Source organism: Diadema setosum, chromosome 3 (genome assembly GCF_964275005.1).
Source record: "Diadema setosum chromosome 3, eeDiaSeto1, whole genome shotgun sequence".
In the NCBI taxonomy this organism is placed as follows: Eukaryota; Metazoa; Echinodermata; class Echinoidea; order Diadematoida; family Diadematidae; genus Diadema; species Diadema setosum.
In genome coordinates this window covers 48,292,657-48,424,302 of record NC_092687.1, presented here as the reverse complement: position 1 = coordinate 48,424,302, position 131,646 = coordinate 48,292,657, and the positions used below count along the sequence as shown (strand labels likewise).

Below are 131,646 nucleotides of genomic sequence, written 5' to 3'. Positions count from 1 at the left end.
AAACATCTGGATCTCAGGTCACGAAAACAGAATTATTGACACATATAGCACCCCCCCCCAAAAAAAAAAAAAAACACCTGTAGTAATAATGAAATATAAAAACAAAGTTATAAAAAGAATTATAATGATTACAACAATAGTAATAATGATAATGACAATGAGAGTTATTATAATGATATTTATGAAGAAATAATAACATCAATGATAATGATAATTATGATAATAATAATCATAATAATAATAATAGAAATGCGTCCTATATCCAAGGTAGCCTCTTCAGTGTTGTCACTGCTTTAAAACCAGAGGGCCCTGCCATTGTTTTTACACTATTGTTCCTGGGTACCCAGTCAGGGGACATACACCTTGGTCGAGAGGGACATGCCTGCTTGGTAGAAACATCTTGTTCAAGATCGTAAGCATGCACTGTGCGGGAATTGAACTCCGGTCCTCTGATTGATGACAGTCCGAAGTCTTGTCCCCTAAGCACAGTGTACACGACAGTCCATTTATTTCCTTTTATTCCCTTTATTTCTGTTCTTGCCTTTATCATTGCTTCTCAATTTACATGACTTACTTCGGTTTGCAGTAAAAAGAAATGAGGTGGTAAAAGAATGTTTTATTTTTTCCGCCATTACATGTTTGCTCCTGCAGGTTCAACGAGGGTTAAAAGTGTTTTCTTTTTTTTTCTTTTTTTTTTTTGAACGTCGAATGTTGCTTGTTTGGGCGATATCCAAGTCCGTATTGCTATTACCTCGTTCGATGAAACCTATGCATAGAGTATGCATGCCGTATTAGAAAAATGAAATAACAGAAAGGCAGAAAAACTTCAACCTTTTTTTTTTTTAAATTTCCCACCAATACAAAATTATGGATAAGCTACAATTTCCCGTATCAAACTTAATTTGGCCAAAAATTGGACTTGGGTCGTTTTATATTCAGGTCTTCAATTTAATCGCAGAATGATGTGATATACTCAACTCCCCTATATCAAAATCGTCTCTATCTTTTGCCACAAAGTATGCCCATCAAACTTCAGCAAAGTGGGTTCGTCTTGCTACAACCTCAGCACCAGTTCGGTGAAAAGAGATGAAGCGAAAACAATATGTGAGGCTCTGGGATCTAACCTCGTGTCCATAACATCTGCGGAAGAACAGACACTCTTGACAAGTCATCTCAGCGCCGTAGCGCCCGGCACACAGTTCTGGATCGGTCTGACTTAGGTTGGCGCCTTTACCTTCACGTGGATGGATAGTACCAACCTGACGTTTACTGACTGGGATGGAGCCACGCCTCATGACAAAGGGTCTGATTGTGCAAGGATAAGGGGTGGGGCTGGATGGAGATGGAATGATCAGGTGTGTACCATGAACTACCATGTCTTTTGTGAGATTGAAGCAGTAGGAGGAAGTAAGAAAAAACTTTCATTGTGATCTTTTCTGTTTAACCGTGAAATTTGAGTTGTAAAGCTGCCTTTAAAACGTTGAGTTGAGTCGAGTTTATTTCATTTATACAAGGAAATTAAAGTCTGCTTTCAGCTGGACAGCTGTTCTTCAGCAACCGTATTTCACATCGAATAACAAGGCACTTATATGACACGGCGAAACGTGTGCTCATAATAACTTCATATACCAAACCATCACCCAGGCGTCTTGTAAAGATTTTTCAAGCAGATGATTTGACGTCTTGATGACGGTTTTTTCGATGTTTTATTTTTGATAAAGAAATCACATACATTTAAAATCTACGTCACGAACCCGTCGACTTAATTATCAATACAGTATTTTACTTGTGCTGTAGAAAGAAAGAAAGAAGATGAAGAAAAAAAAAATCCTTTGGTTCTTTTCCGAACTTTACACAACTGACATGACTGAAACTTAATTGTGTTCTGTTTATGTCCCGTGTCATTTTTTTAATTGATAAGTACATTTTCTCCCATAAGTCAATCTTACAGGCCTTCATTGACATCACTCTGTTTCGGAATATGAATTTCTCTTAATATACCCCGAACTTGCAGTTGCTTATCAAAGCAAGTAATGCTATTTGTGCTGTAAAATCATTTTCTTTCTAAGCGTAAACCATAATGTAATTCTTATCCACATAAGCATATCAGGGTACGTAAATTTCCAAGACTGTTTGTTACCCCCCCCCCCCCCCCCATGATTCTGATTCTATGTTTTTCTTCTTCAAGGTAAGATCCCCGAGCTCTTAACCCGTTCAGTACGGGAACCTGGTGGCCTGCATATTAAGTCTATGAGCATGTAAGAATTCAGTATGGAATGGGTTAAGCTCCAGTCGTTGAGATATGTTGGTAACCAATTATTCATGATAACTAATAATCGAAGTTTGGATTTTTTTATCTTCTTATTTGTTTTGCTTTTGTTTTTTGTTTTGTTTTGTTTTGTTTTGTTTTGTTTTTTTTTGCTTTGAAATACTTGCAAACATCGTGTCTAACATCACATGATTTTCCATAGTTTTTGTCCATTTCTAAAGGAAGGTGTTTGTATGGTGTAGTACATAAGGTACACTGGATTTACGGTTCACCATGTGTAGTCCTTAGAATGACTGTTGGAACGAAAGGAGAAAGATAGAAAGGTCGATAAGAGGTAAGAAATTGAGTAAGAGTATTCTTTCTGGAGTGAGTGTAGTCCTGAAAAGGACTCTGTGCCATAAAGTAAACTCTTCTTTTTCTGTGGTTCACAGTCCTTTTCAGGACTACACTCACTCTAGAAAGAATACTCTTACTAAATTTCTTACCTCTTATCGACCTTTCTATCTTTCTCCTGTCATTCCAACAGTCATTCTAAGGACTACACATGGTGAACCGCAAACCCAGTGTATCGCACTTATTGCTTATGTTACCAATCAGCAGTATTTTTACTTTAATGCTCTCGACTAATACATCAATTAGACAAAGAAGATTACTGGCGCCTTTCGCCCTCAATAAATGAAGCTGGGTAACTCGATTTGATATGTTGATGATGGTGTCTTTGATGACGATATCTTTTCATGACTCTCGCAGCATGTCCAGCTGGTTTTAGCGATCTTTACGGAGACTCATGTTACATGACCAGCGGGACGGCGGCAGACCGTGACTCGGCTCGTGATCATTGTGACGGATTCACAAACAGTCATCTTATCTTTATTGAATCAAGTGGGGAGAGGGACCACGTGATTTCGCTTGCTAACAGTGCTGGTAAGCTGACTCCGTTGTACAACATAATATACCACATAAACAGGTAATCAAAGTGATTCGAACAAGAAAAATTTAAATTATCATATCGCACGGGTCAATCAATATACATGTTTGATGACCGTAATAATGGTCACGGTTTGGTTTAGTTTGTGACTGTGGCTACCGTTAAGCTCATGATGAGCAAACTTAGAAACTTTTCTCAGCTCATTGTGCAATTCATTATTTTAAACTTTTTTTTTCCAAGAAAATTGTCTTTAAAAATTGATTTCAGCTGCTTAGGAAAGGTAATTTTACATGTTCTTGTACTGGACAAGGAACGTGCTACACGTTGTATTTCCTGATTCTCGTGAAAAAAAAAGAGTCTCCACGAATAAGATTTAATTATGTTTTCAATGTTGATGATTTTTTTTTTTTTGCCGCCATGAACCTAAACATTAGTATTACCTCATTCCACGTCGTGCTCAAAGTAATTTTTCCTGATTGTAAGGTGACGGAATATTGAAATTTCAAATGTGGTACTTTGTTTAATGCCCTGTGTGCCAACTGCAAAGGACTTTCATGACTTACATTTCTTATGCCGTAATAGTACACAAAATTCTGCCTCAGTAGTCACGTGATGATAATTGGTTTGACAGGATACAGTGACGTGTGGCTTGGACTAACGCAACCAACCCGAGGCCAGTATCAGTGGATGGACGGGCAGACAGTGAATTATACTAACTACGGTTCTATGACCAAGGGTACAGACTGTCTCGTTATAGCGCCCTCTTCCTACCAGTGGGACAGTGTGCATGGTCTGTAAAAGTAGTTCTGTCTACATCTGTGAAACGGAAGGTGAGTTACACATTGGAGTTCCTGTGTATATGATATCTTGGCTAGCATTCTTTCTAATACATTCCAGATTCAGTGAACGTGTGTCGTCTCGAAGTGCGATTCAACTTTCAACTTTCAACTTTATTTTCACCTCCATCAAAATGAACAAAGAAATTATGTACATTTGCATATACACGGGATATTTGTGATACAGAACAAAATTTGAAAAGGTACATAAGAAAATTATGAAAATGAAAAGTAGATGCGATTACATCTTTGTTAAATACATAAAGCGTATAATGCAAGTCAACTAAGGATGAGGATGGAAGTGGAGGGTCCCACTAAGAAGCGAAGCTTGTAAGATATGGGACCCTCAGAAAATACACAAAACATCAATATAAAACACAATAAACGAACTGATGTCAAATGACATCAAAATGATTGGGAAGAGGAGAAAGAGAGAAAAGAAAAAAAAAGAGGAAAAAAGAGAGGAAAAAGGGAGAAAAGGGAACTACAGCGTGTGCCATCGTGGACGCAAGCAATCTAGATTTCATAATGTAAAATAAGTGATGAAATACAAGCTGGATTGAATGTAATGCAAAACATTTTTTATACGTAGTTATGTTGGTAAGAATGCAGGAGAAAGAGAAAAACACATCGTTATATTTAGAACACAGACAGGGACATACTTAGGAGGACTTATGTAAAAAAGAATGATGACTTGACTGAGATGATAAAGGGAAACTAACTCTGTTGGATGTTGTAAAATTTCAATAAAAATGATTTTAATTTATTCTTGAAGGAATTCAGAGATTGAGCTGTTGTAATGTTACTGGGAAGTGAATTCCAGCACTTTGGCCCATCGTAGATGAATGTGTTTTGAGCCAACAAAGTTCTCAGAAGTGGCAAATGGAAATCATTTGATCGCCGTGTTGGATAATTATGAACGGATTGATTTCTTTGAAACATTGTTTCAAATATATTTGGGAGATTATTTTTATTATAATTATACATAAATTGTCCTAGATTAAACAAATACAAATCATTAATTTTCAATATTTTATGCTCATAGAATAGTGGGTCAGTATGGGACAAAAATGCAGTATGACATATAACACGGAGTGATTTCTTTTGCAATAAGAGATTTATCTAATAATGTTTTATAAGTATTTCACCACGCGAGAATACCGTAACTTAAATATGGCAATATCAAGGATGAATATAATACGAGCAGGGACGACAAAGGAAAACAAAACTTAAGCTTATTAATTATACCAATATTACGTGATTTTACATATACTGTCAATATGAAATTTCCAGGACAGCTTATTGTCAACTGTTACTCCAAGAAATTTTATATGGGAAACATTTTCGAGTGGAGTACCATCTAAAACAATATCAACAGGTAATGCCTCAGTAGAATTACTAAAGAGCATATATTTTGTTTTTGTTTTTTTGAAGATTAAGAGATAGGTATTTGCTTTTATCCACTGGGCAACATTTTCTAATTCTAAATTTTTGTATTAACAAGGGTAAGAAGATTATTGTTTGAAAAACATAGATTTGAGTCGTCTGCAAAAAGAATAAAAGAAAGAACATCTGATGAGCTACAAAAATCATTTATGTAAACAGTAAACAACAGGGGACCTAATAAACTTCCCTGTGGCATCCCACATTTAATATTTAATATTTGTGAATTACAACCATTTAAAGAGACATATTGTTTCCTGTTCATGAGGTAGCTCCTGAACCACTCCAAGGCCTTCCCACGCACTCCATAATGGTGTAATTTGTTAAGTAAAATATCATGATTGATGGTGTCGAAGGCCTTGGAGAAGTCCAGGAACAAACCTATCAAATGAGAAGATTTATCGATAGCATGTGCCACTTTTTCTATAAAACTCAATAATGCATGTGTGGTGCTATGTTTCTCCCTAAATCCAAACTGAGAATTCGTAAATATATTATTAAATTTAAAGAAATTGAAAGTTCTTTTATAAATATTTTTTCAAGAATTTTTGACAATGCACTTAACAAAGAAATTGGTCGGTAATTATTTACGTCTAATTTGTCACCTTTTTTAAACAAGGGGATGATTTTTGCTGTTTTCATACTTTCGGGGAAGGTGCCATTAAAAAGGGATAGATTAAATATATGAGCTAAAGGATCCGCAATTGACGATATTACCCCCTTTAAAAGAAAATTGCTGATGTCTTCGTGTCCAGCACTTTTTTTGGAACTAAAATCAGAGACAATATTAATCATCTCCTGAGTGTATGTTGGATTAAAAAATATTGAACTAGAATTTGGGGGACCCAATAATTCGGAAAAATGTTTTGTGGAGGGAGGAATATTTCTTGCCAGGCTTTCCCCAATTGAAGAAAAATGGTTATTCAAAATATCACAAATTTGTTGAGAATCTTCAAAAATTTCACCATCAAATCTAATTTTTGTGATATTGGACTTAACATTTGATATATTCATGGCTTGCTTTAAAACTTTCCATGTATTTTGCATATCATGCCTGTAAAATTGTAACTGTTTTAAACAGGAATATGCCTGCATTAATTTAGATCAAGATTCACTGCAAAAAGTAGGTCTGAAAATAATATTATATAATAATTCGCTGAAAATTCCTTGAATAATATCAGCAAGGCTTGTGCTATCATACACCATGTATTGCATGTTAGTTATGAACATTATTGTTTCCTTAATCTTTCGAAATAATATGAAGGGTTTGTTTGCAAAAACCGATGAATCCACTTTTGAGGATTTTGAAGTACGATCTCTGTCATGAAGTACAAAATAATTCCTTTTAAATGATACATTGTTCACTACATATAAAGGTTTATTTTTTAAGAAATGGTCAAAAGAAGCGAATCTTTTCTTATTATTCTCTTTATTTTTCTTGACCTTTAATCGCAAATATCTCTATTTGGCAAATATGGACTTATCGCTTTTTGCAAACAAACTCTTCATATGCAAGTACAGTGTGTTCAAATTTTAATCAAAAGCTCACTTGCAAAAGGCAGGAAAAGATCAAGCCAGTTCTTTGATCGACTGCCGCTCGCAGCTTATTCGAGTAATATTTACGTACAATTGAGGGAAATAAATATCGAAAATTCCTAAAAGCGTTCTTCTAGATCATGCTGGTGGAGAAAATCCATTTTCACCTACCCAGGATGTGTGCGAATGATATCTGAATTTGATAAAAACACATTTTTGTAGCATAGGATCTACGCGAAGAACAATAACATATTTGAATCTTGAAAACACTATCCGACGGTTGGCCAGATCAAAACGATCTATATTTTGCCAAGATATCTGTTTCCTTATCAGTCAATCCATGATCCAGCAACCATGTCAAAGCAGGCTGCTAAAATAGAACTTCCCATCACCATTAAGTGTATCGAAGCCTACGCTCAAAATCGGTGATGGTTGAAGGCTCCCGAGATTCTTCGGCTGTGTGTTTACTCACATAGATATCTGAATTAGAGCTGTACACAATTCCTTCCGGGCATCACTGAATATCCGAGCTGGGCCAACCTATCCATTTTATAATATTGCCACGTTACCTTGTCTTTAATTATTTCATTATGACATGACTCTACGATAGAGCGATGTATAGATTGATATCCTCAGATGATGCAAGATTCACAGTGGTAGAAACAAGGAAACAGCGCCCGCTAGAGGCCTCATAGAAAAATGATTGACAGTCTTCGGTTGAGAGACATCGTTGTGCACAGCGGATCGCAGAAGAACAGGTGTACTGTGTGGTGACAAATGACGGTGAGGGCGCTGTGTTTATTTTCGTCAAGGTGAAATATTGATGTAACTGTCTCGTAATAATTGGCGTGTCTCCTAGATGAACAAAGTGAAAATAAACAAATATACGAACTAGAGTTAGAGTTGAGTGGCATAGGCATTGACAAAAATGGAGTGGGCTAAGCAGATGAACAAATGAATAAAAAAAAAAAAGAAAAGAAAATGGTTACAGTTCGTTATTGCGAAGGTTCTTTAGTCCGAAGGTTTGTTAATCCGAAGGTCCGTTAATCCGAAAATGTAACAAAGTATGTTATTCCGAAGGTTCGTTACGGACGCTATTTCATTTCAGATCAACGAACCTTCGGAATAACGAACCCTATCTTCATTGTCGGATAAACAAGTCTTCGGAATAGCGAACCAAATTTCATTTCTGGATTAACGAACCATCAGATTAACAAGCCTTCGGAATCACGCCACAAATGTTCGGATTATCAAAACGAACCTCTAGGTATAAGGATTTTTTTTTTCGTTCGAATTAACGAAACCTTCAGAATGATGAACCATGGGAGTAAAGAACAGCATTCAAAAAAATAATAATAATAAATTCGGTTTGTAGCAATTCTATGTTATATGTAACTCATATCTAATGGTTCAATTATCAATTCTCCTGTAGACCGGTCGATGAAAATGTGGTGAAGTATTAAAATTGTCGCGCTCGGGATAAAAGCATACTCTTTCATATTTTAAAATCTATGTGCTCGATGAACACTTTTTGAAAATTATGTGAGGAGTCAGAGGCAAAGTTTTCACACTTCATTTTGTTTTCAGGTACGTTACTGATTATCATAGGACTTCATTAATAAGACTGTACATATAAAAAAAAAAATATATCATCCATTTTTTTCTTATATTTTTTAATTAAAAGCTTTTCAATCAGTTTTTAGGGTTTATCATTATAACTAAGGCCAGCTTGGAACGAAATCGCATTTCGAGACGACGCCCGTTCACTGAATTTGGAATGTATTAGATAGAATGCTAGCCATGGTATGATATAACAAAGGAACTCTTATGTGTATCTCACCTTCGTTTTCACAGATGTAGGCAGAACTACTTTTACAGACCACACTGTCCCACTGGTAGGAAGAGGGCGCTATAACGAGACAGTCTGTACCCTTGGTCATAGAACCGTAGTTAGTATAATTCACTGTCTGGCCGTCCATCCACTGATACTGGCCTCGGGTTGGTTGCGTTAGTCCAAGCCACACGTCACTGTATCCTGCCAAACCAATTATCATCACGTGACTACTGTGGCAGAATTTTTTGTACTATTACGTCATATAAGAAGTGTAAGTCATGAAAGTCCTTTGCGGTTGGCACACAGAGCATTAAACAAAGTACCACATTTGAAATTTCAATATTCCGTCACTTTACAATCAGGAAATATAACTTTGAGCACGACGTGAAATGAGGTTATACTAATGTTTAGGTTCATGGCAGCAACCCCCCCCCCCCCCCAAAAAAAAAAAAAAAAAAAAACTAAACAAAACAAAACAAACAAACAAACAAACAAACAAAAACAAGAAACAAACAAAAAAATAAAACAAAACATTGAAAACATTATTAAATCTTATTCGTGGGTACTCTTTTTTTTTCACGAGAATCAGGAAATACAACGTGTAGCACGTTCCTTGTCCAGTACAAGCACATGTAAGATTGCCTTTCCTAAACAGCTGAAATCAACTTTTAAAGAAAACTTTCTTGGAAAAAAAAGACAAAAAGTTTGAAATAATGAATTACAAAATGAGCTGAGAAAAGTTTCTAACTTTGCTCATCATGAGCTTGTAAACAGTAGCCACAATTACAAACTAAACCAAACCGTGACATTATTATGGTCAACAAACATGTATATTGATTGACCCGTGCGATAATATGATAATTTTGATTTTTCTTGTTCGAATCACTTTGATTACCTGTTTATGTGTTATATTATGTTGTACAATGGAGTCAGCTTACCAGCACTGTTAGCAAGCGAAATCACGTGGTCCCTCTCCCCACTCGATTCAATAAAGATGAGATGACTGTTGTTGAATCCGTCACAATGATCACGAGCCGAATCACGGTCTGTCGCCGTCCCGCTGGTCATGTAACATGAGTCTCCGTAAAGATCGGTAAAACCTGCTGGACATGCTGCGAGAGTAATGAAAAGATATCGTCATCAAAGACACCATCATCAACATATCAAATCAAAACGAGTTACCCAGCTTCATTTATTGAAGGCGAAAGGTGCCAGTACTCTTCTTTGTCTAATTGATGTATTTAGTCGAGAGCAACTTAAAGTAAAAATACTGCTGATTGCTAACATAAGCAATAGGTGCGATACACTGGGTTTGCGGTTCACTATGAGTAGTCCTTAGAATGACTGTTGGAATGACAGGATAAAGTTAGAAAGAAAGGTCGGATAAGTGGTGAGAAATATTGAGTAAGAGTATTCTTTCTAGAGTGAGTGTAGTCCTGAAAAGGACTGTGAATCACAAAAAAAGAAGAGTTTAGTTTATGGCAAAGAGTCCTCTTCAGGACTACACTCACTCCAGAAAGAATACTCTTACTCAATTTCTTACCTCTTATCGACCTTTCTATCTTTCTCCTTTCGTTCCAACAGTCATTCTAAGGACTACACATGGTGAACCGTAAACCCAGTGTACCTTATGTACTACACCATACAAACACCTTCCTTTAGAAATGGGCAAAAACTATGGAAAATCATGTGATGTTAGACACGATGTTTGCAAGTATTTCAAAGCAAAAAACAAAAAAAGAACAAACAAAAACAAAACAAATAAGAAGATACCAAAAAAAAAATCCAAACTTCGATTATTAGTTATCATGAATAATTGGTCACCAACATATTTCAACGACTGGAGCTTAAGAGCTCGGGGATCTTACCTTGAAGAAGAAAAACATAGAATCAGATTCATGGGGGGGGGAACAAACAGTCTTGGAAATTTACGTACCCTGATATGCTTATGTTGATAAGAATTACATTAAGGTTTGCGCTTAGAAAGAAGATGATTTTACAGCACAAATAGCATTACTTGCTTTGATAAGCAACTGCAAGTTAGGGGTATATTAAGAGAAATTCATATTTCGAAACAGAGTGACATCAATGAAGGCCTGTAAGATTGACTTATGGGAGAAAATGTACTTATTCAAATGACACGGGACATAAACAGAACACAAGATTCACTCATGTCAGTTGTGTAAAGTTCGGAAAAGAACCAAGGGATTTTTTTTTCTTCATCTTCTTTCTTTCTTTCTACAGCACAAGTAAAATACAGTATTGATAATTAAGTCGACTGGTTCGTGACGTAGATTTTAAATGTATGTGATTTCTTTAACAAAAATAAAACATTGAAAAAACCGTCATCAAGACGTCAAATCATCTGCTTGAAAAATCTTTACAAGACGCCTTGGTGATGGTTTGGTATATGAAGTTATTATGAGCACACGTTTCGCCGTGTCATATAAGTGCCTTGTTATTCGGTGTGAAATACGGTTGCTGAAGAACAGCTGTCCAGCTGAAAGCAGACTTTAATTTCCGTGTATATGAATAATGTGAACTCAACTCAACTCAACGTTTTAAAGGCAGCTTTAAAACTCAAATTTCAAGGTTAAAACAGAAAATATTATAATAAAAGTTTTTTCTTACCTCCTCCTACTGCTTCAATCTCACAGAAGACATGGTAGTTCATGGTACACACCTGATCATTCCATCTCCACCCAGCCCCACCCCTCATCCTTACACAGTCAGACCCTTCGTCATGGGGCGTGGCTCCATCCCAGTCAGTAAACGTCAGGTTGGTTCCATCCATCCATGTGAAGCTTAAGGCGTCTACCTGAGTCAAACCGATCCAAAACTCTGTGCTAGGCGCTACGGTGCTGAGATGACTTGCTAATAGTGTCTGTTCCTCCGCTGATGTTATGGACACGAGGTTGGATCCCAAAGCCTCACAAGCTGTTTTCGCTTCATCTCTTTTCACCGTACTGGTGCTGAGGTTGTAGCAAGACGGTCCCACATTGCTGAAGTTCGGTGGACATACTTTGTGGCAAAAGATAGAGACAATTTTGATAAGGGGAGTGGAGTATACCACACGAATCTGTGATAAAATTGCTTCAGGCAGAGTGTATAGATTCAATAGATCAAGATAAAGATTATCATTGGCAATACTAGTAACCAGTGGCGTATCTGGGGGGGGGGGGGGGGGCAAGGGGGGCACATGCCCCGGGCGCCACTCCTTGGGGGCGCAAAAAACGGGAAAAAAAACGAAGAAGAAGGGGGGAAAAAGAAAAAAAAACGAAGAAGAAGAAGAAGAAAAAAGAAAAGAAGAAGAGCAAGAAGAAGAAAGAAAAAAAAAAAACTCGCCGGGGGGGGGGCAGAAAACCAAATCAAACAAGATAAAAACAAAACATGATGATGACACGGACATAATGATAATGTTTATAGTGTTCACACAAGAATTCCATGTTCTGTCAGCTGAAATACAAAAATTTTCGGCTCGCTCGCCGTGCTCGCTCGCCAAACTTTATATAAAAAAGAAGGTAAGAACAAAACGTGATGATGATGCGGTAAAATGACAATGTCTATTGTGTTCACACATGTCATTTTATATCTTGCAGGCAATATGTTTCACGGAGCAGCGGCTGCAATTTCTTTCGTTTTGAAGCTATCGCCAATTGGATCAAAAGAAGTCTCCAACGGTTTCGAACATACGGGGGGGGGGGGCAGAAAAAAATCAAGCAAGATAAGAACAAAACGTAATGATGAGGGGAAATATACAAATTTCGGCTCACTCGCTCGTACAATTGAGAGTATTTTTTTAAGTCTACATTTTGTTGGTATAAATCGTTATCTATATAAGGTCGTCACTATATCTTGATTAGAATTGTGAGATTTAATAAAAAATGACTAGAATTCCATTTTTGTAAGCTGAAGTACAAACATTTTCAACTCGCTCGCTGCGCTCGCTCGTCAAACACTCGCCAAAATTCATCAAAAAAAAGTGAAGAAAAGAACAAAACGTGACGATGACGTGGACAAAATGACAATGTCCATTGTGTACATTGTGTACACACAGTCATGTAATTTAATATTCAGCAGGAAAATTGTTACACGGAGCAGCGGCTGCAATTTCATTCGTTCTGAAGCGATCGCCGATTGGATGAAAAGAGGACGCCAACGGATACGAACATCAAAACGGGGGGGGGGGGCGCAAAAAAAACAAATAAAAAAAGATAAGAACAAAACGTGATGATGATGCGGAAATATACAAATTTCGGCTCACTCGCTCGTACTAATTTAGAGTATTATAAGTTCTCAGTTTGTTGGTATAAATCGTTATCTATAAGGTCGTCACTATATCTTGATTAAAATTGTAAGATTTGATAGCAAAAAATGACAAGAATTCCATGTTTTGTAATCTGAAATACAAAAATTTTCGGCTCACTCGCTGCGCTCGCTCGCCAAAATTTATCAAAATTCAGTACATTTATATTACCCTCAAAAGACCCCTTTTAAGTGCTTGAAAAAGCATATCATGGGGACTTTGTTTAAAGTTTGTTTAAAGTCCCTACCGAGATGAGGTTGGGGTTGAACACTTTCAGAAATTAGGGGCGCAATTTTCGCGCTTGCCCCGGGCGCCGTTTTCCCTAGCGCCGCTGCTAGTAACCAATTTGGCATGATATCATTAACATCATTATATCAGTGAAATATTTGAAGCTCAGGTCACGAGAACAGAATTGTTGACACATATAGCACCCCCCCCCCCCCGCAAAATAACCAAACAAAATAAAATGCGTAATGATAATGAAATAAACAAACTTCTAAAAACAATGATAATATTTGCAACAATGATAATAATGATAATGATAATGACAATGAAAGTAATGATAATGATTGTGTTCTTTATACAGAGTAGTCTCTTGAGTGTTGTCATTATTCGTATAATATAGAATATGTCTTCCATTTCTTTTGTTTGTTCTTTTCTTTTTGAGGTTACGGAAAGAATGAATATTTTCCGCCCTAAAATGTTTCGTACAGCTATGATAGATATGTTCGACGAGAGTTAAGAGATGGGGGCATAATAATATCCAAGAAAAAAAGAAAGAAGTGTACTGTTAGCAAATGAAGACCTGAATACAAGAACGACCCAAGTCTAATTTTTGGCCAAATTCAGTTTGACATGGGAAATTGTAGCTTATTCATGGACTAATTAATGATAAATCCTAATTACCCCCGGAAGTGCCTGAAATGAATGAGTTAAATCTTATATGAATGTAAGAATGAAGGACTTGGGTCATTCTTACATTCATATTATAGCGCCCTCTCTCATCCTTCTCTCATCTCTATAGCAGAATATGTGACGATTCAAAGAACGACCCAAGTCCATATAATTCAAAGAACGACCCAAGTCCATCTCACAAAATGGCCTCTCCGCAATTAATGTAAATGTTAATTGTAATTATGATTATGTTCTAATTTGTATATACAATGTTGCCTTCCCATCACAGTTGAATAGAATATCATTGAACAAATAAAAAGGATATGAAGTTTTTTAAGTTTACTCGAAATGGTCTTCCGTGGACTTGGGTCGTTCTTATATTCAGATACTCAAATACAAGTGTTAAACATGGTGGATATTGGAAAGGAAAGGAAAGGAAAGGGTAAATGATATTCAAGAATACATAAATTGTCATCTATCGGAAATATTATGACTGTTATTTATTCAATGCAGAGTTCCACCGATCAATGGTTACCCCGTAACACACCACAAACTGCCCTATTTTATTGATGACTGCATCTCTCTGTCACTACGAACACACTATCCGCTCGAGCGGTCGCTGCCGGAGGGAAACTCTGCAGCCAGTCGCTGACTGCAGAGGAAGCGACGGACATCGACCCAGTTCGATCCAAAGAGCTCAAGGACAAATTTCTGATAGGCCAAACGACATCCCTCTACTAGAAAATTCCAGTATGATATGTTTGACTCTATGTTTCGATACTTTTGTTATTTAATGTTCAACTATGTTACATGAAAACAATTAGGGATAACATACTGTGTGCAGAGTCTCAACGTATATTATGTTCATCGACTTGTCGCCTCAAACACGACCACCATATCATCATCATCACCATAATCATATTGCAGTCTCAGGCAGATATGAATGTATGCTTTCGAAAAGGACGTTTAATCATGTTTTTTTTTAACATGTTTTCCTTAATTACAAAGTACAATTCAATTCACTTCAATTCATAAATTTATTTAGTAATAAGAATCGCTTGGGTATACAGTATACAATGTTCACAAAGTGTAACAGGTCTTTTTCAGCGAAAGTCAGAGGCTTCTTGAAAAAGAAATTACACTTAATCAAACCATACACACATACATTGCAACCTAGACATTAAAATACCATATTATGATAAGAATTAACTACAATATAAAAGGAGCGCAGAGACAACACAACATGCCAAAACAGGCAGGAAATTTAAAAAAAAAAATCAATAAAAGTTACCAATAACATCAAAGAAACACGGAGAGAACGAAGAGCACAAAACAAATCGCAAATACCTAACATTGCCTTTAAAAAAAGAGGCATCGAAAAAGTAGTTATGTAGAGAGATTATAGCGAAGGGGATAATGTATGCTTTCCTGACTTTAAGACGGTTAAACACTCAGGTTCAGTATCTTGCCTAGTTATTTTTTTTTTCTCGTGATTGCAGGGTATAAAAAGAAAGTAATCGTTTTATCTGACTTTCGTTGGGTCGCAAGTATTGTTATGACAGCCATAACACACCTGCTACCATTTCACGACTGTAAAGATGATGGTTTCATATTCTCGCTTACTCTCAGTGTATTACAGACTCGTTTCGTACGTCACACTTTGAACAGGCCAAAAATAACTTACCGATCGATATGGTCATGGTCAACCTTTGTTATAATTGTGACAAGTGATGGTCCACACAAAGGAACAAATGGGACACTATACACGATGTTAATTCTGTCGCTTGAAATTTTGGAAAAGCTACAGAATGATGATAAAAAAAAGAGAATACCAAACGTGGCAGAACCAAAAGGACATAACCAGTTGATAACGCCACAGTACAAAGTGTGTACGTAGATATTAAATAATCTATACGTATGCGTACAAACGCATGTAATGTTACATGAAATCTGCATGGTATCACATACGAAGTTAGATGTTAGATGGAAGCGTGGTATAGTAGAATAATGTAATATCCATGCGTGCACAGGCTCTAGGGCCTACATAGTACAAAATGTCATCCTTATTAAGATTTATACTACTTTGAGTTGAGTTTATTTCACCACGGCTCACTTCAGGTAATGGCTGTTGTCATGAGAGTCCATGTAAAATCATACAGTTACAAAATACATTATTTTATACACAGTATACCACACAAATAAACAAGTTGAAATCACAAAAGTAAAATATGCGGAATCATAATGACCCTCCCTAAAACAAACAAACAAAGCCCCTAAATTTAAGATATTCAATAAAACCAAAAGATATGGTAGACACCGAACGTTACAGTTCAATGCATAATACTATTGTCTTATTTTTACATGTACATGTATACCATAATACTATATGTACAGAGATGCACTAAAATTTGATTTACATCTTCTGAGGGACTGTTCCACAGTGTATCACCACGATATGTCACACTACGATCCTTAAAGCTTGTCCGCAGTTGGGGTTAATGTAATTCTGATTTTCCTCTTTTTCTACGTCAAAGCAGACTGCTTACATGAAAATGATTTGCAAGAACTCAAGGTGTTATAATATGTGAGATCTATATGCATGATATATCACACAAATTATTTCGATATAGGCGTAGATCCACGGTTAAAGGGGTCGTATAGTTTTTGCTGAGTCATAACTTCAGGTTTCTAATATTTTTGGTGGCATAATGGGAAACCTTAACTGAAATATGAAAGAGTCTACGATTCCAAGAGGAATTCAACGTCATTTTGTTGACAAATGGTTTTGAAATGGGTGAGATCCAAAACAGACCTATCCTAACAAAACCGAAATTATATTTTATTAGGATCGAGTTGTTTTACTTTGTTTGTTTGTTTGTTTGTTTGTTTGTTTGTTTGTTTTTGATGTCTCAGCCATTCCAAAACCGATATTCATCCAATAAACTTTGGATTCCTCTTTGAATGGTATGCTCTGTATTATTTCATAAGTGGTTTCTTGGTATCTCGAAAAAAGTTAAAAGCCAAATCCTCATCTCCACCAATACTGTACACCCCTTTTGTCAGAAAGTTAGAGTTGTTATTGTGAAATACACTGATTATAGATAATTTCATAGTTTTTGTTTTCTAGGGGTGATATGACTATAAACACTATAATTTCACTAATGATACTATATTTGTGGTGTATGTTTGTCTGTTTGTTTGTTTGGTTTTTTTTTTGTAATATTTTCACCTGTCCTATGTCTTGATCGTAATGCAATATTATTTCCTATTTTTCTGTCTGTTGGGAACTACCCTGACAAGACTCCGGTCTTTTGTAGTTTCCATATTTCATTTATAGTTGTTATTATGTTAGGTATGCATGTTCATGTACTCGTTTCCTGTCCTCAATTTGTCATTATACAAAGTATAATGTTTTTAAAATGAAACAGAATAAAGTTCAAGTTCAAGTGCTTTAACAGTTTACTTTCCTAATGTAAATAGTAGGGAGATATTTCCTGGTTCAACTTACCCACTGAGGATAGAGACAGCTCTGTGGTGAATAGAAGGAAGAGAACCAACTTCACTCCTATAGGCACCTAAAAGAGAGGGAGATGATGGAGTACGATCACTAATCATACGTATATTTCTATATATCAATGCCGCAATGACTCTACATAGAAAAAAAAAATCTGAGTCTTAACATTCAACCCTAGACGATGTTAGTCATGTCACATTACTTATAGCTGATGACATCACGATGGATTATAGCTCAAATTTGCAAGAGTATACAAGCCATACATTCTTTGTAAGTGGGATAAACGAGCCATTAGCTAATACTGCAATTTCGTAACTGTAATAACAATAGCGATGATAATAATCGTATTTCAAATTCAAATTCAAATTCAGATTTTTTTTCCTCATTTCCATCAAATAAACAAAGGTGGGGGTGGGGGAGAACCCATTGATCGAATCACGAGTGGACCAACAACACCCCCCCCCCCTTTCACACACACAAACACACACACAAACACACACACACACACACACACACACACACACACTGGAGCCCGCTGCACACTGTACGATCTGATTGGCTGTACGGCGTTAAAGGGATAGTACAGTATTGGTGGAGATGAAAATAGGGCTTTTAACTTTTTGTGAGATACCAAGAAAACACTTACGAAATAGTACAGAGCATACCATTTTAAGAGGAATTCAAAGTTCATTTGATGAAAATCGGGTTTGGAATAAGTGAAACATTGAAAAACAAAGTAAAACAAAGCGATCGTAATAAAGAGCATGAAATTCCATGAGGAATTCAATGTCTATTTAATGAAAATTGGTTTTGAAATGGCTGAGATATCCAAAACAAAGTGATTCTAGTAAAGTATCAACGTCAATAGAATGTTTTCTTTGGTTAAGGCCCCGTCACACTACAGCGAATGCCCAACGAATGCCAAGCGAAAGCCCAACGAATTCGAAAAATGTGAAGACAGTTTGTATGTCTGACGTTCTATGAATTCATTAGCTATTCGAAGGGATTCGCAGAGATACGCTGGAGATTTTGGACATGTTTAAAAAATAAAATCGGCTCCAGCGTATCTCTGCGAATCCCGACGAATAGCTAATGAATACAAAGAACACCAAGCATGTTACGAACTATTCTAGTATTACCAATGGATGTTAACATATCTTCAAATTTTCAAATTTATGGGACATACGTTGGGCATTCGCTGTAGTGTGACGGGGCCTTTATGAGCACAATACGGTATTGCTGATATAAAGTTATTCATACAGAGATAGTCGCCACACTTTTAATTTCGCCAAAGCTCCGATTTTGAAGACGATAATTTATACTCACACTGACATTGATGACCCAGCGCATTCTGAAATCAAATTATTCATGTTCCCAGAATACACATAGGATTGCAGCGTCTCGCATACATTCACACTGGGGCAGAGCGCAGGACACGATGCGACTCTCTCTTTATTGCTGTATAGTTCAAAGTGATCTCACTATCGCAGTGTTGCGTCGACGGACGCTGGTCACGTGACACGTACGTCATAATGCAGCTCGTCTAATTCGCCGGCTCGTAGTTCCAAATTGAGCATGAGCAGAAAGGGGTAATTTATCCCAACAGACATGATGGTTTTTAAATTCACTGATATAAGTATCTGTGATGTAATGATCATTAATATTATCCTTTTAATACTCGTCTGCTCGGCAGCACATCCACCGTGACAACAGGCCAGGCATTTTGACAAGATTAAGAGAAAAGGTTTGTAAAAGCATGCAATGCAATGCAAAACAAAAAAACAACAACTAGAAATGTTGCTATGCGACTGGTATGCCTCCGCCATAATGCATGGTTCTCCTAATAGGTCTATAGTACATGTGGACAATTTGTGATCACATTTTCACGAAATTGGCAAAATATTAAAATGACAATTTTGTCACAAATGTGTTGAATGTTCACCTTCCTTGACCTAGGTTTAAGTGGATGAATAGGAGAGCATGTAGGCCTATTTGGAGATTTAAGAACTTTAACTTGACTTTCATCCATTCATAAGTTTATGCACTGAGTAATTTTCAAGGTATGGAGAAAAAGTGCAATTTCTGTATTGAATAGTAAATTGTTGTAATTTTCATCTGGCCTTTGACTCTTAAATTCATATCAAGATAATCACTGTCAGGCAGAACATGCATAAATATGTAGTAAGTTTCAAGATAACTTGAACCATTTCTTAGATATGGAGGAAACAGTTAAGCACTTTCACTTGATCTTTGACCTTTTGACCTTTGAGGCAAAAAAGAAAAAAATTAACAGAGAATCTCTATTGGGTTATACAATGGTCATGAATATACCAAGTGTAAAAAAAAATAATCCTGCTGGCATTGCATAAATATGAGGGAAATAGTGAAATTTTGAAATGTTGCCCTTGACCTTTGACCCCTGACCTTTGACCCCATGAACCCTAAATTCTCTAGATAATCACTGCCAGTCAGTATTATACTATGTTCCATGAAGATACCTTGAACAATTTCCAAGGTAGGGCCTACAGAGAAAAAAAGTAAAATTTTAATATTTTACTTGACCTTTTGACCTTTGACCTCATGACCTCAAACTTTCACCAGAGAATTTTAATTGGGTAATACATGTATACACTAAGTTTCAAGAAAATATCTTCAGGCAATGCATAGATATGGAGGAAATAGTGAACTTTTACGTATTTAACCTTGACCTTTTGACCTTTGACCTTGAGTATGTACACCTAAAAGTTGATAGGCACAACTTCATCCCCTAATACACATACACGCCAAGTTTCATTTGGATACCTCCAAAGGTTTTTTAGTTACGCTTGCCACAAAATTCATTACGGACGGACAGAAGGAGGGACGGACGGAAGGACGGACGGACAACCCGAAAACATAATGCCTCCGGCACCACTTCGTGGCGGAGGCATTAAAAAAAAAAGAAGAAAGAAAGAAAGAAACGGATGGTTCCCAAGCTGACGGATCATTCTGGTCACCTGGTCTATGTAATTTCATTCTTTGTTTAGACATGAATTCAATAGAATTCATTGTAACTGTGGTCAAGTGCAGATTTTATGACATTTTTAAAACGAGTAACGTGCTCATAAAGCAACAGAGAAAATAAAGGTCATTTGAACCAATGTGCACATGAGCGACTTAAGAGCTGGCTTAATGTTTAAATAACTCACAAACACACTTCCCTCTTCTATTGTTAAAAGTAATTAGGAGAATCTATCATCCATATAATTTTCAATATTCACATGAAATATATGCATGATGATCTCAAATGTTATTCGCGACGAAGGGAATTGTTCCCTGATACTGCATATTACAGAGCTGATATTGATAAATCTCATTTCGACGATACAACGAAAATAGAAAGAACTTGACATTAACAACTATAGAACAGGTGAAGAATGTGAAAATGCCATATATTGGAGAAAAAGGAAAATCATTGCGAATGTACCGACTGTTATAGTGGAGTGTAAAGAGAGATAGGCCCTAACAATGTGAGAAGGGAACGGGGAGGGAGTGAATGTTCATGTTGTGTGTAGGTAATAATTATGTGTGTCAGGGAGAAAGAGACTGAGAGAGAGAAAAGGAGAGAAAAAAAATTTTGTGCGAGGCATGAGAGAGAGGGAGAGTGTTTGGTGTTGTTAGGTGTGTTGGTGTAACATGTTATTTGATAAAGATATGGAGAAATAAGACAAATTTGATATAAATGCTTCTGTGATCATGTTCTTCATTAAAAGACAACTATGATAAGATATGACTATAACTTATCATTCTGACGAATGAGAGACATCTGTATAGGTGTCACGTGACAACAAACCAGGAAGGAGAGAGAGGGAGAGAGAGAGAGAGAGAGGGAGAGAGAGGGAAAGAATAAAAAAGAGGAAGACACCGACTTCAGGTCACGTTACCTGAAGACACTGCGGCGTATTTTCAGCAAGTGTTCGTAGCAGAACAATCAGTGTACGGCTGTCATTGATATTTCAGTGTTTCCTGCTTAATTGTTCCTCAAGGGCTCTACTGCTGAGGTACATCAAAGAGATACTTTTCTGCTCGTTATCTTGATTCTGTGGACACGGTATTTGTCACAGTGACAGTACCTACGACTACCCTTCTTCTTCTTCTTCTTCTTCTTCTTCTTCTCCTCCTCCTTCTTCTTCTTCTTCTCCTTCTTTTTCTTCTTCTCCTCCTCCTCCTCCTTTTCTTCTAGTAGTTCTTCCTCCTTCAGGTTTAAAGATTATTACAGGAGTGATTCGTACTGTGTGTGCTTGTGCCTACATGGATGTTTCATTGAATAAACTCACCAGCTACTATACCAAACACAAAATGGATGTCTCACTTTGATATATTACAAGACTGATATGATTGATTATGAAATAACAAACTGATAGCTCACTATCTTTTCATCGACCAGGAAAACACTGTGTACAGTGAATGATCGGAATGAATTTAGAATGCTAACTGTTCATAGTTTGCAAATCATACCTTATAGTCATGACAGCCAATCATTTACGTGTTTTGTTTTGTTTTTCTTCCATTTCTTTAAAAGTGCATACAATGATAGATGAACTACACAAAGAAAGCTTCTTCTCGTAGTCTTCTTTTACAGCTGCTATTTCGATACTTTCGTCGGAGATCTGCCGATCGTTACTGCCCTTATTTGTCACTTGATTTACTATGTATTTCATTATTTAATTGTTTGCTTATTTCGTTTTCCACACGTAAAATGAACGAATAAGTGTCCATCCAGGCAAAATTTTCATTTGAAAGTTTTGTCTTAAAATGTCATCTTTAATCATGATTCAGTGTCTTCACAACGTTAAAACGCTTGAACTTAACAATGTGACGAGAATTTAACAATGTGACGAGATTTCAAAATGTGACGAGAATTTAACAATCAATGGGAGAGAATTTTAACAATGTGACGAGATTTTAACAATGTGACGAGATTTTAACAATGTGACGAGAATTTAACAATGTGACGAGAATTTAACAACGTGACGAGAATTTAACAACGTGACGAGAATTTAACAACGTGACGAGAATTTAACAATGTGACGAGATTTTAACAATGTGACGAGAATTTAACAATGTGACGAGATTTCAAAATGTATTTACACAGCGCTACAATGTGTTCTCTCCACGCAGCAGAACAACTCTCTAAAAAAATCGAGTGAAAATTTTCACTCTAAAAAGAGTGAATACAAAAAAGAGTGATGTAAGAGTGAACATTTTCACTCGATTTTTTTAGAGAGATTATTGCTATGACTTGAATGATATCCTGGAGAACTACGCATTGACTTTAAACTTGAAATTCAGGAGCTCACTGTCCAAGCAGTCAGTCTGACAAACTGTTCAACCAAAATTTTGTTGAATGTCCATAAAGACCTTTATCTTGTGATAGGCATGCCATTGTTTGACGTCAGAAAAACTGGGTGTGCAAAAAGTCATTAATTCGTTCATTCAAATTAATGATTTATACGTCAAGTTCTCCATATTGCAAGGGATTGAAAATTTCACGTCGATTAAGGACAAGATGTCAATATCGGTTGCAATAAACGTCATTCCTATGTTGGCTGAGCAACTAGGTATGAAAGTTTTAACAGAATTTAGTACTCGAAAGGTTTCTTTTGACAGACACAAGGTTATATCGTACATGTTCGTTTCGTTTCACCTTGCTAGGGTGGATTGTGATGGCCAAGGGGAATTGAAAGGATGTCATTATAGCATGAAATGGCATAGAGCTCTGTGCTGGAAGTCACGGAGTGAATGGCTAATTTAGTTGAAACTGACAGCAAGGGCAGGTATGTACGAAATGAAAAAAAAAATGAACTTCTCATCAATAGAAACACAATGAAGCAGCTCACATTTCAGATATCCTCGATGGTTGCAAACATTGGTGAACGTACACAAAAGACAGTTATACGTCTCAGGGTGGATCCAGGAATTCCGTAAAGGGGGGGGGGGGGAGGGGCACAAACAACATTATATATATATATATATATATATATATATATATATATATATATATATATATATTCACTACTGAACCGGGTATCATCTATTTTATCAGTTTATTTATTTTATTTTAACAACCAATGAAAGAGGGGCGCAAGCTAAATGCCCCCCCCCCCCCCTGCCTGGATCCGCCACTGCGTCTGGAGCTGTTAACTTACAGCTACCGATTAACACACACGTGATGCGGCTATGATTATTGTCTGTCTGAGAACATCATGACTACTGTATTATGTCCTTGAGCGAGGTTAACCCAACAAAATGCATTCGGTTGATTCATTAATAATAGCAGAGCTTCCCCAGGAAGCCATTGTTTGTACGGCCTTTCAGTTGATCCACCAGACTTATCATCCTATTTAGAATATATAGCTTATGGCAAAGAGTGATGATTAGAATTTATACTCAGAGTCGCTATTGTCAGAAGCCAAGTTCATATCCTGTCACAGCCTTAATTAATATAAATGATAAACCACGGTTGAATCTTTTAACTAAACGACCTTTCTGCGCTCTGCCATGCAAGCCATGCATATTGCAGTATGCCTATCTGGTAATGAGCGTAGTGTCCGCACACAATCTAAGCCCCTGTCACACTTTGCCGGATAGGCCCACCACACAAAAACCGGGCGATATTTTGCTCATCCGTTGTTCAAAATCGTCAATCTAATGGGAAAAGTGTAAAGTTTCCGTTTTAGAGGAGGACCGGACACACAAACGTCCATCCAAAGGACAAAAAGGACACGAAACGCATTTTAACGGATATCAACGGATGCCAAAAATTGACCTTCGGTTCCCATGCGTTTGCCTTATCCGGCAAAGTGTGACAGGGGCTTTAGGAACGAGATGGAAACGTTTCCCCGACTGATGAAAGGGAAAAGAAAGCTATACATTGTATTTTTCCTTTTTATCTACCTCTGTTTTTAATCACAAGGGAAACATTTTCGTCATCCTTCAGATTATGAAATTTCAGTCTTGGTATCGCCATCGCCGAATACGAAAAGTATGGCAATTTGTGACGCTTTAAGGCGAAGGCGGTGACTAAAGGAAATTTGAAATGACTTTAGTGTAAGGTTAATCTCGGTTTTGTTTTGTTTTATTTTGTTTGTTTGTTTGTTTGTTTGTTTGTTTGTTTGTTTATTTCATTTATTCATATATTTATTTTTTTTATATTCTAGCATGATTAGATATTTCGGCTTACCTTATTATGAAGGTAGGAGGACTAACCTCGACATATCAATGCAAAAGAATACACTTGTATGTACGATGTACAATGTGTATTTGTCTTAAAAGATGAATTTTCGTGAACTGCTGTCATATTAGAAAGTATAATTATTCTTTAAACTACGTATATCCTCCAAAGGCATTGGGATCTTGCAATCTTCTTATACTGCAATGGCGACAGCAAAACTTACTCCTGAGAATGTATCACTTTTGAGTAGATTGCTTACATTTCCTCAAATCACACTACCGTCTTTTACACTATACAACTCCGCGTTCATTCACGTCTGGTATACATACTGTAGCATCTATTTCCATCTAAGTTGTATGCTTGAATATACAGTGCTCTCCCGTTCGAACACGGTTATAACCACATTCCACTTACAACAAAATAACAATCAAGGTCGCAGAATTATCAGCCCCATGGTTTTGTACTGTTTGTTCGGGTTAAAACGGGAGTCCATTGTATTTGACATTCTCTCTCCCTCTCTGTCTGTCTGTCTCTGTCTATCTGTCTGTCTGTCTGTCTGTCTCTCTCTCTCTCCACAATTAACATAACGATCTACCCCTGATTTGGAACAAATGCGAGTGGCATTGCAAACCAAAAGACTAGTTTTTATCTTTCAAATCTTGTGCCTTTCTTTCATCACACAGGCCTTACATCTAAAAGAAATCACGAGGGCTATAATATGCGAGCATTACACACTATTGCAGCAATTATACTGTATAAGTATAATTGAGGGGGTCGGTGCAATATAGTGCTAACTCACACTTTTTTCAAAATTGAGTTACATGTATTTTCATAATCCTTATCCTTCACTCTATCCTCCGTGAAAATATCATATTTGAAATCAACCGATATGGTGGTGAAAAATACAGGCACTTATGTTTTATTAATGCATAATGTATGGAATTTCCAAACATTCAACAGCGATTACCTCAAAATGACTATTGTGTTGGTTAGCACTATATTGCACCGACCGCGTCATACTGAAGGAAAAAGGCCCATATCTCACACACATGCAAGGAAAAGAAGTATACGTGTATTACTAAATACACTCTACAATCATCTGCTGGATGTGGGCATAGAGATTTATTTCTTGATATCATCTACACAGCCACTTTAATTTCTCTTTACATCATTACATTTTGCAATCCAGATGTTTTACATTAACTGCTGTCATGACGTCAGGCAAACATCACAGTGGTTGTCATGGTAACCAGTGGAATTCACATAATTTGTACATATCAATAGACAAGAATACAACAGATGTCAACATGTTTGACATTCAACTAAGGCACAACACAATAGACAAAAGAATGCAATAAATAACAAATCCTGGATTGATAGAAAAAATCAGGCAATGAGTAAAGTCAGATGATTTGGAAGATTGCATGTAAAGGCAAAGAAACCTGACAACGAGAAAATAGGTGGACCCATTAATACTCCTACTACCCTTCCATTGCATGCACAAGTAATAGAGTCATACTTTCTGTCAGTTCACAAACATTCGGAAAAAGACAATTGCACATAACTACAACTAAACAAAAACAACAAAAAATCAGTCATCTTGCCATCAAATGAAAAAAGAAAAATGTTCAGCTTGATTCTACATTACTTCTTTATAATATTGGAATTCAGTGGTCTCAGAACAATCAAGAGGCAAACAAGGTGTCAATCTGTTTCTCACATATATTGTGTGCTTAACACATTGGAAATGGTAACCTGGGATAGAGATATCCACAGGTAAGGATTGTAAATGTGTTTTTGGATGAAAGGGTTTGTGTAAAATACTAACTTTGCAAGATTAGTGCCTTATGAGCATCACTACACTGTATACACACATCTATTGTCAGTCAGCAAGCTTGTTAAAGGTGTCTTTGGATGAAAGAGTTTGTGAAAAATACTAACTTTGCTAAATTTGTGCCTTATGAGCATCACTATACATACATCTACTGTCAGTCAGCAAGCTTGTGTTGCAGTATTGTGTTTAGAAGTGATGGGATACACCACACTTCAGGACATGGAAATCTCTGAGATTTAAGTTACAGGTTGGATAGCTACACATTAGCTGTCTGCTGCCCTCTGTAGACAGTATGGTATCACTTCAACTTGGGAATCCCAGAGACATAGATAGGCCACCAACGGCCATTACTAGGCCACCAACTCATGACCCTTCACAAACTGTGCGTTCACTCAAAGAGGTTATTTATGAGTAGACATGAGCATGCTCACTAGTAATAATCCTGTAAAATCATACTGTATGTGTGCAGGAAGAGGTCCACCATTACTGGGAGCGGCACAAGGAGAGTGAGGGCGCCCTCATTGCTAATGGCGGACAGCATTCTTTGCTAACATCCCAGCAGCCAGTGACTGTAGAATCACAATACGCCCTGTACAACTGTTTCTGTGAGCGCACCGAACCACTTGGAAGTTGAGTGAAGTCTGCCATTACAAAACAGGGCATGCTACAAAGTAACATCACCTAAGCTTGTAATCATACATTTCACTTACTAGTAGGGCGCCCTCTATAGGCAGGGGGAATGTAACCTTCTGTCTCACTGCTCAGTTTCTCAATACAGCAAGAAATAGAGAAATTCCTACTCACTGCAGCTATCACACAACACAGTGAATGCCCTTAACAATGTCCAAGTTCTTCACAAGGCATATCAACAACAAAACTTAAACAGATCAAAATAAAATGTCTAATTATCTCAACATTTCAACAAAACAGTGTGGCAACTAGCAGCTATTCTAACTCAAATACTACAATGACTCAAACGGCTTGGCTCATGTTTGCATCAACACAGTATGAACAACATACGTAAATGAACTTCATAGAAACTGATCACATTGAGGAGGATTTTGAAAATAAATATATAAACTCTTTCTATCGTAACATTCAAGTCTAGGACTGCAGATTGCTGAACACACATGTTTGACAAAGCAATTTATACACACATCAAATCAAGATTTATCAGGTTTGGACATAAACGTCTTATCTATGGTATCCATTTTATGATATGATTATACTACAATTGTACATACTTCAGTGCGTAAATCTGACAATATTTCACTTTTACCATATATTAATATTTCGTTCATATAGTGAATAGCCATCACTCCTTAACAAGATGTGCATTATAAATCACTTTTAATAGATACAATGTACTTCTGCTCATAAACATATCATCAATTTTCTTATATTTAAAATTACAACACTTTGGAACTGTAACGATCTTACACCTTTGTCGCATCCATATCCCGCATTCCCCTCCCAATGAAATAAAGAAAAAAGGATACAATATCAGATCATTGATTAAATGCTGAATAACTGGACATCCATCATTATTTCCCTCGTATTATTTCATCCCAAAGGATACTTACCATTTTTTGATAAATCTGTATCTGTATAACTTACAAGTTTACTATTTCCATCTTCAAATGATTATATATGTGTATCCATAATACCCATACAAAATGATAAATATCTAATATTGGAAATGATTAAAGTGGTACAGCTCCCATCATGACCGTCCACTGCAAGACATGGCTTTTCTTCATAAGCTTTGTGGGCAAATTGTACTCAACAGCATAATCCTACTTTGTGTGACTGCAGTTTGTTATCACGTGACTAATGCACAATATAAAGCTTAAATTGTTAATGCTTGTACCCACATCGATTAACACAGTGCAAGATAATGAGATGATTGTAGCGTTTACATTTTAAACAAAATCATTTTTTTTTTCAATCAATGTCTTTGAAGACCATACAATATAATATTGCTTCTTTCAAGAGAAACTTTGCAAACTGTATACACAGCTGTCACTGCTAAAGAAAGACATGGTAAATCATTGTGTAACTGTCACTTTTTCATTCTCTGTTTCTTGAAAATATCTTCTTTTTTTTTCATTTCTCCTCCTCACAAATGATATGATTCCATCTTTCAGACTGTCCCCATAAATCAACCAAACAGTGAATACAATAGACATACTATGTGTATTAATCCTTCCACATCACTCCGCATGACTCATGATCTATCAGGTTCACCTTAGATTGATAAGATACATGTCAATGGTCACTTGTTTTTCAGCTGAATAAAGCTGGTACAATCCTTGTAAGTTGGTTGCTAGGAGACTCAGAGGAGATTTTCATGTGATAAGAAGAGCGAGTTAGAAGAGACAGTGGGCAGTTTGATAAACATTTCCTCCGCACAAAATATTGCTGAAATAAACTAGACTTATCATCCAGTAGTTTGAATCAATAATCTGTATAGATGTGATGATGTCTGTTGCCATGGTGACGAGAGAATTCATCCCTAGAAGTAGGTCAGCTGTGCCAGAGGTCACGTCCTGTCGATGTCTCCGTTTCTCTTCCACACACTAACCGTTCTGTCACTGTAGACACAAACAAACACACAAACAGGATTGGCTTATTAACCCATTGAAAACTAGTCCAAAGTATACTCTAAAAGATCTCTATTGGGAATGCAGGTTATAGCAAAATCAGATTTTCTTCAATGGGTAAATCAAAACAGAATGAGGGCATCTATGCTTTGGTGGCCTTCAACATGAAACTACATGTATTAAAGTGATACACTCACATTTTCAGCTAATGTTTGGCCTCTGATATCTACACCAAGCCAACTATTCACAAAAAATTATTGAGCGTGTGCGACTATTTCACTACAAAAATAATTGAAGCAGATACCAATTTTATCTTAAATTCTCAATCGCATCTAATTTACTATCTACTGTGGTTATTTCACATGATGTATGTCTAGAAGTGTTGTATTGGATGATAAAACAGCAAAAATACAATGAGATAAAAAGAAAAACACCAAACAAACAAAATTAAATACAATGGAATAACTTTGACGGCCCAAAGATTATACATGTACATGTACTTTTTTACTTGAAAACAAGATGCTGATAATCTATCATCTATGGCAACATGTCATACAAAACAAAAACAGCAAAAGAGAAGGTGGTATTTCTATTCAAACTGAATTCACCATTATGAGGCCACATCTATCTTGCTGATTTGTGTATCACTTTGTAGAGTTACTAAATCATCTACAAGACATTTAAAAACATCTGATTTCTACACCTGCAAGAATTACTAATATAGACAGAGTATCTACAAAGATTAAATGTAAAAAGAATAAGGGAAAAAAAAGATATGACATTGTATCTCAAACCATCTTTGGCTGCACAAAACTTCAGGAATGTGAAAGTGTGCGAGAATAATGTTGATTTACACTTGATCAAGGATTACAATGTTAAAGCACTAACCCACTAGGTACCAAGTCATGCAAAGGAGCTGAGAGCTGACCCATAGAGGGCGCCATTTATCTAGTGACGACCTAGAGAGAGTGGTGCCTAGATGCATACTTGCGCCATAACTTGACACAATTGCTGTTTGTTCCCAGAACCAGTGAGAAGACACAAGGCCAGCGGGTTGATCCATACACCAGGGTGGGGCGGGTAGAGAGAGGCAAGCAGGGCGGGGCAGGGCGGGGCGGGGTGCAATGAGGAGCAGGGTGACAGGTGGTAGGCATGAAGCATCAAAGTGAAGGCAGAAAACCAAAATATGCAGCAAGGAAGCAGACATAGACAATACCATTATTACCAGGTGGGGAGGAGAGGTAGGGGGGGGGGGGGGTTAAATGGGAAGGTCAGATTATGCATGTGGGGTGGGGGGAAGAAGATAGAAAGGGATGTTGGATTCATTTGTGGGGTGGGGTGAGGGGATTAGACAGGGATATTGGATTACATAGGTGGGGTGAAGAAAGGGGATAAGAAAGGGTGAGTAGATGTCAAAGATGGGGTGAGGAGAGGGGATTACCAAGGGAGATCAGATTATATAGGTAAGGGAAAGGTGTTAGACAAGGGTATTGGATTAGATATTTTGGGTGAGAAGATTAGTCAGGATAAGTAGATTACATTGGTCAAATGGAATGAGGGGATTAGAAAGAGAGAGATAAGATCATACACGTGGGGTGGGGAGAGTGGATCAGACAAAGAGATTAGATAAAATATGTAAGTAGGTTGGGGAGAGGGGATTAGACAGGCAGATCAGATTACACAGGATTTATCGGTTACACATTTTCAGCAAGGACATGGACAGGATAGTTGGTGTGGTCAAACAATTTTTTTTTGTTTAGGTATCAGCAAGTCCCAAGTTCATGCCATTAACAATTTAGAAGCAGTTTGATGCAGATGGAGTGATAGGTGATTGCTTGAGGCAATTATGAATTGGATAGAAATATACATTGGACAATCACAGTATGGAAATGAGATGCAAATATTTACGTGATTGATATGAAATAAAAAAACACGCAAAAGATGATTTAATGGTTTGTTTAAAAGATTTGGAAATCATAGACAGCAAATGGAGAGCAAGAAAGCAGGATGGAATTAGAGTGAAAAGCACAACCACACAGAAGGAAAGAAGATCATAAGAAGGCAGAGTAATAACCAAGAAAGAATGTGACTTAAAGAGACATGCATAAATGTTGCCATTATTTAGAAGAAAAAAAAGTGCCATGGATATGAAATATTGTATTTTGGAACAAAGCGAAAGGACAATGTGAAAGAAATTTTGATCAGATTTACGAATGAAGAGAAAGAAATCATGTCAATAATGTCATGTTTTGGGTAAATGGAGGATAAGGGAAGAACAGGAGAATTATTATTCAAGCATGCATAATCATACAGCCATTGGGTTGCAATTCAAAAGTGCATGATAATAATAAAATATAGTAATAGGAAAAGGGACATTTGGAAAATTTAGGAGAAAATCAAAAGGCATTGAACGGTTGCTTTTTACACATTGATCAAAACATTATTTTGCGGCATGAGATTTCCATTTTTCATCAAGATTTGCACAAGAAGCAGCAGCAGGAGAGAGGGAAAAAGCCAAGAAAGTACAATGAGCTCAGGACATGATTTTAGAAAACTACACATTGCATACTCGTACATAGATCATAACAAAGTACAATGAGCTCAGGACAAGATTTTAGTAAACTCCACATTGCATACATAGATCATGACAAATGATACAAGGATTACAAAACAGCATAAATGCTAAAATTGACGTTCATCAATCAGACATTGTTATTTCACTGCACAGCCCTTGAACGAGGCTTTTTTCAACAAATCTTAATGTATGGCTGCCTTTGTACTATCCCCCCACTACAGCTTGCTGAGACTCATTGTACATGGAACAACTAATTTTAGAATGTAACATTATATAGACAATGACTAACAGAGTTTGGAACATAGAGGATATTCTGTCCAAAGATTCTAAAATGCTATAAGAAAGTTAGACAGAATCTAGTACATATTCCTTGCACCCATGTACATCCTAAATCACTTGGTTTCTAAAACATTTCAATATGAATGTTTCCTACACATATTGAAAATAGTCATCATTCGTTACAAAGATTGAAGTAACAGACACTGTATATTGTATCTATCCCCTCCCCATATGACACAATCGTGACACTCTTCTCATCTCTATCTGAAGTATCTGTTATCCAAAGTAAAGTCTTCAGCGTTACACAGCTCTCCAAGAGGACCCTACTATTTATTACCCTAGCATTACCAACCACCCCTTTATACATCTGGGTTAAGAGGGACATACAATAGTAACGGGTAAAAATATCTTGTCCAAGTACATAAGTACTTGATAGGACTTGAACTAGGGATCTCCAATTGAAAAGTCAAGGTCCTATCCACTATGCCAAAGTGCCGCCCTCCCCAAACCCATTACCCCGAGTTAGAGTGAACTGAATATGTGTCTTACAGGAAAATCTGTCTGTCTTCGACAGGTTAAAGGGATAGAACAGTATTGGTTGGGATGAGAATTGGGCTTTTAACTTTTTGTGAGATACCAAGAAAACACTTATGATAAACTACAGAACATACCATTTTATGAGGAATTCAAAGTTTATTTGATGAAAATCAGGTTTGGAACGACAGAAACATCCAAAAACAAAGTAAAACAAAGTGATCGTAATAAAGTGTGGGTCCCATACTTTCCTAGAATCCTCTTTTTTGGATATCTCAGCCATTTCGAAACCAATTTTCATCAAATAAACGTTGAATTCCTCGTAGAATTACATGTTCTTTCTTATTTCATAAGATTTTTTTCATTATCTCACCAAAAAAATGTTAGAAACCTGAAATCAGATCTTAACCAAAACTGTACAGTCCCATTAAGGATGCTCTTTTTTCAAATAGCCTCCTCACCAGTTAAATGAGATTAAAAGCCTCAGGGAGCTAACACAAGACACTGGACACTGACACAGTAGCAAATGAAAAGGTCAATCAAGGTTACCATATTATTATTTTTTTTTCAATACAGTACTGAGAACTCCATGAAACCAAACCAAAAGGAGTATTAAGAAAAATAACCGCAAGACATGGGAAAAGGCTGGACAGTTTGCAACAAGACGCTTAGCTCAGTCACTTGATTAGGGACATTTCGCAACAAGACAATTAGCATAGTATTTTGATTAGGAACATTTTGCACTCAGCATGGAAACTTGATTAGAGCCACAGTAAAGTAAAACAATTACAAAACAAATCCACATCCATAGGCAGCCAACATGCAGGTTTGAGCAAACCAAGCATCACACTGAGACCAAAGTTTGTAGAGATGAGGAAACTAACCTGGATGCAGTGAAGACATTGGTAGAGTTGGTTGCTATGGAGTTGATGGGACTAGTGTGAGCTTTCATCTCTCCTACCAGACTACAGTCATCTACGTTCCATAGTTTGAGATAGCCCCCTCTACAGCCACTCAAGAGACAGTTGTTACTTGGTAGGAAGTCTAGAGCACACACCCAGTCTTTGTGTGCATTGGAAATGGGCTGCGGAGGTTAAGAGGTACATAAAGTCTTGTGGGTTAGAACTTCACAGAAGTATACATATTAAAGTAATTGCAAACACTACACAAAGTAAGACAATGCACTCCCAATATGGCAATCAATACAATTCTCATTACAACGAAGCATACATTCAGGTACTAAAATAATCATCTATATCTCTCTACATACTTTAATGTCCAGCTACAAGAAATTATCAATATAAACAAAAAAACAAAAAAAAAACAAACAAATCCGCAAGTTGTGAGGACTTCGATATAACAAACAGAGCAAAAATAATGAAATTTTCATTACAACAAAGCTAAACTCAAGGTACCTAAATGAGCTTGTATATATCTCTACATACTATACTATTCGTCTACTGCAAAATATCAAAATAGAGAAAAAAAGAAAAGAAAGAAAAAGCATGACCTGAGGATTTCATTAGTATGGGAGTCAGCTGTACACGTGGCAAGGAGGTAAGAGAGTCTCTGTTACTTCCTGGTATTGAAGTAAAACTTCTTAAAGTTACTCATCACAATAATCTTAGCCTACAAAAGCCATAACATTGTAATTCATATGTGAAGACATTGTACTTATGTTGTTTCACACTGCATATAACATGTGATTCTACACCTTTGCCCATTTGATAGTTTCCATATAAATTTTTCAACTCGTTGAGGACAGACTGACTCTGATACAACACGCATTTCCCATAGACCACTGCCCGAGTATACTTGGGACTCATCCTCAACGGGTTAAGGCAGCTTGTTCAAGGTGATACCTCATCCTCAACGAAGTCTTGGCCTACCTTAGTGAGCTGCTTCTGTTCCAGGTCCCACTTCTTGATACAAGCATCCCTTGATCCACTAAAGAGAGAGTTGCCTTGGATAGCCATGGACTGAATGCCATCATAGTGTGGTGGGTCAAAGTTGAAGGCTGTGGTGAGACACCCTGATGCACCAGGCTCAACCTCAAACATCTAGAGACAAACAGAGACTGGTTGTCATTAAACTTCATTTGAGACATTCATTTGAGACATTCATTCATTGCATCTGAATAACAAATTGCCCTTCTTTGACATAATCAAGCTCTGATTATTCAGTGTTTGAATGAGTGGGATTTGAACCCACAACATTTTAACTGCTTGCCAGGCGTCATTATCCATTAGACTACCAAGCTTTGCATGATAGTCAGAGATAGTTCTTAATTTGATTTGGTATGATTTGATTTGATTTGATTTATTCATTCTCCATACGGCATCATGTACTTTTTTTTATCAATATACTCAAACAAAATATATACAAATATGATACTCATTAAAGCTAGTTCCTACAATTTCAACAATTTTGATTACACATATATCTGTGATATAATTACAGCACATGTGTTATGAATTATCATACAGAACAGACGCCAATAATAAGCTTTAAGCTTGACCCTTTGGTAACCGATGATGCAATACATTAATGCAATAATAGAAGGGGGGTCCAGCATGATGCTTGTTGCTTTAAAAAGCAACAGGTATTGCATATTTCATTCAAACTAATTAGGTTTGCATTGTGTTGCCCAATTTTTCAATCAGTTGCAACAAAACAAAATCAACACTATGGTCATTCATTTCAATAAAGAGTGAAATCTTGATTCACACAGTGACTGTGTTAGACTGAAGCTTGTACAGTGGTACTAGGCAGAGTAAAATCTATAGTCATGATTCCCCCCCCCCCCCAGGGCTGCTCACTGCTCTAAACAGAATAAAGAATTCAGAGTCACCTAGGAATCATGGAAGACTTTCTGCTAACATCTCACATGGAACACAGATTCAACCTTGTATATAGAATCGAACTCCTTTCTTTTTTTTTTCCCACATAGAACCCAGCAAAGACTTTTTTAACCCTTACTTTGCTTTATTAGCTGATTGGCAGAAATGTCTAATAGCTAGTCACCATTAAATGAATATTTATTACCAATCCCCCAATCCTTATTGTGTCAACAAAGTCCACTTGTTGAACTGAGACCTAACGCTATACTTGAGCTGGCTTGATTATGTCACAATTAGTAATAAGGTTTGAATAATTCCTTAATGCTCTTTAAAAAAGCTTGGGAAATCAAGCTAAGTGCCTGGTTATCTAAAGGGTCAATCACCTTCACATAGTGGTCTTTAGATCCAGCAAAGACCTGATCCAAGCCATTGGTAGTCTTCACTTCCAAACACATCACTGCAGCTGATGGTCCACCAAACAGTTTACACATCGACTGGAAGCTGAAAGGAAAGAATTATATACAAATTCTTTTAAACTGTTGATGCTGGAAACAAAGGATGACCAATGTTTAGACTGTGTAAGAAAGCTTTCTACTATATCAATGTAAGCCAAGATAAACCAAACATTCTGCTTCATTAGAGAGAAAAGACAAGCCTTCAACCAAACATCACCTTTTGAATCGGTAAAGAAATATACTCAAACTTTGATTGACATCTACAACCTTCTAAAACACTAGCACAAATCTCTGATTAATGATAAAATAATTGTTTATGAAAAGTAACAAAGCAGCATCATAAAACAGCCGAACTGCATGGATTAGATTCACAAACTCCCAAGAATTTGTTCCTTAACCTGTAGAAGAGCTAAATCTGGTACTGAAATGGTGTTATTTAGAGTGATACAAACTGTCAGGTCAGGTTGACAAAATTTATCACATAGCTAATATCATACCATCATCTTAAACTATGGATGAAGTGACTGCTATTGAGTAGCAGTATTTAGGAAGATAATCAAACAATGCCATGTAATTGAGAGCACTGGCGACCGAGTCTCAAATCTACCTCCACCTAACAGACAGACAAACCCACACTGACCCAACAAACTTAAACTGACCCAACATATAGACAGAATTACACCGATACAAAAGACAGACACATCCAAAGTGACCCAATAGAGAAGGCACACCCCTGGTGACCCACCTGCTAAGATCCCAGACTCTGACGATGTTACCAGCTGCTGAGTAGAGTCTGGTCCCAGCTTCATTGATTGCTATGTCATTGATTTGAGTCTCGCCCTGAGGTAAGGCCACGGTGCGGGAAGCACTGCTGCCTGCCGTCCTATCAAGCTGCATACCAGATGAACTGTTGACCAATCAGAGAGGAGCATTCATAATCTAAACCAATTACTTCAAAAACTATTCAATACCACAAGTTTTAAAAGGCATATCAGGGCAATTACCCCCGAGGGCAACTACTCCCCGGATAAATACAGGTTAATGGTAAGGTTAGAGTAAAGATCAGGGTTAGGGTAAGGTTAAGGGTTAGGAGTTTGGGTTAGGGCTAGGATTAGGTTCAGGATTACGATTAGGATTAGGGCCAGGGGAAGGGTCAGGGGTAATTGCACAGAGGGTAATTGCCCTTGACCCTTAAAAGGATCAGTTGGATAGCATGCTGGCATTAACTTGTGGTCAAAAGTCAACTTTGAGTCACTGACAATAACATTACACTTTCCTCAAGGGCAATATTATCATTATTATTATTATTTCTTCTTTCTCCTCCTCCTCCTCCTCATCCTCCTCCTTCTTCTGGAAATTATTCCAGCAGAAACACAAAACAAAGTGAGGAGGAATATATGCCGGAGGTGTGTTGGCTTGATACCTACTGTACATGCCTGCCTTTTGATGTGATGAATGGTTTTCAGAAGTACACCGTACACTGCTTGCATAATGAAATGTCACATCAGTATACTGAAATGGTATAATAATCAGTGTTGTAATTCACTTTTTGTGTGAAGTCTATCAAAGTAACACAAAGCAGTGTAGTGTTACACCTGGAGAGTGAGGGTTATACACCTCATTGAGTGACAAAGTCTGGTGTATTTACCTCAATGTCGTGACACACTTTGATGTATCCCTGATGTCCCAGATACGGATGAAAGCTGTAGATACACTGAACACCAGCTGTAGCCTCTCACAGTACCTCACAACACAGACATTATTGGTGTGTCCAGAGAGAGTAGCCAACTCTTTGGCAGAGTCAAGCTTCCAAATCTTCACAGTCCGATCTAAAAACAATCAGAGAAAATCATATTATCATTGCAGTTATATCATCTTACACCATAAAATACACTTCAGCTACACCCGAGCATTCTCAGACCGGGGTCAGTCCAGCTTCCAAATCTTCACAGTCCAATCTAAACACATCACGAAAAAATCATGTTAATATCCCAGCAGTTATATCATACTACACCAAAACCTACACCTTAGCTACACCTGAACACACTCTGACTGGGGTGCATGGAGCATTTGGCAGTAGGTTAAATACACAAGAGAAGATTACTATAAACCAACTCCAAGGAGGTATTTTCTATCTTATTGTAGAATCAAAGCCCTGTGGTTTTCAAACGACTGAACGAAAGACATTAAAGCACTAATGCTTTCCACCTAGTGGATACATTAAAGGCTGGTCTGGACTAGACTTTAGCCTACCTTTGGATACAGTGAAAAGACCTGTGGTCTGAACTAAAATCTAGCCAACATCTGGATTCACTAAAGAGTGCTTACATCTGGACAATATTCTAGCTCTTGTCTTGAACTAGTAAAGAGCCTCATGTTGTGGACTACACCTAGCCTTCCTTTGAATCCAGTAAAGAGTCCTCTAGTCTGGACTAGACTATAGCCCACGTCTAAGCCCACTAAAGAATCTTTTAATGTGGACTAGACCAAGGCCTACCTTTGGATCCACTGAAGAGTAAGTCTTCTGTAGCCTGGACCGAAAGGACAGCTTTACTGTGACCCTCAGCGGTGAAGGAACACACTAGGGGAGCCCTGGGAGTGCTGGGTTTGTTGATGACTGGAATGATGGAGCCCCTGGTGTAAGCAAGCACAGAGTGTTACCATTACACCTTGCTGATAATGACTGTTTAAAGTAGACACAGAGTATCATCACTACACCTTGACTAAAAAATGGCATTAGTAAACAAAGATCATCAACACTACATCTTGCCTTACAACTGGTGTCAACAAACACAGAGTATCGCCATTACACCTTGCTGACAACTACTGTACATTGTAAGTAAACACAGAGTATCCACACTATACCTTGTCTCACAAGTGGTGTATGTAAACACACAGCATCAACACTACACCTTGACTCACAAATGGCATTAGCAAACAAAGAGCATCAACACTGCATTTTGCCTTACAACCGGGGGGTGTTTCATCAACGTTTGTCAGCGCTGACAACTGTCAGCGCTGACAATTTAAGCAAAATCCTTGGTTTTGATTGGCTGAGATGCTCTGGTCACTGACTGTTACTATGGTGATTCAAGTTGTCAGCGCTGACAAACGTTGATGAAACACCCCCCTGGTGTAAGTAAACACAGAGTATCGACACTATACCTTGTCTCACAAGTGGTGTATGTAAACACAGAGTATCAACACTGCACATTGACTCACAACTGGTGTTACAATGTAGCAAACAAAGAGTATCAATGCTACATCTTGCCTTACAACTGGTGTAAGTAAACACAGAGTATCCAGACTACACCTTGCCTCACAACTGATGAACGTAGTATCAACACTACACCTCTACCTGATAACTGTCGTAAGAACACACCAGAGTATCACCATTTCACCTTTCCTTACAAGTGGTGCAAGTATTGAACACATTTTACCATCAATATATATTGCCTAACAACTGGTGTTAACAAACACAAAGTATCAACACTACACCTTTCCTCACAACTGGTGAATGCAAACACAGAGTATGATTCTCACAACTTTGCTTCACTCTTGCAGCTACAAACACTGCCCTTGAAAAAAAAAAAATTACATCGAGCACAATTCAGTATTTGTCAAAAATGGCTCTTGATTTTCATTACAGCCCTGTAGAGCATTGAGATAGCAAATGAGCTACACTTTAATTAATATCACTCAGTCACTTCCCTTTGCAAAATTGGAATAGAAGAAAGCGAAAAATATTTCTATTGCAATGTTAACCCAAATAATTTTCTCAGCTCAAAATCAAGGAGCCTACTACAATTTGTATGTCAGATAGACTGTAATCAATACTGATGCTAGTTCCTGCTGCATCTACATGCAATCTCTGTTCAGACTCTGGAGGTGAGCTGCATGCAAGGCTTCCAAACAAAGACTCAAACTAAGCTAAATATGCATGCTGTTTTCAATATATGTTATCAAGTAGACTCACTTGTCTTTTTGAGTGGCTGGTGAGTTTGTCTGAGCCAGTCTGGAGAAGACATTCCCTGCCCTGGTGGGAGGGGGTGAGCTGGGAGGGGTGTGGTCAGGGGTGTGGTCACTGCAAGAAAGTCACAATTATGGGAAAGTGAATTAAAACATTCCATTCAAAGTCACAGCACAAAGGATTGTCATATCAACCTGTTGAAGACTAGTCCTGAGTATACTCGGACAGGTGTCAATGGGAAATGTGTGTTAAAGCAAAATCAGCTGTTCCTCATTGGGTTAAAGACCTGGTAGCATAGAGAGAAAGGGTTGGCCTGATAGAATTGATCTTTACTCACTGCCCGCCTCGTTTATTAACCTGTTGAGGACAGGCGGACTTTGCTACAACACACATTTCCCTAGACACTTGCACGAGTATACTCGAGACTTGTCCTCAACGGGTGAAAAAACTCAGTCTGCAGGCCTGCTAGAACCGAATTGACGGTCACTGAATATATTGTATGTGTATGCAGCCAAGATTATCAACGGTAAAGTTGGACTTGACTCAAGATTCTCTAATAGCTGTGTGTTGGATGCATATAAAGCTGTACACAATTCATTATAGGTTTCCTGAATACATCCTGGTCTAACCAACCTTCACAATACACAGTCTCCCCCTCCTACCAAGTCCTGAAGGACTGCAAACTGTTGTGATCAGGGAATTATTTCTTTACAAATTTTCATATGAATACATTGTGTACACAATCCTTTACCCAAAAAACTGGTGTAGAACAAAATGTTTTCAAGACAATTTACACCAAGCCACAAAAATCAGAAATTTGTGCACACAGCGTCCACCTTCACGACACAGACAAGGAGTCCATGTCTTTTTCATTGGTGGGAAACACATAAATAAAGAAGAAAAAGTATTTGACAAGAAAATCACTATCCTGGGGGGCATTTCATGAAACATTTTGTCAAATATTTTTTCTGACAAACTGTTAAAAGCTACTGAAATCCTTGCTTCTGATTGGCTGAGAACAAATTTGTCAGACAAGTTTGTCCGACAAAGCGCCTCATGAAATGCCCCCAGTACTTGAAAGATGGCTAGTTTTGCTGTAGTTGAAAATAAATGAATAAAGAGCTTGTAGAATCAGACTTACACTGATCCAGGGTTAGAGCTGGCTTGTAGTTTGTCAAGATTCTTTCGTCTCAAAGCTGGTGAAAGACGCTCCGCTCTGATAACAGGAAGATCAGTGGAAAAGTTTCTCATTATTCATGGCAATTCTTTACCTACGCAATAAAAGGCCTCATGATCATAGCATGCAATTAAAGATCAGAATTATCAATTTTCCCAAAAACATTAATTTTTTGTCTTTAAAAAAAAAAAGGTATGTAATATTTTACAAACAAGGAATCTTACAATTGAATTGTCAAATTTAACATAATCAAGCTATAAATTTCATTCTTATGAGTTTGCTTCCTCTATACAGAGATGATACTGAGGTTTGTTGAAAAAATGGATATCAAAATTTTCAGGTGATCTTGATACATGGGAAAAAGCAAAACATGTATAGACTTGAGGGAAAAAAAATCTGAAATCAGATTTAAATCTACAGAATATCATGCCTGTCTATAGCAACATGTTGTGATCAGATCAGGAAATATGTTTCTATGAGGGTTGACTCTTCACAATAGTCACAACGACTCTGGACAGGAATCACAAGATGCTGCTATCCTACCTGAGTTCATTTCTGATTGGGATGTCAGGAGATTTTAAGATGATTTGGAGGTATGTGCTGCTGTACTTCTGTGGAATGACTCTTTAAGATTGTCACACTGACTCTTTTCGTCACGTTAAATATCTTTAACCCGAGTTCCTTTCGGATAGGGTTATTAAGAGATTTTAAGATGACTTGGAGATATGTCCTGCTCTACTAATGTGGATTGACTCTTCACAATAGTCACACTGACTCTTTACATCATGTTACTATCCTACACAAGTTCCTTTCGGATGGGCAAGAGATTTTAATATGACTTGGAGGTATGTGCAACTGTGCTTATGTGGCTTGACTCTTCACAATAGTCACACCTACTCTTTACATCATGTCACTATCCTACCTGAGTTCTTTCCTTATGGGAATGTGACTATGAGGGTGGATGTGGGGAAGGTCTATGGAGGCTGTGTCTGTAGAGGATGATGTCTCATCAGACTCAGTCACCATCCCCATCCCAGGATCAGGAGTAAACTCCATCGGTCCCTTGGTCCCTAGCAACTCCTCCTGGGTAGCTGTCCTTCTACGTGCCTGGTGGTGGACAAGGTTCAGAAAATTAAACATGTACAATGGAATTTTTTACTCTGGGCATTACTATTTTTTTAGATTACATCATGATTTGCAAAATCATAATGTATTTGCTTGTTCTGTTTTCATTTTTCATCTGAGAAGATGACCAGATAGCCAAGATTCAGCTGCACTAGCTGGTCTTCCATGGGTCCAGTTGAATGTGCTTGGGGCAGATCTCTTCATCAGGATATTATGCACCCTGCTCTTTGCGATGAATGAATCAAGCCAGATCTTTTACATGCAAGAGTTGTAACTCTCTCATACACAGGACCTCCATTACTACATAGAAGGTACGCCATAACACACCTTCCTTGTTATAGTAGTAAAAACATTACAGATTTCCAGTTTCAATTTGTTCTACACCTGATGAAAATGTTTACAAAGGAAAAAAAAAACTTCAGGGAGGTGGGTGAGCTAAATCCCATCCTCAGCTGTGAGATGGGTAAAAAACCTTCCTTGTTATAGTAGTAAAAACATTACAGATTTCCAGTTTCAATTTGTTCTACACCTGATGAAAATGTTTACAAAGGAAAAAAAAAACTTCAGGGAGGTGGGTGAGCTAAATCCCATCCTCAGCTGTGAGATGGGTAAAAAAAAACAGCAACAACAACAACAAAACAAAAAAAGATGGCTCTTATCCGTAGGATTAAGGGAGTATACTTTAAGGGACACAAGTGAGGAATAGTCCCATATTTTAACCCTTTAGCAACTGAAGATTCCGTTCATAATGGCCTCTGGTTCCCTGGAAGGTACAGCAATATTTCTCTCATTTCTACAACTTTCTATATGATGGTAAATAGCTCACTGCATGTTTATTTTTGTCTATTATAAATTATGTTTATTTGGAGACTATCAAAACTTTACCAAGAGATTGGTGTGTCACAGAAATAATTCAGACATACTTTTGTTGACCTTTGACGTCTTTCAAATTTCATAATGATATATTCTTTATGAAAATGAATACACGGTAAATGGTAAAGCATAAGGATAAAAAATAAGAAAGAAAGAAAACGGACGGTCAGTTTCAAACATTTTAGGGAGCAATAAGACGGGTGGTTTTGGACATTTCAGTGACTAATGGGTTAAGTAGCTGTTGAAATCCTGCTGAATATCCTGAGAATTGTGAAGTTTTCTTACCTTGTCCCTGGCCTTAGTCTGAGCTGGAACGGGAACAGCAGGTGTACTTGAACTTGCTGGTCCTGTGTATGGGATTGTTGAGTGATCAGGCACATTCACTGAGGCAGTCAAGGCACTGTACGGGGAGCAGCCAAATATCACAAGCCATGGATTGCAGCAGTGTGATGCAGTCGTAGGTTACAGGCCAATATTGGTTGCCATGGAGGGTTGCCATGGAGGGTTGCCATGGAAGGTTGCCATGGAAGGTTGCCATGGAAGGTTGCCATGGAAGGTTGCCATGCAGACAGGTCAATATGCACAAAGAAAATAAAAGGCAAAGTGAGTTAGCAGCATAAAATATAATATGTGAGTGACCACAATTCTATAAATGTTGCAATCTCATATTCTTTTCTTTTTTTGTCACGATTACCAGATAAATGTCTTTTTCTCCTATTCTCAAATCCTTTGATTTACTTTTCTCTCTCCCTGTCTCACTACATCTGCTATTTCACTCACAATCTCCATCATACATCAAACTTCTCATCACATGACATCTTCTCTTGCTCATCTCTAATTACAGTCAAACCTGTCTATAGTGGCCACCCTTGGGGAGAAGAAAAGAGTGGATGTTATAGGCAGGTGGCCACTAAGACAGACTTGAACGTGCATTATGTATAGTGTACCTTCCTTGCTAGCTATCCTAAAATATGTCCCTGATTTTGTTTGCCTTCTGTACCCAAGATTCTGAGACAAATAAATGCTTCCTCCTGGATTGATAAAACAATTTCTTTATTATAACCACATGGTGTTTTCATTAATACAAGCTATTTTTTTTAATGGATTAATTGAATCTCTCAAAATCTTCTTTTTCCCAGTAAATCTGTGGTGACCAAACCCTTCTCTCTCCTCATCTTAATTTACATCAACTCCAGCTTATCCCAAAATGAACTGGACACCTTGGCCAGACAGCAATTGTCTTTCAACAATAATTCATAATTACATAAACACAAACACACACATGCACATATGCACACAACTTGATGTGTTTCCAAAACTTCTGAAATTACTGTGCCACTTCCAGAAAAAAAGATAGGGCAGTGTTATTTTATTATAAAGCCAATTCTGATACTACCTCTTTCACACTCATTTTCTTGTACAGATAGTAGCGTTGACAGAAATCCCTGACACACATTATCTACCCACCAGTAGCAACTATATTATTGGGGGGGGGGGGGGGGGGGGGTTCTGTTTTTGAACACTTGTAGACGGGAAAGAATCAATCTCACTGGCAGTGATTCTAATATGGCACATAATCATGTATTAAACAATGTCTATTTTTTTCAGTTCTTAGAATGACAAAACCATGCTACTAGAATAGTTTAAACATACATGTAAGCAATAAATGGTTACAAATGACACTTTAACTAAAGTAGATGACTGTGACATCACCCCTGTATTTTCAGGTAATTGATTGTTAAGTCCTTGCTATCCTTTTTACCAGATACTATATCACTGATGAACAGTCCTTGCTGAAGTCATGGTTGGAGAATTACATTTCTAGCCAACATACAGTGTGACCTGTGACATTGACAGTACAGCTGAACCTCTCTTATCCGGCCTCCCTTTATCCGGATCCCTTTATTATACGGACGCAATCTCGCCGTGATTTTTTTTTTTTTTTTAAATAATTACAGGAGGAAAGGGGGATTCCCAACTCCTTGAGAGCTCCTACACAAACACACATGAATTACATATTACTTCCAACATTAACATACACCTCTATTTTGGGGTCTGTTACTGAGTGTAACAATGAAAAGGTTGCAGTATACACATTACTACATGTGGTACTACAATGGGCTACATCAGTACATGTGTATGTATATGTACATGTATAAAGCATTGAGTCTCCCGTATCCGGCCAAATCCCTTATAGGGATGAGCCGCGGTCCTGACTTGTCCGGATACGAGAGGTTCAACTGTACTTTCATTTCAAGTAGTAATACAATGTCTATATTTTCACTTTCCTATCAAAGTTTCATACTTATATGACTACTGGACACTCCTATAAGGTATATTATATAGCTGACCTTTATTTCTTTTTCTATACAGATATATTCACTCATAACCTCTAGCATTTTGCTGCTTTGATTTCAGGCAAGCAACTGTCTAGTATATATTTCTCCCCTGTCGATCAAATCATAATGACAATGGACATTCATAAATGAGGATACACCTGAAAAAAGATCATTTTGGCCAAATTTAGTGACTCTGACCTTCAGACGTTTTTCCTAATATCTACTTAATGCATCTCATCATCATGTAGAATACCTGGGCTTGGCACCAAGAAAACCTAGTCTGCTAATTTTCTATTACGAGATCTGGGACAGAGAGACAGACTAACGGATGAATGGCACAAAACATAAAGGCCCGAATTCACGAAGGTGGTACAAATGAAACCATGGTCTAAACCATGGACAAAAACCATGGAGCGCCAAGTGTCGCATGGAATATTTCGTTATGAAATCAGTCATTTCGTCGATGAAATGATTATTTTGTAACGAAATGACAATATTTTGTAACTTTGTCCATGGTTTAAACCATGGTTTCATTTGTACCACCTTCATGAATTCGGGCCCATGTCTCTGTAACCCAATGGGGTGGTGGCATCAATAGAAAAAAAGGGGCATTGAAAAAAAAAAAAAAAATTAGAGTCATTCTGTGTATTCTTTATGTTGTTGTGATATCGTCAGCTGATACATCAAAGACTTTTAATTGTAATCTCATCCAGCAATGACAGCATACAAATTTCACCAAATTATTACAAATCACCGTTTTTTTTTATCCAGTTTCTGATTTTTCTCAAACTTCGGTGTGTGTTCTGATATTTTGCGTTCACTGAATCCACCAATATAATTGGGGGTAAGTCCCTCCTTAATGCATACACCCAATAGGTGGGCAAACGATTTCAAGCCCAAATACTCTTCAGCAATGTGTGTCATATAATTCCACTACGGATTGACCTCTAAGGGGTCTCTACTAGAATTATTCTCCACCCAGTATCACTTTATAACACAAGTTTCCTGGAAAGTACACCAAAATATGTACATCAAACAATTCTAACATGCACTTGCAACATGGTCCAAGTTTGCTAATTTCAGTACGAGGTTTGGCAGTCATACAGTCACATAGATGATCTGTAAAACATATGCCCTTCTGTTGTTGTGTTTTTTAATATTGCCATCAATATGAAATACAGTAATCAGAGTGCCGGTGTTTTGATATGGTTGATATTACCTTCTCTTCACTTGTACTAACACAAAACTAGAGATCACAAAAAAAAAAGGCTTTGCATATCAACAAAGGCATCAAAACTGAAAAGATCGGTTTGAAACATCTAGCATGATCTACTCAACTTTAATAAGTTCTGATGTGTGTTTTCTTCATGTTATCATGAACTTCTCAGACCTTATAATAAAGCTCTCCTCCAAACACAGTTTGCTGCAGATCATGGAAACAATGCAAACAGTGTTTCTACTATAAAGACAATCAAGTCTTCACTTTTATTTAAATGGTCTGATTTATTCAGTTTCTATATAAAGGAAGATACATTTTCATTTGTGAGTGTCATATTGTTTCTTCTTGTTGGAAACTCTCATAAGCTTCTGATTTTTCTGCTTCACTAAATGGATGACATGAGAGCAGAAAGTAAAGAAGCAGGTGACTAAAGCTATGAGACATGCTAGAAACAACAAAATGGGTCTGATAGCCGAGATGTTGGCAGACCAGATAGAACACAGAATAATACCATTGGATGGATGAATGGATGCAAATAAGAGTCATAAAAAATCAAAGCAATGTGGTAGTAATCAATTTATGTGAGGATTGAGTGAAATAAGAGAAAAAGAAGAAACATTTAGACATTGCTACATTAAAGTATCAACACTGATGGAAACTTTGGAAAAGAAACCCTAAACTAGATTTGTATGGTACATTGTACCTGTATAAAGTAGAGCTAAATGAGATCTATGAATCAATAACTTTGAGGTTTGGTATTTGACACCATTTTGCCTGTAAAGCAGATGATAATATTAAGTAGAAAAAGATGAAAAAATGGCAAAAACCCAAACTACCGACTGTAAAACATAAAAGACCCACTGGAAAATATTATCAAACCTTTGATTAAGTTGAAGTTCTGCATTAGCATGGGATAAGTATCACTTGGTATGAAATCACCAAGCTTTTGATTCAGAACAGTTTGGAGGTCTGGGTATCTTTATTTTATCCTATTCAACTTTATTACTACTGGATGTGAGTAGTGAATTTGTTTGATTTCATTTAAGAGCATTATTGTTGGGTTTTGTTTGTCTCTTCTTCTGTTTTTTCATAATCAAGTGGTTTGTTAAATCCATTAGAAACAAATTTCCTTTTCTCATCTTGGAGCCCATTAGCTGTTATCACACCTGACACAACTCACTCTTTCTCAGTCACAGTCAAGCACACAAATCACACACACACTCTCTCTCTCTCTTACTCTCTCTCTCTCTCTCTCTCTCTCTCTCTCTCTCTCTCAATGGTGTATGATTCTTTCTTAATAACAAAGAGTGTGTAAAGTCTGCATGTGTGTGCTTACCTTTCACTTGTGCATGAGATTGCAATGTGTGGCATTACGAATACAGCTCAAACTGACAACATTGCATCATGTTGAGAAATGTGTACATTCTCATCCAATTTTCAAAATTCAATGTGATGATACATAAGTACATGGTTCCCTACTTAAAAAAAAACAAAAACAAACAAAACAAAAAAACATGTATTAACCAGAATAGTTTGATTGTGAATTGTGTTATTTTGCCTTTTCGATGCTGTGTGGTAAACCACATTGATGTGCTGCAATTTGTCTCTAATTAGTAGTTTATGCAATCCTTCAGAGACATAGTTCTGTGACTGAATCACTATCAGCAAATTATAAAATATTGCCTCCAAAATGTATGCCTTACCTCATGTCAACTGGAGAGGGAGCCCTTGAGCTGTTGGTACTACTCCCACTGTCTGCAGTGCAAAAAAAAGAAGGTCATATATTAGTCATGTCTAAAGGTTACAGACCCAGTTACATTTTGTACATACGATGGTACGAGTGACATACAGTACCTATGTAAGGATGGTCAAAGAATCAAACTTAAAATAGAAAGGTCAAAGAGTCATACCTAGTAAAAAAGTAATACTTTATGCCTGAGACGTCTAAGAGACAAACCTATGTTACAATATAGAATGGTCATAGAAATAAAGCTACAATGTATTTTGTATGTTAGGATGGTCAAAGAGTTATACCTGTGATAGGATGGTCAAAGAGATATGCCTATATAAGGATGGGTGAGGGTCATGCATAAAATGTAGAGTGGTCAAGAGTCATACCTATGTTGGGATGGCCAAGAGTCATACAAATGTTGGGATGGTCAAAGAGTCATACCTATGTTGGGATAGTCAAGAGTCATACCTTTGTTGCGATGGTAAAGAGTCATACCTATATTGGGATGGTCAAAGAGATATGCCTACATAAGGGTGGGTGAGGATCATGCCTAATATGTAGAATGGTCAAGAGTCATACCAATGTTGGGATGGTCAAACAGTCCATCTAAGTCTGGGTCCTCTCCTTGTCTTCCTTCCATCATGTGTTGTAGGAGAGTCTGCTGCACAAAGCTGTTCTGTTCTTCCTGGTGTAGCTTTGCCTGTAGCTCCTTTACTGTGGTGGCTTTTTGAGCTGCCTCCAGACCCTGTCAGTCAAACATACAACAGCATTTGTGATTAGTATTCAGAGGTTATATAATCACCACCTATAGAGGGCAGTATATACAAAATGTCTGTGATAACAAGGAGGGTTATCTTACCCTACACACATACTTGGTAACAGCACTTCAATCCACCCACATGATTGTGCTTCTAGTGATCACAAAACATTTGTACAATGCATACTGTGAGAAAGCACTCCAGTTCCTACTGGTATATGATCTCTTTGTATGTATTTCATTTAGACTAGGAACATTAAGTAGTTACAACTGCCTTACAAAACCACCCACAATACTCTTTTGGAAGAACAGTGTCCATACATCATACATGTCATATATGCCTAAATCTCATTTTACATCATCAATATTACTGAGTAACACATACAATGTGAGAGATGCATGACATACTGAATGTCCATTCTCAATGTCCGACATTCTGCATGTATACTGTATACGCCGAATATTTTGCGAGGTTTTTATTTTCGCAAATTTTGCGAGTCAGGTGCTATTCATGAAATTAAAGACACGAAAATATTGATTCTGATCCCGATATGAATGTGACGTACATACTGTACACATATACATTTCTCCGTTCAGTTCAGTACTCCACGTTCGCGAATTTAACCACTTGCGAAATTGTCGGGAAGTCCCAATTCGCGAAAATTTAGACTCACTAAATATATGGCGCATACAGTATTCTATATGTCCATTCTGTACTAGTATTCTGTTACCAGTAGAAACCATGGTATGCTACTAAAGAAAAGAGCACAGAGTGACTGAGTGTACCTTGTTGATGGCCAGGTTGATGAAATGTTCCAACATGTACTTGGCTTCCCTCAGTGAACACTGCTCAATGACAGCCGCTGCATCCACAGCATCTATCTCTTCCTGTTTGGGGAAAAATAAACACTGCCCTCTATCAACAAATAATTCTCTTAATTTAACTACTAGCTATGCACTACCATTTGTTAGTAACAAATGTTGATGGATGAAACTGCACATCTAATGAATCTCTTCGGTATCGAAGTGAAATTCTCTCTTCTTTTTTTTTAACCAATCTTTGTGTAGTGTCTTCAATAAAACAGATACTGTAAACACAGAAATTATTATGGTACATTAATTTTTGCGTATTTCATGATAATTTTGGCTAGCACATATTCTAAAACCCCTGCAAATATATTCCCAATTTTCTCTGCACATTCTGAATGGGCTGAAAATTGTGCAGTGCAAAGTCAAGAACCTAGGAATACGTTCTTGAGCCACTAAGCTTGAAAAGTTAACTGCACCCAAATATTGACGTTTACAGTACATGGCTGACAAAGCAAGGACAAGAATTGGCTCTCAGACCCAGCGAGTCTCTCAGCTGCAAAAGTTTGAAGAAAGAGCAGCAGAATCTCATGGACACACACATTAGTAGCAGCAATAGCTAGACTCAAAGGGAGGGGGGGGGGATCCTGTCCCACCACCTCCCTACATTTTTACACCTTAATACTCCTACTTTTCTATTTTAACACTTTTGAATTTTGCATCTCCCAGCCTGTTCAAAAGGTGTGACTGTCTTTTTACTCATCCAAATATCCCCCCCCCCAAAAAAAAAGTGTGCATTAGATAGCTGAATTTAAATTCTGAAATTGCAAAAGCTCCCTCATGTGTCAAGTCTCAAAAAACCTCTAGCAAAGGAGTTCTGCACTATATGACAAGACTACATTGTACATTTCAGACAGTGCAAAGCACAGTGAGGTGTAAGGAGCTGACCTTTGGAAGCAGAGTAAAGACTAACAGGAGGTACCCCTAATCATACAATTTCAATATAAAGCATGTGCTTCATACAAAACAAAATGGCGCTCTTTCTGACATCACAATAACTAATTTCTTCATACGGAGACAGGGTTCGACAGACGAGAAATCAATGATAGGTGAAAACTTAACGACAGGTAATTAAAGTAGGGAGTATGAAAAGGGAAATAAAGAAGAAGAAAAACATGTTTGCAGAGAGAATGACAAAGGTAGACAATCATGAAACAAGGAAAACATTGAGGCAAATCATTGAAGCAAAGTGAAGTCTCTCCTTCGGTTCAATTAGGAGAATTTAGATACACAACTGAGAATTGCAGACAACTGTAAGACAAACTAACATTTACATCTAGCATACAAGTACAGTCAAACCTGCCTTAGCAGCCACCTGCTGTATAAGGCCACTGAAAAGTTCCCTTCCCTATAAAATGGAAAGTCATGTCAAATAACCTGTCTACAACAGCCATTTGTTTCCACCTTCCTGGAGCTTGGCCACTGTAGACAGGTTTGACTGTACACACTTTACAAACATGAAGACATTGAGTAAATAATTTGTCTTGCTAGAACATGGTAACAGATGTACAGTACGATGCACTGAAGACATATTTGACAGACAAACAGAATACATACCCACAAACCATCCTAGGACAGTACAAAAGTTTATGAAGAGAAATTTGGTCAGTCTTACAATTGCAACCATTTAAATCCTAATATGATTTTCCTCTGACTCCTCATTTATAATATACCCATATATGTATTTCATTTTTCTCTTTCTTTCGTTCTCAACTTATCTTTTCCTGTCTTTCTCTCCTTCACTATATCTCTCTATACTTGTTAGTATATATATGCTTATCTCTTCATATTCATGTATCTTTAATACCTGCCAATATACATTACCTTGACTTATAGGCCCGAATTCACGAAGGTGGTACAAACGAAACCATGGTCTAAACCATGGACAAAAACCATGGAGCGCCAAGTGTCAAACGGAATATTTCGTTACGAAATTGGTCATTTCGTCGACAAAATGACTGTTTCGTTAACGAAATGTTAACTAAATGTTCATTTAGTTACAAAATGTTGGCATTTCTTTAAAAAATAATCATTTCATCGACGAAATGACTGATTTCGTAGCGAAATATCCCATGCGACACTTGGCATTCCATGGTTTTTGTCCATGGTTTAAACCATGGTTTCATTTGTACCACCTTCGTGAATTCGGGCCATAATGTGTATATCTTCTACTGCATATCTCTGAGTACCAGTCAATGTACCTTGAGATATACATGTTTATCTCTTCTATGCATTAAAACGCATATTGTTGTCTGCTCAATTTTTACCGTTCAATATGAGAACGTATTGAACGAAATGCATAAGCCAATGTATTCATTCCAAATAAGCTACCGTTGTTACTGGCTGTTCAAGAATACACCATATTTTCTCTCGTCTGCAGCACAAGCGCTTGCTACTAGTGCGCGAAATCTTATTACAATTCACTACCTAGTTGCATCACATGCAGTTGCACAGGGCCAGCTTCTTTTTCAGTGCTGAATCAACTTCAAAGACAAGTAGAAGTACAGTACTTCTGTGCAGTTTATGCTTTCTCTACAAAATTATGATTATAGATGATAATAATTCCATTGGACGGCATTAATTCATGGAATACCAGGGAATATTGCACTCGTTAGGGTCAATATTCCCTGGTATCCCATTCACAGCCATCCAATATGATATGTGACCCGCTACAACAAAAGGATCCTAAAGTCGCTGATGGCTGAGCCGAGAGAATCGGGTTTGAAATGAGATCACCAAAATCGGTCAAAACTATCAGTTTTCTGTTTTTGGCATAATTTTGTAGTCTACTGAATCGTCTATCATCTGCCAAAATTTCGAAGCTAAATGGTCAAAGGAAAGCCAAGAAAATAGCATTTTTCTGGGCCATGATTTTCCGACTTTCAACGGAACAGAAACATGTCCGAAGATTTGGATTCAGCTCCGCAGCTAGACTCCGCCCCTGGCAACGAAAGAGTGATCTTATTGGTCAGTGCGTGGCATCCTGGTTACTGATTGGTCGTGCATAGACCGCTGGCACTAAGCTTGAATGAACATCGTGGAGGTTGCTAAGATCACACCTTCTATTGTCAAGCGGTGAAAACTGTTTTGCCTCCCCTTGATCATGATAGCGTCAGAAGGAAAACTTTGAAGGCGGTTTTCTCGAAACGCTGATTTCCTAAACTACTCGATATGTGCTAATGAAATCATCGATATCTCCCCAACAGAGTACTTTTAAGAGTTGTGTTCTAAAGAGGAAGAGCAAGGGAATACAATCATGTCATTTTCAGAAAATTGTCTTCCGCCGACTTTCGGATCCTTTTGTTGAAGCGGGTCACATATACATATACTACATGTATATTTCACAGTCTTCTAGTCCATATCCCCAGATACCGATCTTGATATATTGTATGTTGTATCTCTTCTAGTCCATATCCCCTTATACCAGTCAATATATCTTGATATTTTACACTCCTTACCTTTCCTTCCATCACCTCCATGATCCCACTCTGACACTCTGTAATCTGTTCTTGGACGTATTCAATATTAGCATTCAATCCATCAATCTGTTCATCGAGCTCCTTGATGGCTGACAGATCTTTGCTTCCTCCCTTCACAGCCTGGTCTCTCTTTGTCAAATATTTCTCCACTTTCTTACTCAGTTTGTGTCTGTGATGGATAAATCTTTCCATATCTCTCTCCATGTGGGAGATGGTTTGTCTTCTAGCAACGATGTCTGTGATCTGAAAGAGGGCAGCACAAAAAGTAATATACAATGAGATGAAATTTCACTGGCTTAACTCTTACTGAAGATATTTCATTTTGATTAATGCAGGTAAATACTTTCAAAATTAACGCAAATCATGTTTCATTCCACAGATCTTAAAAATCCAACTTCGCACAGTTGATATGGAGGTTTAACCAGACTAAAATCAAAATCGAAATTTTCAGGTGATCTTGATAAAGAAATAGCAAAATATCAAGACTTGGGGAAAAAATATAGGAAATCAGATTTACGTGTAATCTAAAGAATATCATGTTTGATGCTATACTTTGCTCATCTCCATTCTTATGTCCACTACCTATGTTCACTTTCCATGACCACTTTTTATGTTCATTTCCCATATCCGCTTCTATGTCCTCTTTCTATATCCTTTTTCTATGTCCACTTTTTATGTCCACTTTCTATGTCCACATTCTATGTCCATGTTCTATGTCCATGTTCTACATCTATGTTTTACAATATCAATGTTCTACATGTCCATTCAAAATGTATCCAGTGTGCAAAGTGTATGCATATTATGAAGTCATTTAAGATTGTGTGTTAACCAGGGTAAGGTGAAGATCAGCCCTAGAGAATTAACCCATTCAGGATAGTTTGATTTTGCTACAACACACATTTCCCATAGACACCAGCCCGAGTATACTCGGGACTCGTCCTCAACGGGTTAAAGATCAGTCCATTCCTACCTTCCTCTCCACCATGTTCCACTTCTGCCTTGCTGTCCGAGATGAATATTCACTGGTATTCTTCCTCCCATGCTTAGCTGGTCTCCCTGTGTCCACCTTGGCCATCCCACGTCGACTCAATGACCTTTGACCTGACGGGCCTGTCTCTGCTGGGGCACTAGAGGGCTTCTTGGCGGGTCTGGTCACTCGGCCTGCAACCTTGTCTGACATGGGTTTCTGATTCTTACGTAGGGCTTCAAGCTGAAACAGAGAGAGAGAGGATGAAACTCAGTGAAACACCAGGGACCTGTTTTACTAGGCTCTAAAATCAATCATAAGTTATACTGTAAAACACGAAATATTCGCGGCATAAAATTTTTGCAATTTGCAGATGATTGCCTTCTTTGTGGCATGAACTTTTCGTGAGTTGGCTCTAAGATTCAATGCATGGTGTAGACAAGAACTTTCGCAGGTACTTTAATTTTGCGAATCTTCCCGAAATTCCCGAAATGCATGCGAACATTCCTCGTTTTATATTATACAACTGATCTTAGGGAGGATTTTGGGATCAACCCATCCTCAAAATTTAGGAACTATTTCACTTACCATTTGGGAACAATATCTTGCTCCCACCACGGCATATTCTACAATACATTCTAAATTCTATGTATCCTCTTCGCAACTTGATACAATGTCAATCTCTTCCAACTTTGAGTTCATCGTTGGGCTCGATATAGTTTTCATGTTAGTGAAACAAGGTAAAGAACATAAGTCATTATTCCATCCTCTTCCTCTTCATTTCATTACACCACATTTACCTCAAAGCAAACTGTCACGACAATTTCCTTCCTCAAGGTCTTTTTCATCTCATCACTGATTATAGAGATATGGATACACTGTAACATAGTTCAATTGAAGCCAGATTCAAGGAAGTGGTGTGTAATTCAAGGCTACTAGATAAAACAATGACACACAGTTCACAGCAAGAAACAACTGGCAGTAATTGGAATTCGTATCCATTACGAGTCAAGTTGTTATCTGTGATCAAGCATTAGATACGGTACATGCACACACATGATTACAGTATCAGCCCTGCTCTAACAATCTTTCACTCAGCGACCACCGGAATGCAATCATTCAAACTCTTTGTGAGTTGTTTGAAAGTTTCCATGGTGAAGTAAAGGAGAAAGACAGGTTTGCAGTACCACCATGTGTATGAAATCCTTGAAAGGACTGTCACTGGGTGAAAGAAGTGCCTTGAAAGATTAGAGCTGAGGAGGGAAGCGACACAGGGAGAATGTAAGGTAGGCAATAGTGACAGTTAAAGGCCAGCTGTGAGCTGGACATTGAGATAGAACTAATGGAGATGAGACAGTTGTAAGGAAGAATAGAGTGAGAATCAAGTAAAGGGTTTGGAAGTCGGTGAGAAGAGAAAGAAATCCTCACTGCTTCGTGCTTCCTTTTCAAGACGATCTCTCTCTGCTTGGCCGATGCCTCCAGAGATTTGATCTGAGTCTCCTGTCTCCTAGACTCCTTCTTCAGTCTCTGGATCTCTCGGGATGACTGCTGGTCTCGACTACGACTCTTCTGCTGCTCCTCTCGGATCTGCTTCATGAGTTTCACCTGGAGGGGGAGGATTAGGTGAGAGAGAATTATTATAGATAGACAGAGGGACAGACGGACAAACATACATTGTGAGGGAGGAGGAGAGAATGATTATAGACAAACAGATGGAGAAAGGGAGGAAGAGAGGTAGCAAACAGTGTGTCATTAGATTAATTTGGACCTACAATTTTTTTTTAATTCGGCTGGTTAACCAGTCAATCTCACAGTCAATCTGATAGAATCTCACCCTTCTCATGTAGAGGGAGGATGAGGATTGGGTGAGAGAGAATGATTCTAAACGGACAGAAAGACAGACAGACGGACAGACAGACATACAGTAGTGATGGAGGAAGAGAGACAAACAGTGTGTCATTGAACTGATCAGATTATTAACTAGTCAATCTCACAGTCAATCTACGGAATAGAATATCACCCTTCTATTACATGAATACCCATCTACCTACCTACACTGAGATTCTCAACCCACTTGAATCTCAAAATACTATCTGAGTACAGCCATCATCAAACTATTAAGACTACAAATGGGAATACAGTGGGGTAGTATTTGAGAATTATTCTCAAGGCGCATTGATCCATTGTTTCAAGACATAATACAATTCACTTTTTTTTTCACTAATTGGGCATTCAAACTAAAGACTGTGCTTTAAATTCACCTAATTAAAAATAGAAATCTGTATTATCATGACAAAATATACCTATAGGCACTTTCTACTTCCCGCAGCTACATAAACTACATGTCTCAAAGAATATTTAGCAGAACTACAAATGTCATAAAAGTGCATTATTCACAAAGGTCACATTAATCAAATTTGTATCGAATTCGGTATGTGTATTGCCTTGTTTTAAATTTCTAGCGTAAAAATAACTAAATTTTGACTTCTTTCAATCAAGAGTCACTCAATATGGACTAAAAAAAAAAAAATTAAAAAAAGAATGTTCTTCCTTCAAAAGCATTCTGGTTATCTAGTGAAAGCTGTATAAAAACAGGAAGTCTGTTAAATCTGTGACATCTGAAAAAAAAAATAGAATGAGCTTTAAACATTAGAATATTTTTTTTTAATGTACAGTGGTGCCAATTCACACCGGTAGTTTGCCATTCTCCACCACATTCATCATAACCTGCATGCCAACGAGATAAAGTGACCTTCTAACTAACCTTGGTTTCTTTCATCTTGGTGACTTCATCCTGGAGTCCTTTCATCTGTTTCTCAAACCGAGATTTAGTCTTCAGAATCTTGCTGTGTTCCTTCTGAGCCTTCAGCAAGCGGTCCTTCTCTTCAGACAACTTCTTTAGTTTGATCTCAAATTCCTTCCTGATTTTATCTGCTTTGTCCTTCGTTCTTGACTCTGCCATTGACCCTGGTGAGCAAGGATAAGAAACCACGGTAAAAAAAATCTCACTCCACAACTTGTCTTAAGCCAACCACACACTATACACTCACACTGGTTGCACAACTAGAGATGCGACCACGGTCATATGACCAGTCGCACGACTCGACATCGCACACTATATGATGAGACTACAGAACTATGCCTACGACCATTCTGATTTCAGTACATTATATTGCAGTTTGATGGATGGAAAGCCCACAACCAGTTGTGAAATTCACCTCCAACAAAATTGTACATTATTCAGCTAGTGCTCATAGCAATGTCAGTGTTATTTGATATATAGTTTGTGAACTATTAAGGATCAAAACTGGGAAATGTTTTTTTTGTAACACATAGTACAAACTGTATGGCAACTCTTTTTAAATGAAATTCCTTTGACGTGTTTTTTCATGAGCTGAATTGTAAACTTGTTCGATGTTTTCTGGCGTACTGTACAAACTACACGTACATGCACAGAACGCACTGTATACCACTTTAATATGGAGCATTATAAATGTTGGTGTCCATATTATACAGAGTTGAGAGGGCTTCAGAGCCTGATGCCTGGTAACCCGTTGAGGACAAGTCCAGAGAATACTCGGGCAAGAGTGTCTATGGGAAATGCATGGTGTAGAAGCCCATTCTTAATAGGTTAATACAGAGTAGGGGTGTTTCAGAAGCATTCCTGAAGTGATCATAATACCCAGGTATAATCGGGGTCTTACTCACCCAAATTCTCGAGGACCTTATCTCGTTCACTCTCCGTCTCTCTGATCTTGTCATGAAGTGAGCAAAGTTTCTCTTCATACTGAGCCTTCATAGCATGAAGTCTCTTCTGGCTCAGTTCTAGTTCCTCTATCAGTCTCTGTTTGATGTTGATCTCACATGAGAGCTCCGCCAGGTTTTCTTGAAGCTGGGACGTCTCTGTATAAAATATCATCAGTATTCACGGTCAACAAGGATTTCTTGGATTGGATGTCCAAGCAATGGTATGGAGTACACATTGCATGTTGGCATTTTTTTTTTTTACATCAAATTTTTTCATAAAAGGCTCTTATTTACTGAAAGAGAAAGTCTACCCCTTCTTTTTCTAAAGTTTGGAATTACAAAATGAATCAATGAGTAAGTGGAACCTTAGCAGTTTTTCTGTATCATTATTTTGTAGAATAGTGTGATGAGGTACAAAACTGTCTGTCTTGGAGGCCCCTTTTTCATTGTTTAAACCTTATTCTATATAATCTGTTCATTTCTAACACTTCACATACCTCACTTCCAACTCTGGAAACTTTTGAACGGATGATGCTACTGCTCTAAAACACAGTATTTGTCATGTATGGCATGTCTTACGAGTGCCTCCTCAATTCTAGCTTAATCTGATAATCCCTTCATTTTTGTTGCTATGGAGCACTACATCCTGTTTTTTGTCCTAATCACTGCAGAACACAGCTTGGTAAGATTAAGTGCTTGAATAGACCCTAACTTCAGAGTCTCTCTTGTTAGTACCACACTTCTTTAGAGTATGCACTTTCTTTCCAATATCTAAATAGGTTTAATAGGAGAGTCCATTTGAATTGAATTCTAAGTACTAAAGTCTGCCTGTTCAGAATCTGCCATCGATTAAAAATCCATGTGTGGAGACTTTTTGTTCGTTTTGTGATGCAGGGTGACAAACTGATACCAAAAAACTCAAGAACAAGCTCACCTTCCTCATCAGACTCTGAGTCACTGCTACTACTGGAGTCCTTGTCATCATCGTCTTCATCATCGGCATCGAGTTCCTCCTTCTCCTCTTCGTCCTTTTCTTCCTTCACTCCCTCCATCTCAGTGTCCTGCACTGAGTCATGACTCTCATCGGTCACTTCTTCACAAGACTCTATGTCCTTCTCGCTGCCTCTGGATGGTCAATTTACAGCAAGAGTTTGAAATTAGGCGATATTTTTAAACATTTAGACAATGTAAAATGAGACCATCCCCATGAGATCCCTCACATGTAACATAGCAAGGAATATTTCAAATCATAGCCAGAGTTTGAAATTAGGTGATACTTTTTAACATTTTAAATCAAGGCCATAAGCAGACAGGGTAAAATGAGACCTCACATGTTAACCCTAACTAAGCCAGGCTATTTAGGAGATGACAGAGCCAGAGGGGAGCCTACCAGGCAATATATTTAAACATTTAGAATTAAGTCTACAATCAGACAGAGTAAAATGAGGCCATACTCCAAATTGAATGACACCTCACATCTTTAAACAACAAGGAATATATCAAAAGTTACAGTATGATGAAATAGCCAACATTTTCATTTTGTTTGTTTGTTTGTTTTTTTTTTTTCTGTTTCTAGCAGCTCTAATCTCAAATACCTAAAATAAACACTCCACTGTCTTCATCTCTTCTTTCTAGTTACACTCAGGAGAGACATCATGATATTTTTTTCTTTTACTGTCATCACAGACCCAGTAGCCTAGTGAAACAAGATTGGCTTGATTGCGCTTAGAAACATCAGTATTAAGCGCTATATAAATGTTATTCATTATCATTAATGTTATTCATTGATTGAATGGAAGTCTTTTAATTTGCTGCCCACCTACGTACATTCAAAAACCACAACTAGCGCAGACCTGCTAGAATAGAGTTCCCCGTCAGTGAATATGTGCACAGAAGAGTACCATCATTAGTAGCAGAAGTGCACCTTTATTGGTAACAAAAGTGAACTCACATTGGTAACATTCAATTCCACTTGAGATTCTTTGGCTGAGTATATACTTTACACAGAAATCACTGATAAAGCGGTACACAACTTGTTACAGGCAGGGGATTCTCAAATATAACTATTGAAAGTTGGACCAGCCTTCCCACACCATTAGGTATCCTCTGGCTACTGTATCTTGAAGAAGATCTAAAACCAAGTCTGACTGATCTTGACGTGGCGACGTACCCATGAGAATGTCTTCTCTTCTCAACCTGTTTGATCTTCTCCTGCTCACTCTCTACCTGTTTCTTGGCATCAGCCAGGATGGAGGCGACTCTGGTGTCCTCATCACCATGAAACTCATTCTCAAATCTGGAGAGAGAGACAGAGACTGGGAGTCAATACCAGGAAACGAAAGCTGCATTCATGCACAGAAAATAACCGTTTCCTCATCTCGATGCAAAACTCATGTTTATTTGCTTTCAGTCACACATGCTTAACAGGACAAATTATAGTGATTTTTTTTTCTTATTTTTTATAAAAGCAAGCAGGATTTTGCACTGCGATACAGATCATAATTACATTTTTTTTTTAAGTATCCATACACGAGTATTGACAGTTTGACACCTCGAGTTTCAAACAGCATTAATTCAACCGTGTGTGAATGGTACTAAAGATTAAAAAAAGAATTATACCTTTACTTTTCAGTACCATGTGATAGTAGCTCGATTTGTGTGTTCAGCTTGCACAATCCTAACAGTTCATAATCATTTAGAAATTTACTACTATGTAACACATACAAGTAATATGAAATACTTGATGTTACATCAGCTATTCATCTTCATGCACATAACAATGTCTTCAATGCTCAACACATAAATCACTTGAATTGTTATACATATCCTGCACTCTTGGTACAGTAGCATAGAAATAGTAAGATTTCTTTGCTTTGTCATGAATATGATTCCTTTCTTAATAGGAAACAGAAACAAACAACATCTGGGACAAACAAAGAGAAGAACAGACCAACAAATGGGCACACAGACGGACGACCCATCTAGACTTAAAAACAAATATGCCACTAGCACCCTTTGGGACTACGGCACAAGACTACAGAGATCAATGCTATCATGGCCATTTTAGATAGAGGGAACACAAGTGTAACTGATTGACAAATTGTCCTTCATCAACATAAAAAGGCATTGATTATTTAGTGTCATACATAGCAGTAGCCATCATGAAAAATCATGGGCATAATGAATGACACATAGTCAGTGTTATTCATGTCTATGAAGGGCACTAAGTCAATCCGTAGCAAATCTGTAACAGATTTATTAATTTGAAGAGAAGACAACTTTTATTACATGCCCGTGCACTACATTGATATGACTTCACATAATGTTCCCTCAGGATCCAATGAGGTAAAGGCTTAACCCTATTCTAACTGGGGGGGGGGGGGTCAAATTGACCCCCCCCCCCCTCGACGTTTCGCGCCACGATTTCGCAACGCGCAAAGATTTTGTCGCGTCGTTTCATGACTTTTTTCATTGAAGTCTCCCGCATATTTTGAGACCAAATTTGCGACGTCCGGGTACACCATTTTGAAGTTACGTAATGTTTTGCATATGCATGTCAACCAAAAAACAGCTCAAATTCATGATATCGTGTGCAAATCCAATGCAAATTGTGTTTTTTGATTAAATTGATATAAATTAGATTATTTCAACTTTTAACCATTGAAATTAATCAATTCTAGTGTAGATAAGCCTGAAAAAGTGCCTGCAACAAATTTTGGCAAAAAAACAATAGAAAACAAAAGGTCGAAAAAACAATAAAATACGTAAGAAATTAACAAAACAATAAAAAACAATAGAAATTGATTTCGATTGTGCTAATTTTTTACAAGAAAATTGTTTGATGTGTCTTAAGGAATTCTGACACAAAAATTTAGCAATCCTCCAGTCTTTTTAATGGAGTTATAGGTGAAAATATGATTTCATGCACAAATTTGCATAATTAATTTATTAAAAATAGAAAGGCAATATTTTTCTATTGTATGACCATGTTATCTTGTAGTTGACATCCAGCTCTATCTTCAGGCAAAATTTCGCGGCGATCGTACGATCAGTGGCTGAGATCTGAAGGGGGGGTCAAATTGACCCCCCCCCCCCCCCCTCAGTAAAAACTTGGTCTCAAATAGCCCAGTTAGAATAGGGTTAATGTCGGACTCCTACGTTAAAGGGAAATCAAGGTTGAGGGTTTGATAAGCTGAATACAAGTCATCAAAAAATCAAATACAGACTAGACTGTCGTTCCATACTCACATGGGTGCATTGAAAATGACTGAGCTTGGTCTGAGGGGAACATGGGACGGACTCTGGGTAAGTCTTGGGGTGACTCTGACCGGTGAGTCCACTGCCTTCCTCCGTAGGGCTGAGTTCATTGACTCACTCTCAACCAGTTTGGCTCTGTGATAGGAGGGAATGAAATTATCTCATTTAATCTCACAGACTCCACTGGAGATCACAGGAAACACATGAGACAAAGAAATCAATCAATTACTATTCATTTCAACACAACTACTCCTAAGGACAATTACTCCCCAGCCACATACCAGTTAGTGATAGGCTCAGTGTAAAGATTAGGGTTTGGGTTAGATTTACAGTTAGACTTTGGATTAGGTTTAGGATTGGGTTCAGGATTAGGATTAGGGTTGAGGATCAGGGGAAGGGTCTGGGGTATTTGTCCAGGAGGTAACTGTCCCGGAACCCAATTAACATTGATAACTTGTATAGCAATGTATTCTAATGATGATGTAGTGTATTCCTGAAACATAATTGGTCAACTGCGAACATCATCCTCTCAGTGATGTCATGCACATTTTCTTTGAGTGTAAGGAAAGCAAACAGAGAACGTCAAAGGGCAGCAGTGAGCTGGGTGTGAAAGGGATGGTATAGAGTTTGTGGAGATGAGAATTGAACTTTTAACTTTTTGCGATACTACCAAGAAACCACTTACAAAGTAGTACAGACCATACCATTCTAACAGAAATTCAAAGTTTATTAAAAAAGTTGGTTTTCAAATGGCCGAGATGTCCAAAAACAAAGTAAAACAAAGCCATCATGATAAAAGGTGGGTCCAACTTTTTATTAGAATTGCACTGTTTTGGGTATCTCAGCCATTTCAAAACCAATTTTAATCTAAAAAAAAAAAAAAAAAAAAAAAAAAATTTGTTGAATTCCTCTTGGAATTACCTGCTCATTCACATTTCAAAAGAGGTTTCTCATTATCTCACCCCAAAATTTTAGAAACTTGAAGTTAGGTCTCAACCAAACCTATACGATCCCTTTAACTCTTTATGTACCACGTTCGCACGTCCGACTCAATCGACAGCGTGCCAACTTCGCATATTCTGCTAACACGCACAGACCCGCCCAAACTGATTGATAAATCTCCTAATGCCGCAGTACAATGAAAGTGTTTCTCACGCTTTTGTTCCTCTCACATACAGCTTGCATTTTATGTGGTTATTGACTATCAGGCGGTGTTCCCAACAGGATTTACGTGTAAATTCTATGTTTCTGTCACTATTTTATGTGCAAACGTTATGCCTTTACAGTTATGTAGCTACTGGTCATTCGAAAGACAAATTAAAAATAGATTTGTCATACAATTTATATCAACACAAAGCTTGACATTTGCTCTACAACTTTGCTCGCTATTATGTCAAGCTTAACAGAAATCTATAGAAGTTTAGTATAGATTGGAAAAACAGAATTCTTTCTCAAAGCATGACTACCTTGGTGTCTCAGAATAATGTGGCATACAGGGGATTTCCACCATGGTACATAAAGTGTAAAGGAGTATACATGAAGCCATTATACCTGAGATCTTCAATCTCCTTGATGTATCCAGTCATCATGGTGGTTGTCTCATCCATCTCACCATCAGCGTGTCCTGTCAGGTCAAAGGTCACAAAAATAGTTTGCAGAAGATTTCACTTATTTTTCTCTGGTTTCCACACAGAAATGTTCTCAAATAAGCTGTAGTGTGTAATGTCTGGTATAACATGAAACATTCTTCATAAAAATGTCGCTACAGCGACTGGTTATACCCCCGCCAAACAACATTTCATAAGCTTTGGTCAAAAAACTGAGGAAGTAGTTAAATCCGCAAGATATTTCCTTGATCTTCTGCCATTAATATGCCGTTACCATGGCAACGTACTTTCGGGTACTGTCGAAAAATGCGTCTTGCACATCTACAACCAAAGGCACACATCTGTACCAAGTTTCATGGAAATTGGGCAAAAACTGAGGAAGTAGTTTGCAACACAAAATTTTCCATCATTTTGGCTCATAATATATGAGCTGTTACCATGGCAACATACTTTTTGTCACTGTCAAGAAATGTGTCATGCTGACCTATATCCTAAGACAAACATTCAATATGAATTCCATGAGAATTGGAAGAACACTGATGAAGCAGTTTTGCCATGAAGCATTTTGCCCTATATTTTACCAATAACATGCCGTTACCATGGCAACGCACTTTTTTCCACTGCGGAAATATGTGTCTTGCACATCAACATATTCAGATGAACATCTGTACCTAATTTCATAAAAATTGATCAAAAACTGTGGGAGGAGTTCGCGACGCAAGATTTGTACCCATTTTTGCCCATAATATGCCGTTACCATGGCAACGTACTTTTGGGTACTGTCAAAAAATATGTCTTGCACATCTACAACCCAAGGCACACATCTGTGCCAAGTTTTATGGGAATCGGTTGAAAACTGAGGAAGTAGTTCGCGACGCAAGATTTGCAACGGACCGACCGCCCGACCGCCCGACCGACCGCCCGACCGACCGCCCGACCGACCGCCCGACCGCCCGACCGCCCGACCGTCCGCTGATTCCTATATACCCCCTTCAAACTTCGTTTGGCGGGGGTATAAATATGAGTAGGTAAATACATACAGGTTTTTAAAAGCAGGAATACCATGCGGTCGTGATTTGGCAAAAAGGTGTATGTCTGCCGTTTTACAGCGACTACAAAGCCGAGAAAATCGACTTTAAAGTTTTGGCAGTTTCCTTGACCGTAGAAGCCACCTAAACTGTGCAACGTTCAGGGATTCAATTCCATGATTTAGTATACACTTCAAATTTCATTTCCTGATAATTTTCTTGCATCTAACTTTAAAGAATACTTCAGAATTAGCACTTTTAGCATGTTTAGAGACATACACCTTTTTGCCAAATCACGTTTACAGGGACTGCGACCCACGCTATTTTGGCAAAAAGGTGTATCTTCACATACACCGTAAGAAATCATGCATTTAACTTGGCAAAAAGGTGTATGTATAGAGATACACCTTTTTGCCAAATCACGTTTACAGGGACTGCGACCCACGCTATTTCGGCAAAAAGGTGTATCTTCACATACACCGTAAGAAATCATGCATTTAACTTGGCAAAAAGGTGTATGTATAGAGATACACCTTTTTGCCAAATCACGTTTACAGGGACTGCAACCAACGCTATTTTGGCAAAAGGGTGTATCTTCTCATGCACCGTGAGAAATCGTGCATTTAACTTGGCAAAAAGGTGTATGTATAGAGATACATCGTTTTGCCAAATTAAACGATAACAAAATATACCAGAGATTTTGTAGGGAGAAGGGTGTATGTGCATGAGACCATTTCTAATCAAATGTTAACTCTTGACAATCTTTACTTCATTATTACAAAAAGATTTAAAAAATAACAATAAAGAAAAATATCAATATGCACAACTTGTTCATCAAACATAGAAAAATGTGCGCAAATTACAACTCACCCTAGAGTCTGAATATTAACAAAACATGGTCTCATGGATATGCATGGTTAAGGATTACAGCTGAAGAATTTTTCTTCTTCCTTCTCCTCCCTTTTTTCAAAAACTTCTACATCCAATGAGATGATTCATTATATTTCTAGCTTTGTGCCCCTTTTTTTCGACAAAAGGTTCGTTTGTTTTCTCTGCTGAATGCTTTAGCAAAAAAAAAAAAGGCAGTTGTTTGCACATCATGTATCTATTCTTAAAAACGCAGTTATCATGTTGCTCCCAATTTTTGCAATAAATTCAATAAATGTGAAAATTCAGGTAGGATCATTTAACTGTTTGCATCCACTGAGCACTTTGAGCAGTACATCCAAGTATCATTTCCAAAGACAGGGACACATCTTTCTATAGACCTTTGTGCGTAACTGCCACTAAATGTCTGTTAGGTAACAGCCCCATACGCATAGCGTAATGGGTAGCCGATCTTACAGTCACACAGCACACCATTACATTATGTACAGGCTTCTACATGCACTGCACAGCACGGACAGTGCAGGGATCAATGTCATTTTGAAGCGTGGAGAACTCTCATCCCACAGCCACACTTGCCGGAAAAGCTGTCATTTCAACAGAAATGCTAGATTTTACGAATCTGCGCATCTAATGGCATAGAAGTGGCCATAGAAGTCTAGGACAAACGTTAGATTTGAACTTCTAGATATTAGGTTCTATCTACTCACCGACTAGCAACAAGGAGAAACTTCTGCAGTACAACGGGCTGCCAGTTTGAGTCAGGAGCATGGCCCGCCACCGCACCGACCGGTGAAACGGTACACATACATGCCAGCAGCACGTATAACAGAGTATATAATATACACAGAGTATAAAAGATACACCTTTCTGCCTTATCATACTTCGCAACTATAATTCATGATTCATTCGGCAGATGGGTGTATCTAAAGATACACCTATCTGCCAAATCTTTAAGCTCTCCCCAGCGTGCACGGTTAGAGGTGTATCTAGAGATACACCCTTTTGCCAAATCATGTAGATCTCTATCCTGGTACGTCGTTGTACGTCAAGGGTGTATGTAAAGATACACCCTTTTGCCTAATCAAAAGCAGGAAAATTGATAAAATAATACAGAGATAGCCCCAAGTATCTCGGAAACAAAGGATCGATGACTTACGAAAGTTGGTCACATGAAAATTTCGGCATCGAAAACCCCCCAAATGGTAAAAACCAAAAACATGATATTTTTCAGACATACACCTTTTTGCCAAATCACGACCGCATGGTTTAGTTCTTTCGTATTGTGAGACTATCTTCAGCGCTCACAGAAACCAAATGATGCAAAAGAGCTTTTCAAAGCATTGAGCTTTACCAAATTCAACACAAGGTGCCATGATGACAATAATAGTACTGACTGAAATCTGATAACATTTGCCCTTAGAGAAAGAGGCACATAATGATTATTGTGAAGATAAACTTGTCTCTAAAGATTACTGTTATATAAAAAGATGCAATCAAACAAAAGTCAGATAATCAAACTTAAGTCAGGTATCAGCCAATCAGAATTGAGTATTTAGAGACTTATATTTGATATTCTAACTTGTGTTTGATATCAACTGCAATAATGTCATGATTACACAGTAGCTCTCACCTGGAGAAGCCGACATGCCAAACCTGGCCTGTTCAGCCACCAGTAAAGCAATCCTAGCTGTCAATCCATCTATAGTCTCCTGTAGAGCCTTGATCCTTTCTCTCAGGTTGGTGTTTTCTACTTGAAGCATTGTGTTCTCATGGAACAGGTCGTTGATCTCCTCCACTCCATCAGAGTTCATTGACCTCTTACCCTGTATCATCATACATCCATAGATTGATGAAACACATACACATGGTTATTGTATGAACGAAGGGAATTCTACCCTTTTGCATTTTTGGTGGAGAGACATTCAGTGTGGTTGTAGTTATTTTGTTTTTACTGTTATTCTCTGTTAATAAGATCAGGTGCATGAACTGTTCAACATTCAACCACTGCCACAGACTGGCCTCAGCTTAGTAGTAGTACCACTGCCCAGTAGGCAGTAGGTTACACAGGTTCAAATCCCAGGTTTGTTCCTTCTTTTTGACTTGGTTTTCAAAATAATACAGATCGGGCACCCAATCTTATCTATGGAGAGTAGTCAGTAAAAAGAAACCTTCCATAAACTTTCTTTTATAATCTTTCTGGAATATTTCTTTTCCAAAATCAAACTCAGTGTTATGTGATATGGAATAAATCTTCCCTGTTTAGACAACTTCTAAGACAGTCGGTGATACACCACACAACTTACACCATACCAACCTTACACAACATTCACCTTACACCACCTCCACCTAAGTCTCATCCACTATACACCCCACTCACATTACGCCAAAAGTACTTTACACCACACCAATCTTACACCCTACTCACATTACACCAAAAGTACTTTACACCACACCAATCTTACACCCCACTCATATTACACCACAGATACTTATGTAACACCACACTAACCTTACACCACACCAACCCTACACCCTAATCCCTCATCACCTCACCTTTCATCCTCTGCCAAAGATTCCTGTACAACAAGAGAGACTTAACACAGATACATACAGTTGTCATGTAGGACTAGGAGGTATCACCTTGAATACATGTAACACCAGACAATCCTTCAGTCATAAAAAGGGGTGAAATGGTTGAGTCACACTGATCGATGTTACCAACCTCAAGCTGCATATTCCAAGGAACACAGAGATTTAAAGCTAATAATAGTGGTCATCATGGCATTATGTGCATAGCTGCACAAAGTAAGATAATTATAGGAATACTTTTAAAAAGTCACTGTAAATATACCACACCAGACCTGCCATATAGTACAACTATACACCCAATGGTGGATTGTACTTGAAGAAGAAGAAGAAGAAGAAGAAGAAGAAGAAGAAGAAGAAGAAGAAGAAGAAGAAGAAGAGTAAGAACTGACCTGTTTGTAGTCGTTGAGTTCATCTTGCAGTCTCTTTATTTCAGCCCTGAGGACAGCCAGCTGACGACTGGTCTTATCCTGGTTAGCTACCACAACATTCTTGATATTCCTGGCTCTATTAGCGTAGCGTAGGGTGTTTAGGGTCTCCATAAAGTCTGGGTCGGAGGGACTCACACAGGCTATCATTAAAGTTCGGCTGAAGAAAACAAATATTAGAGATGGCATATTATTACCACTCATTTAATCTAACCATTGATTGCATCTAACAATTGATAGCATTGAGAGAATATTACCAATGAAAACATCTCACCATTGATAGAAAATTACCAGTGATGGAATATTACTATTGATAATATCTTACCATTGGAGCATTTTAGCACTGTTGGAACATTACCATTGATAGCATACAGTATTACCAGTTATAGGACATTACCACTGAGAGCATCTTACCATTGATAAGATATTACCAATGATAGCATCTTACCATTGATAGAACATTACCATTGATAACACCTTACCAATGCTACTCATATGGCAAAGTTTTATGCCGGTACTGATTTACTGTCAAGAACCCCAATCCCACACCCCTCACCATTCATAACATCTTACTATTAAATCATAGCATCTTCCCATTGATAATCATACAGCAAAGTTTTATGTCAAACTGCCAAAAAATCCCAATCCCACACCTGTCACCATTCATAACATCTTACTATTAAATCATAGGATTTTACCATTGACAATCATACAACAAAGTTTTTTTTGTCAAGAATCCCAATCCCACTCCTCCTTACCTGTTTCCACCCAGTGAATCTTGAAGGAGACGAGTCAGTTTAGAATCTCGGTATGGAACGTGAGAAGATTTTTTGGCTGGGTCTCCTAAAGCACTGATCACGTTCCCCAAGGCAAGCTGTGAGAAACAGAACCCAGTGTTTGAATTCAATTCATACATATTTATTCAGTAATAAAATTAATTGGATAAAAAATGTTTACAAAATGTAGCAGGTACAGTTCAAAAAAAGGCAGAGGCTTGTTAAAATAGAATTTACCCTTGAAAACAAATCATACACATACAGCCAGATTGCAATTTAAACATTAAAATACCAAATGATAAAAGTTACCAACAATATAAAAGGAGCACAGAAAGAATAAAACATATTGAAACAGGCACGAAATTAAAATTAACTTTAGTTACTGATAACATCAAAGGAGCATGGAAAGAATAAAGCATACTAAGATTGGGCGTAAAACAAATAACAAACACATGAAACAAAATATCTGTAAGAATGATTGCAACTTGGTTCAAAACAGGATGTGAAAGTCATAAAGCTTTTATGACACCTGGAAACTCAAATTCTATCAAGTAAAAGATACATGGAACTTACAACATATTATGTGATATTGTTAATTCTACAATGCTCTGAGAATACAAAAAAAAAAGAAACTTTTCCCTGTGTATCTAGTCGTCTCCTCCTCCTCCTCCTTCTTCTTTTATGGCAGTGTGCCTGGTTGATACTTTTTGCTGACTATTGCTAGTCACCTGGGGCAAACCACGAGGGTTCTCATCATTTGCCTGTTTTCTGGCATAGGGATGTGGGTGTGTATCTAGTGATGTAGCAGGATAATTATGGAGATCAAATATACCCCAGTATTCCATTCATTACTCAACCCCTAACCTGTTGTGCAGACCTCTACAGTTTACCCCTGTGACCTAGTCTACTCACCAAGCCACAGTTTATTGAAATGCCTTCCATCACAAACCCCTACAGTTTACACCTGTGACCTAGTCTACTCACCAGCCCACAGTTTATTGAAATGCCTTCCTTGGCCCTGTCCCCAGTGGCTCCCGTTCTCTTCAATCTCTCCGAGCCAGCGAGATCCACAAAGTGGAATTTAGCCGTCAGCGTTTCAAACTCATGCATGGCTTCACCGTCCGTTGCCTTCTCCACCACCTTCTCCTCCCCCTCACCATCGTTGGACTGAAAGAATCAAACACATCACTCAGAATGAGGCACTACGATGGAGTCAATAGACAACACTCAATGTTGTGCACTGCATGAACATGGGACACCATGACAATGAAAATTATGATACAATGCATCTATATTGCAACATCTCTCCAGTAAAACTATTCCAAGGCAAATTAAGAAGTAGGAGGATATATAGAGAGAAAAAAATGTAATAAACTGCAGACAATTACAAACTTGTGTCAGTTTATACATACTGCATGCTTTTGTGGAAAGGATTGCTTTCAGGTTAGCTTGAACACTAGATATTAGATATTAACAGGGAACTAATTCAACAAACATGGTGAAACAGCTTGGAAGACTCAGTCTGTAAATGAAGGATTACAATGCCAATCAAAATCAATGGTGAGTTTAGTACTTTTTCTTTACTCTGTAGCTAGATAACTATGTAGAGAACATGATCATAACTTGTGTTTGAACTTGATTCATAAGCCTAGACCACTGCCACGTAATGAAGTGCAAATTATCAAGGCCTCCTGAGGCATACATGTAGCTCAGACTATCCCCAAGTCTACCATGACACCACAGGGGGTACTGTTTAGAAGCTGTTACCATGGTAATTAATCTCTGCTGCTTGATGTGTAGAGTAAATATTGCATGTGAACGGGAGCTTTGTGAGTTCATCTTGGTGCTGGCTGTAGTCCTTGACAAGGCCCCAGCCTGTAGGGCCTGGAGAGTCTGATGGAAGGAAGACAAGACATGGAATTGGTATGTCAGGCAAGCCTTTCATAAAGAGATTTGCATACATACATTAACAGCTTAAAGGGGAATTCCCCCACATACACTGTATGTTGATTGAGTAAAGATAAGACACTTTTCATCACATTGCATGGCACTGATTAAGACTCTGTTGTTATACGTAAAATTGAAATACAATTTCTGACAAAGTCTAAGTAGTTTGAAGTCATATTCTGTCCGAATCAAACTAGTGCAATATTACATGTACTTTCCATCAGACATCTGTAACTGATATCAGTCTTTATGTCAACTTTGTTACATGCCGAACACTCAATGATATCACTTACACATAATGCATTGGGCAAGGGTAACAGAAGCTGTGTATCACATTTACCCATTGAAGACAAGTCCCAAGAATATTCGGGCAGGTGTCTATGGGAAATGCGTGTTACAGCAAAATCAGTCCATCCTCAACAGGTTAAATTAAGAGCTAATACAGCAGCCTGACTGCTAGACAAGTCATACCACAGTCTCCATCTATCTCTCTCTCTCTCTCTTCCTCTGACCACGCCCACTTCTTACCTCTTGCTCTGATGTCACAGTTCTGGTTGTCACGCCTACGACATAGATCCCTCCCCCTGCATCTTCATGAATTTTGATGTGAGATTTCTTGCTCTGTGATTGGAGGAAATAAGAAAGAGTTACCTAGTCAGCAGTCCGCTCTGTTTGAAATTATATCAAAGGGGGGGGGGGAGGGGAGTTTCATAAAAATGTTCTTACTTAAAGTTTCGAACGACTTAAGAACGACTCTAAGACGTTCTGATGTGCTATACTTATCAGAATTTCAATAATTCAGCAGAAGAACTGATCACCAGTCATTCTCAAGTCGTTCATAACTTTAAGAACAGCTTTATGAAACACCCCCCTGGTGGACTACCACAGGCTATTGCATATGATGTTGGTTTATTATAGCTGGCCATTCGTCAAATTATTTCACAAGACTGTATTAAAAGGCCAATCAATGTTATACTGAGAAACACGACCAATGTAGTGTATGAAATGATTGCTACTTCCTATCCATTTTCATCACATTTGTTGAATCAACTCTTTGCACAATAAACTTTGGAAACCACCATACATTGTATTTCATACTAAAGGTGAAATCACAATCACCAGCTATTGTATAGGAAGAAGACAGAGCTTTGTCATTCAGTGGTAGACATCCTGTTTTTCTAGTATGACCTGCAGAAAGTAAAATATCAATATTTTGTGATTGTTTTTGTTTCACTATAGACCATCAGAAATTCCTCATTACAAGTGTCAGAATGATTGTATTTTTTGCTTAAAAGAAGCCATGAGAGCATAGACTGCAATGATTTGGCACACATTCTGGTTCACACAAACTATTAAAAGATCAAATATTCACAGAAATCAGCAATCCTTCTGACTTACCCGACTGGACTCCAGGTCCCTAGCTGTGTCAAACAGGTCCAGGATCTCCTCATTGTACAGCTACAGTTAGAGGGAGGGATGGAATTGAAATAGGTTGGAAAAGGGAACATTACAGCAAAACCAGGCATGGTCGGGTTCAATCATGATGTTGACTTCTTCATGAAATAACTAGGAAGTTTCAAGCCTTTGGAATGAATTATATCAGATGTAATTTCTTTGAAATTACCCTGCCCATCAGGGTGGTCCACAACTCGAGATTTGAACATGCAGCAAGCTCAGAATGTGAAAATATTGCAGAAATTGTGTTGTACATTGAGCGCACATCAGGCACACACAGTAAGCAATATTTCGCAGCCTATTTCTCTTTGTGCTGCTTACATTCAATGTTCTCTCTCATGTTTCGCACACAAATATGTAAGTGCCAGGTACTTGTAGTTTGATGTTTCTTGTGTTTTGCACATGTTTTTCACATGAACCTTGAATACAGTTTATTTTGAGCTTGTTGCAAATTCTTGAGGATGTTGCACGACATGTTGCTGGCTTTTGAGGATGTTGCACAAGAGTTGAGCATGTTGCAATAACATGCTGAAACCCCTTGTGGACCACCCTGTTAGTCACAGAGAAGGAAAACCTCTGAACTACACGGATAATAACAAGATATTGGGCATGAATTTATAGCTGACGTGCAAACACTGATGACAGACAGAAATACTGTAATTTCAATCTCCGATGCGTCCATCCCAGTGGCAGATCCAGAAGGGATGCACCAGGCGCACGCCCCTCTTTACTTTTGGTCAAAACAAAGAAATGAAAAGAAAAAAATGAAGGGTGCAAGCGCTCCCCTTTAATTTCGTAAAGGTGCCTCCCCTTTACTGAATTCCTGGATCCGCCCCTACTGTACATCCCATGGTGGTAGTAGACTATACTCACCTCCATGAACTCTGCATAGATCTTGAACTCTGGTGGTGGTTCACTCTTGGTAGCAGCCAGACTCCGCCTCTCCTCGATACCAGTAAACAGGTGTCTCACAGCCCTAGGGATGATCCCCTTCTGGTCCTCAGTGATTCCAGGCTCAAACCCAGTCCCCATGGAGTATGTCTTACCAGCCCCTGTCTGGCCATAGGCAAACACTGTGGCATTGTATCCTTCAAAACACCTGGATGAGAAGACAATCAAAATGTTATGACCTATACCCTTCAGAACACTTGGATGAGAAGACCATCAAAATGTTATGACCTATACCCTTCAAAACACCTGGATGAGAAGACCATCATAAATATTACTGTTATGACCTACTACTGTAATACCCTTCTACACAGCTGGACAAGAAGACTATCATGAATACCAATGCTGAAAACAAAGTGAGGGGAAAAAAGCATTTTGAGAAGAATTGTGGCATTTCTGCAATTTTGAGAAGTTTGATATAGAAAACTATCAAAATGTCACCTAATGAGATAAAATACTTGGCATACTTCACAGAGAGAAGAATTAAACCATACAAACATTTCAATGTAAATAATGTATCGCAAAATAATGTGTAAGGTTGTTTGAAGGTCAAACTTCAATTCTTTGGCATAAACACCTTTGAGAGATTATAAACAGAAATGGATCCATTGCAATTTAATGGGGTCATTACATTATTTTGATTTATTACCTCATTACAACATTTACATTCCCAAATGGACCCATTAGTCTGTGAAATATTTCCACAGCATTCGAGGAAAAGGGAAATCTAAAAAGGAATACCTAAATTCCTAGCTCCAAAGTAAACTTGTACTTTGACCTGACATTTCCTCACTGCAATCCTGTTAATATGAAATGTCATCTTGTGTAACAGTGTAGAGAAAGGAAGACTTGGAAAACAGCTTTGCTCTCTCTTGATCGGTGCAGTTTGTACATTGTATACACTTTGTAGGACACTGACTTCTAAAGGGCATTAAAGACTAATTTTATTCTTCAAACTATAGGCATCTTATTTATGCAACACTCACATAAAAGACATCACGTTTTTGCATCGCGATGCAAATGTATCTGCCACCATTCACACATATAGCACAGCACAAATTGTTACCTTAGTTTAGAAAATCAAGCGGGACTAAATTTTGCACTATGATGTGGATCACATTCATTGAACATTTATTTGTGTCCATGCACACCCTACTGAGGTTGCAAAATTGATTTTCAAAACTTGTTAATTTGATGTGCATGTGAATGCAGCCACTGTGCTGAGATTCAAGCTCTATTTGTTTTGTTATATGTGTTTTTCTTTAGCTGTGTTCACACGATGTCTGGCTACACCTTACTGGGTGGTGACGGTGCACAATGAAAGTCTCATCAGTAGTATTAATTCCCATCATGTGTAGACTGAACTGGTTGAGAAGGAGAGTGTTGGTATAAGGTGTGACCGTGAACAAGAAAACTTGACATCATACAATTTTAGCCAACTCTTGATGCTGTAAATTGCACAATGCTGAAGGCAGGGATACCAACCTTGTTTCAAAAACAACACTCCAGTATTCTACTAGAAATGTCGCTTTGGCGACTGGTATGCCTCCGCCATAATGCATGATTTTCCCAATAGGTCTAGATAGTACATGTGGACAATGTGTGATTACATTTTCACAAAATTGGCAAAATAATGAAATGACAAGTTTGTCACAAATGTGTTGAATGTTCACCTTCCTTGACCTAGGTTTAATTGGATGAATAGGAGAGCATGTATCTAGGGATTTAAGGACTTTAACTCGACTTTGATCCATTCATACATTTAGGCATTGAGTAATTTTCAAGGTACAGGTGTGGAGAAAAAGTGCAATTTCCGAATTGAATAGTAAATTGTTACCATTTTCATCTGGCCCTTGACCTTAAAATTCATAAGATAATCACTTTCAGGTAGAACATGCATAATATGTACTAAGTTTCAAGATAACTTGAGCCACTTCCGAGATATGGAGGAAAAAGTTAGTTCAGCACTTTCACTTGATCTTTGACCTTTTGACCTTTGAGGCAAAAAAAGAAGAAAAAAAAACTTTCCAGAGAATTTCGATTAGGTTACACATGTATGCATACACCAAGTGTAAAAAAAAAAAAAAATAAATAACCCTGCTGGCATTGCATGATAGGAGGGAAATAGTAAAATTTTGAAGTGTTGCACTTGACCTTTGACCCCATGAACCCTACATTCTCTAGATAATCACATCCAGTCAGTATATGTATATACTATGTTCCATGAAGATACCTTGAACAATTTTCCAAGGTATGGATAAAAAAAAGAAGTTTTAATATTTTTACTTGACCTTTTGACCTTTGACCTTTGACCTCATGACCCAAACTTTCACCAATGAATCTTAATTGGGTAATACATGTATACACTAAGTTTCAAGAAAATATCTTCAGGCATTCAATAGATATGGTGGAAATGGTGAAATTTTATGTATTTGACCCTGACCTTTTGACCTTTGACCTTTGACCTCATGACCCAAACTTTCACCAGAGAATCTTAATTGGGTAATACATGTATACACTAAGTTTCAAGAAAATATCTTCAGGCTTTCAATAGATATGGTGGAAATAGTGAAATTTTATGTATTTGACCTTGACCTTTTGACCTTTGACCTTGAGCATGTGCACCCAGAAGTTGATAGGCACAACTTCATCCCCTAATCCCCTAAAGAGCTAGAAAGCTAATTTTTTCTTTTCATGGGGGAAAAAAAACAACAACTGTATTTTCACTTTTCCTTCAACAGTAGAATTCCTTCCACAGACCAGGGAGGTGTAAGAAAAGGAAAGACAACTCTTCGTTAATTCATGCAAACACATGTTTGGGTTCAAAGCATTACAATGGGATGTCTAGCATTCCAGTATACGCTTTGAAGTCATGCTCTGCACCGCTCTAGTTGCAAGGTGAAGTTTGAAGACGAAGAACGCATTTCACCTTTCGTTGAATTACAAGCTTAAAATTCTAAATGAAATACCTGAATTGATTAAGAGTAGTTTAGGAAAGAATTCAATATTATAAACATATAAATCCAGTTTCTTCGTAATGCACAAATCGAAGTGAAATGAAAATTAGGCCCTCTTAAAAACCTAATATTTTTCTATAATGCGCACATTTCCGCATGTTAGTTTTCTATCCTTTAATCTGGGATATTTTGATCTTTCAAATAAAGTACTCCGCTAAAGCGTGCTCCAGCGTGCTTTTAAAATATTTGCTGTTAAAATTGTCAGTTTTACACTGAATTTTGATTCGCTGCTCCAATTCAAGATACACAAATTCATTGTTGCCATCACATTGAAAGAGAGAGAGCGAAATGCAGTAGGGGCAAGTATTTCTAGATGTGAGAGCGCTAGTCCCGATTATTGATGCTCTCTTTTGTCAAAGCACCTAATTTCTACCTGTAGTTAAGCGCATTTAACTTCTCGGCGGTGCCGCGCATCCTTCAAAGGAGGGCAGGAGTTGTCTCTCCTTTTCTTTAATACACCTCCCTGCACAGACTGTATATGTGTACAAAGTACATTTGGATAGTGTACAGATTTTGGGATAAATAGTATTTTCTATGAAACTTGCAACATTTTGGCCAAAAAAAAAAACCCACAGCATATGTATACTGCACATGCATGGCAACAGTTGGCATCTCTGCGTCAATACAGGGTACACATGAACGTCTACATGCACGGTGTACTGTGGTCAATAGGTTCTTGTGATAGAACACTCGTTAACTAATTGACTCCCACACACACTGCTGCACCTGTTGGGTTGGTATAAAAGCTCACCCTTCAATGAGTGGATGTACTGTCTTCTGGTAGAGGAATTCCTGGCGACTGTCCATGTCAAAGACATAGTCATAGGTGAACATACGGTCAGGGCCCAAAGTGACCTGTGGCTCGTCGGGGTCAACGGCCGTACACACTCGGCAGGAGTCGATCTTCTCTCTGGCCAGCTGAGGCCGGATCCTACAGATATGGACAAAGAATATGATAAGTGACCAGCGATACGGAAAGAGTGGTTCAGGAGCCAATGACATGATACACACAGATGATGGGCTGAATATAGAGTTTGATATTAAACAGAGGTTAATATACTGAAGAGAGTCATAGGAGATTATTGTACATTGTATGCAATGTAGGGTCATACAGATACAACTGTAGTACAATTCACAGGGTTCATAGTGTTGAACACGCTTTACGGTCATAGGGGTAAAATGTAGTAGTGTACATACAGGGGTCATGAAGGTTTACTGTATGGCCCGAATTCACGAAGGTGGTACAACTGAAACCATGGTTTGAACCATGGACAATTTGTATGGAGCGCCAAGTGTCGCATGGCCTATTTTGTTACGAAATCAGTCATTTCATTGACGAAATTAATTGGTTCTTTTGTTAACGAAATGGTCATTTCGTCGACAAAATTACTGATTTTGTATCAAAAATAGGCCATGTGACACTTGGCCCTCCATACAAATTGTCCATGATTTAAACCATGGTTTCAATTGTACCACCTTTCGTAAATTTGGGCCTACCATGGGTCTGACTGGTGAACATAGACCCCGTTTACAGTGCGGGGCCGGGCTCGGCTGCGGCTTGGCCGCGGCCGAGCCCTGCCTCAATTGCGCGGCCGAGCCTCTCAATTTTGTCCGTTTACACTGCTGGGCTCGGCCGCGCTTTTAACTCAAACCTTTTAATATTTTGTCGTAGTGCCGCTCTGCTTGTAAACAAACGCAATTTGGTATATTCTGGTTTTCAGACCCTTTGCCAACTGGATTCCGTGGCGACGAAGTCGCCGTTCGGGCAAAGGCCTTTGCCGAAGGAAAAATCCTTTACAGGACAAAACCACCTTAAACTATACTAATTTTCCACGTTGAGGGGGTTAATATCGTGAACAGCGAAATAGTATGGGCAGAGGGTCTGGAAGCCAGACTAAATTTGGCCCAGTTTGCGTTTACACCAAGAAAAGGCCGCGGCTCGGCCGCGGCCGAGACCACCTCCAGAGCGAGGCCAAATGCGAGGCCAATTTTGGCCTCGCATTTGGCCTTTTGCGCGTTTACACTGAAGCGGGGCTGGGCTCGGCCGCGGCTCGCACTGTAAACAGGGTCATACATCACAGGGGGGAACAAGCAATGAAAAGGGGGTCATAAAGGTATACAGGCAACACACTGTATGGGGTATAGAAAGAGATACGTACATTGTAATTTTGATGAATTGACACCATATAATTTGGTGATACATGTACATGTGCCAGAACTGTACAGACTGGCCCACAGGACCTTCTCCACTTAATCATTTACACCAAGACTTTTCCACTTGTTCTATTTAACCCGTTGAAGACTGGTACATGTAGTCTCAAGTACAAAGTTACTCAGGCAGGTGTCTACGGGAAATATGTGACATACATGTACCAATGTAACATACATGTTGCAAAGTCAGCTTGCGCTCAATGGAATTGTAAATGCAGCTGGCAGTTATAACCAGACTATAATATGAATTTGAAGGGCATGATACTGTTAACCTTTGTATAAAAGAAAGACCTGATACAGTATCTAACAATGCCTTCATTGAGTTAATGTAAAAACATTAATTCAGATCTGTATCGCAAAGTGTGTAAATGTCTGTGAGATGGGTGGGATGTTAAACAGGGCTGCACACTACACCCATTTTTTCTACTGGTCCGACCCATTTGTCGGACCAGTACACTATTAGGTACCGCCCCCCCCCCCCCCCCCCATTTTCTACTGGTCCATTCCTGAAAAAGAACTGGTCCAGTGCCAGTGTGCGGCATTCTCTGAACCAATCTCATTTTACTGTGTCAACTCTACACAATGTAGTATGGTGTCTCTAATGACTCTATGGTCTACAGGTATCAACACATCTTGTCTTCATTGTGAGGCAGTGTACACAAGAGATTAGCTGAGGTTGACACAACCAAGAATGCTTGGAGATTGTCTACTAAGTGTCAACTAATGGATGAATTCACATCAGAAGTACTGTGTGGTGTTCAAACACCATATTAACCCATTGATGACAGGCTGATCTTGCTACAACACGCATTTCCCACAGACACCTGCCCGACTATACTCCTTCAATACTCTATACTTTAACCTGTTAAACACCATTCTCATTGGCAAAATACAAGTACCATGGTGATAGTATGTACATCTAGATACATTGTACATTGTAGTGTACCATGGTTAAATTCACTGAGTATTGTTCTCATTCACAAAATATCATGTGGAATAATTTCTGGTACAAATACAGTACTGTGTGTGTACAACATTGTGTACATGCACACCATACATCCAGCAGGAAGAGACACAAAGTGTGTTGAGTCACATAAGAAATGTCATGCACATTGCTGTAAAATTGGTGTGGTATTTCTAGACATGATTCATACTTGACTTTATATTCCATTAATATATTGAGTGTGAAATACCATCCTGATTATTGCAAAATTTCTCAATTCATTGCGCCCTTAACTTGTATGTTCACATTTCAAAATACTGCTCAAAATACTATGCTGTAAAACACAATATTTTCGCTGCATGAAATTTTCACAAATTGAAGCCAACTGCCTTTTCCAGGGCATGAAATTTTAGAGAGTTGCTTCTAACATTCAACATGTATAGTGTAGACAAAAACTTTCTCAGGCATTTTCATTTTGCGAATCTTGGCTCTTGCAGAATTCATCACAACACTTCATCATCAATGTGAATGCACCCTTTAAACCAATTGAAGGGAGATAAAAATAGAATCTTGAGCCTTTCTCAAGATGAAGCATGCCCCTCTTCTAATCCTAGTGTTCAATCTCATTCATTCCTTACAATTTAAATGAGATTAAATGGAGAGAATTCTACCCGACAATGGAAGAAATGCAATGTGCATCAGTAGACATGTGGGCTCAGACACTTGTACTCACAGTAAATCTCTGCCTACAGTGTATATCATGTGGATAGACAGCCCTGCTGAATCTTGAAATCAGCTCCATACACAAAATGCATGCAGAGACAAGAGCCTGGGAATAATTTTCATGGTATCGCATACAAATGCTGTAGTGCTCAATTTGTTATTGATGCATTTTGGATGCAAGAAAATATAGAGTCGTATGTTCCATTTTGTTCAAAATATCTGCATTTCAACTTTAAAGGGACTATACAGTACTGGTTGAGGTGAGGATTCAGGATTCATGATCTCCGAAACCTTTTATGAAATTGTATGAAGGAGCATGTAATTTCAAGAGGGATTCAACATTTGATGAAAATTGGCCTTGAAATGGCTGAGATATAATAAAAAAAAGCAATCCTAATAAAATTGACAGGCCACGACTTTTACTAGGATCTCTTTGTTTTTCCTTGTTTTTAGATGCACTAGTTTGTATCTCAGTCATTTGAAAACCGATTTTCATCAAATAAACTTTTGATTCCCCTTTATGCTAATAGAATTTATGCTCTCTAACATTGCATAGAGTGGTTTCTAGATATCTCACAAATGTTTCAACCTGAATCCTCACCTCAACCAGTACTGAACAGTCCCTTTAAATTGTGATTCAATTTCAAGAAAGAGAAACTGTATTACCTGAAGAATTACAGTACTGTGCCTGAAGCCTTGTCTATGCCATACTTGTAGTTGGCAAGGATCAAGACTATACGCTGTCTTACAGTACTATACGGTATGACAGTGAGAGGAATGCTCAGCCACTCACCTTTCTACATCACATCTGGCTCATGTTCATTTTATCCTCTTTCGGGAAGGAAATGCAAGGAATAGACAATGCCATGTCACACTCTGATAGGATAATGTACATTACGTTAGACTAACATCACTCTGATAGGATAATGTACATTACGTTAGACTAACATCAAAGTCCTCAAACCATCATGTACAATACTTAGGGTATTAACAACCTCACACGCTGTACTTCCAAGGCAGGACCATGTAATCTTTAATATGGTGTGATGTGTTCAAAGTCAGCAGGAATACAAGGATCTTTGTATCCTTCATAAGGATTGTATGATGTAAATTTCCTTCCTAAAATTCCATTGTAGGATACACACATAATCTCCATCACAGTTTGTAACTTGCAAGGACCTTAGAAGGCTCTGAAGGTGTTTGTTAAAGGGCTCCATTAACCCAATGAAGACCATTCCCAAGTATACGATACTAGGGCAGGTGTCTATGGGAAATTCATGTTCAGTAGCAAAATCAGCTCACTCTCAATGAGTTAATAGGGTTCGTAAACTGAGACTGCCCCCCCCCCTCAAAAAACAAAACAAAACTAGAATTATCATTGAAGGTGATTAATACCCCCGCCCCTAGTGTTGCTTTATAGTACACGGATGTCCTGAGGGCAATGACGTTGATACCAAGTTTGTGCATTTGTCGAATTGGAAACAGAATAATTTTAGTTTACTGTACAATTACAGAGTTGACACTGAGTATAAAACTTACAGCAAATGGAAACATGCTTTCCCCCAGCATCACTACACATAAAGACCATCATATACACCAAATTTGACCTTCATAGCTTGAATGGTGTATTTTGATACAAAAATGAGTGGTTACATTGTACCATGGCAACACATTTTCTTTAAACTAACACATTGGTGTCTTGCAAAACTACACTTCTAGATCATTATACAAACTAAATTTGACTTTAATTGCTTGAATGATGGAGAAGTTATTCGATCTGCAAGGTTTTGGTAAAATTGTGGTTACCATGGCAACGGTTTGTGTGACAAACACAAAAATTATGTGTTCCACATCTATACCTCAGGGGCATAATGCCTACCAAATTTGATTTCAATTGCTTGAAAACTGTGGAAGAAGTTCACTCCACAGGATTAAAAAAAAAAAAAAAAAAAAAAAAAATACATGTGGTTACCATGGCAACGCATTGTCCGATACAAATAGAAAGGACATTTGGCAAAACTACACTTAAAGGTAGGGGATACCTTTTACAGACCTCCCAAAATGCAGCAAAACATTAAATATGAACCTCAGGGGACTTGTGTAGGCCACTGCTGAGAAATTTGGAAGTCAACAGTTATCTACAATTTGAATAATGCACAAAACTCAACTACTCAGTAGTTCTGTGTGTCAGCCACACTTTATAATACAATGTGTAGGCCTTTTTGTTGCAGTCTTCTGTATTTTGTTATCTATAAACACAAATCTAAAATTATAAGAGCTGATGTAATAACATAGAGTGTGTGGAAAGAATGTTTAAATATAGAAATGTAAGTTTTGATGAACTTTCTTCACATGATGGACACACATGCAGTGCATGGGTCTGCAAAGGTAGCCTAGTAATGTACTGGAATTTACGATGAGCCCCGAAAAAAATTCAATTCAAAATCTAACAGTCAATAAAAATGTACTAAATGTTACCTTCCACTTTCAATACTTTATGGGAGTTTCTAAAATGATACTCTCTTCAACATACCACTGTATTTATACAACTCTTTATTTGAGGCATGCAAATGGGATTCCCTACCTTTAAAGAGCATTACACACACCAAATTTCACCTTCATAGATTGAATGGTTCAATTTGATACAAAAATGAGTGGTTACCATGGCAACACATGTTTCTTAGGACACATTGGTGTCTTGCATATCTACACCTCCCGATCATCATACATACTATAACATTTGACCTTAATTGCTTGAATGATGTGGAAGTTATTCAATCCACAAGGTTTTGGTAAAATTATGGTTACCATGGCAACGCTTTGTCCGACAAACACAAAAATTATGTGTTCCACATCTATGCCTCAAGGCCATAATGCCTACCAAATTTGATTTCAATTGCTTCAAAACTGTGGAAGTTGTTCACTCCACAATATTTCGAAGAAAACATGTGGTTACCATGGCAACGCTTTGTCAAGTACAAACACAACGAGTGTCTTGCATAACTACACCTATAGATCATCATAGATGCCAATTTTGAAATTGATTGCTTAAATACTATGGAAGTTATTCAATCCACAAGGTTTTGGCAAAATTATGGTTACCATGGCACCGCATTGTACGACAAACACAAAAAACACGTCTTGCACATCTATACCTCAACATCATCATTTACCCTAAGTTTCATTTCAATTGCTTCAAAACTGTAGGAGGAGTTCGCGACGCAAGATTTTGCAACAGACAGACCGACCGACCGCCCGACCGCCCACCCACCCGACCAACATCGCGGTGATTCCTATACCCCCTTCACACTATGTGTGGCGGGGGTATAAAAAGTGTGTATACTGCACATTTAACAAAACAGGTTACAAGACGTATCAAGATTTAATTTTTCATGCAAATTCAAATTCCATCTCTTCAATCCAAAGATTGGGGCTTTCCTGCTCATAGTCAAACTTCAGTTACAGATTTCCTACTTCAACACTCTACATGAGTCATCTACCTTAAAGAAAGAAAAAACAAAGAATTCCATTGTTTTCACTGCAGAAGAACAAGTCTGGCTGTAATATGATGAAGTGATATAAATGACATGTTATTTTTTACTTTCAGACTCTTCTCAGAGCTACAGTTGTAAAGTTGCCTTTCAGTGTGCCATGCATGGACTGAATCAAACTCAATATTAACTTTACGTACTGAAATACTTTTAATCTGTTTAAATATTTTAGCACAAAAAAGTTCTATAACGATAAAAGTGTGCTGTATTGATGGAACCCAGCCACTATTGTGGCACCGTAATGTGGAGTGGAAGTCAAATATGAATACAGTGAGAGTTGAGAGAAGAGTAGAGTGCTTGTTGATCTAATTAATTCTTCCTACAACCAAGACAACACCCAACCACGCTGATAGGGCTCCCTCGCTGGATGGCTCTAGAGACACAGGGGTACGGGTGAGGCTGTAATGCATGACAGTAAAATGAAGGTTGTTTAGTCAGCCACTATTTACATCATGATGCGCTGTATTTAAAGCACCACAGCTTATTATACACTGAATGTGGCATGTATTCAAGTCATCGAGACCATTAAATATCACATGATACTAAAAGGCTTGGTAACAGCTGCTCAAGTGGGAAAGAAATTGAATGCCATTAATGTACATTGTAAACCAAACTACTTGGTACTCAGGCATGTGATTTCATACTACCTTTGTGCAGGCAAGGATGAATGACTGCATTACAGCTGTACATTGTACCAGTCGGCCGTATAGTCTTTTATACATAAATCATTTACACTTTTAATAGTTGGTATCCATGAACTTCTAAGGTACACGATGTACATTGTAATCTTACTTGAAAATGAAGTGTTGTTTTGATTTTGCTATGTCACGATGATTGAGCTTTTATTGGAATTTGTTACTTTCACTTTTCAACACTTCTGAGCAAAACTACTGTATCATAAGCTGTTATTTTCGCGAGGGTTTAATTTTTGCGAATTTCGCGAATTGCAGTTGGATCGGCAATTTAACAACACACGAAATTGTCTCCATGCGCTTTGTTAATAGAGCATTAACGTAAGCGTCGGCGTCGATTTGCGAAAACGACATCTCGCGAAAATGTCTATGACCTCGTCATTCGCGAAAATATCTGTACGCGAAAATAACGGCGTATACAGTCTAAAGCAAACTTCTTTTTAAAAATTACCTTCTTATAAAACAGAACCTAATAATTAGTAGATGAAATAAATTGTGTTTTAGGAATCAAATGCACAGAATGACAACTAACAGTTGGTGTTGTGAAATATCAAACAGTTTTAATATGCTATAATGGAAGTTGACTTCCTTCACTCAGTCCCTCTCTCCATACTGTAATGAGCAAGATGGCTATGCACTGAATACTTGGCAATAATGTACAAAATATACACCCTGTCAATCCAAACAGTAAAAGTACACTCTTCATGTAATTCATGCATAACATCACATCAAACAACATCAGTGTTAAAGTCATGCAGGTCCAGACAGTTTGGCCCTGCAATCCAAACAAAAATGTGTCTACAGTTTTACTGTAAAGACACAATATTTTCGCAGCATGAAATTTTTGTGAGTTGCCTCTAACATTAAATGCGTATTAGTGTAGACAGGAACTTTCACAAGCAATGTAATTTTGCAAATCTTGGCTCTCGCGAAATTCGCGAAATCAAAATGCATGTGAACATTCCTCATTTTAGAGTATTCTGAGACAGGGACCTTCCCCTGGTAGGACTAGTTGGTATTAATACACGGTAGTTTGTTACAGGCTCAATGAGAGACTGGCAGCAATCCCTTCCCCCTTTCAAAGCAGAAAAGCCAACTCAGGCTGAAAGCAAGGCTAGGCATTGTGGAATCGGTCCAACTTTAAGCTCGAATGCTGGTAATCTACTAGAAATTACAGACCACATTGAGTGAGTGTCAGGTGATTGTAAGACTGAATCACTGTCTAGTGAAAGTGAGACACACTAGGAGGTCCACGTCACAATCACAGGATCATACTGCGTATTGTGAGGTCATCAACACAAGGGTCACTAAAGGTCACTGTCAAGGACTTCTTGATATACAGTGGCTTCACAGGAAGTATTCCTTTATGACATCATTCTTGACAGCTTGTGAAGTCATCTCAGCCAAACAAAAGCATGTTGTTTATTAAACTATGTACAATTGTAATAGTCAAAATGACTCTACTGGTAGACTGATCAACATTGTATTACTAAAAACTACAAATGTGTAGACTACAATACAGTACAGTACATGTACAAAGTGTATGTACAGCAAGTTCATTCTCTATTCATTGTTATCATTCTCTATTCATTGTATGCTTTTAGTATTTAAAGACAAGACTTCAGTTACAGTAAATCTTTTACCCAAAATAAAGTTCTGTATTAACTTGTATTGTCCCTTGATTGGACACAATACAATGTACAGTACTTGACCCTGTCCTCCTCCAGATGTTTTAACAAATCAACAGGTGTCACAACCAACAGGTGAACCATGATTCTTACTAGCATCAAATAGCTGTATACACGTATATGTAGCATACTGGTTGCTATCACATTCAAGGCTATCATGACATCACATGGCCTATTAATGCCCCACGTATGTATTCAGCCCTCATTCAGGAAACCCTGTTCAACCACTGCTAATCTGTCAATTACACTTTCCTGTTTCTACATTCTAGTCTGGCATACAACAGTGCCACCGCATGGAGTACCTTTCTTCCTTCAAAACAAAACTCTCCATACAAATACTTTGCACACAGAGACAATACAGTGTATGTTTGTCTTTTTCTTTTGTATCAAAATAATTGTGGAATACCTACAGTACTAGTACTGGTTGCTTTTCTTTTTGAAAGCAGTTATACATGCTGATGTCGATGACAAATGTTTAATACACAGGAACGTTGCTATCTTAAAGGTCCAGTTTACCTTTGGGAGTAGTGATTTCAAAAATTTCAAGATACACTGTACCACATTTGATGCATGTGTGTAGGTCTGTTGTATCACAAAACATCCTATCATATAAAATTTTTGCAATGAAGCCTAAAATATGAGGAGATATCCGTGTTTTTCTCAATAAACCGTATAACTGTAGACGGTTTAAACCAGAAACATTTTTATTCTACCTATTGTTCACTGTATTTAACAACACTTACTGTAACATCGATTATACGGATTCAAATTTTTACATTGGTTGTTTCTAGCCCTATGTAACTCACATTGTAGAACTATTTTGAAACACTAATGCTCAGTTTTTGTTTCATCTGCAAATGGTAAATTATAAGACAATAATAGTCAGTATACAATGTACCCTGTATGCAACACTGTACACTGGCACTGGTCCGACGGTCCATGACCAGTAAAAATCACTGTCAGACCAGTAACTTTTTCAGAAATAAACCAGTAAAAAATGGGAAAACTGGGTACCATTGGTACCTACTGGTCCCACAGACAGGTTGGACCAGTTGAAAAAATGGGTTAGTGTGCAGCCCTGCTGTAGGCCCTACAGCATGTATGTTATAAATAAATTTTTACAATGTACACACACATGTACATGTGTATTGCAATCACACAACAAATGAGCACTTTAAAATCAGATCCTCAAGTACAGTTTCGGTTGAGACCTACACTGTACAGGACTTGAACACGTGTACATGTAACTTCAGATTTCTAACATTTTTTTGTGTGTGTGTGAGATAATGAGAAACTTTTTATGAAATATGAAAGAGCGTGTAATTTTGAGAGGAATTCAATGTTTATTTGATGAAAATTGGTTTTGAAATGGCTGAGATATCCAAAAAAGAGCGATCCTAATAAAAGTTGGGACCCAGCTTTTATTACAATCACTTTGTTTACTTTGTTTTGGGGTGCCTCAGCCATGCCAAAACCGATTTTCATCAAATAAACTTTGAATTCCTCCTAGAATGGAATCCTCTGTACTATTTCATAAGTGGTTTCGTGGTATACATCTCAGAAAAGTTAAAAGCCAAATTCTCATCTCCACCAATGCTAAACTATCCCTTTAAAGTTTCATTTCAATCTGGTGACAAGCAATGATCCAAAAGAAAAGTTGGTTTTTCCCAAACCACAAACTACATACAATATTTGTAGTAACATATGTGTGATCACAAGATATGTTTGCCATTCACAGTGTGCAGTTCCCATATCGGTACACCGTCTCAACCATATATAATGTATGCTTGCTAAGCAGTACCGTGTGAGCAAGCAACAAAGGCCCTCTGCCTGATAGTGAAAGTACACTGTATTGTGGTTACATACAGTCAAAGGAGAGTCCATTGTTTCATGCCCAATGCCACAGGCACTCAACAGTGCATAAGTACAGTAGTTACTTTTTAAAAATGTGGCACCTGTAGACAACATTGCTATTTTTTTTTTCTTCCCAGTCTTCCCCGTCCCCCCTTTTACATCACTTGCTCAACATACAGTACAGGATGTACATTATGGTTTTGCAAACATGGCATTACAATGAAAAAAATTCAGCTCTGTAAGCTGTAGTTTGCACAAATTTTGCAGCTTGAAGAATTGCCTCACTTTGTGTGATATCATACCACCTATTGTATGAAGTATCAGTTTTATCATTAAGTCTGAAAGAAGACTACTAGTATTCTAGACATTCTCCATCCGATTACTTCCTGTCACAGTGAATCAATCACAGCCCACTCACACTGCCCCCCCCCCCCCCCCCATCCTTTGTTTCCCCCACTCACATACTTGCCAACTCTACCGCTTTGGGCGGTAGACTACCGCATTTTAGAGGTTTTGACCGGCTACCAATTTTCTCTTCTGATCTACCGATTTTGTAGCAAACCTACCATAAAATGAAATGGAAGTCATATTTTCCCTTCATTGTGCGTTGATTCCCTAAAATAAGCTAGTAATTAGAATACTAATAATAATTTCAAGGAGCTCGTTCCTCAAAAAAGCCGTATTCAGCCTTCTATTATGCACACATGTATGCACACTGCAGTGGCGCACTAGTTTCTATCATATCTACGTGCGTGCAAGACTTACTGTACACGTGTACGTGTAGCTAGAACCACGCGTAATAGTAATGTTGTGGTAGCTCACGTTCTGCAAGAGTGAATGCTACGAATGGAAACCCTCCCAAACACTGTAGAAGAGAGCAAAATATGCCACGTACAGGAATATATCTCACAGCCAGGTCATCTGCTAATTAATTTAGATTTGGTGAGGGCAACATTATGTCTTATTCATCAAACTAGCTCCACAATAGAAAGTAAACTAGCTCCACAATAGAAAGTACACTATTAAAAGGGATAGCGTATTATTTGCCAATATGTTTGATTACATTTTCACATATGCTTAGCCTACAAAAATTATTTACCAATATGTCTGATTTCATTTTTATATGCATACTCTACAAAATACTTTAAGTTCATAGATTTACATGGATTATATGTTTTTTTTTTATCAATACCAAGAACCCTTTAAAAAGGTTAAGAAGCATGCACCAAATCTCATATTTTGATATTGAAAACAAAAAAAAAAGTCCACACCAAGGGAGGGGGACATCCCCCCCCCCCCCCTCGCGCGCTCGAGCTTGGTCGCTTCGCTCCCTCGCAAAATCTACCTCTTCAGGATTTCAAAATGTTGGCAAGTATGCACTCACTTACACACTAATCCACCCTGACATTTTGCACAAACTACAATATACACACAAAAATTCCCAGCAATCTGTTCATTTGGCATGGAAATCACAAAATCTACACAATAAGATGTACTCTCGTAGGCTTGGAATTCATCATTCTGAGTCCAAAGGGGATCCTCTTTATAATATATCACTGTATATTAGAGGATAATTTTAATTGAAATGAAATAGACTGGGGTTAAAGTTAATATCAAAATACCCATGTAAAGGTTTACATTACCAGGTTTACAGTTATGGTGGCATTACAAGCTCTCCCACTAAGTTGTTTGGGGTTAGGAGTTTGGGTGGAGACCAACTCTGTGTTTGAGGTTATTTGTAATTGCTTTGTTCCAAGTTCAGACTAATTAGCATTCATCAGTCATGGTGAAGGGGGGGGGGGGGGGTTGTGTGTGGGTGTGCAGAGGTTGATCCAGGAATTCTGTAAAGGCAGTAATATCCTGGGGGGGGGGGGGAGCGCATGTCCCCCACCCCATTTTTTCTTTTTATTTCAACGTTGTTTTTAATCAAAAATTATATAGAAAGGGGGAGAGCACACGATGCGCCCCCGTCTGGATCCGCCACTGGTGTGTGTTTAAAGGCATAATTTACCATTTGCAGATGAAAGCATTAGTGCTTTAAAATAGTTCTAAAATGTGAGTTAGGGATAGAAACAACCACTGTCGAAATTTGAATCCGTATAATCGATGTTAAGTGTTGTTAAATACACAAAATGTGAACAATAGTTATAATAAAAATGTTTCCAGACTAAACCGTATACAGTTACGGTTTATTGAGAAAAACCCTGATATCTCCTTATATTTTAGGTTTTATTGCAAATATTTCATATGGTAGGATGTTTTATGATACAACAGACCTACACATATGCATCAAATGTGATATCTGGAACATTTTTGAAATCACTGCTCCCAAAGGTAAACTGGACCTTTAAGTACCTTGTAACAATGGATTAGTTGAACAAACTCCACGCAGGAAATTATTGACTTGGGATCCTAATGACAATTCTTGGTGATAACATTCTTAAATCATATTGTTTTATCTAAATGAAAGCATTTTTTTTTCTTGTGGTTTCAAAAAGGAGAGCAATTTGTCAATATCAAGCTCATTTTTTACAGAATTCTCATGGTACATGTACAGTATGAGGCTGATCACAGATTTTTCTCACGCTCTTAAAAGTGGATAGAGGGAATGAGGAAACCGTTGAATGTTGCCAAAGTCAAAGCTCTCCTTTAAAGGGAGTGTACAGTACTGGTTGAGGTGGGGATTCATGTTTTGAACATTCCTAAGTGAGATAATGAAAAGCCTCTTTTGAAATATGAAAGAGCACGTAATTTTAAGAAGGATTCAACGTTTATTTGATGAAAATTGGTTTTCAAATGGCTGAGATAAAAGTGCTAATAATAACAGGCGACATGCCACAACTTTATTAGGATCTCTTTGTTTCACCTTATTTTTGGATACATGATCTCAGCCATTTCAAAACCGATTTTCATCGAATAAACTTTTGATACCCCTTAGAACTGCATGCTCTTTGACATCTCATAGAGTGGTTTCTGAATATCTCACAAAACGCTAAAAGCTAAATCCTCACCTCGACCAGAAATGTACACACCCTTTAAGCCATTGAGGACAGGCTGACACACATTTCCCACAGACACTTGCCAGAGTACACTGTACATGTATACAGTGCTGTAATGTACTCGAGACTCCTCAACGGGTGAAGACTCTTTCTAGATTGAGTCTCTTGAACTCAGGCTTCCTCTTGGTGGTTTTCCCACATTCAATAGGTTCATTCACATCAATGGTGAAACACACATGTACTGCAGTATTTCATCATGTGAATGCAAATTACACCGCAAATTGCAAAACGCCATGATATTCTTAACCCGTTGAGGACTAAGTCCCGATTATACTAGGGCAGGTGTCTATGGGGAATGCGTGCTGTAGCAAAGTCAGTCCGTCCTCAACGGGTTAATAAGGGTAGTTAAAAATTAAAACGTTGCCTTAAATATTACAAAAGATGCAAAGTTTGAGAGTGAATCATTACCACACAGTACTGTACATGTATTTGTATGACGTACGACACACTCTGCATCTTTCCCAGTTTGAAGTACTAGTATAAAGGCAAGTGGCTCTTACCTGAAATAATATGGTACATTGTATCTTGTGAATAATAACGATACCAAGTGATTCATCTGAAGGACTAATACATTGTGTATACCATACATATTGTACATGATTGTACACTGTATGTGTACTACACCAAAAGGCAACAAAATTTTTAAAACTCAACATTTCCTTGAAGTATTACTTGATGATTTTCTACATCGTAGGTTTTGGCCAAATTAGTATTGATCCAAACACTAGATATCTCAGGGGGAGAGTGAAAATATCATTTGGATTTTAGACTAGGCACAAACCATGGGATGTTGACAGCTACTTTTTAGACCCAAGCTCACCCCCCCCCCCCCCATCCCCTACTCTCAAGAAGACGCGAACCCACGGTCCCACTTGGCCACAGATCTTGGTTGAACTACATTGTACAATATACACCTGTAATATGTGCAAGTTTTACTTCCATACAGTGTATTTCACTATCAAGTAAACATACACTGTATGGGCACTTTCACTCATAGAATACAGACCATACTAAATAGCATTTAATGTGATTACACTCAACTGAACTGAACTACATGGTAGCAGGCTATACCAAACTACTGTGCTACAGTATCTTTTAAAAGTCCTTTGTGCGTCGAATACCTCTGTTGAATCACATGACTGTATAGTTATGCCAGGATATTTTTATGACTGATGACAAAATACAATTGTACAGAGTACCACTACCAGCAAAATTCACTTCTACATGTACTGTGTACACTGTAGGCCGAGTGTTTAAAATAATGCTACAAAGATGGGAAGATTTCCAATGGCCAACACGTACAATGTAAAATGAAGTGAAAACCTGCACAATATACATTGTATCGGCCTAGAAACAATCAACAGAAGGTACAATGTAACAAAAGACTTGAGTTTCTAGCAAACTACCAAAATTAATCCTAGCACTACCACATACCAGTACGGGAAATTGTGACACAGAATGATGGTATTTCTTTTTATACAACGTACATGTAACATGAATCTGCCTGGATGAATGACTTTATGAAAGAAAAGAATATGAAACATCTAGGTCCTACATTGTATTTGTTTATGAAATACCGTGTACATGATGTATTAAAATTGCAATAATCTATCATTGTATCTTTTGATACAATGTAAGTACAACAGGAATCATACTATTTTACCGTAAACACACACACACACACACACATACACACAAAATGCGGTACATCAATTTTCGCTCATTTTGCACTACATACCACTGTACTCGTGTGTACAAGTGTACGTCTGGCCAGTGCAAATTCTACATTGTAAAACCCATGAAAATATCTTCATACAGTGTAGTTTGCTCTCCATAACTTGAACTTGACAATTGCACAGCCGATTCACAAAGGAATTGGACTCACTAACATGGCGTTCCTACAGTATTCTAGGAGTTTGGAAATAAAATTTGTCTGCCCAGTGTGATAGAAAATTGAACTGCGCTCCTTGGCATACAGTCATTTTACATGACAAGTTTGCCTGGCACTGCCACAGTGAAAAGATCACTGCAGTCCGATGTTATTTTTTTTTCTCTAAAAATGAAGACCACCAATTCCCATCATCTTCAGTAATTAATTGATTGGGGGGCAAAAATCGATTCACATGTATGTCTGAAAATGAGACTATCTATTCACTTCAACACCCCCCCCCCCCCCCCACCCAAACACACGCACAGAAAAAAAAAAAAAATGTATAAGAAAAGGAGTTTGGATGGAAGGGAATGAGGAGAGGAGGATGCATCATTTCACATGATTGGTGTGTAGACTCAGGAGTGGGTATGAGTCACCGACAGTCATCTTTAAGACACCCCCAGGGCTCCCTAACACTCACACTGCCTTCTTTACACAGTCAGCTACCGACCAGCTGGGAAGATATTCTCTCCTTTAGTTTCAGTCATAGCACTCTGGCTTGTACAATGTACACTTGTACTGCGTCTTTGATTAAACCATGGAGCTGTACCTGCATGATTAAACATTGCTTCCCACATTTAATAATGTTCCCTCTCTACTTAGACTAAACCTCATTACTGCAAATGTCAACACTGCCATGTACTCTGAAAGTACTCATAGACTCTCATGCTGCATGAATTCATGGCAGAAAACAAAAAAATAACCCCCTGATAGTCTGGAAGGAAGACTAAAAGAGCAGACAATCCCAAATGCATGTAAACATGACAGCATTTGATGGCAACCCAGCCATACATGTATAACACATGACTGACTTTTATAACACATACATAGATCTAGGTCTGCACCACTGATGTCAGAAATCTCTAATTAGGTGATCCGAGTATCCTCTCGGATCACCTTCTGTATCTGTACGGATTCTTTGTTCTTCTTCTTTTTAGGTGATCCGAGTATCCTCTCGGATCACCTTCTGTATCTGTACGGATTCTTTGTTCTTCTTCTTCTTTCTTTATTTCTGGACAAAAGTTGTGTATCTACGTACTCAGAAAGTACTCAGAGTATCAACTTCAAACTCATACCATATATGTATCATGTCCCAAAGACGAAAAATTTTATAAAATCATAGTGATCAGTCGACCGTGACGTCACTATGACGTCATTATATGAAAACACATTTTCACTCCTATCTCATTAATGGAATGGAATTTTTCAATGAAATTTACGTCACATATAGTTCAAGTCAAGCGCATTCCACTCATATAATCAAAATTCATATTTTCTCTTAAAACGTGCGCGTACGCGCGCGTTGAAATATTTGTATGCTCAAATCGAGCTCAAATTTTTTTTGCACACGTTTCAGACCAATCGGAGCATTTTTTTGAAAAATTGAAAAAATTGGACGGACGCGTACGCGCGCGCACATATACGCACGCACAGCTCTTATGCAATAGAAATTTCCCATTTTTTTACACTTATCGGATGCCTGAAATGTCAAGGAATATTTCTACCAAGTTTCAAGTCAATCCGATTCAATATGACGTCACACGGGCCCGTCAAAGTTGAAATTCCGCGCGCGCGTTAATGGCGATATACAGTGCAACAATGCCAAAAAACCGCCAATTTTGAATCCGATTTTACTCGTCAAGATGGACGGTGACCCCCCATCTTTTTTACATATTCTGAAAGCTGATGAGTTGTACATGTCATTTCATGGGTTGGCGATGCTGGAAAAATGATAAAAAGATATCAAATTTCTTAATAAACTAAAAAAAGTAAATTTTCAAAATGACGTCATCGAATTTTAAGTTCACTCAAGCATATCTCACTTATTCTTTTGTTGATTTTCATCCAAATTTCAATATGTTGTAGCTTATTAAATGGTCTTTCAGTCATATAATAACAACATTTTGATTGGATGACGGCATCACCTCTTAAAAAGGGATTAAAAGTAACATTGTCAAATTTGACCAGTTTACGTGTTATCTCTATGGGAGTGCAGTTTTTCTGGAAATGAAAACTGACATGACTATCTTTATCGAGCACAAGCTCACTTATGCTTCGGTGAATTTCTCCCAGATTTTAGTATGTTGTAGCTGAGACCGTGGGCTATCGGCAGTGTGCCCTTTGTTTTTTCAGACGGAGTCGGCATCACGTCCAAAAACTTGTTTGAAATTAAAGCTTATCTTCAATGTATTGAAATATGTCTTTGTTTCTGCAACTTTCTTTGCAATAACTCAAGAAAAACATACCCTATCACCACCATATTTTGCACATATTTAGTTCATGTCACGTACATTATTTCACAAAATAACAACTACTTGATCAGACACCATCTTGGCTATGTAAATTAGGGTCAAAGGTCATAAATGTTTTATCCTGTATCTTACTGAATACATGTCCTATGTTTACCATATTTTGCACACGTAAAGACCATGTTACAAGGATCATTTCACAAAATAACAACTTTTTGCTCAGATGCCATCTTGTCTGTGCAAAGTGGGGTCAAAGGTCATATGTACTTCTTCCTGTATCTTCGTTATGACGTGTTATCTCTATGGGAGGGAATTTTTCTAGATGTGAAAATTGACATGATTGTCTTTATCGACGACTAGCTCACTTACCCTTCGGTGAATTTCTTCCAGATTTTAGCATGTTGTAGCCAATTTAATACTCTTTAAGTTTTGTTCATCAAAGATTTAATCGTATGATGTCTTCACCTCGTGAAAATGGATATAATGTAACCTTGTCAAATTTAACCAGTTTACGTGTTATCTCTATGGGAGGGAATTTTTCTGGAAACAAAAATTGACATGACGGTCTTTATCGAGCACTAGCTCACTTACTCTTCGGTGAATTTCTCCCAGATTTTAATATGTTGTAGCTGAGACTTTGTGCTATCAGAAATGTGCCTTTTGTTTTTTTATACGATGTCTGGATCATGCTAAAAAACTTGGTTGAAATTAAAGCTTATCTTCGATGTATTGAGATCTTTCTTTCTTTCTGCAGCTTTCTTTGCAATAACTCAAGAAAAACAGCCTCTATCAACCACATATTTTGCACATGTTTAGTTCATGTCACGTACATTATTTCATAAAATAACAACTATTTGATCGGACACCATCTTGGGTATGTAAATTAGGGTCAAAGGTCATAAATGTTTCATCCTGTATCTTGGTGAATACTTGTCCTATCTTTCCCATATTTTGCACAGGCAAAGACCATGTTACAAGAATCATTTCACAAAATAACTACTTTTTGCTCAGATGCCATCTTTGGTGTGCAAAATGGGGTCAAAGGTCAAATATACAGTACGCGCAATAAGAAACGCCTCCGTCAATTTCGTTTTCCAACGAAAGTTCGTTATCGATCGAGTAGCAACGAAATCTGGACGAAATTTGGACGAAATTTCGTTATCGATCCATTAGCAACGATTCTGACGCTTTGTGGACGCTTTGTGGACGCATTTCACGCACGACCGCCCGCTCAATTCCGTTCGGCAAATGCGTTGCTCGTTCGGAAAATGCGTGTTCGGAGCTCGGCAGTTTCGTCCAAATTTCGTTAGAAGCGTCCGTGATCCAAGGCGCACATGGAATACAGTACACACGTGAATCACTGCAAGATTAGACTCAACAAGTAGCACAGCGGTCGGGAATGAGAACAGTAGACAGGCGTGGAATTCACCTGATACACATAATAATATTAAAAATGGTAACATGTATATATATATCGATGCCGTTTTCATTGAAGCAATTTGTAAAAGTTTTAGTTTCCCTTACCCTAGCTGTAAGTACGGCACCGTTAGCAGATTATTCACTGCATTTAGTGAAAGTCACCTGATACATCACATGGTGGTATGCGGGCTGCATGTAACCAGGGAATGTGCACGTATGGGAAAGGCGAGTGCGCCGTATGTGCGTCGCCATTGCTATGGCATGGCTCGCTCGGCTGAACGAAACAGAGATGTTATACGATGTAGTAGTTCACGTGTTTTGTTTTGTTTTTTACAAGCAGAAAATAAACAACTGTTGATCATGAAATAGACTAAATTACCAATCAGAGATCATTCGGGTTCATAGTATTTAAGAGAAATCACGCAATTTTGGCGAGGGTGAACCCACAGGAACCCACAGGAACCTTATCGTAGAATGCCGACCAAAAAGAAAATGGTTTCACTAAAATTGCGTGTACGTAAAATCCATTTGAGTATAGAAAGAAAATTAACCCCCAAAAAGAGGAAAAAAGAAATTAGAAGGATTTGTTTGCCGTTATTTGGTCATTAAATATATTTTCTTTCTTCAGCAATTGCGCGTTACATTGCCCGGTTTTTTATTGAATCAGGGCCCTGTTGCATAAAACCCTTACCGCTGGACTTACCGCTCCTTTCTAGCGGTAAGTCTTCAAATCAGCGGTAAATTTTATAATCCTTGATGCTGATTGGCTGTGATGCCTAATTTTGACGGTAGTTACCATTGAAATTCAATGGTAAGTTTTATGCAACGGGCCCCAGAAAAGCAAAAAAAAAAAAAAAAATATTCAAAACAAGACAATACGTTTAATTCTTAGTTTGATATCGTTTATTTCTTTATTGGACAGAGAGATAATTCAGACGGTACGTGGAATTTTCAAAGCGACTAATTCAGACTGATTCTTAGTTTGACTTGGCTCTTTCTTTCTTTCTTTCTTTCTTTTTTCTTTTTTTTGGGGGGGGGGGGGGGTGGGGGTTGAGGGTCATGTTCGTTGTACCCATGCACCCATAAGGTTCGTTAGTACGAAAATGAAACATTCAGATACACGCGACTTCCCTACACGAAAAATAGATGTTCGTAAATGTGATAGTCAAATTATGATTCATAATCCGAAAATGCACGAATGTTTGTGATTGGATAGGTGCGTTATTGTCGGATTAGCAAACCTTCGGAGTACTGTAGTATCGAGCCTGTTGTATTCACGGATAAACGAACTTTGGAATAATGAATTTTATATTCAGAGCAAGACAATAAGTTTAATTCTTATTATAGTTTGACATCGTTTATTTCCTAGTTGTGAAGCGGGAAGCGAGAGATAATTCTGAAAAGAAGTATACAGACGGAACATGAAATATTCAAAGCAGCTATGAGATTAAATTCTAAGTTGTTTATTTGTTTGTTTGCTTGCTTGTTTGTTGTTATGCTCAAGTGTTGGTGTAATTATATATACATTTTTTTTTTTTTTTTTAGGGGGGAGGCATTTTTGTAGTACCCACTGCACGTAAAGTTCGCTGATGCGAAAGTGATTAATGTTCCGTAACACGCAAATTCCCTACACCATAGATGTTCGTACCTAGTGTGAAAATAAAATGTATTACTATTATTATTTTTCCCCATTGTTCGATTAGCAAACCTTCGGAGTGTCAATCCTTTCGTTTTCGGATAAACGAACTTCCTTAACTCACAACACCACTTTCAGAGTAACAAACTAGTCATTATTTTATTCGGGCATTGAGAATACACGTAGTTCAGGAAAATCTTTAAGGCAAGAATTACGATGGATTCTTAGTTTGAAATCATTTTATTGATTTCCGTGGTGTTCATTATTCCGAAAAAGAAAACGGGTGCGCTATTCCGATGGTTACGGCGTTATTTCGAATCCGAAACACGCATATTCCTTGTGCCTATCCATGTTTTGTTGATTCGAAAATGTAATCATGCTGCGGGTAATTGCTATAGGGCCATATATTGTTTTATTTCTGTCTATTGTTATATTATTATTATTATAGTAATAATAATAATAATAATAATAATAATAATTATTATTATTATTATTATTATTATTATTATTATTATTATTATTATTATTATTATTATTATTATTATTATTATTATTATCGTCTTTAACATTATTAACCAATATTTTGATTAACGAGCATTTTGTTGGCTGTTTTTTTTTTTTTTTTGGGGGGGGGGGGGGCATTGCCCGATTAGCAAACCTTCGGAGTGTCAATCCTTTTGTTTTCGGATGAACGAACTTCCTTTCCTCAGATTGGGAATAGTTCAGGAAAGAAATAGAAGGGAGGAATCCGAAACACGCATATTCCGTGTGCTTATTTATACGTCATGTTTATTGATATGCTGCGGCTAAGGGCCTATTGGAGGTCGTTATACCTCTCGTTTGGTGTACGATTTCTTTCGTTTCATATCACTTTATTTGTTCCCTTCATATTCTTAATCTAAAGGTAATTCTTTCAATTGCCTCGCACTGTGTACATGCATTTTCGTAACGGCGATTTCCCGCTTTGCTGCAGTATTTCGAAGGGTGTTTGATGCCAGCCGCTTCGGTGTGCTCTGTGGTAATGTTTATGTAGTTGTCGGGGAGGTTGTTGATACTTTGTCTGTTGACATTTATTTTCGTACAGGCAGGGGCGGATCCAGGAATTCTGTACAGGAGGGGGGAGGGGCGCAACTAATATTTCTGGTGCCACTTCCGGGTTTCACTTCTATTTTTTTTTTTTTTTCACGATAAATAAAGGGGGCGTGCGCCTCATGCGCCCCCTCTGGATCTGCCACTGCTACGTGTTTATCTCGAGTGATGGTGATCGTGTTTCTAAATGTTTATAAAAAAAAGGACATTATCTGAGTGATGCCTGATGATAGTGCAGGTGATGATAATCAACGATGCTGATGTAAAAGACGGCTTGCTGTGGATGCTGAGCGTTTATACGTGCCCTTCGTTTATTTAAATGAGTTTTCCCTCTTTTACTCTTCTTTCCCCTCCCAAGAATGATAAAAAAAGAAAATACTGTACCTACACCTCACAACAAAAGGAACCACGTGTGAACAACCATCGTTAAGTTCAATCGAAACGTTCATTATTAGCAAAGAATAAGGGGAAAACACGAGTGACGGAAAATGATAGAAGCGACGAGATTGTCTTCTTGTGTATAATGCGGTCTCTTGGGATTGGAAAAACCCCACCCTCGGATCCCTTTGTGGAAATTTCCACAAAACCAGGTGCGTGCCAGACCCCAGGTGCCAGACGAAAGAATGCGCGCACTGGTGTAGTATATCGATCGAAGAACTCGCTGGTGAGTTGAGTTAAAGGAATCATTGCAAAGATGTTCTGATTCTTTCGCCTTTCTTTAGGCGCATACATCGAACAGTCGATTATTGCGTACTTTATCTAAGTACAATGTATTTATATGTTCCCGAGCTGTAAAAAGGAATTGATTAATCACTCAAAAATGCAATCACAGATTATGAAAGGTCTCATATGCCTAGACAAATTCACTGAGATGTCCTATGTGAGATGCAGCCACCACCCGATTAAACAGCAAAATCATGACAGTAAAATTTCACGCTCACCAAAACTGCCTATTACTTTTCATATGAATTTTGGTTATCAACACTCGTTCGTGGATTTGTTTGTTTGCATGTTTTGTGTGTATTATTCCTCGATCCTGAAAGACGTAATAATTATTCGCATCGAACGTAAACTGTTTACCGTAACTACAACGTAAGCCTATGGCGCATTCGATCCATTCAACTTGCAGTAACCTCTAAGGCAGTAAGTTAGTAGCACATGGTGCATTCCTTTGAACCACATGTTTCGCATATCGGCACATCCAAACACATTAGCGATTGTCGTTATGGCAAACTTTCCGATTACAGTCAAGGGAGAAGAAATCGCAATACTGTACATGTACTTACGAAAGTGATTATGCTTAAGATCAAATAAAATGAAGAAGTTTGAAAACAACTTGGCAACACTCGATCAAGTTTTTCATTCTCTCACACAAAAGCTCTCTTGAGAAAATGAAAGCATTCCCCCTCCCCTGCTAGATAATGGAAGTTTTCATTACTAGCCCAGCAAGTTTTGGGAGTGTACATGAATGTTTTTAGGATAGAGTCAAAAGGGACCTAAGCTTTCGATTATAGCAGAATCTTCGTCAGAAGCAAAATGGCAAATAGGCAGAAAAAGCAACCACACACATGTAAAGCGACTTCACACAACTAGAACAGTCAGGGCAAAGGGACACGGAACAAAGAAAACAAAAGGAGAGGGTAGGAAGTCATGGGCAAGGAGCCCAACAGGTAAAGGGAGGGGGATTAGAGCAGGAGGATGGACAGACAAAAGGCAGGGGAAGGTTAGTAATGGTCGCCGTGAGGGCCAGGGGGCAACCATCGAAGGAAAAGGATGAATATGGAGGCAACATCAAACAAGATAAGGAACAACAGAGAGATAAAGAAAGGTAAAGCGTGAAATAGCAACAGCAAAGGGGGGGGGGGGTGAGCAAACAGCAAGCCCTAGAAAGGATCTGTACAAGTACCAAGAGGAGGCAACAAAATGAAAGTGAGAGTCAATCAACAAATGCAATTAACCATATCAAAGTATGGTAATATTAATACAGTAATAATGATGATATTGACAAAACAAATTAGAATAATAATCATTAAAGCACATAAACAAAGGGGGACACAAAGTCCATGGGAGAGAAAATGTATACTTGCAAAGCAAGTATCAATAGGCAAAATAAATACACTTCAAAGAGCTGGTTCATATGAAATCACCTTTGATTTATGATTTTACAAACGAGAATTTTCATCGCTTACCTATTTCTTTTATTACTTTCGTAATGTCATGATATTTCATGATGGCATGTGTTCTGTCTTTACATGGCAAGATAGGGTTTTTTTTTTTTTTTCCATCCAGGGTCAAAAGAAGAAAGTGATAGAAAGATAATTGAAAGGATAGAATGAAACACCTACTCAGCAGGCTCTTGATATAACGCAAAAGCAATTCATCAGAAATGCAGTACAGTTCTAAATAATTTATCAGTGGAAAAAAGAGCAAAGAAAATGGGATTTCGAGTTCAATAGGAGTAGGAACATCGCAATTTACAGACTTGGACCTGATGCAAACATATTGTCTAGCTTCTGGTTGAGTTTCTTCAGAGACATAAATTTTGGTAGCAGTAAACCAGAGTGAACAAGCAAAAGGATACAATTAAGTGAAAAAATAAAATGCAGGTCTCTAGACCACTCCAGTGCACGATCGAGCGAGCAACACTAAAACAGCCCCCAGGGCCAGGCCATGTCGTCAGTGTCCCTCTCGTCTTAGATCATACAGGCCTACATTGTACATACATCGTTTCGTACTCGTCATCGCCAACGTCATGATGGTCGGTCACACGAAATAAATTGCATCATCATAAGAGCTCTTATATCAACACCACTAGATAGTAGAATCATTATCATTATCACTATCATTCCAGTCAATCTCATCCAAAGCGAAACCCTCAAAATCCTCAAAATCATCGTGGTTATTTAATACTCTCACAAAACACATCTGTAAACGATTCAGACATCGCAGACCTAGCTACACATCTTGCACACAAAAATGAAATGGAGGTGGAAAACTACGATGAATACACAAAAACTATCGACGATGGCATTTTACCGTAGCAGAAAATACACAGAGTATCTTGCACCGGAAAAAAAAAAAATGGATGTGGAAAACTACGATGAGGAAAACTAGGGTGAAAACCCGATGCGTGAAGACGAACGATGAAGACACTTTTACGGTAAAAATACTTACACGGAAACAAACGAGTGGGTACGATATTCTCGCACACACGAAGATAATCGACACATCGTTCAATCGAAAAACTCAACAAACACTCGAACAAAAACTCACCCCAAATTGTGGCAAACAGGGTAATCACTTAATAAAAATGAGAAAAAAACACTCTCAGAAGTATGATTGTACTCTGAAAAGAAAGGGATACAATGATACGGAAGCAAAAGAGAGAAAATGAGAGAAATGGACGGGAAACCTAGAGAACTTCGACGAAAGAAGAGCTAGCGATTCGCGATTAGAGCTAACTTTGTATACACTGTATTGTAGCTGTGTGTGTGATCGCGCGTACAAAGGGTTGAAAGCGTTGAAAGCGTTGAAAGCATTGAAAGCGTTGAAAGCGTCCACAGCTTCGGAAAAGCGTTCGGGGATTTCGTTGAATTCGTTGAATTCGTCCAAAATCCGTCCATGAAGTCTGGACGGAAAAAGCGTTGAAAACGTCCCAGGCGAAATCAACAACGCTAAAAGCGTTGGGACGAAATTTGGACGCACTTTCGTCGGGCGTTTTCTATTGCGCGTACTGTACTTCATTCTGTATCTTCGTTAGTGCATACGGAATTCGGTACCAAAGATGGCAGGTCTGACTCCCTTTTCTAAATGAGACTCCAAACATCACATGGCCAATGTCCCCTCAACACAGATGAAACCTGTATGATCATGCCTATTGGGATCAGGACTCAAATCATTGATTTCCCAATAGATCGGATCACCTAATTTGTCAGTGTTGACAAATTCCGAGTCTAGTTCTTCTTCTTCTTTCTTTATTTCTGGGCAAAAGTTGTGTATCTACTTACTCAGAAAGTTTTCAGAGTATCAATTTCAAACTCATACCATATATGTATCATGTCCCAAAGACGACAAATCTAATGTATCATAGTGATCAGTCGACCATGACGTCACTATGACGTCATTATATGAAAACACATTCTCAATCATATCTCATTAATGGAATATAATTTTTCAATGAAATTTACGTCACATGTATTTCAAGTTATGCGCATTCTCCTCATATTCTCAAAATTCATATTTTCTCTTAAAACGTGCGCGTACGCGCGCGTTGAAATATTTGTATGCTCAAATCGAGCTCAAATTTTTTTTGCACACGTTTCAGACCATTTAGAGCATTTTTTGAAAAATTGAAAAAATTGGACGGACGCGTACGCGCGCGCACATATAGGCACGCACAGCTCATATGCAATGGAAATTTCCCATTTTTTCACACTTATTTGATGCCTGAAATGTCAAGGAATATTTCTACCAAGTTTCAAGTCAATCCGACTCAATATGACGTCATACGGACCCGTCAAAGTTGAAATTCCGCGCGCGCGTCAATGGCAATATACAGTCCAACAATGCCAAAAAACCGCCAATTTTGAATCCAATTTTACTCGTCAGGATGGACGATGATCCCCCATTTTCTTTACATATTCTGAAAGCTGATGAGTTGTACATGTCAATTCATGGGTTGGCGATGCTGGAAAAATGATTAAAAGATATCAAATTTCTTAATACAATTAAAAAAGTAAATTTTCAAAATGACGTCATCAAATTTCAAATTCACTCGAGCGTATCTCACTTATCCTTTGCCAATTTTCACCCAGATTTCAGTATGTTGTAGCTTATTAAATACTCTTTCATAAATGTAATAACAACATTTTGATTGGATGACGGTATCACCTCGTAAAAATGGATTGAAAGTAATCTTGTCAAATTTGACCAGTTTACGTGTTATCTCTATGGGAGTGCAGTTTTTCTGGAAATGAAAATTGACATGACTGTCTTTTTCGAGCACTAGCTCACTTATGCTTCGGTGAATTTCTCCCAGATTTTAATTTGTTGTAGCTGAGACTTTGGGCTATCGTAAGTGTGCCCTTCGTTTTTTCATAAGGTGTCGGGATCATGTCCAAAAACTTGGTTGAAATTAAAGCTTATCTTCGATGTATTGAGATATTCCTTTCTTTTTGCAACTTTCTTTACAATAACTCAAGAAAAACAAGCTCTATCAGCCCAATATTTTGCACATGTTTAGTTCATGTCACGTACATTATTTCATAAAATAACAACTACTTGATCAGACGTCATCTTGGGTATGTAAATTAGGGTCAAAGGTCATAAATGTATCATCTTGTATCTTGGTGAATACATGTCCTATCTTTTCCATATTTTGCACACGTAACGACCATGTTACAAGGATCATTTCACAAAATAACCACTTTTTGCTCAGATGCCATCTTGGCTGTGCAAAGTGGGGTCAAAGGTCATAATATGTACTTCTTTCTTTATCTTCGTTATGACGTGTTATCTCTATGGGAGGGAATTTATGTAGATGTGAAAATTGACATGATTGTCTTTATCGAGCACTAGCTCACTTATGCTTCAGTGAATTTCTTCCAGATTTTAATATCTTGTAGCTGAGACTTTGGGCTATCGAAAATGGGTCCTTTATTTTTCATACGATGTCGGGATCACGTCCAAAAACTTGGTTGAAATTAAAGCTTATCTTCGATGTATTGAGATATTCCTTTCTTTTTGCAACTTTCTTTACAATAATTCAAGAAAAACAAGCTCTATCAGCCCAATATTTTGCACATGTTTAGTTCATGTCACGTACATTATTTCATAAAATAACAACTACTTGATCAGATGTCATCTTGGGTATGTAAATTAGGGTCAAAGGTCATAAATGTATCATCCTGTATCTTGGTGAATACATGTCCTATCTTTCCCATATTTTGCACACGTAAAGACCATGTTACAAGGATCATTTCACAAAATAACCACTTTTTGCTCAGATGCCATCTTGTCTGTGCAAAGTGGGGTCAAAGGTCAAATATACTTCATTCTGTATCTTCGTTAGTGTATACGGAATTGTGTACCATAGATGGCAGGTCTGACTCCCTTTTCTAAATGAGAATCCAAACATCACATGGCCAATGTCCACTAAACACAGATGAAACCGGTATGGTCATGCCTATTGGGATCAGGAGACTCAAATCGTTGATTTACGAACAGATCGGATCACCTAATTTGTCAGTCTTGACAAATTCCGAGTCTAGTTTACACTGTAATATGTCTGAAGGAGCATGGAGATACATTGTACATGTAGCACCATCGGTTAAAAAAATTAAAAAAATTAAAAAAAAAAGCTTCTTTTGTATGATCTTCTTTCTAGTCGCATCTCTCCTCAATACAGTAGATTACATCTCTCATAAAAGCCTCAACGCATCATAAATTGGAATAGAATACTAGGAGATCACTTTAAAGGGCTTCACTGATTTTTACAATGGGATGTTTCCTCTCTTTCTTCAGTTGGAGACATGATTGGACAATCTGTACACCTAGTCTAAATGTTTCCTCTCTTTCTTCAGTTGGAGACATGATTGGACAATCTGTACACCTAGTCTACATGTATGTAAATCATCAGTCTGTGTAAAAGGGACATCTGGTATTGTTTTGGTCAAGATGGGGGCTTCAGATTTGCAAGTTTTTCTGAAATATGAATGAGAAACTTCTTTTGAAATCACTCTATACAAGCTTGTATGAAAGAACATTCAATTTGAACAAGAATTAAAAGTATTGAAATGGCTGAGAGTAAAAAACGAAGCGGTTCTAATGCAAAGTGGGACCCATCTTTCATTACATGTACAGCTGTAGGACCAACCCACCTTTCATTGCACACGTAGGACCAATTCGCTTTACTTTGCTTTGGATATCTCAGCCATTTCAAAATCGATTTTTATCAAATAAGCCCTTGAAACTTTGAATTCCTCTTACACTGTAGAAATATTGTATGTTCTTTCACATAACTGTCTTGCAAAAAGTAAAAATCTGAATCCCACATCGCAGCAAAAACTGTACCATCCCTTTAAATACTGTGGAATCCAGTAACCACTTGTTGATGATTACAGCTAGCATCAGTTGATACTGTTAGTACAAATTTCTTATTCCTTTACATTGCCATGATTTCCAGCAAAACACACTACACTGTACATGTCTTTATACAGCTTACATATTGTAATTGCCATCCCATACGATCACTCAGCACAGAACCCACAAGAAGTCACAAAGTAGGATTCTACATACACGTACAGTGTATGTCATGCACCTATACAATACGTGTACGTATATTTCGCAATCTGTACATGTATCTCACAATTTTGTACAGCTGTATGTCATTTGGGTTGACCAACTCATTCTTTTACTTTTCTTTTCTTTTCTTTTTTCTATTTGTCTTACAGTACATGAGAGTATACATGTTTTATGTACATCTTTTCTAGACCTACTGCCAAAATTTGGTGGTTTTAAAAACATAATCAAACTTTATCAGATTTATAGAGTTTTCTAGCTGGATTATATGCAAATTCTAGTACAGCGAATTTGTTTTATATGTTTTTTTTTTGGGGGGAGGGGGTTAGGGGGTTGGTTTATTTTGTTTTGTTTGTTTTTTCTTCAGACAGGCACTGCTTTCACTGGGAAGGTTTCTTTATTGCTGCTGCACAGCACACCTACAGTTTGTAAGTGATCAACCATCATCTCTAAATCCTCTTTTTCCCCTTTTCTACCAAACTGCTACTCCTACCATGATATTATTCTCTCCTATTCAAATCACTTTTTACAGTTGTAGATACTGTGTTAATAAGATGGTCCAATATAACGCATTTAAAGTTCAATTCAATCTTGTTTAACAAGTTTCTTAGGATCTACTTGTTCAGTAAAGTGTGAAGATATTAAACCGTAACTAGTCATTTTAGGATGTGTAAATCTAGTGGGATAAAGCATAAGAGAGAATACACAAAGTTAGGTCTCTAACATACAATGTACAAATTGTACATGTACAACTGTACATGACTTTGTATTATGGTACATGTACAAACTCTTAGGGGGTGTTGCAAGAAAGTTGAGTAGCAATTAATTGCAGGATTTGCAATAGATTTTGGGGAGTTTACAGTTAATTGCAACTTTCTTGCAACACCTCTTTAGACCTGCTCTTCCTCTTGTTTGTTGGTATCAAATACGGTCAGCCCCATGTGTCCAGTTTAGTAATTAACTTTTGAAAAGATGCCACCCAACAAGAGGTAGATTTGGTCTCACAATAACAAATACTTTGACCAAAAGATCGGTCTGTATTTTGTAGTCTGCGATATGCACGGACTATGTCTGGCTTCACATTTGATGTACATTATAATTCCCTCCGAAGGACAACAATAACATTAAAAGTAAAAAAAAAAAAAAATGATCAAATGAAAAAAAACTCCTCGAGATCATGTCTGTCCCCGACAGACAGATTTTTTTAACAGACTCAGGCTCTTTAAAGGTACATTGTACATGTACATGTAGAACATATATGTAGTATCGGTTCGACTAGATCGTTAGTAAGTTTAGACGGTCTACCCAAATTTTGCCGTGAACCTGCGGAAATAACATGTTTTCACAGAAAATTTGAGATATATACACTGTATGTCTTGACCTTTTGCTTGGGCATTCCCACCTCCTGCTGGTCCGAAACTCTGGCTGATATCTTTTTTTTTTTTTTTTTGAATGATCATTTTTCGATGTCTGCTGACTGTCACTGTCACTGAGCAAACGTCAATTCTCTCCCGTCTAAAATGGGAAAGAGACACAACGTCAACAAACCAAGGCAAGGTTGGCTGGCAGCCTAGCCTTTGCCTACCACTGTAGTACCTCTACGAGACAGAAAGATTCATCTGTCCGGAGGAGTCTTTTATTTTTTTGACGTTATCGCTCTCCTCCGTAGACAGACAGAAGTTGATAGTACACATCGCTGTGTGGATGGTCTTAACCACCGTCTCTATGGAAAATTGGGTGAGGTACCTCACCCTTCTCGATTGCGTCTAATTCACGGCCCCAGGTCGGCAAATTTAAGCTTAAGAATGCACTACACTCACCAGATTAATGAATAATCCAACATTTTGGTAGAATTTTCAACGTAAAACACACATCAACCAGCCCATCGCGTCGTCACGTTCAAACTGCAGAAACATATGAATCCCTTAGCCAATGGCGCATGCGAGGTAGTTTCTATGTGTTTTTTATTAAAACACGTACCTCGCACGTGATTGCCTAGATTCAAATTGGCATTAACTGGCAACTTTTACTGCTAGCGAATGGCGATTTTGCGATGTGGATAAAATTTCTGCATTATACATACCTTGGATAACATACCTTGGATGTGGGCGTAAAGTTAGACTTAACTTATTTGCCCCTCGGTGTCGTCATTACATGACATTAATAACTTTTTGTTAGGCGCTGTGCAGTATAACATGGACAAAGAAATATCCCTTCGGGGTTGTATTTGTTCTTGTCTTGACTCCAGAACCTCTCTAAATTAGACTTGAAACTATTCACGGATGGGCTGTCAACTACAAATGATGGTAACTTATTCCACTCACTAATAACTCTTTGAGAGAAAGAGCACTGTCTCACTTTGGACTTTACATGTTTCTTCAGTATCTTAAATTTATGACCACGCGTCCTTCCTCCAACTGAGAACTCAAAAAAGTCTGAGGACTTCATATCATCAATCTCCTTCACAATCTTAAAAATCTGTATCATATCGGCTCTATGTCGTCTATATGCCAATGAAGGCAATTTCAAGTGTTTAAGTCTTGCTTCATAACTCAAAGGTCTGAGTGGACGTATCATTCTAGTAGCTCGACGCTGTACATTCTCTACTTTTACAACATTCTTCTTCCAATGAGGATGCCACACTGATGAACAATATTCTAATGTCGGTCTAACAATAGACTTGTACAGTTGAATAAATCCTTTCTCATTAAAAGTAGAAAATGTGCGATTGATAATTCCAATCTTACGATTCGCTGCAGTACAAATTGTATCCACATGATGAGTAAAATCTAACTTCTTGTCATAATTTACTCCAAGATCTTTTACATACGTAGCTACTGGAATAGGTGGGTTTGTATCCATCTTATAATTGACACATGGGTTATTCCTTCCGTAATGGATAACTTTACACTTTTCCTGGTTAAAAGGAAGCTGCCACTTTTTTGACCAATCCATCACTCTAGTTAGTTCGGCTTGCAGATTGAGTACATCATCATTATCATATATCTGTGAATACAACTTAGTATCATCAGCAAAGAGCTTAACTTCACATCTGCCACTTAACAACACATCAGGAAGGTCGTTCACATACAACAGAAACAAAATCGGCCCCAAAACACTACCTTGTGGGACTCCACTAGATACTGCAGTTATAACCTAGTTACTGTGAGTACCGGTATTTCGATTGCACAATGTGAGAAATTTACCCCAAATATTGCTGCATAATGTGTCATGTAAAACTTGTTTGAATGCAAAAAAGCTGTCTGAAATTTGGTTTATCGTAACGTTTGATCTGTGCGCGACCACTTGCAGCGCATCCACACAGGAGCCAGGATTATTGACTTCAGTCTGTATAAGGGGGAGGGGGGGGGGGATCCGGTCCGTAGGCCGTGAAGCCAGACGCAGTCTCCACGGAACATTTCCCCGACGACCAGATACAGATCGATCTTTCGGTCAATGTACTTGTACCATACCAGCAGTAAACAGTAAATAAGGAGCAGGAAGAGTTCACAGCCTCACACTAACAAGAACACACATAGGCCACAACTGGCACACCACCCATTTGTTCCTGACTTGGGAAGTCACACTCCACAGGTACGTCACTACGTATTAAAACAACGCTGACCCAACCAGCATTTTAAGAGTTAACTTTACTGTCTTTTAAAGGGAAGATAAACCCCAAGAGCAATGTGGATTGAGTGAAAGCAGCAACATTAGTAGAACACATCAGTGAAAGTTTGAGGAAAATCGGACAATCGATGCAAAAGTTATGAACTTTTAAAGTTTTGGTGTTGGAACCGCTGGATGAGGAGACTACTAGAGGATATGACGTATGAGTGGACAACAATACAAAGAAAATATAAAGGAAATTCAACAAAAATTCACTTTTCTAGAATCATGAAAGAGCAATGGACCAACCTCTTTCAGAAAGCAGGGGGAATAATTGCTACCCTTAACATATGTCAATATCAAGTTGATGGAATTTGTAATTTTCATGAAAAATGGATTTTTGTAGAATTTTCTTTATATTTTCTTGGTATTGTTGTCCACTCATACGTCATAACCTCTAGTAGTCTCCTCATCCAGCGGTTCCAACACCAAAACTTTAAAAATTCATAACTTTTGCATCGATTGTCCGATTTTCTTCAAACTTTCACTGATGTGTTCTACTAATGTTGCTGCTTTCACTCAATCCACATTGCTCTTGGGGTTTATCTTCCCTTTAAAGTTAATACTAACCTCACAGCCACACGAACACTCGTATCGTCGTGTTTCTCCGGCATGCTTGACAATCTGTGTTTCCCAACGAAGCAGAAATATCGGGGAAACTTGTTTTCCTCTTAAAGTTGATTAGCTTCCCTCCCTCTCCTCACAGAAGTCTTCAGGTTCCACAATCCTTCTCAGATTTCGTCTTCTACTCCATCGCTCGCCCAACCACGTCAGGAATTGTCTAGTTACAGACCGTCAACAGTCGAGTGCCTGCCGCTGCAGAATTTGTCCTCCCGTAGCTCGCTGCAGGAGAACCGAGCAGTCTGCACAACTTGCCACAAGCCTTTCGCCTAATTTTGCTATAAACATTGGGACTCCCCTGAGTTCAAGCTGAGGCAAGGTTGTTCCGTAATGCCAAAAAATGTCGTCGAGACAGGGAGTGATAGGTCAGCGTGACTCACAAATTTGCTTGCATGAGCGGTAATGAAATTGAAGCGAATTTCCCTTCTTCCTCGCACAATTTCCTACCTCTCGTTCGCGCACTATGGTGATGGTACATATTAGGGTGCGCGGCGCGGTAGCATGCATCACGTACGGCTTTGATCACACAACCAGTGCGGGATGGGATGCAGCTGCATCAAGCAGAATGAAGATCAACCACTTGTTAATAATTTACTTGATACGCCTACAGATGGCGCTGTTGATAAACCCTTTTCGAACTTTACGATCGTTCACCAAAAAGGAAAACAAAAGTACGTGGTTGTATATCGGTTCAAAAAAAAAAAAAAATACTGTAATGTACTAATAAGAACATAATAATACATGTAGTAGCTGCTGCAGGACATAGAAAGTCCATTCATAATTACTAGTAAGTAAGTTAATATCTATAGTAAGACGCTTGTCCTCCTTAAATCAATTAGATTACAGATCTACTAAAATTCAGCAAGATAAAAACTGATAAAGCCTAGGTTTTGTGTGTCATTATTGATTCATCAAAGTGTTGCTCAATGGTCTATTTCTGATATTGTTGAGATTGCATTATATACGCCTTTTTGGCCCGAATTCACGAAGGTGGTACAAATGAAACCATGGTTTAAACCATGGACAAAATCCATGGAGCGCCAAGTGTCGCACGGAATATTTCGTTACGAAATTGGTCATTTCGTCGACAAAAAGACCATTATTTCGTTAACGACATCACTTTTACGTGAACGAAAAAAAAAATGTTCATTTAGTTACAAAATGTTGTCATTTACGGTTACAAAATAATCATTTCATGGACGAAATGATTGATTTCGTAACGAAATATTCCATGCGACACTTTGCGCTCCATGGTTTTTGTTCATGGTTTAAACCATGGTTTCATTTGTACCACCTTCGTGAATTCGGGCCCATAAGTTTGTCGAAACTTTGGCTAAACAAGAATTACTGCTGATATAGGTCCAATGTGCTCTATTAGAATGAAAATAATAAAGAGCTAAATTGCAGATATGTTAGTGACTCAGTACTTTTTGAGAAGAGAACCTAGAGTCTATCTGAATATATTAATATGTTCAAGTCCGTTCAATGCTATTCGCTGCATATGAAGAGTTTGTTTGCAAAAACCGATAAGTCCATTTTTTAAGATTTTGAAGTATGGACTCTGTCATAAAGTACAAAATAATACCTTTTAAATGATATATTGGTCACTACATATAAAGGTACATTTTTGAAGTTATGGTCTAAAGAAGCAAAAAATTTCTTATTATTCTCTTTATTTTTCTTGACCTTTAATCGCAATTATCTCCATTTGGCAAATATGGACTTATCGGTTTTTGCAAACAAACTCTTCATGCATATGTTGTAGTTTTTTTTTTTCATTCTAGTTAAGTTTTTGCTCTTCATTTGAGTTTCTTTCAGAAAAAAAAAAAAAATATGTGACTTGTTCAACCACTGAACTATTCCCCTCCCCATTCCCCACTTGTGTTCAACAGTCCGTTGTTTTATCCACCGGAGCAAAAAAAAAAAAAAAAAAAAAAAAAAAAAAACCTCAACATTTTTTGTTTGTTTGTTTGTTTTTCTTTCTTTCTTTCTTTCTTCCTTTGATGGGAGAGGCGGGGTTATAGGTACAGGGATTTGGAGGTTTTCAGAAGAACCTCTCCGACAAGGTATATTAATAAATCACATACAAATCTTCGTATTATGATTACCTGTCTATACAATATACCGTTTTAATATCTTACCCTATATAGGCAATGACGGATCCAGGCGGGGTGGCCCACTTTATTTTATTCATTTATTTTTGTTAAAACAAAGGAAAAAACATAAATTTTGTAAAGCCCCCCCCCCCCTTTACGGAATTCTGGATCCGCCCCTGCCTATAGGAGTAGACTCTTACCCTCGCTGCTTATTCTTCTCCGTCAGTCCGTGGAGGGGAGGGGTGTGGGGAGGCTTCACGTAGGCATAGTGTTATTTGGTTTCTAATGTTATTTTTGCTTAGGGTCCAAGCTAGGGCAGACGAAATGGACATTACAATAAGAGTGAATGTAAGTTACATAATTTTAGTGAAAACAAAAACTGGAAATAATCATGTTTGATTATGAGGAATAATAATAATAAAAAAAAAAAAGAAAATAGCCAGTCGTATTATAGAGTATACTGACCAAACCTAAATCTACATCAAGAGATACACACATACAATAGGCCTATCGAATGCAGACTGGTTGGATTTAACACTCTGAACGGAAAATCGAGAGCTGAGCACTGCAGCAGTGGTATACGAGATGTAGATATACCGATGGACTCATTCTGTAAAATGTAGACTGTTTACGAACATCATCGTGAATTCTGTTCTGTATTTCACACAGCTACAGACTCTATTTGGCAATGATTCTTGAAAGTCTGTGATTTCATAAGAGATTTACATCTATCATCGTTATCATCCTCACAATTGAGTTTAAAAGAATTGTTTGTTAGCACTCATTTTTTTTTTTTTTTATTGGTTCCTTTTCAAGAACATTCAAGAACTATGCGGGTGTAAACGTGGGAGTTTGCGAGCGTTATGATCAGGTCCGGTGCTGCATTTTCAATATGGGGGGGGGGGGGGGGTAGTTTAAACTTTTGGTGCCACATTCGGGTTTAATCAGTTCTGCCCTACTTTGGCATTTGGCAAAAGGAAACAAGTGGCATCGAGTACAAAATAAAATGCTACGAATGAAGAAAATATGTTTTTGGTTAGGCCTTTCAGCATAGAAATTTGTGATTAGAAATAAATGTCAGTATATTCTTGCAAGTCATTATGGTGAAGCATTTATGACAATTTGAAGAATTTGATATTCCCATAGAAACTCATTATTATGTAACTTGCTTCCTTTTGCCAAAGTATGACAGATTTGTAGCAAGCATAGAAAATTGGCAAATGGAAGCAAGTGACAATCATATCATCACTTGCTTCCTTTTACCAAAGTATTTTAGACTGTGTGCAAATATAAATGATTTGGCAAAAGGAATCAAGTGACAATCATTATCATGAGGTTGTATAACTTGCTTCCTTTTGCAGAAGTATTTCAGATTTTTAGCAAACATGAAAGACCTGGCAAAAGGAAGCAAGTGGCAATCATATCATGAGAATGTTACTTGCTTCCTTTTGCCAAAGTATTATAGATTTGTATATAGCAAACATAAAATTGGCAGAAGGAAGCAAGTGACAATCGATCATATCATAAGGAGTGGGTGTTATACTTGCTCCCTTTTGCCAACTTTTTTTCATGCAATTTTGTGTACTTGCTTCCTTTTGCCACCCGAATATCTCAGAAATGGGCCAAAATTGTAACTTTTGGATTTTTCAGTTAAATAAAGCATGCCTCAGTTATGCCAAATCAATGAAAAAGTCAATATTCATAAAAATGCCACTTGCTTCCTTTTGCCAAAGTAGAGCAGAGTTGACAAGCAAACACAAAATAGTGACAAACACATAAAAAAAAAGGTTAAAGCGCATATGGGTCACTTCCAGGGGAAAAAAAAAGGGGGGGGGCAAATGATAGACCCTAAATTATGTAATCCTATGTATTATGAAAAAAAAAAAAAAAAGGTTGTGTGTGTGTGTGGGGGGGGGGGGGGGCGGGATGGGGGCGGCCCCCGGCCTCTCATTCCACAAAGGTACACAGGATGAGCCAAGCCGGTATATAAAGATTTTTCTAAAAGTCCATAACAATGGAACTACACTCCATAGGGGACATTATTGATTTTCGCTGGACAGCAGTCGAGTATCTTTCTCGGCGGACACAACCCGTGGTCTGTTATCATTCCTGTAAGGGATGGTGGACTCGTAACCCCAGCAGCTGATGGGAGTGTTGCCGCAGAATGCACCCTTGGCATGCCCGTCACAGTCCGACCATCAGCTGCCCAGATCGGTCAAACCACAAGACTTCAATCTCTCCTCCCCACAAAGATGGCGCTTCGATGTACAGACAGACTTTCGAAGACCAAGTCAACTTGTAAGAAGATAACGGGACAAGCCTGGTATGTCTTAAAGTTTTTAATGATCTCGTTTAAGGCAATGATGATAATGCGGTGTGTCTCGGCTGTACGTATTAAAGCCACTAAGTGAGAAGGAATGCAAGGGGGTCATCGAATTATGTGTTTCGGCGTATAATAACGTTGGGTCAAACAATCAGGGCTTATGATATTGGATCAACTTGATGATGAAAACAATAATTATGTATTTCACGATTGAGATGCATTTTTGCAGCCTGTTGTTTTCTCGAATGTATTACCTTTCATTTATGCAAGCAGGTAGGCCATACAAAGAGGTGAAATTTTATTATCATCTCATGGTATAGTGTTGATTTCAACCTCTATCCAATTCTGGATGGGTGGTTTTAGGTGGTGTGGGTTAAATTATTATGAAGATTATGGAATAAGGCATTAAACGAGGTGATGTTCTTGCAAGTAAGACCTATACATTGCATGTCAGGTCCTCGAACACCGAAAACTACTATCGGTACGATACAATTCAATTCAATTCAGTTCAGTTCAGTTCAATTCAATTCAATTCAATTCAATTCATTTCAATTCAATTCAATTCAGCTCCGTTAAATTTAATTTTATTCCATGTTCTTCTTTCACACAACCTAACATACTGTACCCCAACTAGTCTCCATGCAAGGCGATTTCTAATCAATCTCACTTCTCTTCCGGACCGAACCATCACAGCCTGCTGGGTCCTGTTGCATAGAAAAACTGATACCTTTACAATGAATCTTAACTCAATGATGTAACAATGTCAGTGATATCCATACATAGCTTTGATTGGCTAAACAGCCTTGCTTATGTTGGTTTCCATTATACAAAGTTACCGTACGTCCGTAGTTCACTATATGCAAGGGGATCCTCAATACGTATGTTTCTATTTCTAGAGGTAGTCTGACATCCTCAGACCCCATGCCTAAGAGAGTGAAGCCCGCCACCTGTGTCGGGGTCGGTGTAGTAGCCTTCTGCCTGGTCCTGATACCTTCCCTTCGGAAAGTCTACAGGAAAGGTGAGGACATTATGACGTCACTCGCATTGCCTTGCATACTAGTAACTCATAACGGACATTGTTATCACAAACTTGATGATAACTGGTTAAAACCCGCGACATGGTGCTGATTGTGAAAGGTTATGACTCAATTTAATCTCGGTATATTATCGTATTGTAAAGTCTATAGTATTATGAAAGCTGTACTAATCTGTGATTCTTTATACAACGTCCAAGTAGATCCTTGTAATTTGATTGGAGGATTGTTGGTGACGTGATATTAAATAAGTACTCCATTCAACGCGCCGTGCAATTTTGGTTCTATTTTTGCGTGCAACTTGCTTCGATTTTTTCGTTCTATTCCACGGTTCGAGAAATTGTACGGTACTGCGTATATTGTGTGTTGAGGATCGCATGCAGCTAGCGCAGGTACGTGTGCGGTACGCGTTTTTACGTAGGCCTACGTAGTGCTAAAGTGTACGTGTATGAGCGCTAGTATAGCTGTGACCTGTATCTGACTGATTGCACAAGCCAGAAAGAGAATCGCAGTGGATCCACATGTAAGTATGGCTATATTTTCCATACATATATAGACTTCTAGGCCTACTTAGACCAAAAAGATCTACTTGGACGTTAAATCAAATAGTGTATGGTCTTTACTCGTGCAATGGAACGAGATTTCGCACTCGGTGAAAGATGAGGCGCACTATTCAACTCGGCTTCGCCTCGTTGAATAGAGCGCCTCTATCTTTCACCTCGTGCGAAATCTCGTACCATTGCACTCGTGACCATTCATTCTTTGTATATTATCTATGCCACGAATCATGCGGGCGTTCTCTCTCTGTCTTTACAAAGTCAAATTTTATAACATCCATGTTATAATGAAATACATTAAAGGGATAGTATATACTTTCGGTTGCGATGGGGATTCAGCTTTTAACTTTTGTGTTCTAAAAGATTCTACGAGGAATTCAAAGTTTATTTGAAAATCAATTTAGACATGGCTGAAATATCCAAACACAAAGTAAAACAGAACAAACCCAGCTAAAGGTGGTCCCAGCTTTTATTATTATCACTTTGTTTTATATATATATATATATATATGTATATATATATATATATATATATATCAGCCATTTCAAAACCAATGTTTACAAAAAACAACAACTTTGAATTCCTCTTAGAATTGCATGCTTCTTTATACAGTCATGTGCGTATTTTATAAGAGGTTTCTCATCACCTAACAAAAGTTGGGAACCTGAAGCTGCATTTTAACCCAAACTTTATGTTATCCTTTTAAATAGTATGACGTTAAAGAAAACTTACAAGAAATTTTAAGCGGAAAGCATCTTCTCCCCTTTTGATTAAAAAAAAAAAAAAGTAATATTGAACGTTCCTATATTCGTAGAAATGAGCATATCAAATATGCAGTAGAAATCGAGTAGGCTTCCTGGATAACAATCAACTTGGTAAAGATGGATATTCATTGTTTAGTCTCAATTGGTTTCGCACCAGGTCTTTCAGAATACCAACACGAGCCCGATAGGCTTACCTACCACGGACCCAGAAATACCAGCCATCAGATCCTGAAAGGACTTATAGAAGGCGAGGCGAATCCTAGGAGGAGAAACAACTCGATAGAAAGAACTAACTTGTCTTTGAAAGGAGACAACCCCCAGATGACGGACATGATGATTGGATCACAATATCGGATTGGAGGAGAATTCAACAAAGCATTCTTGCCAAGAAACCTCTACACTATGTCTAAATATGTATGTATTATATTGCTGTATACACCTTAACAAAATATAGAAATGTAGTATCTTCATTTGACATTATTCGGAATACTTTTCGTTCTTCTATACATGTAGGTCCCATACTCTTCAAAGGAATCTCAATCATGGTCGCATTCTGTACGTATTAGCCCTTTCTGTGCCAGGGACTTTGGACAGTGTAATGTTACTGGGTTTTTTATGTCAATCGGTGCTCAAAGCATGTAAAGGGTTAATAAACCAAATGGATGTCATTATCCAACCAAGGTGATGTATCACATGTCTATAGCTTATTGTCCGTGAAGGGGTTAATACAAGGTTGAAAGACTCAATTAAATTGTCGACATTTCCCTGATACCTCTTTGATTTCGATAAAACACTATAGGATTGGAACACCATTTGTTTCCACTGATTTCAGTCCACTGAGACGCAGTCGTCACGTAAATCTCTCCGATTCACATCAACCAATCCTATAGCTCTGTTCGCTTTCTGAACGGCAGGTATTCCAAAGTGTGCCAAGACGCTACCTGCCAGGCTTCAAAAGTTCATGCTGGTATGTGAAAAAGAGAAACCTTCGCTGTCTACCATACTTCTATCTCCTTGGAACACCAAAAAGTGGTACAACGGACTTATGGGAAAAAATCACAAAGCACCCGGATGTAGTTTATACCCGGAAGGAGATCATGCAGTGGTGGACGATGGGAAGAAAGCGTGAGTTGATCGAGACAGGTGCAGTGGTTGTCATACTGTAACTCATCACTGTTCACAGTTTACAGTCAACCTCGCCTTTAAATCCAATTTAAATGGACCAGAATAACTTTCGACTAACACAAAAGTATTTAAATCATTGCCATATCAATCTCCTAGATACGACAATGATCTTATTTTAAACACAATCTCAGGGTAACACACAGGGGCATATTTAATGCAGTATCGTAAAATATTTATTATATATATCGTAAATATTTTTTTTTTCGACTTGGTCAATAATTTTTAAAGTAGACCTATGTAACTATACCTAAAAATAACTATACGTGGTATTCCTATTGCGATTGATATCCTATATGAAACCTAAAATTTGATTTTTTTTTTCTTCATCGACTATAGATTTATCTCTGGGAAGCTACGCGAGTCTGTCATCGCAACTCGTTCAACGTTTTACCCACGATCCCTCCACGAAGACAAGGCTTGTATACGGTAAGTATTACAAGGAGGAAAATATCAGATTGTTTCCAAGAACGTTGAATTGTCTCGAGTTTGCTGGGGTCGGTGTGCAAGTTAAACGATTTATTTTAAAAAGACCACTCTGGAAATTAAGACAACTGGCTCTGAAATCGTCTAAGAATGTGCTCTTTATTTTCAACAAATACCAAGAATAAAGTGTAAGATTCATCTTAAAACCGGCTGTCTATAAACGAAAACATCGATGTGTTATATATATATATATATAATGTGAAGCGGGCTTGGCCTCGTACGTGGTGGGTACTGCATCCTTCCGTCTCACATATATATATATATATATATATATATATATATATATATACATATATATATGTATATATATATATATACATATATATATATATATATATATATATATATATATATATTTTAAACGATGACATTATCTAACATGTCACTGTATGGTGTGAAAGCCAGAGCAAGCAACGACCCGCATCACTGTCAAAATACACAATGATCCCATAACACACACAATGCCAGATTAGATGCAGTGTCATGGGGGTCAAACTTTATTTGCACTTGAAAAGCTCATAGATTTAAGATAAACTGATATTTTTGATGCTGGGTTAGATGATATTCATGGCATGACTGTCTGAACCCTTAACATTATAAAGGAGAAGAAATCATTGTAAAATTCGAATTTCCTTTCTAAGTTTTATATCACCCGTATTATACACAACATACAATAATATTTCATTGTCTCAGATATTGGGTGTGGGGTGGAGGGGAGGGGGTAGATACATGTATTACGACAAGCTGCGTTTCTTGATAATGATCGTTTGGTCGACATACCAACAGACGCCAAAGTACCTGTGTTGTATAGTTTGGACGATATACTGTAGAAGTAGAATACTCCAGCGAGGATTGTGATTCGTGCAGTGTGCAGTGTGCAGTTCGCTTGTAAAAATCAATATGAGAATACAATCCATTAAAATCTTACTGTGCATTTTGACAATCATGTAAGGCACTTGTCGTCAATCAATCTTATTCTGAAGCCTTCACCGTGTTCTTTTCTTTGCCTTCACTAAGGAGACGGGTCACCAAGCACTTTTTGGGACAATCAAAACTGGAAGACTTGGTTCAGAAATCGCTATCAAGGACCGCAATACGTCACTGCTGACGTCATGAGAGCTATACAGCCCGATGCAAAGCTATTGGTAATTCTTCGTGAACCTGTTTCAAGGTAAAGAGACTAATTATTTCTCCTCCCTCTTCTCCTCAAAACGTCGCTTCTCTATTCATCTTTTTGATTTTTTGCTTCATCCACAGGAAATGATACGGACATAATGCTGTTTTATAATCTGTCCCTCTGTTTCTTGTTGTCTGTCTGTTTGTATATAATTTTTAGTTTGATTATTCCTGTCTTTTGCTATGATTATTCTTCAAACTGTCGTTTTATCATTGTTTTCTTTGATCTATTAAACAGTATTTCAAAAGCGATTATTGTTCACTTTCTATAAGTGTCATTATGCTGTCAATTAAGGTTAGGTCGTAGTTACGGGAAAAATAATTTACAATCGTCATACAGGCATAGATATCAGCCAGGGGCGGATCCAGGAATTCCGTAAAGAGGAGGCGCCTTTACAAAATAAAAACAAAATATTTCTCCTTTTATTTCTTTTGTTAAAAAATAAAATAAAATAAAGAGGTAGCGCGCGCCCGGTGCGCCCCGTCTGGATCCGCCACTGCCAGCAGCCCGAACACATTGAGGAAAAACTCGAAAATCTGATGAATGCGATTTGGTGCAGATTCTTTCCATTTCGATGATGCTTTCTCTTATACAGAATTAGAGAAATAATATTTACAATCAAATCATTTTTTCCAAGCTCGAATTGTTCGCCAACTAACAAAAGTTAATAAGATATGAAAATCGTAGAGTCTTTGAATGTAAAATGTTTCTGTAATTTGTCGTGTTGAATCGACCACAAAACTCCAAAGAATTTGATACAATCAATTAATCGTATTGCACACCTATATAAATAGTTCCTATGTTGCCTACAAATGTACAAACTATTCTCGTTTCCCCAAATTTTGGAATGTAAGGAGGGTATGTCTGCAGTCAACGCATTGTTTGACATTATAACCAATTAAAATATTGTATCAGTTTTCACTCGAAGTGATCAACAGGTAACTGCAGTTATATTCTTATAACACTGTGATGGCTAATCCTTTTCATTGTGAGATATGCGTCTGATACAGTGCACTCCCGTTACAACGAAGTAAAAATTCTGGTTCCAAAGTTATCATCTACTCTAGTATATGCTTTACTTTTGGGCCATTAAACGGAAGAAAACCGACGGACCCGAGGACTTCAATATAACCAGAGTTAAAACAAAATGTCACGGTGGAATATTTCAGAAGTATTCCTATTCTACGATTGGCTAGGAATTTACAATCAATTAATTCTTCATTTCTTCAGACTTTACTCAGGCTATCTCTACTTTGAAGATTCCTCCATAAAGAGTCCAGAGCATTTTCATCAAGAGGTTACCATGGCAATAAGTAAGTTCAACTCATGCAGAGAGAAACTTAGTTACCGCGCATGCGCCTACAGCCCGGACCAGGTTCATCATGGCTACTTTGCAGTAAGTCACGTGACAATCTTACACTTATTATTGAGATGTTCATCTTGTGTATTCTCCAGTAAAGGTTGGAAATGTTTTACAAAACAGCAAAGGGTCGATGCCGATTGGCTAAATGCAGTGGTGGATGGGGGGGGGGGGGGGGTGCACCGAGTGCCCCCTTCATTTGTTTATTTATTTATTTGTTTATTTATCTATCTATCTATCTATCTATTTACTTATTTATTTTTGATAAAAGAATGTCTGGATCCGCTCCTGGAAATGTTTACCTTGCAATCCACCAAAAAACAATGATTATATATATCATGGAGAAAAACAGAACTGAGTAAGTGTGGTTAAAAAAGAAAGGAAAAACAAAAGATCGAGGAGAGATCTGAGACGGGATGCTACGGAGAAAGAAGATGATGAGCGAACAGTTCCCATGGTAACCCACCTACAATAACATCTATTGCTTTTTGGTACTAGGTGAACAGTTTGAATGCAAAGAGTTAAACGCCATTTTCATGTTTTTATTAAGTAAGCCTTGAAGTTTAACAGGGTAGACTTTATTCTTCTCGAGGATATTGCACACGCTTCATAACAAGAAATATTCAAAGAAAGATTTATACCAATAAAATTCTCACATTCATTCTTATCATTTCCTCTGTTTATTACCAGGTTCATTCTCAGATATCTCAAGTTGATAAATGGATATGTCGGTTTCTGCTGCTAAACATCTTCAAGTGATAATGACAGAGATGATTAGTTGTGTGATCTATCTTTGCAGCGAATCCTGATCGGCCTCTACGCCGTCTTCACCAGGGACTGGTTGCGAGCCTTCCCGATAGAGCAGCTGAAGATTGTTAGGATGGAGGATTGGCAGGTCAACTGTACAGGGATATTGACCGATATCTTCTCCTTTCTTACACTAGGTAAATTTGGATTTACATGTGGTTGTGAAGTTTTAGTTTTGTTAATGTTATAACACGTATTTCTGTGTCTTTCTCGTCATTATTGATCCATATTGATCAAAATAATGTTTTCTACCGATTTGATTGATTTCACAGGACAAGCATTAAACGTGAGCAAAGAGTATAGATTCAGCACTTCCGAAAAGTCGTTCTTATACTGTCTTGAAGAGGGACGGGTCAAATTAATGTTCCATTGTATTAAAAAGAATTAATAATAACATGTTTATTTATCGGGATTTTTTTTTTGTCCTGCGATCTCCTTTTACATACTGCAAGATTGTGTAGCACAGACATAGCTTAAAAGTATCTGCTCTGTGTATTTGCTCCATCTTTACGAGACACAAAAATACCTATTCTTCTCAGAATTCGATTTTCATTTTGGGTGATGCTTGTTATTTCTTATGTTCGTTATTCCAAAACACATGAATTTTTTATAATTATTATCTAGATGCTCGATCGGCAGAAAATGAAATAGGATTCTTACATTATTTTGTGGTATCACTCCGAATATTAATTCGTTATTCAAAAGAGTGAAAGAATATTCGCTACTATAGGAAGGTTCTTTTACCCGAAAATGAAATAAAGTCCATTAATTCTTGTTTGTCCCCCCCCCCCCTTCCCACCCGACGGTTCGATACTTCGAAATGAAATGATATCTAGACTAATAAGCCTTACTTCATTTTCGGACTACCGAACTTTCGGCATAACGAACCTTCGGAAAAGCAAAATTTACCCGTTTTTTCCTTTCAATGTTTTACCATGTTTGTTATGTTTTCCCTTGCAGGGAATCTAAGTCCGGAGCAAACAGCTCAGATCTGTGAAGCCACGCCCCAAAACTCCAACAAGGCAAAGCTCGGAGAAGTTGGGGACATGTTACCACAGACGGTAACTCTCCTTAAAGACTTTTACCAGCAATCTAACGAAGAGCTCAGCCAGCTACTTTGCAGTGACACATTTTTGTGGAAAGACACATACTTAGCTCAAGAAAGATTACAGAATGAAAGAGATGGATAGATAGGTGAATAGATAGATAGATAGGCAGATAGATTGATATACAGATAGATAGATAGATAGATAGAAAGAGAGATAGACAAATATAGATAGACAGATAGATAGGTAAATAGATAGAGAGATTGGTAGATTGATAGATAGATAGATAGATTGATGGATAGACAAATAGATAGATAGATAGATTGATAGATAGATAGATAGATAGGTGAATAGATAGATTGATAGATTGATAGACAGATAGATAGGTGAATGGATAGATAGACAGATATGAAAGATAGACAGATAGATAGATAGGTATAGATGGACAGATATATTGATAGACAGATAGATTGATAGATAGATAGACCACAAAAGGAGAAAACAGCCTTGAAAGGGGAAAGACAGAGTATCTTCTCAGTCTGTGTGTTGGTATCTGCCTTTGATAAGATGAAGAAGAGTGACAGAAAAAAGAGGAATTGATACTAATGTTGCAATATTTTAGTAATGATCACGCTGAATTTCAAAGTCACGCAATCAATAATGTGAAGAAATAAGCACAGATACATATCAACGTTGTTTACAACATGATTATACCTTGTGTAGTATTAAAAATATATCTGCAGGCGAAGGGATATATGTTTTGTCAAAATAAATCAGCACGATGTTATATAAAAGCAAGCGTATCAGAAGTTATGAACATTTCAAGTGGGTATGAGTGACTTGAGCGTGTGAATGAAATAACATTGCCATTTAAATGAAACTATTGAAGACTTGGAATATAAGCTACTGAAGCTAACATAACAACGCTCACTGGAAATCCATGGCGCCTAGTTAAGGAGTATGAAGTTCTTTAACCTAAATAAAATTATCTACTTGTTTGATGAAATTGTTGCAACAACTTTTTACAGTGACTGCGTTTTAGAAAAGGACACAATTTTAACATAAAACAGTTTCCTCAGTTATCATCTTCTCGTTTCGTTCTTATGCTTATAGGATAGATAAAATCTTGTGTGACTAATAGACTGTAAACAAAAGGTTAAATAGAATTTAACATTTGGGCAAAGGACAATAAAATTAGTGTTTCATATACTGTTTTCACCTTATATTAAATGCTCTGCATAAATACTGGTTGGTTGGTTGGTTGGTTGGTTGGTTGGTCAAAATGTCTGGTCACAATGCAATCACGTGACTAATGTGGCTAGAGTGACGTCTCGTGAAGTAATAAGATTCCAGGATTTTACTGGCTTTAATGTACTTCCCAGGGGTTTATTTTTTATCAGGCCCATTGCCTTCTCATTAAACCCCTTCATTTGATAACTTTGGGCGTTTGTTTGGTTGTTTGCTTGTTTTGTCACATTTACATCATACTTGTTATACTATTGTCACATCTTTATGTATGCATGTTTTATTAAATGAAATATATGAAATGAAATGCAATGCAATGAAATGAAATGAAATCTTACTTATATACGCGCTGAGCGCTACGGGACTTGGGGGAAATATACCTCCCACCGAGATATCATGTGTTACAGTGCACCTCTCAAAAGGCGATTTATTGTGGGTAATATTTGAGTCATGTTGGTATGATCCTAAATTTATCTGATTTTACTGTTCTGACTTCTTATTGGAAGAGAAATCAACAGGCATTGCTATCTGCCCAGTGATTATTTTTATAATAGATTATTAGGATTACAGATACTGAATGAGAATAATTACAATTTACTAAAGTACGTTTTGAGTATCTGAGGAAAGATTCAAAACTCATCTGATAATCACTAAATAATTATACTTTCCTAGATGTGCTTGTATTTCAACGGAGTTTTTGCTGAGTTTGCTCCCGAAGAATTGATACGAGCATGTGTATGCGCGCATGCATGATTTCGTTTGTATTTGTTTCACTGTAAGAGGAGATTAATTACATATAGAGTTCCGTAAAGTTTGAATTTTCAATTCCAACCAAAATCGACTGGATCAAATTTCGTGTAAGAAGTCAATCATTCCTCCTTTGAATTAAAGCGAATATATCGAGTTATTTCAAAAGGCCGACTCATCAATATTTTTCCTTCTTTTGACAAGAATCAAACCGACTAGATGAATATTCGAAAAATTACTTTTACCTCCTTTATTTTGTGTTTTCTACATATTATTTATGCATAGGCAACGCTTGCAACTTCATTCCATGCTTTAAAAAAAAAAAGGTTTTAACCTATATGACATGTAATTATAGTGTTACGAAAGAACAAAAGTATGTTCAAACATGTGTATTACTTTTTGTCGCAACCGATTGACAAATTATATTCTCAAGATCTATAAAGAGTGTTGTTATTGCAGCACAAAACAAATTACAAACAAATTAATAAAACACACAAAGACAATCACACACGCTGAGTCTTCCATGTACCTACATGAATTAAGATCTACTCATTCTTCTGAACCACACACGGAGTCTTCTTTATTTTCACCTCTTCCTCCACACTTTCTCTCAATTCATTAATTCAGAAAATATTCTTTGCCGTCAAACTACAAAGTCTGAACACTACACAATAAACTCACATCCTTAGAAATACAGCAGTTGGCATTACCCATGAATAATTAGTATTCGACGTTAATTCAAAATTACACACAAAATTACACTACTTCCAGCATACACATGTGCACACCATCACGTACATCGTCACGTCCGTCACTCACCCTTCTTCGTATTACTCCCTCAAACCATAGCTGCTCTATTCTTTTATTTATTAATAAAGTCAACTTTACAGGAACCTATTATTGTATCCATGCCTACTTGTGCACTGTAACGGTTCAAGACTGGCGTGTAATTCGTCACTGTGATTTCGATTCCAGTCTCTCTTCATTTTTTAGAAAATATAGAAAAGTAAAACAAAAATTTACAATAAGCAGTTTAAATGATTAAAAGAGACAAGAGATAAAAAGATGTGATTTTCAATCTTCAAGAAATGTCTTTACTGTGTGAAACACGTTTCCAATGACAATTCTATACTACTGCATTAAGGCTGAATAATAATCATGCAATCCTTTCATCATTCAAGTCTAATCTGATCATGCTTTGATCCAATGCTTTCATTATAGAAGCAAAGAAATGTCCTGTCTAAAATCAGGAAAAAATTGTGAAGGTTTCAACTGTCGTTATTCAAATGAATAATTCAGTACCGGGTCCTGCATGAAAAAGAAAAAAAAAAAATAAGAAAATGTTAGAAAACAAAATACATGGAAGATCTCACATACCGGTACATATTTTTTTTTCTCACCTATATCGGTCCACATCTAGTTGACATCACTTACGTATTCACAAAAAAAAAAAAAAAATGTGAGAAATATTTTGTTTTTCTGTTCATTATCTTGACAACCTTTCTGCTTTTAAATCTCGCATGCTGATGTGGAAATATCATTTCCTTTCCATGCAATTTGCTGAGGTGGAGTTCCGACTAATATGAAAGTTATAGTAAATGTTCAAATAAATGTGAATTTCGATTGAAATAAGGATCTAAGACTCTATTATCTACACTCCTCTGTTGTCACATCCGTCAGTAGGGCGATTGTGTTTGTTGAAAGAAATGCAAACGTAAATATGAGACCACGATACCAGTTTATGCTCTCCGTCTATAGGAAAAGTAAACAAAGAAAGGACAGAAACAATTTGACTATATTAGGACATTAGACAGATACATTTGAAAATATGAAATATCTTTATCTCTTCCAGTGTTCAAATACACTGTTAAAACCTTAGGAGGTTATAGCTTTTTATGTTTATTTGTAATGATAACAGCACGAAAGTCGCATCGAAATAGACGACTTATTTCTTCATGGTTATTTTAGTGAGATCAATGGTGTTGTTATTCTACACCATGAAAGAAACTGGTTAGGTAGTTCAAGGTGGACGTGCATTTCTCTTATTCACCCGTCGAGCCACTATGAGCCAGTATCAAATAAAGATTTTAAATTCCATGTCGCCTCTAGCTTTCTTTTGCAATTACTTCGATGCACTAATGATTGGCAATGACGGACATTTAAACAAGACTGAATACTGAAAAGAGTCGAAGGAGAAAACAAAGATGCCAACGAGGAATAAGAACGAAAAGAAAGAAGCAGAAGAAGATGAAGACGAGGAGGTCAAAGGTTAACATAATTTGGAAATAAGAGGAAGTAAAAATAAAAGGAAAAAAAAAGAAAAGTGCCGGTATAAACGAAAAGAAATGCGAGAAAGAAGATGATGTACAGTGTACATAGCAAAAAAGGAAGAAGAAGAGAGATATACCTCTTCAGAAGATAATTTTTCTTCTTTTCATCACCACGATCGCATAGGTCATCATCGACATGAAGAATGCCGTGACGACCAGGACGTACGTAGTCGACGACCTTTGGAGAACACCAGGACCAGAACCTGGATGGCCAGATCAAAATTATGACCGTAGTATTATTACAGAACACAATGGAGGAACTTTCGAAAGCAAACGACCAAAGATCATTATTCCACACACATCTTTTCATCATGTTACTTATCTCAGTCATGTATTGTTATGATGAAACAATGAATTATATTCAATATGATAAGGGTGAGAAAATGAAGGTGAAATCTTCGAAGAAAAAAAAATACATTTGTTTCGGTTAAATTGTTTGGGTACTAACTTACAGCTTATACAAATAAAGAAAAAGTACAATGATATAAACATGTCATTACATTTTTACAATGATATCATCATCTAGCAAACAGGGATGATGATAATTATTAAAGGTCCCCTCTAGCCTGGGATACCGTGGAGTGAGTAGGGTGGCCCGGCTCGGATCATGGGAATCCTTGTAACAAATAATGTGTAAAACTTTATCACGTATATAAGTACAGCTTCATCACGTATTATCTGTGTACAGCTTTATCACGTATATCTGTGTACAGCTTCATCACGCACCATCATGCACATATTCACTAACCGGTGGTATTTGTGATTTTTTTTTTATTTTTTTATGTACCCCAGTGGACAACAAATCGACTAGGGCCACCCATGAATTCCAATGCAACTCTTTCAAAGTTATACAAAAGTGTAAATATCATCTATACGATAGAGTATTCCACATAACTCTTTTCCCCCCGCTTGCCGTTGCACAGTAGAGAGTCGAATAAAAATAAGTTCAGTATATCTCTCCGAGCCGAAAGTCGAACCAGTGCCCAAGACTAGTGAAGGTCCACCCAATCCCGTTTGTCCCCGAGCACGTGATATTGATACACCTGTTGTGTGGGCGTGGTCTGAAGAGAGTCGAGGGGCTGCTGGACGAGGAGAGTGTGGTGTTGTCGACTCCGATGGTGTATGTGTGAAGGTGTGGGGAGGGCTGGTCTTCAGGACTTATGTGACACGTAATAACGAGAATGACTTGGCTTCTCTTGGGTCTCGATGGAGAGGATGTTACTCGCTGGGGGCGCTTGACCTAGATATACAAAAATGAAACACACTGTAGGGCTCACACGGGTAAATAATTCCCCATAGAGACGTGTGTTAAAATTCAAATTTCAAAAAATTCTGTAAAATAGCTGGGAGAAATGAGGTGTTTCATCTTCACTAATCTGGATAAGTGAGATAATTACCTTTCATCCATCAAATTTGCAGGGTGGGTTCTTCGGCTCAAATTCTGTCCAAGGGTCCGCAAAGCCAGACTAGGGGTTCTTGTCACTCAAAAAATCACCTATTTTCCGTACACGTACCCAATGAAATATAGTCCCCTCAAATTCCATAAGAAAAGCTTTCATCTTCCAACCAAAATGCAGTTTGTAGAGGAATTCATGCTCAATATCTACAGCTATTCATTTTTTTTGCCAAACTACATCATTGATTTTTAATTAATTTTTTTTTCTTCATTTATTTTGGTATCTTTGGTACGAATTTGTGAAGGGTCTGGGACAGTCCATTTTATTTACAGGTGTGAGCCCTGTAATGTGTTTTGCTGTTTCTTTCTTTCTTTTTTTCTTTCTTTTAGTTATGATTAAAGGCGGTACATGACATATATACAAATACAAATATTTGGAAGAGAATACACGCCCGATTATAACTGTCTTATATTAACATGAGCCGTTGAAATATCATTATGCACGATTTCAAACAATTGTGAATTCAAGCGACCTTCCAGTACTGAAGGAAAAAAAAAAGTCTTGCATTATCACTATTAGGTCGATTGATATTTAAACTTATTGACTGAAAGGTTTCGAATAAAAACAAAATAATGATGTCAAAAATAATGAATATATCCATAGTGCCTCGATTTTTTTTTTTTTTTTTTGTATTTTGTACTTTTTACGTTAATTTCACACGGTAGCATGCACTAACGTGTATCCGAAATCAACTTGGAAGAATCAATGGAACAGCTATTGAAAGCGATATAATAAAAAAAAAAAGTTGAAAGAAATAATCCGATCCCATACATTTTTATCTATTTTCTAGCATAGTGAAAGTGCAATATAGACGTACCTTTTTCAGAAAGCAAGATTAATAGAATTGCCCTTAATACACTATTATCTGGTAGAAAACGAGGAAAAGTTTTTTTTTTTCATAAAAACAATCCAATTTGTGGAATTATCTTCATATTTATTTTCTGATATTATTTTCCACATGGATGTGACTTCATGAGATTGTAGTCTTCTATTCCAGCCATGACTGTACCAAAGCTTTAAAAATTCATAATTCTTCAGTGGAAATTTTTTTTTTCCTCGAACTTTACTGGTGCATTAAATTACAGTAAAATTGGAAATTATCGCGCATTTCGCTCAACCAGAAACTAGCGCGAAAATTAAAGCACGCGTATATTTTTGTTTGCCATAATATTCCAGTAGTTGATGTAGTAATTCCGCGGAGTTAAAAACTTGCGAAACTCTTCTTACTCCGCTGAGCGCGAAATACCAGTCTCGCAAAAGTATCCACCTTTACGCTAATAATTATTGTTGCAATCTCTCAATCCACATAATGGTTTACAT

The 131,646-nt window shown here is 37.7% G+C and overlaps 2 protein-coding genes across 2 annotated transcripts; one reads left to right on the top strand and one right to left on the bottom strand.

Moving 5' to 3' along the window:
* Window positions 1-28,731: 28,731 nt before the first annotated feature.
* Window positions 28,732-112,159, bottom strand: LOC140246948 (kinesin-like protein KIF21A). Its single transcript, XM_072326264.1, has 34 exons — window positions 111,665-112,159; window positions 77,834-78,013; window positions 73,991-74,216; window positions 73,061-73,120; window positions 72,191-72,283; window positions 71,483-71,608; window positions 70,700-70,882; window positions 69,698-69,813; window positions 68,904-69,099; window positions 67,556-67,748; window positions 63,954-64,026; window positions 62,394-62,537; window positions 60,316-60,441; window positions 59,080-59,270; window positions 58,107-58,301; window positions 57,163-57,365; window positions 55,827-56,003; window positions 54,402-54,641; window positions 53,411-53,674; window positions 49,872-49,973; window positions 48,908-49,073; window positions 48,300-48,351; window positions 43,324-43,438; window positions 41,963-42,147; window positions 41,005-41,079; window positions 39,870-39,977; window positions 38,391-38,527; window positions 37,542-37,722; window positions 36,639-36,800; window positions 35,822-35,939; window positions 34,488-34,658; window positions 33,483-33,682; window positions 30,198-30,221; window positions 28,732-29,201 (listed from the first exon to the last, which is right to left on the bottom strand). Exons 1-34 carry the CDS (start codon window positions 111,706-111,708, stop codon window positions 29,150-29,152), a joined length of 4,878 nt encoding a protein of 1,625 aa, XP_072182365.1. The 5' UTR covers window positions 111,709-112,159; the 3' UTR covers window positions 28,732-29,149.
* A 4,896-nt stretch (window positions 112,160-117,055) lies between these two features.
* On the top strand, window positions 117,056-124,691 carry LOC140246947 (carbohydrate sulfotransferase 15-like). The gene is made up of 6 exons (XM_072326263.1): window positions 117,056-117,152; window positions 120,011-120,100; window positions 121,175-121,328; window positions 122,565-122,739; window positions 123,494-123,638; window positions 124,462-124,691. The coding sequence occupies exons 1-6, from the start codon at window positions 117,056-117,058 to the stop codon at window positions 124,689-124,691; spliced, it is 891 nt and encodes a 296-aa protein (XP_072182364.1).
* Window positions 124,692-131,646: the final 6,955 nt, after the last annotated feature.

Excerpts from the sequence above, each read along its gene's own strand:
- LOC140246948 (XM_072326264.1), bottom strand. The coding sequence starts at position 111,708 with ATGCCGGAGAAACACGACGATACGAGTGTTCGTGTGGCTGTGAG. Across the intron at positions 78,014-111,664 it reads AGTGTTCGTGTGGCTGTGAG|GATCCGGCCTCAGCTGGCCA; the intron begins GTTAGTATTAAC and ends CCATATCTGTAG. Across the intron at positions 71,609-72,190 it reads CTGTGACATCAGAGCAAGAG|ACTCTCCAGGCCCTACAGGC; the intron begins GTAAGAAGTGGG and ends TCCTTCCATCAG.
- LOC140246947 (XM_072326263.1), top strand. The coding sequence starts at position 117,056 with ATGCCTAAGAGAGTGAAGCCCGCCACCTGTGTCGGGGTCGGTGTAGTA. Across the intron at positions 121,329-122,564 it reads CTTCGTGAACCTGTTTCAAG|ACTTTACTCAGGCTATCTCT; the intron begins GTAAAGAGACTA and ends TCATTTCTTCAG. Across the intron at positions 123,639-124,461 it reads CTTCTCCTTTCTTACACTAG|GGAATCTAAGTCCGGAGCAA; the intron begins GTAAATTTGGAT and ends TTTCCCTTGCAG.